General features: G+C 49.9%; 4 protein-coding genes across 5 annotated transcripts; 2 read left to right on the forward strand and 2 right to left on the reverse strand.

Annotated features, from left to right (window-relative positions):
• Positions 1–11,665: 11,665 nt before the first annotated feature.
• Positions 11,666–42,121, reverse strand: CDK12 (cyclin dependent kinase 12). 2 transcript variants are annotated; one of them, XM_058820775.1, is made up of 14 exons: positions 41,085–42,121; positions 32,747–33,625; positions 28,923–29,099; positions 27,534–27,673; positions 25,987–26,157; positions 25,089–25,278; positions 24,673–24,729; positions 24,081–24,182; positions 21,427–21,504; positions 19,704–19,820; positions 18,966–19,097; positions 17,223–17,437; positions 14,527–14,970; positions 11,666–12,355 (listed from the first exon to the last, which is right to left on the reverse strand). In XM_058820775.1, exons 1-14 carry the CDS (start codon positions 42,119–42,121, stop codon positions 11,679–11,681), a joined length of 4,416 nt encoding a protein of 1,471 aa, XP_058676758.1. In that variant the 3' UTR covers positions 11,666–11,678. The 2 variants fall into 2 exon arrangements, with proteins under 2 accessions (XP_058676758.1, XP_058676759.1); XM_058820776.1 differs by lacking the exon at positions 11,666–12,355 and adding an exon at positions 13,611–13,808.
• A 936-nt stretch (positions 42,122–43,057) lies between these two features.
• MED1 (mediator complex subunit 1) lies at positions 43,058–62,059 on the forward strand. Its single transcript, XM_058820774.1, has 17 exons — positions 43,058–43,216; positions 43,897–44,003; positions 44,712–44,790; positions 45,332–45,386; positions 47,343–47,475; positions 48,119–48,147; positions 48,493–48,564; positions 48,743–48,817; positions 49,178–49,251; positions 49,469–49,558; positions 50,277–50,388; positions 51,689–51,813; positions 52,449–52,567; positions 53,439–53,640; positions 55,131–55,226; positions 55,328–55,433; positions 56,437–62,059. The coding sequence occupies exons 1-17, from the start codon at positions 43,189–43,191 to the stop codon at positions 59,681–59,683; spliced, it is 4,749 nt and encodes a 1,582-aa protein (XP_058676757.1). The 5' UTR covers positions 43,058–43,188; the 3' UTR covers positions 59,684–62,059.
• Positions 62,060–63,254: 1,195 nt separating this feature from the next.
• On the forward strand, positions 63,255–108,515 carry FBXL20 (F-box and leucine rich repeat protein 20). Its single transcript, XM_058820480.1, has 15 exons — positions 63,255–63,392; positions 84,832–84,893; positions 92,412–92,466; positions 94,033–94,107; positions 95,033–95,127; positions 98,253–98,321; positions 98,927–99,022; positions 99,239–99,365; positions 99,831–99,905; positions 100,767–100,897; positions 102,191–102,251; positions 102,976–103,020; positions 104,744–104,800; positions 106,340–106,552; positions 108,208–108,515. Exons 1-15 carry the CDS (start codon positions 63,351–63,353, stop codon positions 108,313–108,315), a joined length of 1,311 nt encoding a protein of 436 aa, XP_058676463.1. The 5' UTR covers positions 63,255–63,350; the 3' UTR covers positions 108,316–108,515.
• Positions 108,516–112,231: 3,716 nt separating this feature from the next.
• RPL19 (ribosomal protein L19) lies at positions 112,232–117,650 on the reverse strand. Its single transcript, XM_058820579.1, has 6 exons — positions 117,604–117,650; positions 116,912–117,018; positions 115,424–115,546; positions 114,051–114,171; positions 112,984–113,094; positions 112,232–112,416 (listed from the first exon to the last, which is right to left on the reverse strand). Exons 1-6 carry the CDS (start codon positions 117,606–117,608, stop codon positions 112,293–112,295), a joined length of 591 nt encoding a protein of 196 aa, XP_058676562.1. The 5' UTR covers positions 117,609–117,650; the 3' UTR covers positions 112,232–112,292.
• Positions 117,651–119,515: the final 1,865 nt, after the last annotated feature.

Raw genomic sequence — 119,515 nt, forward strand, 5'->3', positions numbered from 1 at the left:
CTTCATCCCCATCACTCCATCATCCCCGTCATCCTCATCACCCCCATCATCTCAATCATCCCTGTGACCCCCAACTCCTCAATCATCCCCCTCACCCCATCACCCCATCATCATCCTCATCACCCCCACTACCCCAATCATCCCCTTCATCCCCAACATCGCCTTCACCCCATCACTCCTATCATCCTCCCATCCATTCTCCTCCTCACCCCCATCATCCTCATCACTCCCATCACCCCATCATCCCCTTCATCCCCATCATCCTCATCATCCCCTTCATCCCTATCATCCCCATCACCCCAATCATCCCTGTCATTCCTACCATCCCCTTCATCCTCATCATCCCTATCATCCCCATCAACCCATCACACCCAACATTCCCATTATCCCCTTCATCCCAATTCCTCCCTCACTTCCACCATTCCCTTCATCCTCATCATCCTCATCACCCCCATAATCCCTGTTATTCCTATCATCCCAATCATCCCTGTCATTCCCATGATCCCCTTCACCCCATTCTGCCCTCACTTCCACCATTCCCTTCACCCTCATCACCCCCATCATCCCCATCACTCCCATCATCTCCATTGTCCCCATCATCCCCATCTTCCTCATCACCCCAATCATCCCTGTCACCCCCAACATCTCAACCATCCCTGTCACCACCACCACCCCAACCATCCCCATCATCTCCATCATCCCTGTCATTCCTACCATCCCCTTCATCCCCATCATCCCCATCACCCCATCCTCCTCCTCACCACCATCATCCTCATCATCCCTGTCATCCCCATCATCCTCATCAACCCTGTCATGCCTGTCATCCCCTTCACCCCATCACTCCCACCACCCCAACCATCCCTGTCATTCCCATCATCCTCATCATCCCTGACACCCCAATCACCCCAATCATCCCTGTCATTCCCATTATCCCCTTCACTCCATTCTGCCCTTGCTTCCACCATTCCCCTCATCCCCATCACCCCATCATCATCCCCATCACCCCATCCTCCTCCTCACCCCCATCATCCCTGTCATTCCTACCATCGTCATCATCCCCATCATCCCCATTACCCCTTCCTCCTCACTCCCATCATCCCCATCATCCTCATCATCCTCATCATCCTCATCATCCCCATCATCCTCATCATCCTCATCATCCCCATCACCCCATCATCTCCATCACCTCCATCATCAACATCATCTCCATCACCTCCATCACCTCCATCATCCCCATCCTCCTCCTCACCCCCATCATCCCCATCACCCCATCATCATCCCAATCATCCCCATCCTCGTCCTCACCCCCATCATCCCTGTCATTCCTACCATCCCCATCATCTCCATCATCCCCATCATCTCCATCATCCCCATCACCCCCATCATCCCCATCCTCCTCCTCACCCCCATCATCCCTGTCATTCCTACCATTGTCATCATCCCCATCATCCCCATTACCCCTTCCTCCTCCTCACTCCCATCATCCCCATCATCCCCATCATCCTTATCATCCCCATCACCCCATCATCTCCATCACCTCCATCATCCCCATCCTCCTCCTCATCTCCATCATCCCCATCCTCCTCACCCCCATCATCCCCATCACCCCATCATCATCCCCATCATCCCCATCCTCGTCCTCACCCCCATCATCCCTGTCATTCCTACCATCCCCATCATCCCCGTCATCCCCATCATCCCCATCATCTCCATCATCCCCATCACCCCCATCATCCCCATCCTCCTCCTCACCTCCATCACCCCCTTCACCCCCATCCTCCCCACCATCCCCACCCTCCCCAGCACCCTCCTCCCCCTCCCTCCTCCACTCTCCACCGATGAAGACGCAGACCCCGAGCGTATGTCAGGAATCAGAGCCTGTCGCAGGCGCCTAATCTGTTTTTCTAAGCCGCCCACGAGCAGCACGTTTGCCGAATTAGGCCGACAGCTGCTACGGGTCCTTCTCCCCCTCCGCGCCCGCTCCGCGCCGCCTGCCGCAGATGCCGGGGCCGGGAGCGGCGGGTACCGGCACGGCGGCCTCGCGCCTCCCTCCCGCCGCTCCCCGGCACGCGGACCCCGGCACACGAGGCCCGGAGCCTCCCCGGGACACACACCCCACCCACCAGCCCTCCCTCCCCCGGGAGCGCAGCACATCCTGTGCATCCTCCTCTTTTTTATTTTTTTTTTTTTTTCCCCCTCTTTTTTTTTTTTTTTTTTTTTTTTTGGATAGCAGTAGAATGCAATATGCAAATGAGATGGTTATTACCGCAATGTTCGTCAAGCTGAGCTGAGAAGACATTAATAGCCTGATGAATATGCATGTGAATTTGTTAATTAAGTTAATTATTCTGCTGAAAATGCATTCGTCTTCCAAGGACATTTTCCCAATGATTTTTACATGCTTCAGTCATTAGTCATGCTGTATTTTATCAGGGAAATGAGTTTGCTTAAGTTGCACAAAAAAAAAAAAAAAAAAAAAAAAAAAAAGCCAAAACAACAAAACGGGAAAAGGGGTGAAAGAATGCAGGAAAACAGGAAAAAAGGGGGGAAATGAAAAAGGAACAACAAATAAAGGGGGAAAATGGAAAAGAAAGAAAAAAGCAGGAAACAAAGCAGGAACTGCAGCTCTGGGGGAAACTTAGCAGGGCTGCAGGTGGGTGCAGGTGGGTGCATCCTCCCCATCTCCCCCTTCTCCCCCCCTCTGATGACAAACTTTTTTTTTTTTCTTTTCTCTCTCTCTTTTTTTTTTTTTTTCCAGTGCCAAATTTCCAACACATTAATTAATTGTTGTAGCCAATTAACTGTAGTTGTGCAAATGAGTTTAGCACTAATTACCATGCAGTGCCTGTAATCACATAAAAAACTTGCTGAGAGGTGGAGGGAGCGGAGCTGGGGGGGGAGCGGGCGCTGTGGCAGGGGGGACACGGCGGGGTCCCGGTGGCTCCCCCGGTGTCGCGGTGCTCGGCTGGGGGCAGGTGACGGCGACAGCGGTGTCACCGGGGCTGGCCGGGCACACGCGGGGGCAGATGGCAGCTCCTGCGCCGTTCCGTGCCGTGCCGTTCCGTGCTGTGCCGCTCCGTGCGGCGCGGCAGGAAGGGGGAGGGCACGGATGCCCTCAATGCCCCCCATCCTCCTGCTCAATGCCCCGGCTGTGCCACCTCTGCCCAGCCGGTGACACTCTGAGCGGGGCTGGCACGGCACGGCACTGCCCGGGACAGGGGGTAGCCGCGGCTGTGCCCTCTCCATCAGCCGGGCTGGCAGCCGGCGGGCACCGCGGACGGGCTGGCTCCGTGCCCGGCCGGAGGATTAGCCGTGCCATGGATACGGACTCCGCAGGGACCGCCGTGCTGCAGGCCTGGGGCTCCGCTGGCACGGCACGGCACGGCGCGGTGGCACGGCACGACAACGGTGTGACACGGCACGGTGCAGCCTGGCATGGCCCGGCGTGCCAGCCCCGGCCGTGCCCATCCCGGGGGGCTCCCGCGGCTCCCCCCGCCCGGGAGGCAGAGAGTTAACGCGGGACCCGCCGCGCTATAAATTTTGCATCGTGCGGGGCTGGGGGGAGCTGGGCGGGAGCCAGGGGCGTCTCTAGGTAACAATAAACACCCGGGCAGGAGCAGCTGGTGCCCCGACCGCCTCTGCATCACAATGCCGGAATCACGCTAATCAAGCGCCCGCACCGCGCCCGCACCGCCCGGGCACCGCTGGGGCACTGCCCGGGCACCACCGAGAGGCTCCGGCCGGGGAGGGGCCGGGCACGGGCAGGGCATGGCCGTGGTGAGGGCCCGGGTCCGGCCGTGGGGAGGGTTTGGGCATGGGGAGGGTGTGGGAGTGGGGAGGGTTTGGCCGTGGTGAGGGTCCAGCTGTGGCAAGGGGCTGGGCAGGGTGAGGGGCTGGGCAGGGTGAGGGGCTGGGCAGGGTGAGAGTCTGGTCTGGGCAGGGTGAGGGGCTGGGCAGGGTGAGGGTCTGGCCACAGTGAGGGTCCAGCCATGGTGAGGGTCTGGCTGTGGTGATGGTCCAGCCATGCTGAGGGCTCTGGCATGGCAAAGGTCTGGCCATGGTGAGGGTCTGGGTAGGATGAGAGTCTGGTCTGGGCAGGGTGAGGGGCTGGCCATGGTGAGGGTCTGGCCACAGTGAGGGTCCAGCCATGCTGAGGGCTCTGGCATGGCAAAGGTTTGGCCATGGTGAGGGTCTGGCCATGCTGAGGGCTCTGGCATGGCAAAGGTCTGGCCACGGTGAGGGTCTGGCCATGCTGAGGGCTCTGGTGTGGCAAAGGTCTGGCTGTGGTGATGGTCCAGCCATGCTGAGGGCTCTGGCATGGCAAAGGTCTGGCCACGGTGAGGGTCTGGCCATGCTGAGGGCTCTGGTGTGGCAAAGGTCTGGCTGTGGTGATGGTCCAGCCATGCTGAGGGCTCTGGTGTGGCAAAGATCTGGCCATGGTCAGGGTCTGACCACAGCGAGGGTCTGGCCATGGTGACGGCCACCCCAGGGCTCACATGCCACCACCATCCGTCACCAGGGAGAAGGGCCGGTGGCACAGACCCCTCCTGCTCCTGGCAGAGCATCCAGACAGGATGGGTCTGACCCCTCCAGCCATGGCCGCTGTCACCGGTGTCACAGGGCACAGGGCCAGGCTCTGGTGACACCTGACTATGTGCCACCATCACCCTGGCACCACGGTGGCACTGTGGCTGGTTGTGCCAGCACTGGGGAGCCAGCCCAGGACCCCCAACACCTTCCTCTCCCCAGCACCTTCCTCTCCCCCTGATGTCCCCGCTGGCTCCAAGGGCCTGGGGTTTGGCCACCACCTCTCCACCTCCCATGTGCCAAGAGTTGGGATCTGTGGGGGCTGTGCCCACCTTGTGATGTGCCCCCCGTTTCTCTGGGCAGGCTGGGGGTGCATGGGGCTGTGGGGACCATGGTGGCAGCAGCGGTGGCTGAGGTGGTGTGGTGGCAGCAGTGGCCAAGGAGGTGTGGTGGCAGTGGTGGCAGAGGGGATTTGGTGGCAGTGGTGGCTCAGGGGGTGTGGTGGCAGTGGTGGCTGGGGGGGTTTGGTGGCAGTGGTGGCAGTGGTGACAGTGGTGGCGGCAGAGGGGGTGTGGTGGCAGTGGTGGCAGAGGGGGTGTGGTGGCAGTGGTGGCAGTGGTGGCAGTGGTGGCAGAGGGGGTGTGGTGGCAGTGGTGGCCGCCGTCCCCGCTGGCTGCCGTCTGCATTCCAGCGCAGGAGGCAGCTGTGCCACCCCCCAGTGTCGCTAAATATTAATGCTGCCCTACATTGCGCCTCGGCACCTGCCACGGGCGAGCCCCGCCGGCCCTGGGGGCTGGGCAGCTGCCCCGGCACCACCGCCCGGCCGGGCCCCCCCGGGCTGTGCCAGAGGGTGCGGGGGACACGCCAGACCCAGCTGTGTCCCCTCCCCAGAGCCAGGAGGGACAAAACAACCATGGTGGCACTCGCGGCGGGGAGGGCAGAGAGGGGTTGGGAGCCCCCCGTGACCCCTCAGGGATGGTCCCAAGAGCAGATTTGGGGCAGGATTTGCTGGCAAAAGGGAAAAACATCCTCGGCTGAGGACGTGCCGCTCGTCACACGAGTGCCAGGCGGCAGCGGGGGTGGCCCCGGCGCCCGCCTTGAGCCCCAGCCAAAAGTCCAGAGCCGAAAGTAGGGGGTGATTGATGGCAGCGTTTGGCTCGTAAGGGCACCCGGCGGCCCAATCCTCCCGCGGCCCCAATTCCTCCCCTGCCCCTATTCAGAGATCATGTTGTCTCATGTTGGTCCCAGAGGCGCCATTAATTAAAAATACATCCAATTAAATGGCAGGTGAAAGCGTGCAGCCGCGGCCCCCCCGCGCCTTGGCTCAGCTGCGCCCGTGGCAGCGGGGAGGGCGATGTGCCCGCCCGGAGCGCGGTGCCAGCTCCTGCCAGGGCCCTGTCCCCATCCCGGTGCCCGCTGTCACCCCGCCTGTCCCCCCTCCCACAGGCCGGGCGTGGCAGGTGGCATCTGGTGGCAGGAATGTCCCCAAAATCGAGGCGCGCTCAGCGGCACAGGAGCGTTGGCACTGCGGGGACCGGGACAGGGGGTGGGCGATGCCCTCGGAGGTGGCACCGGGGGGCACCCGGGGCTGGGGACCCCCCCCGGGCCGCGGTGGCTCCGCGTTGTCGCTAATTGGAGCCGCTAATGGCGGGCGCTTCCCGCTCCGGGTGCTGCTGGCAGGAGGCACCAGCTGTGCCACCGCCCGCGCCGCCGCTTTAATCAAGCTGCCGGTGCGAGGGGACAGGGCCAGGTGGCCCCGTGGCACGGGGACTGTGTCACCTCCCCCCTGTGCCCAAGGAATCTGCACCCCATCCGTGCCCACCAAACCCCATCTGTGCCCGACAAACCCCATCCGTGCCCACCAAACCCCATCCATGCCACCAAACCCCATCCGTGCCCACCAAACCCCATTCATGCTCACCAAACCCCATCCATGCCCATCAAACCCCATCCATACCCACCAAACTCCAACCATGCCCATCAAAACCCATCCATGCCCATCAAACTCCATCCGTGCCCACCAAACTCCATCCATGCCCATCAAACCCCATCCATACCCACCAAACCCCATCCATGCCCATCAAACTCCATCCGTGCCCGTCAAACCCCATCCATGCCACCAAACCTCATCTGTGCTCACCAAACCCCATCCATACCCACCAAACCCCATCCATGCCCACCAAACCCCATCCATGCCACCAAACCTCATCCGTGCCCGCCAAACCCCATCCATACCCACCAAACACCACCCGTGCCCATCAAACTCCATCCATGCCCATCAAACCCCATCCGTGCCCACCAAACCCCATCTGTGCCCATCAAACTCCATCCATACCCACCAAACCCCATCCATGCCCATCAAACTACATCCATGCCCACCAAACTCCATCCATGCTCACCAAACCCCATCCATGCCCCTGCTGCCACCCAAAATCCACCCGTGCACTCAAAATGTGGCATCTTGATGCCAAGGGATGGGAAATGCCAAGGGATGAGGGTGCCCCCATCCTTCCCCCCCAAACTGAACCCCAACACCTCATCCATCCCCCACCCGCGGCCTCCAACACCTCCAAGGGATTTTTGGTTTGTGTTTTTTTTTTCTTTTTTTTTTTTTTTTTTTTGTGGTTTTATCCTTCTCAGTCCTTTTCTTCTCTCCCCTTTCCAAATGCCAGCGAAAGGTGTGAACGGGTTTTTGGAAGGAAACGTCTAAATTGGATGAAAAACCTTTAATGCCGACAGCCGGAGCAGCTGGAAGGACAAATATAGCCGGAGAGGAGGAGGAGGAGGAGGACGGGGACGCGGTGGGAGGTGGTGGCCGTGCCGAGAGCGACACCTGGTGACAGTCACCCCCCCCCTCACCCCGGACACACGTGTGAACACGCGTGTGCCAGCGCAGGTGTGCGCGCACCTTGTCACACGCGTGTGCCCGCCCGGGAGGTGCGAGGCCTTCTCCAGGTGGGAATCCCGCCAGGATCCCGTGGGATGCGGGTGGCCCGCGGGGATCTGCTCCATGGGAAGGCCCCATCTTCCTCCTCTTCCTCCTCTTCCTCCTCACATTCCATCTCCATCCCCGCTCCGAGGATGCTCCGGAATGCGATGGACGCTGCCACCACCGCAACCCCAGCGCCGTGAGGGCACGGCGAGGATGAGGAGGAAGAAGAGCGGTGCCAGATGCCACATTTCGATCCGACGGAGCCGGGAAGGGTGGGATGGAGCAGGCACGGGAATAATCCAAGCGGGGAAGAGCCGAACGCCGGAGAGATTTACAGCGGGCAGCCCCCCGGCCATTTGGCACGGCAGCTGCTGCCGAGGAAGTTCAATGCCAAAATAAATTAAACGGGATAAAACGGCCCTGGTCACCTTTGCATCGGGATGCCGCAGGAGCCGGGGCCACGTGGGGGCTTTGTCTGGCGCCAGCGGGAAGGGAAAGTGGGATCGGGATGGGATTGGGATGGGATGGAGCTCAGGGTGGCATCGCGTCCTTTCTGAGGCCCCGGAGCCCCGAGAAGCCACGGGCAGGGAGCAGGAGGGCTGGGTTAGGGATGCAGCCGAGTGCAGGGGCCCAGCTGCCCCTCCATAAATCAGGGGAGCCTCTGGGTGGGCGCCGGGGGCTCGCTCCTGCCTTGCCAGGCACCGGGGAGCGCCCGGCGCCGCCGCCGCCCCCCCGCCATCTGCACAGGGATTTTATTTTAAGACGTGTCAGCGCAGGGATCGGAAGCAGGCGAAAGGAGAGCGAGAAAGCCGGGGCTGGAACGGGAAATGGGCGGCAAAACCGGGGCTGGAACGGGAGAGGGCGGGGATGGAGGCACGGACACGGAGCCACGGCCCCTCCAGCTCCCCCCTCGCCTCGGAGGGGCTGTGCCACCCTCAAGCGAGCAGGAAGGAGATCCTAGGACGGCTCCCACCATCCCAAATTCCTGCTTGGCTCAGGAGGGATGGGAAAAACAGTCCTGAGTCCTCCAGGAGCCACGGTGGGGTTGGGAGCAGCACAGGGAAAGGGCATGGAGGGGGTGCTGTGGAGGAAGGCACAGCTCCCTCCTCCTGCCCTCAGAACAATCCATCCCCTCCAGGTGCCCTCTCCAGCACCCAGAGGCTGCCAGGAGCTGGGAGAGGGTTTGGGGCCAAATCTCACCCTCAATCCTTCCCTCTCCCACCAGGGCTGCCAGGAGTTGGGAAAGGGTTTGGGGCCAAATCTCAACCTCAATCCTTCCCCTTCCCACCAGCTCTGGGTTTCCTGTTCTCACCTGAACCAAACCATCCCCTGCTCCAGCTCGGGCATCTCCCTTTGAGCAGGAGGAAACCCTGGGCTAATGATGGCTCAGAGCTTAATTAGAGAGTGGAATTTGGGGGCTTGCAGAGGCTGGCAATGCCAAATCCCACCCCTCTCTCCAGGAGGGAATAAAAGGCTTTCCAAGGAAAACACAAGTTACCGTGGGATTCCAAAGGCTACGGGGGAAGCAACGGAGCAAAAGGCAACCAAGATATACAGTAACAGGAAATATTTAATTTTCCAATCTCCACTTCTCCATTTTTATAAACTGAAAAGAAAAAAAAAATTTTTTAATATATTACAAAATATCTGTACAGAGACAAAGGTACAACCGAAAAAAGGCGCGCTCGGTCTCCGAAGGAAACTCGGGAGAGGTACAGCAAGAATCTGACCAGAGGCTTCTCTGCTGGGAACTGCTACAGGGGGGAGAATTTGGGATTGAACCCAGAGCCAGGATGGGGGGAAGGAGGGGGGAGCTGCCCTCACTCCCTTGTCTGTAACTGCACCAGTTCAAATCCTCTCAAACGCACAAATCCCACCCGACACCGCGAATCCTTTTGTCTTCCTCGTGCAGAGCATCGGGGAAAAAGGTAAAATTAAACAAAAATAAAATAAAAGGGTGGGGGGGAAATAGATGAAAAAAAGGTGATGGAAGCCAGGAGCGGCCCCACAGGACCTGGCCAGGCTGGTTCCCCCCAGACCCCCTGGAAAGGCTCGTGCTGGGACCAGTTCGGAAAAGCCACTGGGAGCGGAATAAGGAGGGGGGCTCAGAGAAAGGAATGATGGAATCACCTTCCACAGGAGCCCCGAGGGGCCCTGGGGACAGCTGGCAGCTGCCACGGAGCAGGGAACAGATGCCCGGAATGTCCATCCCTGGCTGGGGCTGGGACAGGGGACAGGAGGCACCGCCAGCCCCTTCCCAGCCCTGCTGCAGGAGATGGAGCTGGGCCAGGGGGGGCTTGGGGACACCCAGCTGGGAAAGGCCACCCTAAACTGGGACTGATGACCCCCAAACTGGGATTGATGACCCCACACTGGGGCTCCAAAGCCACTGTGACACCAGCATGGGGAGCAGGAGGTCGAGAAGGGCTCGGCTCGTTCCCAGCAGCTTTGCTGGGAATGTGCCAGTTTGGAGAGACAATAAATAGGCAGCAGCTTCCTAAGAGGATTCAGCACAGGAACGAGACTTTTCCTTCCAAAGAGGATGGGATTGGGAAGAAAAAGAAAAAAAAAAAGCAGCAGCAGCTCCATGGCAGCCTGGAGCTGGTGCCAGGAAAATGGGAAATAGAGAAATTAAACCCCCCCTCCTGAAGTCCCTCGGTGGGTTCAGTGCACTCTGTGTCTCACAGAACTTCTCTTTTTTTCTCTCTGCACATCAGGCATGAGCTAAGTTTAAAAAAAAAAAAAAAAAAAATCCCAAACCCTACAAATTTCCAGTGGGAATTCTGCAAACAGCATCGCTCCTCAGTGCTGGGAGCCACCGGTCCCTGCATATCACCAGCAAATAAAAAATATATCTATATATTGAATTTCTCTCCCTTCCTTCCTCCCATGGCAAAGCTGGGTAAGGCAGGATCTCCCCAGGTGGAGAAGCATCACCTATTCAGGTGCATTTATTTAAATTTATCTCTCTGTATAAAAAAGAAATTAAATCCTGTTAGTAGCAAGAAGGTCTCTTGGCCCACCCCAAAATTCCCCTCCCCTTTAACACTCCAGAACTGTCGGCTCTAAAATTAAATGTTTTCCATAGGAAAGGCCTATTTGGGGAAAAAAAAAAAAAAAGCTGATAAATAGGTACCTTTGTTTTATTCATCTCTTTTTAAGTCTCATTGAAATGAACAGCGCAAGGGTCTGTGGGAGGAGAAAATCTATCGTAAATACTTCCTTGACAACAACAAAAATAGAAATATGCTCACGGAAATGACACAGGAACACCTGGAAAACCTCAAAGGGCTGAGATGTGACCGACCTCGGCAGGATGGGCAGCACTGGCCCAGGATTCCGGGGACAAATCACTCCCATCTGCTGGCAAATCCCACCAGATGTTGGGATTTTTGCTTCCTCTTTTTTAATTCTTGAAGGGTTCTGAAAGTTACAAATGGCAGAAATCCCTGGTTTTCAGGGAGGTGTTCTCCTTGGTTCTTAAAAAAATAAAAATTAAAACAAAAGACACAAAAAAAAAAAAAGGAAAAAGACAATTCCCACTGCCAAGTTACAGCAGGAGGGATCCAACACCCAGAGACCCTTCCCAAAAATCAATGTACTAAGGCTGCTGTCCCAGAGGACAGGACTGGCCCTGGAGCAGAGGGAAAACTGGATGCTTTATGGAAAAAAAAAGCAACATCAGATAAATCAAACACAACCAGTGTCACATCCCAGGTCCCCATGCTGGGATAACCCATCCAGGTGCCTCTGCATCGATAAATTCCCCTTTTCACTTGTTCTTTCAATTTTTTTTTCTTAAGAAAACGGGGAAAACAAACAAAACAAAACAACAACAAAAATAAAACCGCTTTGGGGAGCAGCCTCTCCCCAGCCCTCCCTGACCCACTGGCAAACTCCAGTGCCCAGCTTGGGGTAACAGCATTTTTTAAATTCCTTCTTCCTTCCATTCCTACTTTTCCATCAATCCCCCCCTTCTCCTGGCTCAGTTTGCTGCAGGGTTGGGATTATTTTTGTCACTAACCAAGCAGGGGAGGCCAGTGGGGACCCTCTGGCATCTCCTGAGCGAGGGAGGGACGCAGCAGCTGAAATGCGGACGAGACCTTGCTCTGGCCAAAAAAAAAAAAAAAAAAAATTAAAAAATTAAAAATAAAAAACAAAAAAAAATCAAGTCCTGTGGCTAAAGGAGAGGAGAGGCAAGGGGGGGATCCCAGGAATGTCAGTAGGGAACCCCCCGGCCCCGGCCTCCCCGTGGAGGCACTCGGCCAGGCCCTCGGAATGCCTTCCCGTAGGAAGACGGCGGCGCCTGGGTTGGGGCACCCCAGCTGTGCCCCGTTCCTGCCCCGCTGGCAGCGCCCGTGCCCGGCCCCAGCTCGCCGTAACTCTGCATTTTGGCCTCTGGATGTAGCAGCGCGGTGCTGTCGCTCCCCTCGGCTTTGCCGAAGGCGTGGATGCCGCTGACGGGCGCTCTGGCGAAGCGCAGGTCCTGGTCCCCGGGGAACTGCAGCGAGCCCGTGCCCTGGTAGCCGCTGCTCTCCCCGAGGTGGCTCACGGAGCCCAAGAAGGTCCTGCTCTTCCCCAGGGCTTGGGCAGGAGAAGGTTCTAGCAGAGTCTGGCCCGCGTTACTGAGCTCCTCGGCACCGAATCCCCCCTCGGAGCTGTCGGTGCTGTAAGTCCTGCCGGGCTGCGAGCGGCCGTAGTGCGGCGGCTCCTGCGGGGCGAGGCCGAGCGGCTCCGGGTCGGGCTGCGACAGGAGCTGGAGCAGCGCAGCCGTCACGGCCGGGTTCAACTCCTGGGCTGCTCCGGACAGATCCCCTTCGGCCACGGGAGGAGGCGGCGGCGGTCCGGGGGGCTCGGGGGGTCTCTTCTCTGCTGGGACAATGGCAGGAGGACACGCTGTGGAAGGGTGACTTCTTTTAAACACCGTTTCAAACAGACACAAAGACATTTTTCTAAGCAAATCAAAACCGAGCCCTGCCGTAGGCCGCCCGCTCGGGGATGCTCTGGGAAGAGGCGGAGGGAAGAGTTTGAACTGGCTGCCTGGGAGATCAACGTTCATTAACAATGTTCATTAACGCTTTCGCCCCGGCCCCCGCGCACCCAACAGCTGTCCTAACACCTGGGCAGCCGTGCAGGGAATTCCCTGCCGGATCAAAGGCTGATTCCGAGCAGGAGGCACATGTGGAGCCACACGCCAGCCCCGCGCTCCCCCCGGGCAGCGGCTCCGGCGCCAGGGGCAGCGAGGCCGGGATGTGCAGCCTGGCACAAACACAAACCCGAGCCCAGCACACGGCTGGCAGCTCCTGAGTGCCCCCTCGGCACCCGATCCTGACCCTCCCACGCACCCACGCCAGCCCTGCTGCCAACAGAGTCCAAAACAAGTTCATCCCCCAAATATTTCATGAGCACGAGAAAAGCCTTCTGCTTCCTCCCCCCTGCTCCTTCGCCCCTGATTTCCTCCCAAATCAGGGTTTGTTTCCCTCCTGCAAGAAGAAAGCTCCGTCACCCCCAGCCCACCCTGCTCTGTGAGGCCGAGGAAGCACAAAGGAGGTGGGAGATGGAGCAGAGCCCTCCCCTGAGGCAGTGCCACCACGGCTGCAGGTGACACCAGGGCAGGTGACACCAGGGCAGGGAGGGGACACGATCTGCTCCACTCCCTGCCTCCTTCTGGAGCAACACACCTGAGCTGCCTCCTCTCCCTCGCCCACGGGGGAAGGAATTACTGGCGATGGCAGAGCCCACGGACACCTTTGTTGGAATCACATCCTCAAATCATTGGCAAAACTGGTTATTAAAAAGGTCAAACTTTATTGTGAAAACCAGTAGTCTTCCAGGACCACCCCTCCACCCGTATCCGTCAGTCCACTTTGAAAACTAGATTGTATTGAAATCCAGAAAAATAAAACAACAACTGGGGAAAAAAAAAACAAAACGAAACAAAACAAAAAAATAAACAAACCCCAAAAACAATCTTCAGGTAAAATTTGTAAAGCCAAGCTGATCTGGGGGACAGCAAATCATTCCAAAGAATTATCAACAGAGAACAACGGCATCGAATTCCATCTGCTCTACAGTAACCTAGTTATCTTCCAGGACTAGGGCAACAACAACAACAACAACAAAAAAAAAAAAAAAAAAAAAAAAAAAAAAAAGGAGGAGAAAAAAAAAAAGAAAAATAAAAAAGCACGATCACAACTGGCTCGTGGTGGGCGGGTGTTGAAGGCACGAGAACACAGCACGTTCAGCTACATTGCAGGAGGTGGGATCGGGCCAAAACAGGCTCCCCGGAGAGTCTGAGACAAACTCAGGAGGCGCTTCTACAATTTGGTGAGGTCGTCACAGGCTGTTGCTAATAAATTCAAAAAATCAACAGAAACAAAAAAAAAAAAAGACATGGAGACATTTACACTCACCTTTGGAAAGGAAATCCGAGAGCTCACTGACACAAGCAGGGGGTTTTAAACTCGTTTGGTTCAGTTTCAGGGCTCAAAAATCAGCTCCAGGTAGAACCAGGCACTTGTGGATGCTCAGGTTTTACCCACACAGCTGCCACTATCCCTCCCTTCAGCACTCACCACTATTTCAGCTCTTTAAAATCATCTCTGCAGGTTTATTTATTTAAGAGGGCAAGGAGGGGATGGTGAAAAAGAGCTGGGAAAAATGCAGAGGTGCAGCAGCATCCTGTGCAAAAAACCTCCCTGGACGTGCAAACTGATTGCTAGGGGCGTTTGAGGAACAACTGACCCTCCAAACTTCCCTTGCACTTTTGGGCAAACCCCAAAACCTCCAATTCACCTGCACTGGCCCACTCCCAGTGGAGTACTCATGGATTTTGGGGTAATATTTGCCTGTTTGGGCTGTTTAGAGCTGTTCAACCTCCTGAGCTGTCCAGCACTTACCGCAGGGAGGAGAGTCAGGGTCTTTCCTCCTGATGTCCAACCACATCCTACCCCCTTCCCTCCTCCCATCCACACCCCTGCTGCCTCTCTCCCATCGCTCCAAGCCCTCATTCCTGGCTGCAGCACTCTCTGGGATGCTCCCACCAGGTGTGTTGCTTCTCATATTACCTGTGCTCTCCTCGGCGTGCCTCGTCGGGCTTTTCCTGGAGCCCCGCTGCTGCTCGCTGCTCTTCTCCCCGTTGCTCTCCTCCAGGGTTATCCCAGGCTCCTGGCTCTTCATCAGCTGACTCAGCAGAACTGCCAGCACGTTCTGCATGTCTCCCTGAGCGCTGGCTGCCTCCGGAGTCTGCTGCTCCTCCTGCACCTCTGCGGGCGGCTCCTCCGCCGCCTCCTCCGCTGCCGCCGCTGGGGGCTCGTGGTGCTGCGCCGTGGCCTCGGTCAGGGCCGTGATGGACTGGTTGAGAGCCTCCAGCTGCTGCTGCATCTCGGGGTTGGAGTGCACGTTGAGCAGCTGGGCCATCTGGGGCACGCTCAGGTCGGTCTGGCTCTGCAGCAGGTTCAGCAGCACGGCCAGCTCGCTCTGGTTCAGCTGCTGGGTGATGTCGCCCAGGCCTGCGGGACACACGGGGAGGGAGCGGTGGGGAGGTGAGGGGTGGGATTTTGGTATTGCACAAAGGTGATGAACAGCCCTTCCCCATAGCCAGGAATCGCCCTTCCCATATCCCAGAGCCAGGAACAGCCCTTCCCATATCCCAGAGCCAGGAACCGCCCTTCCCAATATCCCCTAGCCAGGAACAGCTCTTACCCACATCCCATTGTCAGGAACAGCCCTTACCCAATCCCATTGTCAGGAACAGCCCTTACCCACACCCCACAGCCAGGAAGAGCCCTTCCTCACATCCCAGGGCCATAATCCACATCCCACAGCCATGAAAAGCCTCTCCCCACGTCCCAGAGCCATGAACAGCCCTTACCCACACCCCACAGCCATGATCCACATCGCACAGCAATGAACAGCCCTTACCCACAGCCAGGAAGAGCCCTTCCTCACATCCCAGGGCCATAATCCACATCCCACAGCAATGAACAGCCTTTCCCCACATCCCAGAGCCTTGATATACATCCCTCAGCAATCAACACCCCTTCTGCATGTCCCACAGCAAGGAACATCCCTTTTCCACGTCCTACAGCACTGACCACCCCTTTTCCATGTCCCATAGCAAGGGACATGCCCTCTCCACACCCCACAGCACCGAACATGCCGCAGCACCCAATGCCTCTTTTCTACATCCCATAGTCCCGAACTTTCCTTCTCTCCACATCCCCCAGCACTGCAGACCCCTTCTCCACACCCCACAGCCCCTGACCAGCCCCTGTTTGTGTCCCCAGGCTGGGGGGGGGGGAAGGCAGGGATGCTCCATGAGGAGGATTTTGGGATGCGGTGCCAGCCCCAGCTCCAGTGGCACGGCAGCAGCACCCCGTGGCACTGCACACACACTGCACCCACAGAGCTGCTGCTGCACGGCCCCCAGCCCTGCCCAGAACCTCAGCACACCTGGCTGCTGCTCAAAGCACCTCAGCCAGGCCTAACTGCCCCATTCCTGGCTTTGGGAAGTGAGGTATCCCAAGGATACCAGGCTATGGCAGGGGGGTGAGGATGGCAATGGAAGTCCAGACCCCACAGCAGGGCAATCACAGCCTGGCCCCTCCTGAGACCCCCACAGACCCAAATCACTCCCTCCCGCACTGGGAAGGCTTCCCAGGATGCAGCTGAGCTGCTCTTTGGGATGCAGGAAGGGCGTGTGCCCTGACACAGCACAAGGAATTAGGTCAAGCAGAAGGCAATGCCTTGCTGGGAGCTGGCCTGGGATCACAGGACTCTGTCCTGACCTGCAAGGATCCAGGTTATCCTAAAATACATCCTGGGAGTGGCATCACCTCCCTTCACAGCCCAATGACAAGTGACAAGGGTGTCCCTTCACGCTGACAGTGATGCTGGAACTTTCTGGGAATAAGGGTGGCAAGGCTTTGGTTTCAGCAGCTTAAAATGGAGCTTCTCTTGCTGGTAGGCAATGGAGAAGGGGACATTCTTCTCCCAGCTGTTTGTTAATCCAAGCACCACCTTTTGTCCATCTGCCATGTTTCACTGAACACATGGATTGTGCATTCCCTGGAGCAAGAACTGTCTTCCTCGTTACTTGTCAGCACAGCATTGGGCACAAAGGAAGCCTTAGCCCATATCTGGGTTTTTTCTAAGGCTTCTACAGAACAATCAGGGCAGCTTTGTGTAAATCCACATTCCTCCCCTCCAACTATTTGCTGGGCACAGGGGGTTTGGTCACTGTTTGGAACAGTGCACAAGTCCAGGTCCTGCCAGTCTAGGTGACCTTTTCTGCAGCAAAGTGCAATAATTTTCATTTTTGCCCATGGGCCTGACACTTCCCACCCCTAATCTTCACATAATTTATCAACAAGATCAAACTTCAGCTCATTGCACACCCTGGACATGGCTCCACCTTCCAGCCTATGATTCCTATGATTTGTTTCTCCACTGGCTGAAGTGACTCAATGACTCCTTTCATCATGCAGCCTCTTTTAGAACTAATAACACAGCTCAGAACAAATTCACAGTCAGCTCATCAGTGACTTCTGAGGACCAGACAGAACCTTCTGCCTCTTCACAGCAGAGAGAGGAGAAAAAAAAAAAAAAACTAAAAGAAATGAGGACAGGAAGAGCCTGGAATGCCCTTTCTGCAGAGAGTTAGAGGTGAAAGAACCAAACTGGCTAAAAAACAAACCCAAACCTCCCACACCCATGGAAGGAACACACCAGGAGCCTTTCCCACACCCAGGTGGGCACTGACCTACTGCATCTGCAGCACCAGGCTCTGCTTTGAGCTGGGCAGGCTGGGGGGGCACAGGACTGCTGTTGTTTTTCACAGTGTCTGTGCTTGGAACAGAGGTAGTTTCTTTCCGAGAAACTTTTGATACCGGAGGCTCCTCCACGGCCATCCCGCTCTGCCGCTGCCGCCGCCGCTTCTTGCTCCACAGCTCGTGGCAATCCTGCCAGTGGGGGAGGCTGCAAGAGAGGGGGAAACATGGCAGGGAAAACAAGGCAATCCTCAGAACCTACAGAAGCCCCCAGCACAGATGGTGTTGCCCCTGGATCGCTGGAAGTAGCCAAGGGTAGCTTGGATGGGGTTTGGAGCCACCCTGGCATGGTGGGAGCTGTCCCTGCCCAAGGCCCCTTCCCACCTAAACCATTGCAGGATGGAATTTTGTAGATCCATGTAATGCTGTTCCATTTTTAGTGATGGAAAAATGTCCAGAAGCCAGCAGGGAAACCAAGGGAATCCTCAAAACCCACAGGAAGCCCTTAGTGCAGATGGTGTTGCCCCTATGGCTGCCCCTGGATGCCTGGAAGTGGCCAAGGGCAGCTTGGATGGGGTTTGGAGCCACCCTGGCATGGTGGGAGGTGTCCCTTCCCACCCAAACCATTGCAGGATGGAATTTTGTAGATGCATGTAATGTTGTTCCACTTTTACAGATGAAGAAATGGACTCAGGAAGGGATTTTAGGAAGAAATTCCTCCCTGTGAAGGTGCTGAAGGGCTGGAATGGATTTCCCAGAGAAGCCAGCAGGGAAACCAAGGGAATCCTCAAAACCCACAGGAAGCCCTTAGTGCAGATGGTGTTGCTCCTGGATCCCTGAAAGTGGCCAAGGGCAGCTTGGATGGGGTTTGGAGCCACGCTGGCATGGTGGGAGATGTCCCTGCCCATGGCAGGGATGGCACTGGGTGGGATTTAAGGTCCCTTCCAACCAAACCACTGCAGGATGTAATTTTGTAGATCCATGTAATGTTGTTCTGCTTTTACAGATGGAGAAATGGATTGATGAAGGGATTTTGGGAAGAAATTCCTCCCTGGGATAGTGAAAGATGTCCCTGCCCATGGCAGGGGTGGCACTGGATGAGTTTTAAGGTCCCTTCCAACCAAACCATCCTGGGATTCCAGGATCCCTGACTGCAGCCAGACCTCCACAGGAAGGGGCAGGTCCTAGAGCCAGCAAAGGCAGCGTAAAAATAATTTAATTTGCACATCTCTGAATGTGCTGGGATCTCACAAACCCAGTGGTTGCACCAAGCTCTGGCAGGGTCAGGAAAGGCCCTTCCTTGAGAAGCACAGAAGGAAAGAGGGATCTCCAGAGCTGTGGCTGCATTTTCACACAAACCACTCACAGTTTTATCATCTGCTTCATTGGAATGGGAGAAAATTGAGTGATGCTGCTCAACCCTGGCAGTCAATTAACACACAGCCTTAATTAGGCCTGAGCAGCTCTCCATGGCAGAGACAGGGCTGTGCTACATCTCCTCCTGCACATCTTCCAGCACAGCTTTAGAGCATCTTACAAACATTAAACTGGGCTTTATAAACCCAGCCTGTCATCAGGCAGAAAATCAACAGCACAGGAAAAGCCATTTGCTCAACCACACGACCAAATACAAGGGCAGAGTTGAGAGAATAACCCAGAAATCATAATTTTGACTGAAAAGAACACCGTGTCTCCATCCCAAAGCTCATGGTGGGAGGGTAGGAACTGGCACTTACTCTGGAGGTGCCATTTTGCTGAGGTCAACGTCCTTCAGGAAGTCACTGTGCAGGGCCTGCTCTGCTGTGCAGCGTTTGCCAGGGTCCAGCGTCAGCATGTGGTCCAGCAGGTCCAGGGCAGAGGAGGGAATGCTGTGGGGAGATGGGAAACATGGATGAGATAATGGAAAATGTGTGGAAAAGCTCAGTGGAAGGAGGACACCTCAGGCCTGAGGGGAATCCACAGAGCCAGAGCAGCTCAAAGGCAGCAGCAGGGCAGGCATCAGGTGTGGGGAGGGGCTGGAGCTGTGCCTGAAGGTTCAGGCTGGGTTTGGGGAAAGGTTTTTGCCCCCAGAGGGTGCTCAGGGAATGGGGGTGGCCCTGAGGCTGCCAGAGCTCCAGGAGGGCTTGGACAGGGTGAGATTTTTGGGGTGTCTGTGCAAGGCCAGGAGCTGCACTGGATGATCCCTTTGGGTCCCCTCATAAATGGCTAAACACAGAGTGGAAATATCATGGAATATATGATAGAAAATATCATATTTCATATGATATGAAACATCATATATTTCCACTCTGTATTTTGCCATTTATGAGAAGCACCTCTGCCACAACTCCCACAGGATTATCCCACAGCCAGACCCTAGAGAACATCCCCCTGAAGCTGCCACAGTGCCAGCAGAGCTGTCCCCAGCCCCAGGGAAGCTCTCTGGAGGAGGATGAGGTGCTGGGACAGGGCACAGGGAGCCCAGGCCGACTCACAAGGAGAACTCCTCGCGCAGGCGCCGCCGGTATTGCTTCTTGGGCTTCATAGTGTTGAAGTAGGGCAGCTTGATCACATCTGGCCACACAGCTGGGCAGGGGCTCCCACAGAGCCGGCTGGGGAGCAGGGAAGCACAGTCAGCCAGGTGGGACTCACAGAATAACACAATTCACTGAGCCACAGGGTTGGAAGAGACTGCCAAGCATTGAGTCCAACCCAGCTCCAATACCTCAACTCAACCTTGGCACTCAGTGCCACATTCAGGCTTTTTTAAACACGTCCAGAGATGGTGATTCCACCATCTTCCCAGTCCCAAAATTCCCAGAATTCACAGAATGACCAGGTTGGAAAAGACCTTCAAGATCATTGAGTCCAACCCAGCTCCAACATCTCAACTCAACCCTGGCACTCAGTGCCACATCCAGCCTTGTTTAAACACATCTAGGGATGGTTACTCCAATCCCAAAATTCACAGAATTCACAGAATGACCAGGTTGGAAGAGACCTCCAAGATCATTGAGTCCAACCCAGATCCAAGCCCTCAACTCAACCTTGACACCCAGTGCCAATCCAGGCTTTGTTAAACACCCCGAGGGATGGTGACTCCACCATCTCCCCAGTCCCAAAATTCCCAGAATTCCCAAAATTCCCAGAATGACCAAGTTAGAAGAGACCTCCAAGATCATCGAGTCCAACCCAGATCCAAGCCCTCAACTCAACCCTGGCACCCAGTGCCAATCCAGGCTTTGTTAAACACCCCCAGGGATGGCGACTCCACCACCTCCATTCCAGAACTTTATCACCTTTCTGTAAATCACTCTTCCCTGATATCCAACCCAAATTTCCCTTGGTGCAGCTCGAGGCTGTGTGCTCTGGCTGTGTCAGTGCCTGCAGACAGAGCCCAGCCCCAGCTGAGCACGGGCACCCTTCAGGAGCTGGGCAGGGTGATGGGGGCACCCCGAGTCCCCTTTCTCCAGGCTGAGCACCCCCAGCTCCCTCAGGGCTTCCTCACAGGGTTTGTGCTCCAGACCTCTCACCAGCCTCGTTGCTTCATCTGGACACTCTCCAGCCCCTCCTAAATGGGGGGGTCAGAACTGGACACAGCACTGGAAGAACCCAGAGCTGGGCACAGCTCAGATGAGGTGTTGAAAAAGGAGGTGTCATGAAGAGGAAAATGTTGAGCTTGAGTTTATAAATCATTCAAAACACTGACAATTTATTTTTCTTACTAAAAATTTTAAAACCTTAATGTTTCTTACTTTAAACCTCCCAAACTCACTAAATTTTAGTATTTTTACAATGGTGAGGCTGTGGAAGAGGTTGTCTAGAGAAGCTGTGGACTTGATACCCCTGGAGGTGTCCAAGGCCAGGCTGGACAGGGCTTGGAGCACCCTGGGACAGGGGAAGGTGTCCCTGCCATGGCAGGGGTGGCACTGGGTGGGACTGAAGGTCCCTTCCACCCCAAACCATTTCAAGATTACAACTTCCAGTGTGAGAATTAATTCAGTTTGGTCATTTTTGCACTCAGCAAACAGCACGGTTTACTAAGGTTACATAAATCAGCAATCACACACCTGATGTAGGTGTGGACACCTGATTATTCCCATTTTTTATTCCTGGCCTTGTTTTCCAGGCAGGTTAGAGAACAAGAGCTCCTCTAACTCACTGCCTGTGTGCACGAGCAGCACCTCCCCTCCCAGACATGAGTGTGCAAAGCTTTACCTGATTAATTCAAGCTGAGCCAGTTCCAGATTGGCTTGAAATATAGGCTTCTTTGTAAACAGTTCCCCGAGGATACAGCTGGAAGGAGGAAAAGCAAGAGGTCACGACAGCAAACCCTGGGGACGAGCGGCTGAACACGGCAGCGCTTGTGCCTTGCCTGAGGAGAGGGATTTGCATCAGGGCTTGTAGTGACAAAGTGACCTGTGTGTACAGAGTCCCCAGCTCTGGGCTCCTGGGAATCACCTCCTGCAAGTGGCTGCTCCTGCAGGAAGCCCCTGACACATTAACTCTTTGCAGGAAAGGAGGAGGTGTCAGTGTGACAAGAGAAAAGAGCCCGGAGCTCTCATCTCCTCCAGGTTCAGCTTTTGTTTTGGTTTTCAACTTCCCTCTGCTGGTCCAAGCAAAGGAGATGGATTTGTGCACACAGAGCTCCTGTATAGCTGGAAGGGAACACAGAGGACAGAGGGAGCACCTCTGACTCCTGCAGCCCTCAGCATCTCTCCTTCAGTCAGGATTCAGCGCCAGAAGAAGCTGGGGGGATGCTGAAGTGGGACCTGAGCAGCAACTGGGCCTCACAGTCAGCAATTATAATTAATTATTAGTTTTCTCTTGTAGTGACAAAGTGACCTGTGTGTACAGAGTCCCCAGCTCTGGGCTCCTGGGAATCACCTCCTGCAAGTGGCTGCTCCTGCAGGAAGCCCCTGACACGTTAACTCTTTGCAGGAAAGGAGGAGGTGTCAGTGTGACAAGAGAAAAGAGCTCAGAGCTCTCATCTCCTCCAGGTTCAGCTTTTGTTTTGGTTTTCAACTTCCCTCTGCTGGTCCAAGCTATCAGGGCAAGCAGAGGAGATGGATTTGTGCATACAGAGGACAGAGGGAGCACCTCTGACTCCTGCAGCCCTCAGCATCTCTCCTTCAGTCAGGATTCAGTGCCAGAAGAAGCTGGGGGGATGCTGAAATGGGACCTGAGCAGCAACTGGGCCTCACAGTCAGCAATTATAATTAATTATTTGTTTTCCCAAGATGTCTTTGTGTTATAAACCATGCTGAAGTTTAGCTGGAACATCCCAGTGGGAAGTGCACACTGTGGGGAATCCAGCCTTGGTTCTGCTGGTGAATTCTCCAGTCTTTGCTACTGAATCATTTGGAAAAATGTTCCATCTTTGTGGCTGAACTGCCCAGAGTCCTGCTCCCCAGGCTTTCTGAAACTTCCTGAAACCTGAAATATCTACTTAAAACATTTTACCTGAAAAAAAAAAATTAGTGGCAAACTGCAATTTAAAGAGTTTAGAGAAAAATTCTCTAAAAAAACACAATGAAGGAGTGAGCAGCACAAATGTGTCACCCATCTTGATCTCTAGGGTATATCAATATCATTTTAAATAGGGTTAAGAACAGAATTTTCACTTTCTCATTTCAAACCCAATGAGGAAAACCTCATTCCAGGAGTTTTTCCTAAGTGGTTTTAATGAAGGGACACAACCCTTTCTGTGAAATATTCCTGTCTCCTCCTAACACCCTGCAAGGATGGGACAGATCCAGCTGTGGGAACTGGCACAAATCAAGGAGGAGCTGCCATGGCTTTTAAACAGTGAAAATTCAGTTTTTTACCCTTCTCATTTCAAACTCAAGGAAAACATAATTCTAGGAGTTTTTCCTAAGTGGTTTTAATGAGGGGACACAACCCTGTCCCTCACAGCACTGTGAAATATTCCTGTCTCATCTCATGGATGGGGCAGATCCAGCTATGGGAACTGGCACAAATCAATGGGGAGCTGCCATGGCTTTTAAATAGTGAAAATTCAGTTTTTTAGCCTTCTCATTTCAAACCCAATGAGGAAAACCTCATTCTAGGAGTTTTTCCTAAGTGGTTTTAATGAGGGGACACAACCCTGTCCCACAGTACAGCACTGTGAAATATTCCTGTCTCATCTCATGGATGGGACAGATCCAGCTGTGGGAACTGGCACAAATCAAGGAGGAGCTGCCATGGATTTTAAATAGGGTAAAGAACAGAATTTTCACTTTCTCATTTCAAACCCAATGAGGAAAACCTCATTCCAGGAGTTTTTCCTAAGTGGTTTTAATGAGGAGGTACAACCCTGTCCCTCACTGTGAAATATTCCTGTCTCCTCCTAACACCCTGCAAGGATGGGACAGATCCAGCTGTGGGAACTGGCACAAAGCAAGGAGGAGCTGCCATGGCTTTTAAATAGTGAAAATTCAGTTTTTTACCCTTCTCATTTCAAACCCAATGAGGAAAACCTCATTCTAGGAGTTTTTCCTAAGTGGTTTTAATGAGGGGACACAACCCTGTCCCACAGTACAGCACTGTGAAATATTCCTGTCTCATCTCATGGATGGGACAGATCCAGCTGTGGGAACTGGCACAAATCAAGGAGGAGCTGCCATGGATTTTAAACAGTGAAAATTCAGTTTTTTACCCTTCTCATTTCAAACCCAATGAGGAAAACCTCATTCCAGGAGTTTTTCCTAAGTGGCTTTAACAACGACAGCCCGGTACTGTGAAATATTCCTGTCTCCTCCTAACACCCTGCATGGATGGGGCAGATCCAGCTGTGGGAACTGGCCCAAATGAAGGAGCAGCTGCCCTGGGAGTGCTCAGGAGCTGGCAGCAGAGGCAGCAGGACTCACCCACAGCTCCACACATCAATGGCAGGGGTGTAACGCTCCTCCCCGAGCAGCAGTTCTGGGGGTCGGTACCACAACGTGATGACTTTGTTGGTGTAGGGACGGCTGAAAAGCAAAAAAAAACACAAATAAAAACTCATCCCAAGAGCCACAAAAGCCTGAAAACTGCTTGATTTTACTTCCCAGCTGCACTGACACCTGTTGGTGGCAGCAGGGGGGGTTTAAGTGTCTGCACTTCTGAGTTAGAAACAGCTGAGGGATGCCATGGATTTTACAGCAATCGGGACTTGTTGTAGGTACCCAAGACTGAAAATCCCTGACCCTCAGCAGGCTGCCATCACTGAATGGTGACTGAGCTTGGAGCAAAACTCACTCCAGGGTAGGTCAAAGCAAGCAGAGAAGAAGTTTTGGCTCCTTCTGAGCTGTTCTTCTAATGACAAGTTATTAACACCAGCCAGGAGTGTATCTGTCCAACAGCTGGAGCTGGATGCTTCCATCAAAAATGATTTCTCAGGACTTCCAAGTGAGGGATTGTGTGGATAACTGAGAAGGAAGAAGCTCATCCCACCCAGATAAACCCTTTCCCTTTCCTCACCTCTCCTCCGAGCTGTAGAGTCGGGCGAGCCCAAAATCTGCAAGTTTGATCTGCCCACTGAAAGACAAAAAAACCAGTCCCTGGTTTAAATCAAAGTTAAAACACAGAATTATGGAATGCATTGAGCTGTCAGGGACCCATCAGAACACAACTCCTACTTAAATCCCAGTTAAAGGGTGAGGAAACTCCCCAATGCAGCAGAAAAGCCTCACAAAGCCACATGTGCAGGAATTACTGCTGGACACGCCAGGCTTAATTCTCCACTTCAAAGAAATACAAATTAAAAAAAAAACAACAAAAAACAAAAATCCACCAATAATTCAGTGTCATCTTATCACAAACAGGACAATGCCCCAGAGATTTTTTTAGGTGGATATTGAGACTTTTGGTTGTAATTATGGACAAGATCCTTGTACCTGTTGTTCAGTAAGATGTTGGAGCACTTGATGTCTCGATGAAGGAAATTCTTTTTGTGACAGTAATCCAGACCCTCCATTAACTGTTTCATGAAAGACTTGATATGGTCCTCTGAGAAATGTACCAAGCCAGATTCTAGCAGCCCCATTAGGTCATGGTCCATGTACTCAAACACAAGGTAAAAGGCACCTGGGAAAATAAACACAGAAATGAGTGAAAACAAAGGAGAGACACAAAAAAGAGGAGGAATGAAAGGAGATTAAATTATTGAATGAGTCTTTATTGTGTACAATTCTGATGAAGTTGGGTTTTTTTTAACAGTCCTTTGCTGTTTTGGACTTACTGGGTGTCCTGTTCCCTCAAGGGGTAAAAAAGCCCCAGAACAACAAAGCAGCCCCACCAAGCTGAGATCTGAAATTAAACAACACTCCAAACAAATTCCTCTGAAGTTCTGGCCACATTTTCCTTCATCCTTTGGTTATTTTCTTACAAGAGTTTGCTGAAGGATTACCATGCATGGTTTGAACTTGTGTTTGGGTTGTTCCCTTCTCTCTCCTGGAAGAGAAGGTCCCAAACAAGAGCCAGGGGCATGCTAAAACTCTTTTTCCACAGTGACTGAGGACAAAGAACTTTTCATACTACTAGTAAGTTTGTTGCCACTAATCATTGTTAAAAGGCTTTTTTTTAAGGCTGCTCTCCTGTGACTCTGCAGGAATTCAATCAACTCCCTCCAACTGGAACCTGTCCTTTGAGGCGAGGCCAGAGCCAGATCCAACCTCGCTGGACCCGCAGGAGAAACACAAAGAAACAAACCCACCCCAGAGCAGAGTTAACACCACACCACGGAGCTGCATCACATCTGTGGTGAACAGAAACCACCCCAGCAGCCAGCTGTACCTTTGTCCTTCTTGAAATCCAGTGCATCTTGTTTGTCTGTGACGATCTCCTTCATGTTGACCACGCTGCGGTGGATGAGCTGCCGCAGGATTTTGATCTCGCGGATGGCCGTGATGGGGAACCCTTCCTTCTCGTTGTCCAGGCGCACCTTCTTCAGAGCCACCAGCTCACCTGCAGGCCAAGAGGGGCACAGCCTGCTCACCTGCAGCCCCAAGGGAGCTGGGAGCAGCTCCAAGCAGGGAAAATGCCCACCAAGAGACCTCCCTGCTCATTTTAGTTCAATCGCTCCTATAGGAGCTCTCACCTATAACAGAGCTGGGCTTCTCCTACAGAAATGGATTTGTAGAGCCTTATAAATAACCCTAGATACTTTGGAGAAACAGAACTATGAAAGATGCACTGTAGTAGGAGCCACAAAGAGTAATTTTAGATGATTGGCTTTAAGATATTTGCAGTATGGTGTGGAAAAGCTGATAAACCAAGAAACACTTATAATATATTGTAATACACTTCTACTACTAGGTTGCAATGCATTTCTACTAGTGGATTGTAATCCACATCTACTCCTGGATTGTAATCCACATCTACTCCTGGATTGTAATCCACCTCTACTCCTGGACTGTAATCCACCTCTACTCCTGGACTGTAATCCACCTCTACTCCTGGACTGTAATCCACCTCTACTCCTGGACTGTAATCCACCTCTACTCCTGGACTGTAATCCACCTCTACTCCTGGACTGTAATCCACCTCTACTCCTGGACTGTAATCCACCTCTACTCCTGGACTGTAATCCACCTCTACTCCTGGACTGTAATCCACCTCTACTCCTGGACTGTAATCCACCTCTACTCCTGGACTGTAATCCACCTCTACTCCTGGACTGTAATCCACCTCTACTCCTGGACTGTAATCCACCTCTACTCCTGGACTGTAATCCACCTCTACTCCTGGACTGTAATCCACCTCTACTCCTGGACTGTAATCCACCTCTACTCCTAGACTGTAATCCACCTCTACTCCTGGATTGTAATCCACCTCTACTCCTAGACTGCAATCCACCACTACCCCTAGACTGCAATCCACCACTACCATACTGTAATACACTTCTACTATACTGTAATTAAGAAATATCTGGCTTCTGATTGTGATGGTGTGAATCGTAACATGTGACTGAAAATAGAATAAAAGTTTTTAAAACACCTCTCAGTTGCTCCATCTCTGGGTCAGAAAATCCAACATTGCTCCACCACAAAGGGGGAACAGAAGTTTACACTAGAATTTCCCAATAAAATCTGACAATTTAAAAAGCAGGGGTTCAGCTGGCACCTGTGGGCACCACAATCATCAAACCACACCCCAGGGCACGGGATCTCACCAGCAGAGCAGGAACCTGGGCACTAAACTCAACATTCCAGAGCTGCTGCTCTCCTGAAAACACTCAATGGAAAAGTCACTCTTGGCCCAGCAGGAATTTCTCCCTGTGGAGCAGCCCTGCAGGGAGCTGGGCACAAACCCAGAGTGGGTTTAGCTGGAGCCACGCTCACCTGTGTCCTTGTCCTTGGCTTTGTAGACCTGCCCGTAGGTGCCCTCTCCGATGATGCCGATGATGTCGAACTTGTCCACGCAGCGCTTGCCCCAGTCGCTCTCCGTCTGCCTCCTCTCCCCATAGCGAGGACAACAGATTCTGCAGGGGGGGAAGAGCTCTGTGAGACACCTGAGGGCTCCAGCTCAGTGCCACCCCACCAAAAAACACCTGCTTGATTGGGTTAATCCATAAAACACAACAGCAAAGCTCAGGCATGTTGGCGTTGCACTCCCAGAATTGGAGTTTTCATTTTAAAGTGTTTTTGGTGTATAATCCCAACTACACCCAATATAGAAATATCCTGGAGGGCTCCAGCTCAGTGCCATCCCACCAAAAAACACCTGCTTGATTGTGGCAATTTCTAAAATACGACAGCAAAGCTCAGGCATGTTGGCGTCGCATTCCTAAAATTGGAATTTCCATTTTAATGGATTTTTGGTGTATAATTCCAACTATACCCAATCCAAAAATATTATCCTGGAGGGCTCCAGCTCAGTGCCATCCCATCAGAAAAACACCTGCTTGATTGGGTTATTCCCTAAAATATAAGAGCAAAGCTCAGGCATGTTGGCGTTGCACTCCCAGAATTGGAATTTTTATTTTAATGGATTTTTGGTGTATAATCCCAACTACACCCAATCCAGAATTATCCTGGAGGGCATTATCACACTACAGCAGGGCAAAAATGAATATCTGGGATATTTTGCAGGATGCTGGATGTTTGGTTTTTATTTAAAATACTCTGTATAAAACATCAGGGCATTTTGCTCCCTCAATAACTGATTACATTTGTGATCAGGGGAAGTTCTCTATGCCTTGAATGTGGAATTGTGGAATGGTTTGGGTTGGAAGGGACATGAAATATGATCCAGTCATGGGCAGGGACACTTTTCACCATCCCAGGGTGCTCCAAGCCCTGGCCTTGGACAATTCCAGGGATCCAGGAGCAGCCACAGCTCCTCTGGACACCAGTGAAAAATCCAAATTTCCCATTTGGAACAACCAACTTTTAAAAGCAACAAGAGTTTTTATACAGAAATGTTCACCCAGAGGTTTCTTCTGGCTAAATCAAAGAGAAAAGAGCTTTTGGGGTAGATGTGGCTGAAGATTTGGATGTGAACTTCGACCATTAATTCTCAAATAAATGGGACAAGCTGCATTTATCTGAGGGCTCAAATGTGAAACAACCCACAGGAAACAGAATAATTCAGAAACAGGAACTTGTTTTCTCACTTCCCTCAATAAAAACCTCCCAAATCTGTCAAGGAGACTTGAAACTCAAAAAGGATTAAAACTCAAAAAGATGAAATAAAAACAAAATAATAAAAACATCAGAAGTCAGCCTTACTTTGGTCTCTTTTTGAAGGGTTGCTGAGGTGGTGTGGCTGCCTTTGGTTCTGGGGAGTCAGGAGGAGAGGGGTCCCCCCCAGGGAGCTCTGGGGGGAGCGGGAGGTCCGTGAGTAAGTGTCGTGGTCTCTGCTCTCTGTCCTTCTTCACAGGTTTTGGAGGAAGAATCTCTTTTGGACTAAACTCCGAAAAGTTAATACGACACAAAAGTCAGACTCAACACACAAACAAACACAAGAAAAGAAGCTACTGCAGGGTAACAGCTCTGGTTGATAATGTGAGGTTAAAGTGTCAAAATCAGCACGTCAAAATGTAAAATAAACCAGCTTCAATTTACAATGTTAACACACCAGGAGAGAAAAGTGTCAGGGTGGAACACATCATGAAATGAACATACAGGTCTGCACTAGAACTTGCTCATTTTGCACAAATCAGTACCAGTAATTCAGAATTTCCTGTGTTAGCTCAGGGGATCAGCCAGCACCCATTTCTGACCTTTACTTCCTCTATTTTCTCCATTTATCACCATGAATTAACTGCTTGACTTGGTGAGGACCACTATAAACACAGAGCCAGGGCTAAACCTTCCCCCATGAGAAACTTTTAACCTTTTAGCAAGGACTGAAATGTGGCTTTAACTCCCAAATGCTGCAAGTTGATTTTTAAAATCCAATTATCAGGAGTTTGGTTTAGACTGGCAGGAGCAGAACCTGCTTTCTCTTTCATGTGAGGAGAATTCCTGGGTTTGAGTAGTCACAAATTCTCCATGCAAATCTCTGTTTCACCAGAAAAAGGAGAAAATTCAGAGATCCAAAGAGCCTTCCCAGGTCTGTTTTTAGGGCAGGGAGCAGATTTGGTGTTTGAACCACCAGGTCTAACACTTGAGAATAAATGAACTGATGGAAGTAGGTCGTTTTCCCAATTATTTTATTAGACACTGCCTAATAATCTGCACAAGAATCTCTTGTGAAATCTGTTTAAGGAAGGAGGAAGATAAAAAACCACCAGAAATGGGAGAGGTAGATGGGCTGAAACTCCCTTCATTGATAGCAAAATCCTTAAAAGCAGAATAATCATGTTCAAATAGCCACAGAGAATTGTTAAGGCTGGAGAAGATCAAGTGCAACCATGAACAGTCACATTCACCACTAAACCACAAAAAAACTCCGCTTTTGTCCAGAATTAAAAACAACTTTTTTGTAAGACCATGATGGGAAGGGTGAAGGTGTGTCTGGAGAGTGAACCTGCAGTGCCCAGGCTCCAAATGACCAATTACCACTTCTCAATTACCAAAAAAATTCCCATTTTCTTGCTTTTTATCTGTTCACTTCTCTATTTGCATACCAGCACTTGGTTCCTCTAAGCTCAGTTCCCCCAGGACACCTGGGTTGGTCACCAGGGGGAGAAAACCAAACAGAGCCTTCAGAGCTGCCCAAGTAGAGGAAAAAACCAAGGATAAACACCAAGAACACAACAAAAGCTCCTTGGAGCTCCTTGCCTCTGAACCAGCAGGGATGGAACCCCAAAACCAGCAGGGACAGCACCCAAAAATCAGCAGGGATTTCAGCAGCCAGGTGAGTTCTGTGTTCCCAAGAAGCTGCACAAGCTCTGCATCAAATCAGGACTAAATCTGTACCAATTCCTCCTTTCCTGGTGAACCAAACCTAAAAGGTAATTCTGGAGAGGTTAAAGAGTCTCCACCTCAAAAAATTCTGTCCTTGGGCACTGCAAAACTCAATTTTCAACCCTGGATTTGCCACTGAGCTTGGAGCTGGAACATTCCCCAGGCTCAGCAAGGACAAAAGTCCAGCTCAAAGAGTTTTGCTCATAAAAATGAAGGTCATTGGTGAAGGGTGAGATTCTGCACAGTCAGGGCCACATGGAACTGCCAGCAAAACAAGTGGGATTTCCCATCCTTTTATTGGGAAAAAGTCACACAGAGGCATTTACTGAGCCCCAGCCCTGAGGTCAGGGGTAAAACACTTTTACAGAGCTAAGTCACACCTGGGTGGTAAAAAAAACCAGAGTTCTAGGTGTGAGGGGTTGAAAAAATAAAATAGAAATTTGCAGACAACTTGTGGGATTGGAAATGAGGGGAAATCAGCAGGAAGCTCAAAGCTCCTGCTCAGCACAGAATTTTAAAATCATTAATATTTACTGAACATCATCACACAGGGAGGCAAACAAACACACCCCAGCCTCACTTTTGGGTTGGAGGCAATGGGAACATTGCCCTGCTTATCAATACCAGAATCATCCATGAGAATAAATCCAATTATTCAGAGTATGTAACACTTCACCACAGGGTGATTGTATTGGGTCAGGACTGTGGGACAGCACACTGGTCACTGAAAATGTGCTTTACTCCCCAGTCCCAGCACATCTTTAGTGATGGGAGGATAGAGGAGGTTTTAGGAATTACAGGCTAAGCAGATCAAATAAAAAAATATATCACTGATGATATTAATGGCACTGCAACACACTAACAGCTAGAAAAGGAGAGAAAAAACAACTATTTGGGGTTTTTTTTGCCTTTTCCACTCCATTCTGGATATTCTGCTCCTTTCTTCCCAGCAAAAGAAACCCCCTGAGTGGGGTTTTCAGATAAATTCATCACAGAAGCCACAGCCACCCCCAGCCCAGCCAGAGGTGCAATCACAGGACAGAGCCAAGGCTGCATGTTTGGATCAGAAATAATCAGGAAATAAAGTTAAAGCAGGTGCAGTTTCACTCATTTTTAAACTTTTCAAACAAACCATACCTACTTCTCAAGCAATAAACTGCTTGCATCAATTACTCAAGAATTAAGACAACACTCAAGTTAAACCAATGCTGGTTTTACACATGGGCATGGCCTGTGAATCTGGGACAGAAAAAGCTCTGCTTTGTGTATGTGTTAAGGATTTTTTAGCTTTTTCCTGTTCCTTGAGTACAAGTTTCTAAAGAATTAAACAAATAAAAAAAGGAATTTTCAAGTAAGTGTGCAAGAGTGAGGCAAATCCCCAGCTCCCTGTAATAACCATGAGCAAGGAGTGATGTGAAACCTTTACCAAACAGCAGCCAAACCTCTTGTTTCCCACAGAGATAAAGAGACAACAACCTGCAGGAGACCATAAAACCTGGGATAACTCCTTTAAACCAACACCACAGTTACACTCTGCAGGATACGCTCAAAACTGTAAAACCAACCCCAAAAAAAAAACCCCAAAAGCCTTTTTTATGTAAGGCTTTGCTGTTAAATTCTGTTAAATTCTAAAGGGGATGCTCTGGTGTGACCTTACCTATCCAAGTCACATAAAACCTGGGATAACTCCTTTAAACCAACACCACAGTTACACACTGCAGGATACGCTCAAAACTGTAAAACCAACCCCAAAAAAAAAACCCCAAAAGCCTTTTTAATGTAAGGCTTTGCTGTTAAATTCTGTTAAATTCTAAAGGGGATGCTCTGGTGTGACCTTACCTATCCAAGTCACATAAAACCTGGGATAACTCCTTTAAACCAACACCACAGTTACACTCTGCAGGATACGCTCAAAACCGTAAAACCAACCCCAAAAAAAAACCCCAAAAGCCTTTTTAATGTAAGGCTTTGCTGTTAAATTCTGTTAAATTCTAAAGGGGATGCTCTGGTGTGACCTTACCTATCCAAGTCACATAAAACCTGGGATAACTCCTTTAAACCAACACCACAGTTACACTCTGCAGGATACGCTCAAAACCGTAAAACCAACCCCAAAAAAAAACCCCAAAAGCCTTTTTAATGTAAGGCTTTGCTGTTAAATTCTGTTAAATTCTAAAGGGGATGCTCTGGTGTGACCTTACCTATCCAAGTCATCTTCCCCAACTAAAATAGGGGGGAGCGGAAGCGGAGGCAGGGTGGAAGTTTTCAGGTGTGGGATAGCAGCCGTCACAGACACTTGGGTTTTTGGAGCCACCTGCACAGAGGACTGGGAGTTCACCTGAGAGGATAAAGTAGACGTCCTTGGGTGGGAAGAAGATGGCAAAGACGTTGGGGCTGGAGGAGGAGGGGCCTGCACAGGAGTCACCGGAGGAAGAGGAGGGACAGCGGGTGACGGAGGCAGCGGCGGCAGCGGCGGCGTGGGAGGCGGAGGGGTGGTGGTGGGCAGAGGGGGAGGAGGGGATTTGATGGCGGGGAGGGGAGGTGGAATCTCCTTCTCTGCTGTTTCTGTCTCCTTTGGAGATACCAGGTCCTCTGCCACTGCTACAGGCTTCGTGTCCTTTGTTCCCGTGGCTTTGGAATCCCTCAGTGGAACCGGGTGTTTCCTCTCCGAGTTCTCCTCTGCCTTGGATTTTGTTGTTGTCTCCGCAGGGGCTTTGGGCTCTGCGTTGGTGTACAGCGAATGAACCGAGTCTGTGTCGGGAGCTTTCTCAGATTTAACAGTTTTGGTGACCTTTTTAGCCTCTGTCCCAGCCTCCTTCAGCTCAGCCAAGCTGTTCTCCTTCCTAGCCAGGAAAACAGGGGAGCCTTTTGCATCCTTGCCATCCACCTTGGCTGCAGCTGCTGCAGCGGCCGCTCTCTCCTTCTTCTTCCTGCTGAGCTCTGCTCCCAGGCTGGAGTTGAGTGGGAGCCTGCTGGGGGAGATGCTGGAATGGCGACTGCGGGAGCCAGACCTCTGCTTCTTGCTGTGGGATGAGTGCCTGGAGTAGCCAGGGCTGCGGCTCCGGGATTTCACCGATTTCCTACGGAGAGAAAGGAAAACGGAGCTTCTCTCACCCTCTGAGCTGCTCACCAACGGCTGAGTGTGCTGTTGGTGAGCTCAGAGAGGCCACAACAACTGTCAGGAGAAGCTGGAGCTACTGGAAGGAGTTTTTGAGTCAATCAGGAGTTTTGTACCATCAGCACCCACCCATCCTGTGCCAGACCCACAGCCAAGCCCCAAGAGAAAGAGCTCACACACCCAACAGAGACTCTGGAAATATCCGAAGAATATTTGGGAATATTTCACTGGAATTATGTGTAACTTTAAAGGAAACCATGGATAAAACATGACTGCCCTCATGGGAATGCTGCCTCAGGAATTTGGGCAGGAGGAAGGAGTTTTTGAGTTGATCAGGAGCAGTTTTATACCATCATGATCCACCCTCCCTGTGCCAGACCCACCACGAGGGAAGGATCAAAGCTGGACAACCCCAAGGGAGAGAGGAGATCACAGCTCACACACCCAACAGAGACTCTTGGAACACTCCAAGAATATTTAGGAATATTTCACAGGAATTATGTGTAACTTTAAAGGAAACCATGGATAAAACACAACTGCCATAATGGGAATGCTGCCTCAGGAAATCGGGCACTTCAATGCTCCTTTCAACCTCTGAGCTGCTCACCAACAGCTGAGTGTGCTGTTGGCCAGCTCAGAGAGGCCACAACACCTGTGAGGAGAAGCTGGAAGGAGTTTTTGAGTCAATCAGGAGCAGCTGCAGCTCCTGGAAGAGTTTTTGAGTCAATCAGGAGCAGTTTTGTACCATCAGCACCCACCCATCCTGTGCCAGACCCACAGCCAAGCCCCAAGAGAAAGAGCTCACACACCCAACAGAGACTCTGGGAATATCCAAAGAATATTTGGGAATATTTCACTGGAATTATGTGTAACTTTAAAGGAAACCATGGATAAAACATGACTGCCCTCATGGGAATGCTGCCTCAGGAATTTGGGCAGGAGGAAGGAGTTTTTGAGTTGATCAGGAGCAGTTTTATACCATCATGATCCACCCTCCCTGTGCCAGACCCACCACGAGGGAAGGATCAAAGCTGGACAACCCCAAGGGAGAGAGGAGATCACAGCTCACACACCCAACAGAGACTCTTGAAACATTTCAAGAATATTTAGGAATATTGCACAGGAATTATGTGTAACTTTAAAGGAAACCATGGATAAAACACAACTGCCATAATGGGAATGCTGCCTCAGGAAATCGGGCACTTCAATGCTCCTTTCAACCTCTGAGCTGCTCACCAACAGCTGAGTGTGCTGTTGGTCAGCTCAGAGAGGCCACAACACCTGTGAGGAGAAGCTGGAAGGAGTTTTTGAGTCAATCAGGAGCAGTTTTGTACCATCAGCACCCACCCTTCCTGTGCCAGACCCACCGTCAAGCCCCAAGAGAAAGAGCTCACACACCCAGCAGAGACTCTGGGAATATCCGAAGAATATTTAGAAATATTTCACAGCAGTTATGTGCAACTTTAAAGGAAATCACGGATAAAACACCACTGCCATCATGGGAATGCTGCCTCAGGGAATCGGGCACCTCAAATGCTCCTTTCACCCTCTGAGCTGCTCACCAACAGCTGAGTGTGCTGTTGGTCAGCTCAGAGAGGCCACAACACCTGTGAGGAGAAGCTGGAAGGAGTTTTTGAGTCAATCAGGAGCAGCTGCAGCTCCTGGAAGAGTTTTTGAGTCAATCAGGAGTTTTGTACCATCAGCACCCACCCTTCCTGTGCCAGACCCACAGCCAAGCCCCAAGAGAAAGAGCTCACACACCCAACAGAGACTCTGGAAATATCCGAAGAATATTTGGGAATATTTCACTGGAATTATGTGTAACTTTAAAGGAAACCATGGATAAAACATGACTGCCCTCATGGGAATGCTGCCTCAGGAATTTGGGCAGGAGGAAGGAGTTTTTGAGTTGATCAGGAGCAGTTTTGTACCATCATGATCCACCCTCCCTGTGCCAGACCCACCACGAGGGAAGGATCAAAGCTGGACAACCCCAAGGGAGAGAGGAGATCACAGCTCACACACCCAACAGAGACTCTTGGAACACTCCAAGAATATTTAGGAATATTGCACAGGAACTATATGTAACTTTAAAGGAAATAATGGATAAAACACCACTGCCCTCATGGGAATGCTGCCTCAGGAATTTGGGCACTTCAAGCTCCTTTCACCCCTCTGGTTCTTTTGCTGCTATCAGAACTCAAATTCGCATAATGTGATTTGGAAGAAGGAAAAATAAACCCCAGGAATTTAAACTCTATTGGTCAAGGTCTTCCCATACAAAGTATGGGCTCTAAATCAGGTGTGTGTGCAGAAATAATCAGAGAAAATCTGTGGTGGGAGAGAAGCAAGGCAGGGAACACCTCACACCATCAGGGCTCTCCCCACTGAGGGGAAACTGATGGGAAACCAGATAAACACTAAAATGGAAGTGGAAACTGGAATTTCCAGTGCTTATATCAAATTCCTGATAAGCCAGAACTGTTTCCTCCACCCCAGGAGGAACAAGGATTGGGCAGGGTGAGGCAGGAGGCTCTAATGCTGTGGTGGGCTCTGATGCCAACAGGACAACCAAAAATTCTGAGTTCAAATACTGAACAACAGACACAGCACTCCACTTAGGACACATCTAACTTGGAAAACACAAAATTCTCCCAAAACAGTCCCACAGCAGTAATAAAACACATTTAACAGCAGCAGTTCAAACACAGGTGACACTAGCTCCATACCCAGAACATAATTAACAACGCCAATTAGTTTCATCCCCAGACAATAAACATTTGGAAAATAAACTGCAGCAGTGAGACAACAGGAAATTCCTGTCCCAACAGCAGCAGCACCTTGCAGGAGGGGCAGCTGTGAGTGTGGGATGTGAAGGGGATCAGAATTCCTCTCTCCCACCTGGAAGCACAAGCCCAAGGCTGGTGCTGAACAGCAGGGCTGTAGGGGAGTCCTTACCTTTAAATTTGCAATAAATATAAATATACAACCAGAAGGAGAGAAAAGCAGGGTCTGCAGTGCCACAGGTGTTTCCCTCCTCTTTTCCCAAGGTTTCTGCTCAGGGACTGACAGTCTGGGCTGCTTTTGTCTGGCACCTTTCCAGCAGCTCCAAAACATTTGCAGGTTATGGAAAACATTCCTAAGGAATCCTGTAGGATGTCACTGACTGCAAGCACAAAGTTTTGGGGTTACCATTCCCTGCTGCAATTCATGCAGGATGGATTCAAGATGCTGCAGCGCCCCTTTTTCTGCTCCTTGTATTTCATCCTGCCCCTGAGAACCCCCAAGAGTTCCAATCCATGGAATTATGGAAAGGTTTGGGTTGGAAGAACCTCAAAGCTCATCCAGTGGGGCAGGGACAGCTTCCACTGTCCCAGGGTGCTCCCACAGCCTGGCACTGGGCACTGCCAGGGATGCAGGAGCTTCTCTGGGAACCTGTGCCATAGAACCTCCTCACCCTCACCAGAATTAACCCAGCTGGATGCACAGCAATCAAACCAGATCAAGTCACCAGATCCAAAATAAACATCTCCAAAAGTCCACTTTTACCTTTTTTATGGTGCCAATTTACAAACAGCCACCAGGGGCACCAGCCTGGAGCAGGAGAGGTGAGGGTGGGGAAGTCTGGAATGCTCAGAACCTCTCACAGAAGCAGCTGGAATGACTCCCTGACTTTCCAGCAGCAAACATCCACACTCCAGGAACAAATCCATCCATTCCCTCCCATTCCTCTTCACCCTTCACTAACAAGAATTCCCTCCAGTTACCACACAAATAACTGCTGTTTCCAAGCCTCTTTTCCAGGCTGGTGTTCACAGCTGCTTTGTGAGACCTGAAAAAGGCTCCACATGCAGCAAACCTCACCTCCCATCCTCAGAGCATCAGCAGCCCCCAAAATTCCAGCCCAGCACCTGCTGAGGGGCCTTTTATCACTGCAGATCTCAAAAAATAAACAGGCAATAAAGTGCAGAAGATGCACAGGCAGGTTTTGCTTCTGGAAGAAAATAATTTCCATCCTCTGGAATTATTATTTTGTAACTTTTACCCCTTTCTCCTTTAATTTGTGAAGCCTTGGTGTCACATTCCACACCCAGCTTGCTTTGTCAAGGTTATCCAGGATGGATGAGGGGCAATTCAGCCTCACATTCCTTCCTCCTTGTTTTGGGATTAAAACCCACCCTGCTGGAAAACAGAAATAAAAGATACCAACCATAACAGCTGTGAATTAAAGAAATGATGGCTTCATCTAAAAATCCAAATTAAAAAGGACTATGAAATTTATTTAATCACACAATCAGAAGATTGGGATGAGGGGAATGCCAGAACCTTCCATGCTGAGATGGCCAAGGTTAACATCCACATAACTCCATATCATCCACTCAAAATCACCTACAAATATTTCAATATTTAACTGCTCTAAACAACACAGAGTTAAGGATAAAGCAGAAAACACTACCTGGGAAGCCTGACTGCTCCAATTTCTCAGCTTTAATTCTTGTTTTTGACCAGCATGTGCACACCCCACCTCCAGCAAGCTGAGGGGCTCTGGAATTCCATCCCCTTGTTTAAGCTGCAGTTGCCACACAGAATGGCAAAGCACATCTGTTATTTTCCCCACTGACCAAACCATCCTGGTGGGGAAGTGAGTTGTTTTCCACAGCCCCTGGAAATGCAAACAGCTCTGGATTTTCTCCAACCAGCACAGCACATGGGTGCAGCTCCCTAATGATGTGTTTTGGACGTGGAGATGAAAGAAAACACTAAAAATAAAAACCAACCCAATATTGTCAGGCAGTGGAAATAATGGAGTGTCCCAGAAAAGCCTGAGGAACACAAACTGTGCTCAGGTGTTCCCTGCCTGAGTGTGCCAGTTAAAGAGGTTTTTTTCTCCCTCCAAAAAAAAGAGGTTTTCTCTCTTCCTGCCCCTCCATAGGAAGCACAGAAGGGATCAAAGTCAGTTGCCTCCTTTCACACTCATCTGCAGCACAGCAAGGTGAGGAAGGCTCTGCTCATCCTCTTCCTCAGGTGAGCCCTGAGCCCCCCCTGAACACACCTGACCAAGAAATTCCCACTTTCAGTCTCACCTCACAGCCTGGCAGCTCCACAAAGCAAAATTAACACAAGAATTACAACCTAAACTTCACCTGACACATGGGAAACAGGTGAAATTCCCTCTACAGCCACTGCAGGTGTTTTCCAAAGGGAATGGAACACCTCACACAGTCACAGAGTTATCTGCCCAGGAAAGAGAGAGGAGTAAGTAAACAGTGAGTAACCTTTGGAACTCATCTGGTTTGGGGTCCTGCATTTAGTCAAGAATCAAAAATATCCTCAGAAACCAGCTCTGGAAGTTTAAGGAAGCAGCACAAAGTGCTCTCAAGTTGCTGCCATAAATCAGGGAAATGGAACTTTCAGCTGATGGATTTCTCACCTTAGACAGAAGCTGCCAGCCACTCACACAGAGAGGTTCTGCTGGGAAGAAAACTCTAAAACTCTCAGGAAACCTCTGATGTTGCTTCTCCCTGCTCAGGGCTGGCCACTGCCCCAGTGCCACAGCTCAGAGCTGCACCACTCACTCTTCAAAGGTCAGTGAATGATGTGTCAGAGCAGCACCAACAGGCAAAAAGGATTGAAGGGAAGGAGGAGAAACCCACCCAGGCCTAGCCCTGAGAAGCTCCCAGGTGTACACAGAGAAAACAGGCCAGAGGAGGAGCAGCCTGCAGATTTGCACTGTAAAATCACAGTGGAATACAGAGATTTTATGTCAGAAAGCAACACAGAAATGCCAGCAAGGACAAAGGCAAGTTCTCCATGGCAGACAGAACTCCTCAAGTTCAAGGTTGTGGTAACAAAGACCAAATTCCAACAGGCCTGGGTGCTTTGGGAAGTGCTGAGCTGGAGGATGCAGCCCAGCATTCCTATGGCCATTGCATTCCAGGTCACATCTGAATTGCCATGGAGCTCCAAGCAAAGCTCCACAGCAGCCATGGAGACAGCTGGAAACTCACTGAATGCAAGGGAAAGAAAAGATCAACGTTAGGCTGTGTCACAGGGTGATTAATCAACACCTGAAATAAAACACACACAGCTACCTTGAAAGAATTGTTTCCTTCTGGAGAAAAGTTAGAGAGAAAGGGGAAAAGAGAGAAAATTAGAGGTAAGCCAAAATCCAGCTGGTTGCTCCTCATCTTTCCAGACTGCCCAGATTTCAGAAGGGAAGGGAAGAAAAGAAAGTTTAGGCTGAGAGATGGAGTTTGCACGTGGTTGTTGCTAATCCAAGGGGAAAGAAAAGACAAAACAGTTCAGAAAGAGCAAAATCCACCCCAAAGGAGCCCTCCTGAAAAGCAAGATCATGTTCCCACATGCAGCAAACAGATAAAAACATGAGAACCAGGTGAAAACTTTCCCCATGGCTGAACTTCCCAACCTTGGACAACTCCAGGGATGGAGCATCCACAACTGTGCCAGGCCCTCAGCACCTCACAGGGATGAATTTTTTCTTAATTTAGTGAGAACCAGGTGAAAACTTTCCCCATGGCTGAGCTTCCCACCAGGTAAGCACCTTAAATCCTGCTCAGGGAGCCTCCCCATGCAGGAGCCACTCCAGAGGTGGCTGGAATTAATCCCAGAGCTGCCCCAGCCTCCCTCCCAACATGGACGCTGCCTCCTGCCGCACACTGAGGCGTTTCCCAAAGTGTCAGCTCCACTTCCAAGGGAATTGTCAGGGCCCCGACCACAGCAACTCCACACAGATCACTGCAGGGCCAAACTGGGCACCAGTGGGGAGGAAAGGAACCACAGAATTGGGAATGGTTTGGGTTGGAAAGGTCCTCAACACCATTCACTATCCCAGCTTGCTCCAAGCCCTGTCCAACCTTGGACAATTCCTTGGACAACTGTGCCAGGCCCTCATCACCTCACAGGGAAGGATTTTTTCTTAATTTAGTGAGAACCAGGTGAAAACTTTCCCCATGGCTGAACTTCCCAGCTTGGACAACTCCAGGGATGGAGCATCCACAACTGTGCCAGGCTCTCAGCACCCTCACAGGGATGATTTTTTTCTTAATTTAGTGAGAACCAGGTGAAAACTTTCCCCATGGCTGAACTTCCCAACCTTGGACAACTCCAGGGATGGAGCATCCACAACTGTGCCAGGCCCTCAGCACCTCACAGGGAAGGATTTTTTCTTAATTTAGTGAGAACCAGGTGAAAACATTCCCCACGGCTGAGCTTCCCACCAGGTAAGCACCTTAAATCCTGCTCAGGGAGCCTCCCCATGCAGGAGCCACTCCAGAGGTGGCTGGAATTAATCCCAGAGCTAACACGGATATATCCCACCTAAACCCACTCCCCCTTTATCCCACCACTCCAAACCCTCCTAACCATCCTCCCAGCTCCACCCCAGCTCCCAGCACACGCACCTGGCGATGGGGCTCCGGCTCACGGAGCGCTTGGAGGCGAAGGGGCTGCTGGAGCGGCGGCGGCCGTAGGGGCTCGGGGATCTCCCGCTGTACGAGCCGCTGCCCCGCTCGTAGCTGGACGAGCGCCTCCGGCCGTAGGGGCTCACGGATCGCTGCCGCCGGCCGTAGGGGCTGGGCGAGCGGGCGTTCTGGTAAGCCACGGGTTCCTTGTAGGGTGGGCTGAGGGATTGGCGGCGTGAGGAGCCGCCGGGGCTCTTCCTGTAGGGGTCGTAGGTGCTGGAGGTGTGCGAGCGGGGCGGGCTGAGGTCGTACTCCTGCACGTAGGAGGCTCCCGAGGGGCTGTCGTCCAGTTTGGGGCTGTCCGACCATTTCCTGTGAGGGCTCCTGGATTTCCTCTTGGGGCTGTCGATGGTTTTGTAACTTTTGGGAGCGTCCCTTTTGCGATGGCTTTTGCTGCGCTCTTTGTGGCTGGATTTGAGCTCCCGCTCCTTCCTGGATTTCTCCTTGTGCGCCTTGGCCGAGCGCGATTCCTTGGTGCTGCTCTTGGACGAGGAGAGAGCCTTGGGGTGCTCGTCGCTCTCCAGGAGCCTCTTGGAGGATCCCGAGATCCTCTCCTTGGCGGACCTGCTGGAAGCATCCAGGCTCTTTTCCAGCTTCCTGTCCTTCTCCGCCTGTTTGCTCTTCATCAGCTCGCGGAGCCGCTTGTGCTGGTGGTGCCGGTGCTTCTGGGCCCTCTCGCTCCTCTCCGCCCTCCTCTCCTCGTTGTCCCTCCTGTCCAGCTTAAGGGCCACATCGTCCGAGAAGGTGTCCGAGTCCGAGCTGATGTCATCGTACTCCACCAGCGGCTTGATCACCGCTCCCAGGGGCGCCGCCGCTTCCTGGGCCGCCAGCGGGGACTCCTTGGAGTGCCTGGACTTGTGCCTCTTGTGCCTGGAGCCCGCCCGGTGCCTCTCCTTGCTGTTGGAGCTCCCGCTGCCCGGCTGCGAGGCCCCCCCGCTGCCGTCCTTCTTGCCCCCATGTCTCTCCGGATTTGGCATTCCTCCCCCGCTGCGCTCGGGAACGGCGAGGGGGGGACTCCGCGCAAGCCCCGAACTTCAAACTCCCTCCGCGCCCGCCCCTCGCACCATCCACGCCGGCCTCGGGGCTCCCTCCTACATGGGGAGCGGGGCGCGAGGCCCCGGAGGAGGCGGCAGGGACGGGGAGGGGAGGGGGGAAGGTGCCGGGAGGGGAGGGGGAAGCGCCGCGGCCTCACCGCCTCATCCGAGGGGCCCAGGCCCGGCGGGCAGCGCGGCCGCGGGGGCGCCCCGGGAAGGCGGGGCCCGGGCCCGGAGCGCTGCCCGCGGCCTCAGCGGCGGTGGCGGGGCCTGGGCGCGGAGGATCCCCGGCCGAAGGGGCCCCGGAGCCGCCGCCGCCCCCGGCCCGGCCCCCGCGCTCTGCCCGAACCGGAGCGGCGCCGTCCGGGGGCACCGCCAACTCTCGCGAGACCCGCCCGCAACTCTCGCGATAACAACGCCGCCGCCGCCGCCACCCCTCCCTGGGCTCCGGCGCGAGTCCTCCTCGTCCGCGAGACCTCTCGGAGATGGGCGGGGCCGCGCGCTCGTCCTCTCGCGAGAGCCGCGAAATCGCGCGGCTGGCGGCGCCTTCCCGGCCAACTTTATTGGGGCGCGGGGCGGGGACAGCGCCCCCTAGCGCCCGGCCCGCAACAAAGCTCCATGGCGGCGTCGCCGCCGCCTCGGCCTCCCGCCGCTCTCCCGCTCCGCCGCGCTGCGCTCTAAAGCCGCCGGCGGGTCGCTGTGGAGCCTGCCCCGGCGCACCGCCGGCTAACGGGCGGTTAATGCTCCGTTAGGGCTGCACAGCGGCCGCCGCCGCGCTTCCAGCAGGCTGAGGGGGCGGGGCGTGCTGGCCCCCGAGCCACGCCCTCCCCTGCGGGCGCGGCGAAGTCTCGCGAGAGCGCGGGAGCGCGGCCGCGGGCGCAGCGATGGCGGCGGCCGCTGCCGTGTGAGGGCGAGGGCGGCCCGGCCCGGCCGCCGCCCCCGCTCCCCGCCCGCTCCCTCTCCCTCTCCGTTCCCTCTCCCTCTCTTCATCCCGGCCCCGGACCTGCAATATGAAGGCAGCGCCGGGCAGCGCCGAGGGTGAGTGCGGCGCGGGACGCGGGGGTTCCCGCTGGCCCCGTGAGGGAGCGAGGGGCTCCTGTGGGGGCTCCGGGGCTGGGGATGAGGTGGCGCCCAGGAAAGTGAAACGGGCGAGGGTTTCAAAGGTGATTTGAGGTCTGGGGCATCTCTGTGATGAGGAGGGAGCGAGGAGTCGGGCCTGGTTACCGTGGGGAAGAGAAGGTTGGGAGGGGATCCCATAAATCCCTACAGAAATCTCCAGGGGTGTCAGAGCTTGGTGCCACACTCTGTTCAGTCAGCGACAGGACGAGGAGCAATGGCCGGAAACTGAAACACAACAAATTCCACCTCGATATGAGGTTTCATTCCAGGAGGGTGAGGCTGCTTTCCAGGAGGGTGTCAGAGCCCTGGAGCAGCTGCCCAGGGAGGGTGTGGGGTCTCCCTGTCTGCAGAAATTCCACACCCAGCTGGCACATTCCAGGTGATCCTGCCTGGCCAGGGAGGTTGGGCTGGGATATTCCATAACATTTCCCTCACCCTGGCATATTCCATAACATTTCCCTCACCTCGAGGTCTGGTGTTAAACCAGCAGGAAGAAAATTCTTTGAAATCATCTCTCCAGCTTAAAGGTGGGATGTTTTCTGAACTGTAAAGCTTCCAAAAGTGGCTCATGGTGTTTCCTGAACATTCCTGTGTGCCAGAGGCAGAGAAGCTGAACAAGATGAGCTCCCTGCTGGAGAGGCTGCATGCCAAGTACAGCCAGAACCGGCCCTGGACAGAAACCATGAAGTTGGTGCGGCAGGTTATGGTGAGCACTGCTGGGCTCTGGGCAGGACCTGCCTGCAGCTTCTGCTCAGAGCTCTGGGTTGGGTTTTACATCTCTTCCAGCTGTCTTTGCTTTGCTTTGCTTTGCTTTGCTTTGCTTTGGTTTCACTCTCTCCTGAGGGATGTGCAAACCCTCCCTGCCTGATGTGCCATTCCCTCCCCTAATTCCAGCTCAGTGCCAGGAAAAGGCTCAAACTTGTATTTTCACCCTTCCAGGATATTGTTTTTTTGGAGCAATGACTTGCTTTATGAATATTGTTTTTGTTCAGTGACACTCAGCCCTGGCTTAGTCAAAAATGAGTTTAAAATACTGGCGTGGGTGAGGGAAGGAGGAGCAGGAGGCAGAGGGGATCTCAGCAAAGCCTCCTGCCCATACTCAAGGGTTAAAAGTTTGCCCAACTCTTTATTTTTCTGTCTTTTTTTCTAAAACTCTCAGCTCAGAACTATTTAGACCAAGTTGCTAAAAAGAAAAGAACTCAATTCCAGGCCTGCTTGCAAGAACTCAATTTGTAACCTGCTTGCAAAGAGCTACTGTTCACCTAGAGCAATCAGGATGTTGTAATTTGGGGATGAAGTCTAATCTGCTTTTAATTATCTAAATAAATCTCATTTGGCTGCCTGAAAGCTGCCATAATTCCCTTCTATTGAGGAACAAGGAAAAATGATATTTTTTTTCTTCTGTCTGCCCAAGGAAAAGCGTGTGGTGCTGAACTCAGGGGGACACCAGCACCTGGTGAGCTGCTTGGAGACCCTGCAGAAGGCCCTGAAAGGTTGGTGTGTTCTCCAAAGGGTGGAAAATCCCATGGAAATGCTCCATAAAAACCACACTGGGTGTTGCTGCTGTGTTCCTGGTGCTCAGGGGTTCATCACACACTCAGCTCAGTGCCAGGCAGGCTGTGCTGCTTTTATTGGGAAAATAAAATCATCTCTTTGTCCAGAGAAGCTGTGGCTGCTCCATCCCTGGAAATACCCAGAGTTGGACAGGATTTGGAGAACCTGGGATGGTGAGAAGTGTCCTGCTCATAGCAGGGGTGGCTTTAAGGTCCCTCCCAAACCATTCCAGGATTCTGTGAGTGCCCATACCTGGATTCCACTTGCAGAAATCCCATTCTCTCCGTGCAGTTTGGGAATATTTGGGTTTCTCTGTGCACACCCTCTGTATTTAAGGACAGATCCTGCGTAGTGCACATGGGACAGTGTGAGCAGACATGGGAGGGAGTACCCAGCTGAGATTTGGTTTATTTTTGGTGGGAATTCCTTAGGGGATGTTGGATCTTTTCCCTAAAAGTTTGGTTTTTGTTCCTCCCTCAGTGTCGTCTCTGCCTGCCATGACCGATCGCCTGGAGTCCATCGCCCGGCAGAGCGGGTGGGTCTGCTGCTCTGCATGGCACAGACTGCTCACCCCAGAGCCTTGTGGGGCTTGGATTTGTGGGGTTTTGTGTGTTGGATTGTGGGGTTTTGTGTGCTTGAATTGGGGAGTTTTGTGTGCTCAGATTGGGGAGTTTTGTGTGTTGGATTGTGGGGTTTTGTGTGCTTGGATTGTGGGGTTTTGTGTGCTTGGATTGGGGTGATTCTGTGTGCTTGGATTGGGGAGTTTTGTGTGGGTTTTGTGTGCTTGGATTGTGGGGTTTTGTGTGTTGGATTGTGGGGTTTTGTGTGGGTTTTGTGTGCTTGGATTTGTGGGGTTTTGTGTGCTTGGATTTGTGGGGTTTTGTGTGCTTGGGTTGTGGGGTTTTGTGTGCTTGGATTGTGGGGTTTGTGTGCTTGGATTGGGGGGTTTTGTGTGTTTGGATTGGGGGGTTTTGTGTGGGTTTTGTGTGCTTGGATTTGTGGGGTTTTGTGTGCTTGGATTTGTGGGGTTTTGTGTGATGGATTGTGGGGTTTTGTGTGATGGATTGTGGGGTTTTGTGTGATGGATTGTGGGGTTTTGTGTGATGGATTGTGGGGTTTGTGTGATGGATTGTGGGGTTTTGTGTGCTTCGATTGTGGGGTTTTGTATGCTTGGAGTGGGGTGATTCTGTGTGCTTGGATTGGGGAGTTTTGTGTGGGTTTTGTGTGTTGGATTGTGGGGTTTTGTGTGCTTGTATTGGGGAGTTTTGTGTGCTTGGATTTGTGGGGTTTTGTGTGATGGATTGTGGGGTTTGTGTGCTTGGATTGGGGGGTTTTGTGTGCTTGGATTGGGGGGTTTTGTGTGCTTGGATTGGGGGGTTTTATGTGGGGTTTGTGTGATGGATTGTGGGGTTTTATGTGCTTGGATTTGTGGGGTTTTGTGTGTTGGATTGTGGGGTTTTATGTGCTTGGATTTGTGGGGTTTGTGTGATGGATTGGGGGGTTTTGTGTGCTTGGAGTGGGGTGATTCTGTGTGCTTGGATTGGGGAGTTTTGTGTGGGTTTTTTGTGCTTGGATTTGTGGGGGTTGTGTGATGGATTGGGGGTTTTGTGTGCTTGGATTTGGGGGGTTTTGTGTGGGTTTTGTGTGGGTTTTGTGTGCTTGGATTGGGGGGTTTTGTGTGCTTGGAGTGGGGTGATTCTGTGTGCTTGGATTGGGGAGTTTTGTGTGGGTTTTGTGTGCTTGGATTGGGAGGTTTTGTGTGCTTGGATTTGTGGGGTTTTGTGTGCTTGGATTGGGGGGTTTTGTGTGGGTTTTGTGTGGGTTTGTGTGCTTGGATTGGGGTGATTGTGCTTGGATTGGGGGTTTTGTGTGTTCTTGGATTGGGGGCTTTGTGTTGTGGGGTTTGTGTTGGATTGTGGGATTTTGTGTGCTTGAATTGATTTTGTGTACTTGGACTGGGGAGTTTGGTGTGCTTGGATTGGGGGGTTTTGGATGAGTTTTGAGTGAGTTTTGTGTGCTTATATTGGGGGGTTTTGGGTGGGTTTTGTGTGCTTGGATTGGGGAGTTTTGTGGGGGTTTGTGTGCTTGGATTTGTGGGGTTTTGTGTGTTGGATTGTGGGGTTTTGTGTGCTTGGATTGGGGGGTTTTGTGTGCTTGGATTGTGGGGTTTTGTGTGCTTGGATTTGTGGGGTTTTGTGTGCTTGGATTGGGGGGTTTTGTGTGGGTTTGTGTGCTTGGATTGGGGTGATTGTGCTTGGATTGGGGGTTTTGTGTGTTCTTGGATTGGGGGCTTTGTGTTGTGGGGTTTGTGTTGGATTGTGGGATTTTGTGTGCTTGAATTGATTTTGTGTACTTGGACTGGGGAGTTTGGTGTGCTTGGATTGGGGGCTTTTGGATGAGTTTTGGGTGAGTTTTGTGTGCTTGGATTGTGGGGTTCTGTGGGGTTTTTCTGTGCATCTCACAGCCATCCCTGTCCTGTTCCCTCCGGCAGCCTCGGCTCCCACCTGAGCGCCAACGGCACCGAGTGTTACATCACCTCTGACATGTTCTATGTGGAGGTGCAGCTGGACCCCACAGGGCTGCTCTGTGATGTCAAGGTGGCTCACCATGGAGAAAACCCTGTGGTGTGTATTCCTGGCAAAGAGGAACCCTTGTGCTTTTAGGATTCCCTTTATTTTCAGCAGAGAAAATGGGTTTATTTAACATTCCCTTAGACCCAGAGTTACACCCTTGCTGCTCATTCTAGTGGGAAGTAAAATCCTCCATGGAGTAGTTTGCTCCAGTGGGATTTGCTAATCAATGGAATCACAACTTGCAAAATCATTTGGGGAAATTACCTTAATTTTTCTGAGAATTTTATGGAAGTTTTTGCTGTGTTTCCAAGGGAAGTTATTCCCAAAGCTCAGATCTGGGAATGGAAAGTTAAATTGGGAGAAAATGCCTTTCTGCACGTGGAGGAGAGTTTGAGCTTAGTGTGTGTTTGGCCTCTCCTCAAAACAACCCATCTTTAATATCCCTTTGTAAGCTCATAAATTTTCAACCTAAATCTTGCCAGCTTGAGAAGTTTATTTCAAATTAATAATTTAATAAGAAATATTATTACCTGGACTTGAGGAGCAGAAGTAGAACCACAGCAAGTGGTTGTGAGCATTGTGAAGCTGATGTTTGGGAATTTCCCTGCTCTGATATTTCCCAGCTGCAGAGCTGCACAAAGCCTGGAGTGGCTGCATCCCACACTGACATCCTTGTGTGTTCCTTCCTTTTCAGAGCTGTCCAGAGCTGGTGCAACATCTCAGGTGAGTTACAGGGGTGGGTTGTTGTGTTTTCTCTTTGCTGTAATGATCTGATGCTATTTGAAGTCTGGAAACACAAAATTCTTCTCAATTGCTCTTTCCCCACAAAGTGGCTTCACTTCTCCAGGGGATTTTCCTGGCTTTGGCTCAGATCTTGTGATTCTGGCTGCTGTGCAAGGTGTCTTCAAAGCCCACAGCACATTAAAGCTGGATCATGTAAAGAACACATTTCCATGTAGCAAAATTATTTTTTTTTAAGTGACTCAGCATCTTTATTAATATCACTTAAAATGAAAGCTATCTGTTACTCATTTGAATGCTTGGTAATTTCCACCTTTTTCCTTTCAGAGAGAAAAATTTTGATGAGTTTTCAAAACATCTGAGGGGACTTGTGAACCTCTATAAGCTGCCAGGGGACAAGTAAGTCCAGGATATATTTATATCCACATATTTAAAATCAAATAACAAGTCTAGAATACATTTATTTGTACACACATATAAAATTAAAAACCCCCTCCAAGCTTGTAGGTTTGCACTGCACAGTTCTTTCAAGTTTTCTTATATTTTTTATTGTTTTTTGTTTTTTTTTTTCCCTAAGCAAACTTAAAACTAAAATGTACTTGGCTCTGCAGTCCTTGGAGTTGGATCTCCAAAAGATGGCTGGGATGTATTGGTAAGTGTTGTGGTGTCTGTGTGGTTTTCTAAATATCTATAAATGCTTAGAGCTCTGAGAAATTCCTTTTTAACTGCAGGATTTGATTGGAGGAGAGTCTAAAAGGCAAAATAAAAGTTTGTAACAGGTGGATTCAGTGATAATGTGGTTTAAATTCAGAAAGCTTTGGCCTTGTTTCACTGCTGTAGGTTCAGTGATACACCAGCCACGCTGCAGCTTTTGTTTTGCCTGTGCAGTTTGGATAAACTCCTCTTTGGGTCCCAGAAATGGGAATTTTGAGTTGAAATCAGTCTCAGCACATGAATTTTTGCCTCGTGTGTGGCTGTGGCTTGTTTCACACTGTGACTGCCTCTCTTGCAGGCAAGCCACCAATGCAAACCCCCTGGACAAGATCCTCCATGGCAGTGTTGGCTATCTCACCCCCAGGAGTGGAGGTACCTGTGATTCACCCTTAAAAAAATGAATTAATTTAAAGAAATTTTAAAAAATTATTTGTTCCTGGCCTCACGTATGCCTCACAGTTCCACATTAAGTGATGAAAAAGAACAAAATAAAAGAGGGACAAAGTCTTTGGGTGTTTGTGTGGCTTTGTGGGGTGGGGATGATCAGGATGACTTCTCAGGATGCCTCATGAGGAATTTCTCTCCCCAGGTCTCCTGATGAACCTCAAATATTACGTCTCCCCCTATGATTTATTTGAGGATGGCACTGGAGCCCCTGTGGTTTTACATGAGAACAATGGTAGGTGAGCTGGGGAGCTGCTGGGGCACAGAGCCTTTTTCCTTGCAGTGAATCTCATTTTAACATAGCATTTGTTTTGTTATCTGAATAAAAACATAAAATCCCAGAATGGTTTGAATTTAAACCAAGCTCATCCTCTTCCAACTCCCTGCCATGGCCAGGGACACCTTCCTCTATCCCCCATCCAGCCTTGTGCCTGTCTCATCATGAAAGTTTGTTTTTATGCATGGACATCTGGCTCTTGTTAAAATCCCAAAACCAAGCTCTAGTTGTTAAGGAAAAAAAAGAGAGGGAAATGATCCAAAATCATAATTTGTTTTGCTTTGCAAAGAGCAAAGTATGAACTCGCAAATGCATTTGGAAAATATTTTGAGGATGATGCAGTTGGTCCATCTGGCAAGAGGGAAATGGGGATTTGGGTAGAACTGTCAGTTTGGCTGTTATCCCTTTGGTCCTGAAGGTGAGCAGTGAGCTCAGTGCCTTGTGGGGAAAGCCAGAGTAATATTTTATGGAATCACAGAATATTTTGTGGTGGAAGAGAACCCAAGGCTCATCCAGTTCCATGGGCAGGGAAACCTTCCACTATCCCAGCTTGCTCCAAGCCCCAACTTGGCCTTGAGCACTTCCAGGGATGGAGAATATATTTAATTCATATTTAATCCACAAAACTTGCCACTGGTTGATTTTTTTTCCCATCTTCTCCTGCTTCCCCCTGCAGTTCCTCGCTCGCTGGGCATGAACGTGTCGGTGACAGTGGAGGGAACCATGGCAATGCACAAACTTCCAATTGCTCCTCTGATCATGGGCTCCCATCCTGTGGACAGCAAAGGGTAAGGGCAGGACAGCAGGCCAGCACTCAGCTGGGGGAGTGTCACAGCACTGCAGGCATTGCACAAGAAATGTCTGGTTCAATGTGGTGATTGCTGAGACCCCAGTGTTGGAAGGATGATGAGTCTGACTCCGTGTTCTTAGAAGGCTAATTTAATATCATAAGATATGATGTGATATAATATAATATGATAGTATATGACATCATGATATATGGTATGATATAACATAATGATATATTATATAATATATTATATTATATCATGACATATGATATAACATCATGATATATGATATGATATAATACGATATTATATGATATCATGATATATGATATAACATGATATATGATATAATATGATATGATATGATATGATATAATATAATATAATATAATATAATATAATATAATATAATATAATATAATATAATATAATATAATATAATATAATATAATATAATGGAATAGAATATGATGTAATATGACATGACATGATATAATATATAATATCATTATATATGTTATAATATAATATGGTATAACATAATAATATAACATAATATATTATATCATATTATATTGCATCATATTATATTATATCATAATGATATAACATAATGCATTATATTGCATTGCATTATTTTGCAGTGCATTATATTGCAGTGCATTATATTGCAGTGCATTATATTGCAGTGCATTATATTGCATTATATTGTATTGCATTATATTGTATTGCATTATATTGCATTATATTGTATTGCATTATATTGTATTGCATTATATTGTATTGCATTATATTATATTGCATTATATTGTATTGCATTATATTGCATTATATTATATTATATTATATTATATTATATTATATTATATTATATTATATTATATATGCTAGACTAAAATTATACTAAAAAAATACAGAAAGGTTACTTACAGAAGGCTCAACAAAATACTAATAAAAAACCAGTGACTCTCTCTTCCTGAGTCCTGACACAGCTGGCTGTGATTGGTCATTAAGTTAAAACAATTCACATTCTGGATTAACAATCTCCAACCACATTGCAAAGCAGCAAAACACAGGAGATGCAGATGAGATAATATTGCTTTCCTTTTTCTCTGGGGCTTCTCAACTTCCCAGGAGAAAATATTTCAGAAAATATGATAGTGACATTTCAGGGCTGTCAGGTGCTTCTGAGCAGTGCCTTCCTTTTTGAGGTGTATTTGAGCAAAGATAAATGTTGTGTCAGGTGAGAGCAGAAGCCCTGCAGCTCACAGAAACTTTTGTCCCCCCATTCTTCCAGAACTCCATCTTTCTCCTCCATCACCAGTGCCAACAGTGTGGACTTACCTGCTTGTTTCTTCCTGAAGTTCCCACGTCCTATTCCAGTGTCTCGAGCTTTCATCCAGAAACTGCAGAGCTGCACAGGTGGGTTGCAGACCTGTCAGACACATCTCTGGGTTTTATTCATGTTCCCTTGTGTCTAGCAGTAAATGCTGCTGATTTTTAACACGTGCTCAGGGTTTTGTGCTGTTCTCAGTAACACCTGGACAGGTTTTTATTGTATTTGCTGGGTCCCCAGATGAAGGAAGGAATGATGAATCCGACTCCGTGTTCTCAGAAGGCTAATTTATTATTTTATGATAAAATATTTATTATTTTATTATAATTTTGATATTTTGTGATACTATATTATATTAAAGAATACTAAACTAAACTCTACTAAAGAATACAGAAAGGATACTTAAAGAAGGTTAAAAAAAATAATAATGAAAACTCATTACTCTTTCCAGAGTCACAGCTTGACCCTTGATTAGCCAGTAAGTCCAAACAATTCACAGAAACCCAATGAAACAACCACCTGTTGGTAAACAATCTCCAAACGCATTCCAAAGCAGCAAACCACAGGAGAAGCAAATCAGATAATTCTTGTTTTCATTTTTCTCTGAAGCTTCTCAGCTTCCCAGCAGCAAAATCTTAGGCGAAGTGATTTTTCCAGAAAATCTGACCAGGTTTTCCATTGGATTCAGCTGCCATCATTCCCTGCTGTCTTTTCCTCTCAGGTATCCCCCTGTTTGACACAGCACCCACATTTGTGCCCCTGTATGAGCTGATCACCCAGTTTGAGCTGTCCAAGGAGGCCGATCCGCTGCCCCTGAACCACAACATGCGATTCTACGCCGTAAGTGTGCGCTGCCAGCCAGCCTGGGCCACCCCCAGCACCAGCTCAGGGCCTTCAGCTGCTCCAAGTGGGATAACAGAATGGGTTCCTTGTGCTCCCAGTCACACAGATGATTTTTGTGTTTATCCAGCGGTTCTGGAGCTGTTCTGTGGTTGTTTGGAGGAAAGAACTCGGAGCCATGCTGAAAATTCAATGCCATATATTGAACTGTAGCTACTCATTTTTGAGTTTATTGGTTACACAGGGCTTTTATCATCTCAGTCACGTTCAGAACAGAGCAGGACATTTATTCATGGACAAAACTTGTTCTTCAAGCATTAGGATTCATGTACAGGGTCCTGGCACAGGTTTCCCAGAGAAGCTGTGGCTGCCCCATCCTTGGCAGTGTCCAGTGCCAGGCTGGGCAGGGCTTGGGGTAATCTGGGATAGTAGGAAGTGTCACTGGATGGGATTTAAGGTCCTCCCAACCCAAACCATTCCATGATTCTGTGATGAGCATTTTAGGAAAATGAGGTATTGAAAGATGCTTTGCTGTTGGAGTGCAGCTGCAGGCAGGAGAACAGAGGGGCTGAGCCTGTCCCTTCCTTTTGTCCAGTGATGTGTGGCTGAATGAATTGCAGCATTTTGGGAGAGAAATCCTTAAATTTGTGGATGAGTGTTAACCCCAGAGGGGATGCCATTCAGTGTGAAACCATTTTAGTGAGAACATTGAATGCTGTTGGCATTATTACTTCTGAGAGTGGAAGGAAAACATTAGTTCAGAGTGGAAGGAAAACATCCTCAGTGTTTGTCCAAAGGTGACACGGTGTCAGTGGCCTCTGAGCACTGCTGGGTGTCCATGGTCCCCTCCTGAAGCAGGGATTGTTGTCAGGCTCTTCCAGGACAGCAGCACTGTTACTTCCTGAACAAGGACGCTCCTCTCCCGGACGGACGGAGCCTCCAGGGGACTCTGCTCAGCAAAATCGCGTTCCAGCACCCTGGCAGGGTGCCCCTCATCCTCAGCCTCATCCGGCACCAGGTGGCCTACAACACCCTCATTGGCAGCTGTGTCAAGAGGACAGTCCTGAAGGAAGGTGGGTGCCACCTCCAGAGGGATATGAAATGAGAATGATGAACTCTGGAGAGTTTTCCTCATTGGAAACGAGGCCTCTGCTGTTTATTGTATTTGTGGGGTCTCCCATTGCAGGAAGGAATGATGAATCTAACTCCATGTTTTCAGAAGGCTCATTTATTATTTTATGATAGTGTATTATATTAAGGAATACTATACTAAAGAATATAGAAAGGATACTTAGAGAAGGTTAGATCAGGCACCAGGTGGCCTACAACACCCTCATTGGCAGCTGTGTCAAGAGGACAGTCCTGAAGGAAGGTGGGTGCCACCTCCAGAGGGATATGAAATGAGAATGATGAACTCTGGAGAGTTTTCCTCATCAGAAATGAAGCTTCCCTTGGTTTTTTCCCCATCTCTGGGGGGGTTTCAAGGCTCTGGTTTATATTTGTGGCAGGAAGGAATGATGAATCTAACTCCATGTTTTCAGAAGGCTCATTTATTATTTTATGATAGTGTATTATATTAAGGAATACTATACTAAAGAATATAGAAAGGATACTTAGAGAAGGTTAGATCAGGCACCAGGTGGCCTACAACACCCTCATTGGCAGCTGTGTCAAGAGGACAGTCCTGAAGGAAGGTGGGTGCCACCTCCAGAGGGATATGAAATGAGAATGATGAACTCTGGAGAGTTTTCCTCATCAGAAATGAAGCTTCCCTTGGTTTTTTCCCCATCTCTGGGGGGGTTTCAAGGCTCTGGTTTATATTTGTGGCAGGAAGGAATGATGAATCTAACTCCATGTTTTCAGAAGGCTCATTTATTATTTTATGATAGTATATTATATTAAGGAATACTATACTAAAGAATACAGAAAGGATACTTAGAGAAGGTTAGATCAGGCACCAGGTGGCCTACAACACCCTCATTGGCATTATATTATATTATACTGTACTATATTATATTATACTATACTACTATAACTATACTATACTATTAATATATTATACTATATTATTAATATATTATACTATACTAATAATATATTATAATAAATTAACACTGTATTAATGATGTATTATAACATATTAATAATATATTAATGATATTAACATATTAATTAATATTAATGATATATTAATATATAATATATACAAGATATATTAATATATCAAGAATGCTGTACTAAACTATACTAAAGAGTACAGAAAGGATACTTACAGAAGGTTAAAAAGATAATAATGAAAACTTGGGCCCAACACAGCCTGGCCCCAATTGGCCAATGAGTGAAAAAACCTCACAGCAGAAACCAATGAAACAATCTCCAAACACATTCTAAATGAGTAAAACACAGGGGAAACAAATCAGATAATTCTTGTTTTCCTTTTTCTCTGAGGCTGCTCAGCTTCCCAGGAGAAAAATCCTGGGGGAAGAGATTTTTCTAGAAAATGTGAATGCCACACTGGTTCATCTCCACCGTTCCCTCGGTTTAAAGTTCTTGTGTCTTTCAGATTCTCCTGGGATCCTGCAGTTTGAAGTTTGTCCTCTCTCTGACTCCTGTTTCAGTGTGTCCTTCCAGCACCCTGTGAACGACTCCCTGGTGTGTGGTAAGTGGCCTCAGGGGCAGCAGGAGCAGCATTTCTGGGAGGGCTGGCAGGATTTCCTCCCCCTGTGTGCAGGATTTTGATCTCTCCCTGCTCTCCTGCAGTGGTGATGGATGTGCAGGACTCCAGCCACGTGAACTGTAAGCTGTACAAAGGATTGTCTGACGCCCTCATCTGTACAGATGATTTCATTGCCAAGGTTGTTCAAAGGTAAGCTGGGATTTTGTCCCACCTTATGCTCCCAGTCACACAGATGAGCTCTGCTCCATCTTGTGTTTATCCAGCAGCTCTGGAGCTGTTCTGTGATTGTTTGCAGGAGAGAACAACTCAGAGCCATGCTGAAAATTCAGTGCCAGATATTGAACTAGCTACTTATTTTTGAGTTTGTTGTTTACACAGAGCTTTTATCACCTCAGTCACATTCAGAACAGAGCAGGACATTCCCAGGGTACAACACTCCTGTCACCTTTTGGGTGGGAACCACTGGTTTTGCTTCTAGCATGTTATAGACTCATTATCCCTGAGGAGAATGTGCTGTTATCTCTGATTTTTGAGCTCAAAAAGCTGCCCCTGCCCATGGCAGAGGGGATGAACTGGATGAGCTTTAAGCTCCTGGGATTTTTATAAGGTTTAGGAAATCAGGTTTACCAAGGTGTTCTCTGCCAGAATTGGAGGAACAACCCAGATTCCTTCATGAAGACAGGACAAGGGGAATGGCTTTAAACTGAAGCAATAGTTCTAGGTGGGATATTGGGAAGAAATCCCTCCCTGTGAGGGTGGGCAGGCCCTGGCACAGGGTGCCCAGAGCAGCTGGGGCTGCACCTGGATCCCTGGCAGTGCCCAAGGCCAGGCTGGACAGGGTTTGGAGCAGCCTGGGACAGTGGCAGGTGTCCCTGCATGGCAGAGAGTGGGACTGGATGGGCTTTAAGGCCCCTTCCAAACCAAAGCCTTCCATGATTCTGTGCTCTTTAACTAGCTGATAATGATCTGTCAACTATCAGTTATTAGAGATAATTGATTAATCCTCCCTCTGGGATTGCAAGTGCAGGTGTCTCTCTGAATTCAAGCAGAACAGCAGGACATGAACCTGGACCTGCTGCTCTCCTGTGCAAGCCCCTGAGTGCTCATTTTATACCTGCTGGAGGTGTAAAACCTCCCCAGTGAGCTTTGCTGAGGGCAGCCAGCCCCAGCTGAGCCTGTGTGTGTCTTGCAGGTGCATGTCCATCCCTGTCACCATGAGAGCCATCCGTAGGAAAGCAGAAACCATCCAAGCTGACACGCCAGCCCTGTCCCTCATTGCAGAGACAGTTGAAGACATGGTGAAGAAAAACCTGCCCCCAGCCAGCAGCCCAGGGTATGGCATGACCACAGGCAGCAACCCAATGAGCGGGACCACCACCCCAACCAACACTTTTCCTGGGGGGCCCATCACTACTTTGTTTAACATGAGCATAAGCATGAAAGAGAGGCATGACTCGGTGGGCCATGGGGAGGACTTCAGCAAAGTGTCTCAGAACCCTATTCTCACTAGTTTGTTACAGATCACAGGCAATGTGGGCTCTACCATTGGCTCAAGTCCAACCCCTCCCCACCACACACCACCACCAGTATCCTCACCAGCCAGCAACACCAAGAACCACCCCATGCTCATGAACCTTCTTAAGGAGAATCCTCCTCAGGATTTCTCCACTCTTTATGGGAGCAGCCCTCTGGAAAGGCAGAACTCTTCCTCTGGCTCCCCCAGAATGGAAATGGGCCCTGGGGGGAATAAACAAAAGAAAAAAAAATCCCGCGTGCCGGCCGACAAGCCCAAGCACCAGACTGAGGACGATTTCCAGAGGGAGCTCTTTTCCATGGATGTTGACTCCCAGAACCCCATTTTTGATGTCAACATGACTGCAGACACCCTGGACACCCCTCATATTACTCCAGCACCCAGCCAGTGCAGCACTCCTCCTACCACGTACCCCCAGGCCCTGCCCCACGCCCAGCCCAGCATCCAGAGGATGGTTCGCCTGTCCAGCTCGGACAGCATCGGGGCCGATGTCACCGACATCCTCTCGGACATAGCTGAGGAGGCTTCCAAGCTGCCCACCAGTACTGAGGACTGCCCACCCATTGGGACTCCAGTCAGAGATTCTTCTAGTTCAGGACATTCACAAAGTGCCCTCTTTGACCCCGATGTTTTTCAGACCAACAGTAGTGAGAACCCCTACACAGACCCCGCGGACCTGATCGCGGACGCCGCTGTGAGCCCCAACAGCGACTCCTCCAACCATTTTTTTCCAGACGGGGTAGATTTCAACCCTGACTTGCTGAACAGTCAGAGCCAGAGTGGTTTTGGGGAGGAATACTTTGATGAGAGCAGTCAGAGTGGAGACACTGATGATTTCAAGGGCTATGCCCCCCAGGCTCTAACTAATTTGGGGGTGCAAGTCTTGGGGGGTGATGGGGGAGAAAATAAATTTAAGGGGAGCGCTCCGTCCGACACGGTGGATTTTAGTATTATTGCAGCTGCCAGCAAAGCACTGGGGTCCTCTGACATCATGGAGCACCACAGTGGAGGTCAGAGCCCTTTGCTGAACACGGGGGATTTAGGAAAAGAGAAGTCTCAGAAACGGGTAAAGGAAGGCAATGGGTCTGGAGGTGCCATGGCAGCTGCTGGCATGGATGGGAAGCCGGGGAAGCGCAGCCGGACGCCGTCCAGTGATGGCAAAAGCAAAGAGAAACTCCCAAAGAGGAAGAAGCAGGAGACAGATGGGAAATCTCCATCGCACAGTTCATCCAACAGGCCCTTCACGCCACCAGCAAGCACAGGTGGGTCCAAATCTCCAGGGAGTTCAGGCAGATCCCAGACTCCTCCCGGGGTAGCTACTCCTCCTATTCCAAAAATAACCATTCAGATCCCAAAAGGAACAGTGACTGTTGGCAAACCGTCTTCACACGGCCAGTACACGAGTAGTGGTTCTGTCACCTCCTCCAGCAGCAAAAGCCATCATAGCCATTCTTCCTCCTCCTCCTCTTCTTCCTCCTCTTCAACCTCAGGCAAAATTAAGAGCAAATCAGAAGGCTCTTCTGGCTCCAAGATGAGCGGCAGCCTCTACTCCAGCCAAGGTGGCTCCGGCTCGGGTCAGTCCAAGGGCTCGGCGCAGTCGGTGGGAAAGCCGGGATCCTCCCCCATCACCAAGCACGGCCTCAGCGCCGGCTCTGGCAGCACCAAGATGAAACCTCAAGGAAAGCCATCATCCCTCATGAACCCTTCCATGAGCAAACCAAACATCTCCCCGTCCCACTCGAGGCCCTCAGGGGGCTCTGACAAACTCGCCTCTCCCATGAAGCCTGTCCCGGGTACTCCCCCGTCATCTAAAGCGAAGTCACCCATCAGCTCAGGTTCTGGTGGGTCCCACATGTCTGGGACTGGGTCAAGCTCGAGCATGAAATCCTCTTCAGGAATGGGATCCTCCGGGTCTATGTCACAGAAACCGCCTCCCTCGTCCAATTCCTCCACGGCATCTTCATCTTCCTTTTCATCCAGCGGGTCTTCCATGTCTTCATCCCAGAACCAGCATGGAAGTTCCAAAGGGAAGTCCCCCAGCAGAAACAAGAAGCCATCTCTGACTGCAGTCATAGACAAGCTGAAGCACGGGGTGGTCACGAGCGGGCCTGGCGGAGACGACCCCATGGATGGGCAGATGGGGCCGAGTTCCAATTCCTCAAGCCATACGATGTCCTCCAAACACAACATGTCTGGAGGGGAGTTCCAGGGAAAGCGGGAGAAGAGCGACAAGGAGAAATCAAAGGTCTCCGTTTCTGGAGGATCCGTCGACTCTTCCAAGAAGAACTCGGATTCCAAAAACGTCGGAAGCACCGGAGTGGCCAAAATTATCATCAGCAAACACGACGGCGGCTCCCCCAGCATCAAAGCCAAAGTGACTCTGCAGAAACCTGGAGAAGGAGGCGGGGACGGGCTGAGACCTCAGATGGCTTCTTCCAAAAGCTACGGATCGCCCCTGATCAGCGGCTCCACCCCCAAACACGAGCGCTGCTCCCCCAGCCACAGCAAATCCCCGGCCTACACCCCCCAGAACATCGACAGCGAGAGCGAGTCGGGCTCGTCCATCGCCGAGAAATCCTACCAGAACAGCCCCAGCTCCGACGATGGCATCCGGCCCCTGCCCGAGTACAGCGCCGAGAAACACAAGAAGCACAAAAAGGAGAAGAAGAAAGTCAAGGACAAGGACAGGGACAGAGAGAGGGAGCGGGATAAGGACAGGGATAAGAAGAAATCCCATGGGATGAAGCCTGAGAGCTGGTCCAAGTCTCCCATCTCAGCAGATCAGTCTCTGGCCATGGCCAGCAACGCAATCCTCTCAGCTGAGCGGCCGAGCCGGGCCAGCCCCGAGTTCCTCATTGGGGAGGAAGATGATGATCTCATGGATGTTGCTCTAATTGGCAATTAATTCTCTCAGATGAGCTGTGTGCAAGTCCTGGAGGGAAGGAAGGAAGGATTCATCTCAAACCTGCCACACGGATCTGTTTGGAGAGGGGAAAATAAGTATTTCTAAAGTATTTCCAAGATTTTCAGACCAGCAAGGTCTGTGCAGAAGGATGTGAGTGCCAGCAGCCAGGTCCCTGCCTGTGGCCTTCATCCTGTGGGCACTTCCATTCTTCCTGAATTGATGAGTATTATCATCCCTGTGGGAATTCCAGGGATGGAGCAGAGTGTGGGAATGTGGCAGCAGCTCCCAAATGGGGCAAACAGACATAGGCTGGGCTGGGAGATCCCAGGCCCTCTGCCCTCTTCCCATTCAGGATAAGCTCCTTTTGGATGTAGGAAGTTTTCAAGTAATTATTTTAGGAAATGTTTTAAGGCTGGGTTTTAATTCTTTGGAAGAAGGAAAACCACGAGGTTTTTTAATTTATTTTATTCCCATGGCATTCCTTCATTCAATGCCCAGCTCAACTGGGCACTGTTTCCTCATGGAAATCAGGATTTTATCCCAGGTCACAGCTCTGAGGGATTGCTGCTGCCTTGGCTTTGCCTTCCCATTTATTTTAGCTATTTATTCACCTCCATGTGGCAACACCTCGTGCTCCTTGTTTCCCCCAGTGGGAATTTGGGTGGCTCTGCAGCTTTGGTGACATTGCAGCACAGTGAAATTCCAGCAAATCTCAATGGAAAAGGGATTCCTGCCTGCACCAACAAACTTCCCTGGAACCTCCTCATGCTGCTGTGCTGGGAATTGTGCTCACAATCCTGGGAAGGATTCTCCAGCTTGGAAAACAATCCCAGAGTGGCTCAGCTGGGATCAGAGCTGCAGCAGAAGTGTTGATTTCCTTCAAAGATGGATTTTCCCCTTTTGGCTGGAATTAGGAGCATGACTCAGGCATCCTCTCCGGGCTGATCCTGTGGTCCCTGAAAAGGAAAAGAGACTCAGGAGAGGGTTTTATTTTTAAAAGCAGTTTCATCTGATTCACTCAAGTGGAATGTGGGAAATCAGGAGCTCTGCAGACACATCTCCTGGGGAATTATGGACCGAGCAGGATCCTGCTCCCACTGGGTTTTGCTGGTGGTGTTGGTGGCCAGGATTTCCCTGTGGGAATTGAGGTTGTGCTTCACCTTGGGGATGCAGCGCGAAAAGTTGGCAAAAATTTGAGTTTTTCTTTTAAACCACTGAAATTTCCCATCCTGGGCCGACCCCCAGGAAAGCTGTTTGGTTTCCAGCTTTTTTGGAAAGTGTTTTTAGCAGGTTCATTGTAGGGATTTTTCACCCCTTCCTCCTGCCTCCACAGGAGCCTGAATGTCTCCCAAACTTCCCCCAATTCTGGAGAACTTTTCCCTCCTTACATTTTCCAGTATTTATCCTTTGCTCCCGGTGTCCTGCACGCCACAACCAGAGCTTGAAATGATAGGAAAATGGGAATTAAATGGGAATTAAATGCAAACCTGGAGCAAATGCTGATACCTGGCACAGTGTTGGAATTTTGGGGTGCTGCAAAGAGGATGTCAGGAGCACAATCCCAGAGGAATTCAGCTGGACACCCTGCTCCATTCAGCTCAGCCTCTGGAGCCCCATCTCCTGCTTTTATTTAATCCATTTTTTTTGGACAAAATCCCTTGGATCCAAGTTGTGTGAGGGGGCACAAGCAGCCTTCCAAAAGAAGCACTTTCAAGTGGAATCCAGGCTGGGAATGCCCCAGGATGGATCCCTGGACTCATCCTCAGCCAGAGCCGTGTTTTCCTGCTGTGCTGCACGCTAAAACTTGGAAAGGAAAGCAGCAAAATCGCCACAAAAACCTGTTTGAAAAGGAACAAGCTGCCCTCGTTTCCTCTCCCCTCACCCAGACCAAAGCTCAGTATCCAAAATTCCCCCTGTGGAAGGTGGGAACAGAGGGAACAACGTCTCCTCCAGCCCAAATTTTGAGCTTTTCACCCCATTTTGGTGCCCTGTCCCCTTCCAATGACATCAGTCCTGGGAGAGCTGAGGTGCATGACCACGCTGAGGTTTTGGGGTGTCAGTGCTCGGGCTCTGAGAAATGGTTTATTTTTGGAATATATTTGCTTATATTCTCAAGAATTTTACATCTTTCAGTATTCAGAAAGATAAAAATAAAGTGAAAATTAAATATAAGCCAAACCTTTTAATCTCAGGTGGTGAAGTGAACACGGAGATTAAAAGAAACTGGTTCTTTTCCTCGATTATCATGATGTACATAAATCCCTGGCTGGAAAACCGCTGGAATTTGTAAATATCCCGGCTGTTTTTTGGGGCGGAAAGCGGAATTTCAACTTTTTTGGAGATATCGCAGAGAACGTCTTTATTTACATGCAAATAAACCCCTTTGGTACAAACCGGGTGTCGCTGTTGCTGTGGGGAAGGATCACAAACCCGTCCGCGCCATGCTTGATTTTCCCGCCAGAATGACATCACCATGACGTCACCCCCACGCCGCGCGCTGATTGGTTGAACTCGCTGCTCCCGGAAGAGACCGGAGGGGCGGGGGATCCCCCCCCCTCCCGGGACCCCCGATCCCCGCAGCCCCCCGGACACCGGGGGAGCGTCCTGCGGGCCGGGGGGGCCCCGGTACCGGGGGCAGGGGGCGGGCGGGCCCCGCGGCGGCGCGATGGGGGCGGCGGCTTGCGGGGTAGGTGGGGGGAGCCTCGGTGGTGTGTGTGTCCCCGGTCATGTATGTCCCCCCGGTCGTGTGTGTGTCCTCCCGGTCATGTATGTCCTCCCGGTCATGTGTGTGTGTCGGTCCCCCTCCTCATCCTTTCACCGTCCCCGGGGCAACCCCGGACCCGCATCCTCAGGGCAGCCCCGGTCTCGTCCCCCCGGCTCCGGGATCCCCTCCGCTCCCTCTCTTTTCCGCACCCCGCTTTTCTCCCCGGGGTTCTCCCGTCCTCTCCCAAAGCTCTCATTCCCCACCTCGCTGTTCGCCCCTCTCCCTTCCCTATCCTCTCCCTCTCCCCGTCCCCTTCTTTTCCGCACCCCCCTTTTCTCCCCGGGGCCGCTCCCGTTTTCCCCCCTTCTCTCCCAAAGCCCTCATTCCTCACCTCGTTGTGCTCCTCTCTCCCGCTTCCGTCCCCCTCTTTTCCGCATCCCCCTTTTTCTCCCGCTTCCCCTCTCCTCTCCCAAACCCCCCATTCCCCACCCCGCTGTTCGCCCCTCTCCCTTCCCTCCCTTCTCTCCCTTTCCCTCCCCCCGATCCCGTCCCCCCCACTCCGGGACCCTCTCCCTTTGCCAGCCCCGCTCCCGTCCCCCTCTTTTCCGCAGCCCCCTTTTCTCCTGCTTCAACCCCTCCTCTCCCAAAGCCTTCATTCCCCGCTGTGCGCCCTTCTCCCTTTTCCCTTCCCTTCCCTTCCCTTCCCTTCCCTTCCCTTCCCTTCCCTTCCCTTCCCTTCCCTTCCCTTCCCTTCCCTTCCCTTCCCTTCCTCTCCCGTTCCCGTCCTCCCCCCTCACGGCCGCGCTGTCCAATCAGCGCTGCCGTTGCTGGCAGGTGCGCAGTGTTTTTGTTTTGGGTCGAAGTTGAGCGGACGCGGCGGCGGCGCCGGGCGGAGGCCGCGGCTCCGGCACCCGCGATCGCCCCGGGCCCCGCGCCCCCCGCCGCCCCCGCGCCGGCCCCGCCATGCGCAGGGAGATGAACGGGGTCACTAAGAGCCGCTTTGAGGTGAGGCCCCGGCCGGTCCCGCGGGGAGAGGCCCGGCCTGGCCCGGCCGAGGAGGAGCGGGGGGAGCCGGGCCGCGCTGTCAGCGACCCCCCCTGAGGGCTCTGGGGACAGCGCGGGCCTGGGGGGGCACGGGGGGAATGGGGCTGGGATGGGGGGTGGAGATTGAGGGCGGCCCGGGGGGCTCAGAGCTGTGCCCCCCGGGTTTGGGGTGCCTTTGGTGTGACATTTCTCCTCTCCACCTCCCCATTTTTGGGGGGATTTTCTGCTGACGGATGCGAACTCCCTGTGAATGGGTCTGGGATGGGGGGCTCAGGGCTGTACCCTCTCGGTTTGGGGGTTGGTTGGTGACATTTCTCCCTTGCACCCCCCATTTTTGGGGGGCGGGTGTTCTATTGACGGATATAAACTCCCTGTAAATGGGACTGGGGTGGGAGGCTCGGGATGAGGGGCTCAGGGCTGTGCCCCCCGGATTTGGGGGTTGGTTGGTGACATTTCTCCCCTGCACCCCCCATTTTTGAGGGATGTTCTGTTGACGGATATAAACTCCCTGTAAATGGGGCTGGGATGGGGAGGTGGTCGAGAGCTGTGTCCCCCGAGTTTGGGGGGTCATTGATGTGACATTTCTCCCCTGCACCCCCCATTTTCGGGGGGGTTTTCTGCTGACGGATGTGAACTCCCGCGGGAGAGTCTTTGAAAGGGGCTGGGGGTCGGTGGGGTCGAGATGAGGGGCTCAGGATTGTGTCCCCCGGGTTTGGGGGGGGTCATTGATGTGACATTTTTCCCCTGCACCCCCCCCCACTTTCAGGGGGATATTCTGTTGATGGATGTGAACCCCCCCCCCCCGGGGTTCTGTAAATGGGGCTGGGGGTGAATTTGGGGACACAGAGATGCTCAGGGCTGTGAACCTCAGGTTTGGGGGTGCTGGTGTTAAACTCCTCCCTGCCCAGTTTTTGGGGGGCTCAGTGTGAATGCGGCTGGGGAGGGTCTGTGGGTATAAAGGAGGTTGGGGAGCTCAGACCTGGCCTCCCCGATTTGGGGGGGCTCAGTGTGAAACCTCCTCCCCTTCCATCCATTTTGGGGAGGGGGTTCCCCCATCTGATTCCCTGCTCTGAATGGGGCTGGGGAGAACAGGTGGGTGCGAGTTTGGGGGGTGAAACTTCTCCTCCACCCCATTCTGGGGGTCCCCCCGTCTGTTACAAAATCCCTGTGGGATTTTTGGGGGTCACAGCTGCTGCCAACGTGTTGCTGCGGGTTCGAGCGCTGCCGGCCAAGTTGAGCAGGAGCTGTGGGGAAAACGCGCCTGGAAAACACCACAGAACCTTTGGGGGAGGGAAAAAAAAAAGGAGCCCCCAGCGCCGCTTTTTTAAAATTTTATTTTATTTTATTTTATTTTTTTTTATTTTTAGCTGGGGGGAAAAATAAAAAATTTGCTTACGGGGAGGTGGGGGATGGAGAGGACGGAAGGAGAGGAGGGTAAACAATGAGATCTATTCAAAAGCCGTGGCACAAAGCGGAGTGTGGAGCCAGGGCCATTCCAGCCGCATTGTTGTCCCAGCTGTCTTCCCGTGGGAGGAGGAGGAGGGCGTAGGGAGGAAGGGCAGCGGCGGGGATTGACTTCCCATCGCTGCCAGAGGAGGATGATGGAAATCCCTGCTCGCTGCTTCTCCGCACTGCCCGGCCCCTCTAGGGGACAAAAAAAGAGCCTGGAATGGTAAAAACGTGGCAGTAGGATGGCAGGGCAGGGAAAATTCTGGTTAGGGTGAGCTGGAGAGGCTCTGGGGAGATTCCTCAGCCCTGGAGGTGAGAAAGGAGCAGGGAAAATTCTGGTTAATGTGAACTGGAGAGGTTCTGAGGAGGATTCTCAGGCCTGGAGGTGATGAAAGGAGCAGGGAAAATTCTGGTTAGTGATGAACTGGAGAGGCTCTGGGGGAAATCTCAGGCCTGGAGGTGAGAAAGGAGCAGGGAAAATTCTGGTTAGGGTGAGCTGGAGAGGCTCTGGGGAGATTCCTCAGCCCTGGAGGTGAGAAAGGAGCAGGGAAAATTCTGGTTAATGTGAAGTGGAGAGGCTCTGGGGGGATTCCTCAGCCCTTGAGGTGAGAAAGGAGCAGGGAAAATTCTGGTTAGGGTGAGCTGGAGAGGTTCTGAGGAGGATTCTCAGCCCTGGAGGTGAGAAAGGAGCAGGGAAAATTCTGGTTAATGTGAACTGGAGAGGCTCTGGGGGCATTCTCAGCCCTGGAGGTGAGAAAGGAGCAGGGAAAATTCTGGTTAGTGATGAACTGGAGAGGTTCTTAGGAGGATTCTCAGCCCTGGAGGTGAGAAAGGAGCAGGGAATGTTGGTGGTCCCACCCTGCACGTGGGGTTGTTTTCTTCCTCCTCCATCAGATCCGTGTGGGAGCTGCGAGTTTGGGGTGGGCTCAGGTGATTTAAATGTAATACTGTAATAATATCTATAATATAATGTGTAATAAAATGTAATTTTGGTGTTTCTGTGGCACTGAAAGCACCGGGCTCACCCTGGGAGCTCCACAGAGGAGCCTGCACGTGCGCCCTGCATTATCCACACTTATTGTATTTACTCTTCTGGGCTCTTCTTGCCTGCACTGATTTTTTTTTTTATTTATTTTTTTTTTAACCCCCTGAGAGCTTTATTTTATTATTTTGCACTGCTGCAGCGTGGCTGAATACAGAGTAAAATCAGGTTGGTGACACATTTTGGGGGGAAATGTCTCCTAGGGAATCAACAATCAACATCCTTTGCTTCCTCAGCCTCGCAGTGCTGGAGTTCATTCCAATTTTGGGAGGGTTTTCATCAGGGTTGCACCAGGACACGATGAACCCAATCCATTGGGGAAAAAGAGTGGGGAAAGGCTTTGTTTGGCCTCTTTTGGGTGGGGTTTATTTCTTCGCTGTGGAATGTTATTTTCTTCTCATAGTAAAAAAAAAAAAACCCAGACAAGTTGAAAAAGCAGCAAAACGCTCGAGGAGCCTTTGAGGCCTAAAATTAATTTTTTTAAAACCTATATTTATACAGGAAGAGTTGGTGTGGTATAGAAAGGATTATTTTGGGCTGCAAGAAGTGCCTTTAAACGTCCTCCTGTTTCTTGGCTGTTTTGGTTGCTGTGTTCTGGAAGGGTTTGGAGAGGGACAATGTGGGACAGTGGGAAATGTCCCTGCCATGGCAGAGGTGGCACTGGATGAATTTGAAGGTTCCTTCCATCCCAAACCACTCCATAATTATAAATCCTTCATTTCCCCAGCATGGATTACCTCTGACCCACTCACCTGCATAACCTGGAAAGTTTTAGAGCTGTTTTCCCTTAAAATCTGTCATTTTCCACTGAGGTTAAGTTGGTCAGAAGAGTTTCCAAAATGCGTGTTCACACTTAGATTTATTTTCCAGAGGGGCAGAATGGCTGGAAATTCCTGTGTGCTTCCTAGAAACCAGTTAGTGATGGTTGTGGAGAGTTCACATTTCATGGGACAGGGGGAAAATGGGCAGAAATTTGGAATAAATACTGTAAGGTCATGGAGGCAGTGGGTGTTGAATTCTCCTCTTCCTCCTCACCTTTGGGTCCTGCCAGTTCCCCTGGCTGAGCAAGGGGAATCAAGAGTTTGCAATGTTATTTTGGGGTAAAAATAACCAAATTTGGGGCTGTGACTAAAATATTGTGTCTGTCTCAGGCTTGAAATAACGGGTGAGTTGCAGAGGGGGAGGCTGGGCTGGGTTTGCACTTCATTTATTGTCTTTTGTGGGGCCACGGCAACAAATTCCTGAGCCGTTGTTGTTGGGGAATTCACAAATCCACTGGTGAGGGGGGTTAGTAATAATAATAATAATAACAATAATAATAATAATAATAATAATAATAATAATAATAATAATAATAATAATAATAATAATAATAATAATAACAATAATAATAATAATAATACATTAATTATTATAATAATATTAATAATAACTATAATATAACTATAATATAATTATAACTATAATATAATGATAGTAATAATAATAGATTAATAAGAAAATTTTATTATATTGTAATAACATCAAAATAATTTTAATAATATTATTAATTATTATAACATAATGATAATAGTAATAGTGGTAATAATAGTTATTTATTATATTATAATAATATTATCATAATGATTATAATAATATCAATAATAATTATAATATAATAATAGTAATGATATTAACAACAATAAAATGATTAATAACATTTTATTATATTGTAATAATATTATCCTAATAATTATAATAATATCAATAATAATTATAATATAATAATAGTAATGATAGTAACAACGATAAAATGTTTAATAATATTTTATTATATTGTAATAATACTATCCTAATAATTATAATAATATTAGTAACAATTATAATATAATAATAATGATAATAGTAATAATAGTAGTAATAGTAATAATAATAAAATAATAATAATAAAATAAACTAATATAATAATAATATAATAATGAACTACTACTACTACTACTACTACTACTACTACTACTACTACTAATAATAATAATAATAATAATAATTCCTTACTGTAGGAATAAAATATGGGCAAAGCTCCTTAAATTGGATTTGCATGTGGGTTTCTGATCCCAGGCAGAGTGGAATTCTCTTTTTCCTGGGAATGCCATGGAGCAGATTTGGATTAGTCCCTTTTATAGGAGGTGTGGCCACCACAGAGAAAATCAGCAGTTACAAAGCAAACAAAAAGGGAAAACATGACCCAGATTGACTCCTCATTCTCTGTGCTCTTGGTTTCATGTGGAACATGCCCCAGCAAATCCCAATCCTTCTTTTATTTGGGATTTCTCAGCTTCCTGCCTGATGAAGAGCAGCCAAATAACAGCAGAGAGGAGAGGAAACATCTCCTGGTGCTCTGGAGGACTCATCCACCAAACCCAAATTCTCTTCTCCATCTTCCCATGCCCTGGGATGTCACCTGGAGCTCTCCTGGGTTTATTTATTTAATCCTTGTCGGGATTAAATAATTCCAGATTTATTTTTTTTCTTCCTCTGGCTGTGAACCATCCGTGCAGTCTCCTCCACATCCTCAAAACACAAAAAGCTCCATCCTCTCCAGCTTCCTCTGGGAGCTGCAAAGCCTGCAGTGAGCAGGAGCTGCTCCTGGGCTGTCCATGGAGCACTTTGTCCTGGTAAAAATGAAATTTTGGCGACTCCAGGGATGTCTCTGAGGAGTGAGAGTCTGTGGTGAGCTTTGGGAGCACCTTCAGCCTGAGAAATGGCATTTCTGTGCTGGATTCAGTCCTCAGGGTGAGGGAATCCTGACCTTTCTGAACCTCTGGGCTTCCCAGGTCTTGTTTGACTCTAAAAATGTGAAATGAGCTGAGCTGGATGCTAAATAAGAAACTCCAAATGCTCCAAAATCGAGTTGCCTTCTAATAATGAATCCTGTGTTCAGCAATTGAACAATCTCACTGCCCCTAATCCCATTTTGGAATCTGCTGCATTCCTGCCTCTGTTGTTGTATTTTCAGGGGGGTTTGGCTCTTTTAGGGCTGATCCTCTTGGGGTTTTCCTGGGCTGCTCCTTGTGCTCCTGGCTTTGCTGTTCCAAGGAATGGAGGTTGTGCAAACAGAGGGACACAAACAGGGCAGAACTTTGCTCTGACTCTCCTTGCAAAAACTGATGTAACACCGTGGAATCTGATTTATATGGGAAGAGAAACTCCTGCTGACATAACCCAGGGAGCACCTGAGCTTGCACAGCTGAAACAGGTTTATTTTTTGATGCTATCTAACAACATGGCTCATAGATAATGAGAAAAACTGTAAAAAATAAAAATTTGGGAAAGGGAGATGTCCAAGCTGATGGATTTTCCTTATTCCTGTTCACTCCTCCACCCTCTTTTATTTTGAATTTTGCTGTCGTGCCACATCACACATAACACTTTTAAACCAGGGCTTCATTTGGGCAGGTGAATAATAAATAACAAACTGTTCATTTATTTGCTTCAAAGTGGTGCTTGGAACAATGAGATGGGGAGAGATGTAACCACAAGTTGTGTTTCACACCCCCATGTGCTGCTGCTGTAGAGGGAAGAGAGATTTGGGGAGATTTGGAGCAAAAATTGGTTGTGCAAAAGGGCCAGGGAGACTGGGGAGGGTCCAGCAAGAAAATGGCTTTTAACCTCAGCCTGTGTGACCCCAGAGACAGCTCTGGTGTCCCAAATTTTTATTCCTATTTTTGCCCCAAATAAGATTCACTTCTTCCTTCTCCCTCTGCCAGGAGTTGTGTGAATGGGTTGGATCACCCAGCTCTGGTGTCCCAATATTATTTTTATTTTTATTGCTATTTTTGCCCCAAATAGGATTCACTTCCTCCTCCCTCTGGCAGGGTCGGGTGACAATGGGAATGTTGGCCAAAGTGATTTTACAGAATCCCAGCACATTTTGGGTTGGAAGGGCCTTAAAACTCATCCAGCTCCACCCCCACCAGGGGTACAGGACTTTTTCCACGGTAAGGAAAAATGAGAGGGTTTTAAACTAAAAAAAGGAGAGATTTGGATATTGGGAGGAAATTCCTCCCTGGCACAGGTTCCCAGAGCAGCTGTGGCTGCCCCTGGCAGTGGACAGGGGACAGTGGGAGGTGTCCCTGCCATGGCAGGGGTGGCACTGGGTGACCTTCAAAGTTCCCCCAACCCAAACCATGCCAGGATTTCATGTCTGACCCCAGTGAGGATTTCCTGGCATGAACAGCCCAGGGTGACTTCACAGCAGCTCCTCCAGGGGACATTTTGGGGATCCCAGGTGGCCCTGGGGACAGGGGCTGTGCCTGTGCATGGCAGGAGAGGGACTCAGGGCTGGCCCATCCCATTTCTTTGGGACACCAGCACTAATTGGGGCCTGGCACACTGGGAGGTGTCCCTGCCATGGCAGGGGTGGCACTGGGTGACCTTTAAGCTCCCCCCAACCCAAACCATGCCAGGATTTCGTGTCTGACCCCAGTGAGGATTTCCTGGCATGAACAGCCCAGGGTGACTTCACAGCAGCTCCTCCAGGGGACATTTTGGGGATCCCAGGTGGCCCTGGGGACAGGGGCTGTGCAGGAGAGGGACTCAGGGCTGGCACATCCCATTTCTTTGGGACACCAGCACTAATTGGGGCCTGGCACACTGGGAGGTGTCCCTGCCATGGCAGGGGTGGCACTGGGTGACCTTTAAGCTCCCCCCAACCCAAACCATGCCAGGATTTCGTGTCTGACCCCAGTGAGGATTTCCTGCCTGATTCTAGGGTTAAACAGCCCAGGGTGACTTCACAGCAGCTCCTCCAAGGGACATTTTGGGTGTCCCAGGTGGCCCTGGGGACAGGGGCTGTGCAGGAGAGGGACTCAGGGCTGGCCCATCCCATTTCTTTGGGACACCATCATTAATTGGGGCCTGGCACACTGGGAGGTGTCCCTGCCATGGCAGGGGTGGCACTGGGTGACCTTTAAGCTCCCCCCAACCCAAACCATGCCAGGATTTCGTGTCTGACCCCAGTGAGGATTTCCTGGCATGAACAGCCCAGGGTGACTTCACAGCAGCTCCTCCAGGGGACATTTTGGGGATCCCAGGTGGCCCTGGGGACAGGGGCTGTGCAGGAGAGGGACTCAGGGCTGGCACATCCCATTTCTTTGGGACACCAGCACTAATTGGGGCCTGGCACACTGGGAGGTGTCCCTGCCATGGCAGGGGTGGCACTGGGTGACCTTTAAGCTCCCCCCAACCCAAACCATGCCAGGATTTCGTGTCTGACCCCAGTGAGGATTTCCTGCCTGATTCTAGGGTTAAACAGCCCAGGGTGACTTCACAGCAGCTCCTCCAAGGGACATTTTGGGGGTCCCAGGTGGCCCTGGGGACAGGGGCTGTGCAGGAGAGGGACTCAGGGCTGGCCCATCCCATTTCTTTGGGACACCAGCACTAATTGGGGCCTGGCACACTGGGAGGTGTCCCTGCCATGGCAGAGGTGACACTGGGTGACCTTTAAGCTCCCCCCAACCCAAACCATGCCAGGATTTCGTGTCTGACCCCAGTGAGGATTTCCTGGCATGAACAGCCCAGGGTGACTTCACAGCAGCTCCTACAGGGGACATTTTGGGGGTCCCAGGTGGCCCTGGGGACAGGGGCTGTGCAGGAGAGGGACTCAGGGCTGGCCCATCCCATTTCTTTGGGACACCATCATTAATTGGGGCCTGGCACACTGGGAGGTGTCCCTGCCATGGCAGAGGTGACACTGGGTGACCTTTAAGCTCCCCCCAACCCAAACCATGCCAGGATTTCGTGTCTGACCCCAGTGAGGATTTCCTGGCATGAACAGCCCAGGGTGACTTCACAGCAGCTCCTACAGGGGACATTTTGGGTGTCCCAGGTGGCCCTGGGGACAGGGGCTGTGCAGGAGAGGGACTCAGGGCTGGCACATCCCATTTCTTTGGGACACCAGCACTAATTGGGGCCTGGCACTCTGGGAGGTGTCCCTGCCATGCCATGGGTGACACTGGGTGACCTTTAAGCTCCCCCCAACCCAAACCATGCCAGGATTTCGTGTCTGACCCCAGTGAGGATTTCCTGCCTGATTCTAGGGTTAAACAGCCCAGGGTGACTTCACAGCAGCTCCTCCAAGGGACATTTTGGGGGTCCCAGGTGGCCCTGGGGACAGGGGCTGTGCAGGAAAGGGACTGAGGGCTGGCCCATCCCATTTCTTTGGGACACCAGCACTAATTGGGGTCTGGCACACTGCACTAATTACTGTTTTCGCTGCCTGGGAGCTTCCTTTGAGTCACAGCATTGGGAAAGTCAGGCCTGGCAGGGTTTGATCCTCCCTGATTGGGGTGAAACCTGGATGTGCTCAGCCCTGAGGAGGAGCCAGCACCCCTTTATTGGGGTTTGGGCATCCACAGTTCTCCTTTGGGACAAACTACCCTTCACACCTCAGCTCTGGTGGATTTTTTTTATTTAATTCACCATAATTCCCTTTATTTCCCAATATTTATGCCAATGATCCCAGCATCTTCTTACATAATAGCAGGATACAAAGGCAGCAGTGAAAAAAACACCTTATTACCAATAATAATCATAGTAATAATGACAATATTACCAGCAATAATAACAGAATTGCAGGTGTTGAGGAGGGGCAGAACTATAATTTATCAAAGCAGCTTATTTGAATTGTGCTGAGCCTCAGAGAGCTGGGTGAGTCTTGGGTTTAGGCTGAAAATTCTGAATCATGTCTCAGTTTTTGGATTTGATTTTTATTTTTTTAATCCATTCTAAGTGTATTTGTAGTAAATTGTTGCCCTGCTAAAATGAGCTCCTAAAAAAATAAAAATAAATGCTGGTAGTGGGTGTTTAATGGCCAGGGACCGTCCTGAGAAAGTCAGGAAGTTTTTGTCTTATTTATACTCTTCCTTTTTGGGTCTGGATGTTGTTCTTGTGGGCAGAGCTGTGAATTTAAAACCTTGGCAGGTGTGTGTGAGAAACCAGCACCATGAAAAAATCTTTTTCTATCAGAAATCAGTTCTGGGCCACCTCAGGTGTCACCTGTGGGCTTGGAGCAGCCTGGGCAGCAGGGACGGGGTTGGTGCTGCCCAACCTCTCCCTGGCTGTGTCTGGTGTTGGGGAGGGGTTTTCTCATTCAGCTGGTGAGGAATTAAAGCTGAATTAGAGCTGAATTAAAGCTGAATTAAAGCTGAATTAGAGCTGAATTAAAGCTGAATTAGAGCTGAATTAAAGCTGAATTAAAGTGAGAGCTGCTGCTGCTCCTGAGCTGCTCCAGGTCCTGCCAGGGCCGCCCGGGAGGAGCCGCTCGGATGCCGCCGGTGACCCTCGGGTAACTCAGGCTGGGATTGGGATTGGGATTGGGATTGGGATTTTAAAACCTTGGGAATTTAAAACTTTGGCAGGTGTGTGTGAGAAACCAGCATCGTTTTCTATCAGAAATCTGTTCTGGGCCACCTCAGGTGTCACCTGTGGCAGCAGGGACGGGGTTGGTGCTGCCCAACCTCTCCCTGCCTGTGTCTGGTGTTGGGGAGGGGTTTCCTCATTCAGCTGGTGAGGAATTAAAGCTGAATTAAAGCTGAATTAGAGCTGAATTAAAGCTGAATTAAAGTGAGAGCTGCTGCTGCTCCCTGAGCTGCTCCAGGTCCTGCCAGGGCCGCCCGGAGGAGCCGCTCGGATGCCGCCGGTGACCCTCGGGTAACTCAGGCTGGGATTGGGGCTGGAATTGGGATTGGGATTTTAAAACCTTGGGAATTTAAAACTTTGGCAGGTGTGTGTGAGAAACCAGCATCGTTTTCTATCAGAAATCTGTTCTAGGCCACCTCAGGTGTCACCTGTGGCAGCAGGGACGGGGTTGGTGCTGCCCAACCTCTCCCTGGCTGTGTCTGGTGTTGGGGAGGGGTTTCCTCATTCAGCTGGTGAGGAATTAAATCTGAATTAAAGCTGAATTAAAGCTGAATTAGAGCTGAATTAAAGCTGAATTAAAGCTGAATTAAAGCTGATTAAGTGAGAGCTGCTGCTGCTCCCTGAGCTGCTCCAGGTCCTGCCAGGGCCACCCAGGAGGAGCCGCTCGGATGCCGCCGGTGACCCTCGGGTAACTCAGGCTGGGATTGGGGCTGGAATTGGGATTGAAATTGGGGTTTCAGCTGGGCACAGCGAGGGGTCAGGGCTGTTTTTGGGAGAACTGTCTGGCAGCCAGGACTGGGGGAGGAGAACAAAACAGGTGAATAAAAGAGGCTGAATGTACCTGGCAGCAGGTTCTGGAGGGGAACCCTTTCAGTGGGATATGGACACGTGGGAGTTGTGTTTCACACCCTCACTGTGCTGCTGCTGTGGCCTGAGCAGAGGGAACAGGGATTTGGGGAGATTTGGAAGCAAAAATCAGTTGGGGCTTGGCCCAGGCCACCAGGAAAATGGGTTTTGGCCTCAGCCTGTGTGACCCCAGAGACAGCGCTGCTGTCCCAAAGTTTTATTGCTGTTTTTGCCCCAAATTCACTTCTTCTTGCTCTCTCTGCCAGGAGCTGTGTGAATGGGTTGTGTGACAGTGTTGGCCCTGGCAAGGTGCTTTTACAGAATCCCAGCATATTTTGGGTTGGGGTTTTGGTGTCTCACCTGTGCCTGTGGAGTTTTCCCTTCTGGAGGCAGCAGCACAACCTTGTCCCTTTGCCCATCCAGCCCTGAGGGATTTCCCTGAGGGGTGTGCAGCAGGAAAAGCTTCATCCTGGGCCCCATTCCTGTAGGGTTTAATCTGGATCATTGCTGCTTCAAAACACCTCAAAAAATGCTCTTTATTTAATGTATCCCAAATGCAGCCTGGGCTCAGGCAGCTCCTCCATCCCAGCAGCAATTTCAGCTTTCCCAAGCAAGCAGCCCATCCAGCCCCCTGCCTGTCCAGCTATTTTTAGGAATATTAAGCCTGTAATAAGCCCTTTGGGCTGGCCTCTATTTCTGTTTGTCCTGCTTAGTCAGGATTTGGCCTGACAGAGCTCTGGTTGGGAGCCAGAGGGGCAGGAGGGCAGCACCCACATTCCCATCCTGCTCCTGCTCCTGCTCCTGCTCCTGCTCCTGCTCCTGCTCCTGCTCCTTTCAGAGCATCCCCACAGCCACTCTGACAGCCTGGCCTCACCCAGCAGCCAGCCATTCCCTTGGAGACTTCGTGCAGATTAAACTGGATGGGTTTTTAAATGAAATTCCCTGTGTAAGTACAGGCTGGAGGGAAAATTCCCTGCTCAGAGCTGCTTGTTGGATGTAAACAACTTCATTCTTTGCATGGAGCCCTTGCATTTCTGTGTCACTTCATTGGGACTTATCTCTGCAGTGCAATATTTGCTTTGCCTCCAGGAAGGCAGCTCAGTTTTTTAGGTTGGGGCAGGTGGGGGATCGAGCACTGATGGCAGAAATGAAGCATTACATCCACAGCCTGAATATTTTGGATTTACAGCCCACCCAGTCTGGATCAAGACACTTTGGAGATGAAACTTCCAAGCTCCAAAAGTCTTTTCTGTTCTGAAAGCTCTGGGTGAATTTTTGGAGTTTAAACTCCAAAAGTCTTTTCTGTTCTGAAAGCTCTGGGTGAATTATTGGAGTTTAAACTCCAAACCAGCTTTCTGTTCTAAAAGCTCTGGGTGAATTTTTGGAGTTTAAACTCCAAAAGTCTTTTCTGTTCTGAAAGCTCAGGTTGAATTTTTGGATTTTAAACTCCATAAGTCTTTTCTGTTCTGAGAGCTCTGTGTGAATTTTTGGAGTTTAAACTCCAAACCAGTTTTCTGTTCTGGAAGCTCTGGGTGAATTTTTGTATTTTAAACTCCAAAAGTCTTTTCTGTTCTAAAAGCTCTGGGTGAATTTTTGGAGTTTAAACTCCAAACCAGCTTTCTGTTCTGAAAGCTCTGGGTGAATTTTTGGATTTTAAACTCCATAAGTCTTTTTTGTTCTGAAAGCTCTGTGTGAATTTTTGGATTTTAAACTCCAAACCAGCTTTCTGTTCTAAAAGCTCTGGGTGAATTTTTGGATTTTAAACTCCAAAAGTCTTTTCTGTTCTAAAAGCTCTGTGTGAATTTTTGGAGTTTAAACTCCAAACCAGCATTCTGTTCTGAAAGCTCTGGGTGAATTTTTGGAGTTTAAACTCCAAACCAGCTTTCTGTTCTAAAAGCTCTGTGTGAATTTTTGGATTTTAAACTCCATAAGTCTTTTCTGTTCTGAAAGCTCTGTGTGAATTTTTGGAGTTTAAACTCCAAAAGTCTTTTCTGTTCTGAAAGCTCTGTGTGAATTTTTGGAGTTTAAACTCTGCCTCCGAGATGCACTGGGAGGTTTCTCCAGCTGTAAGGCTGCTGGCTGCCAGCCCAAATCCCAGGATTTTCTGGTAGAATTTGTACCAATTTTATCTGTCATGCTCCACGTGGAGATGAACAATCCCAGCACAGTCACTGACACGAGGCAAGAGTCACAGCAAAGCTCACCCAGTGAAAACAGCTGAGCAGGAAGCACAAAACAACAGGAAAAATGTGGAATTCGCTTCAGAAAAGCTCAGTGAAGCTCTTGTCCTGGGAATGGAGCTGATGTCTCTCATGTCTCTGTTGTTTGAATTTTCTCCCCAGATGAGCAGAACTCGAGGCAAGGTGTCAGTCCATGTTGAACACGTTTGTAAGGAGTTGTCTCAAAGCTTCACTGAGCTTTTCTGAAGCGAATTCCACATTTTTCCTGTTGTTTTGTGCTTCCTGCTCAGCTGTTTTCACTGGGTGAGCTTTGCTGTGACTCTTGCCTCGTGTCAGTGACTGTGCTGGGATTGTTCATCTCCACGTGGAGCATGACAGATAAAATTGGTACAAATTCTACCAGAAAATCCTGGAATTTGGGCTGGCAGCCAGCAGCCTTACAGCTGGAGAAACCTCCCAGTGCATCTCAGAGGCAGAGTTTAAACTCCAAAAATTCACCCAGAGCTTTCAGAACAGAAAAGACTTATGGAGTTTAAACTCTGAAAATTCACCCAGAGCTTTTAGAACAGAAAAGACTTTTGGAGTTTAAACTCTGAAAATTCACCCAGAGCTTTTAGAACAGAAAAGACTTATGGAGTTTAAACTCCAAAAATTCACCCAGAGCTTTCAGAACAGAAAAGACTTTTGGAGTTTAAACTCTGAAAATTCACCCAGAGCTTTTAGAACAGAAAAGACTTATGGAGTTTAAACTCCAAAAATTCACCCAGAGCTTTCAGAACAGAAAAGACTTTTGGAGTTTAAACTCTGAAAATTCACCCAGAGTTTCAGAACAGAAAAGACTTTTGGAGTTTAAACTCCAAAAATTCACCCAGAGCTTTCACAACAGAAAGCTGGTTTGGAGTTTAAACTCCAAAATTTCACCCAGAGCTTTCAGAACAGAGAAGACTTTTGGAGCTTGGAAGTTTCATCTCCAAAGTGTCTTGATCCAGACTGGGTGGGCTGTAAATCCAAAATATTCAGGCTGTGGATGTAATGCTTCATTTCTGCCATCAGTGCTCGATCCCCCACCTGTCCCAACCTAAAACTCATTTCCAGAGCACATTATTTGCTCTCTAATAATTAATAATTGCAGCCTGTTTTCTGCCTGGGTTTGAATTGCTTCATTCCCTGTGCTTGTGTGCAGTTGTGGAGGGTCTGGCCAGCATTTCCTGGTGGATCAGAGCTCCCAGAACCCTGGAATATCCTGAATTAGAGGGGCCCATGAGGGCAGCGAGCTCCAGGCCCCACAGCAGCTTCATCCTCATCATCACCCACAAATTTGTCACCTCACACAGTTTCTATCCCCAAAATAAACAAGTTAGAGCCGTTAAAAATCAAAATATTTACTAATATTGGTTTTAAATTCTGCATTGATTCCTTGGCATTAGCTTTGAGACATGACAGCATTTTATTGCTTGTGTTTTGGGGAATATTTTTTGCTTTTATTTCCTCTTGGTGGGTTTTGTATAGAAATGGGTGTCACCTTGTCCCTTGGTGTCCTTCCCCTCTCTGTGGTGCCCTTGGTGCTGTGTTGGTGCTTCCCAGGCTCTCCAGAGGTTCCACATCTGGGTGGATAATTCTGGTTTTTTTCCCTGAATATCAGGGTGGATAATTCTGGTTCTTTTCCCCTGAACATCCAGGTGGATAATTCTGGTTCTTTTCCCTGAACATCCAGGTGGATAATTCTGGTTCTTTTCCCCTGAACATCCAGGTGGATAATTCTGGTTCTTTTCCCTGAACATCCAGGTGGATAATTCTGGTTCTTTTCCCCTGAACATCCAGGTGGATAATTCTGGTTCTTTTCCCTGAATATCAGGGTGGATAATTCTGGTTCTTTTCCCCTGAATATCCAGGTGGATAATTCTGGTTCTTTTCCCTGAATATCAAGGTGGATAATTCTGGTTCTTTTCCCTGGAATGAACATCCAGGTGGATAATTCTGGTTCTTTTTCCTGGAGTGAACATCCAGGTGGATAATTCTGGTTCTTTTCCCTGAATATCAAGGTGGATAATTCTGGTTCTTTTCCCCTGAATATCCAGGTGGATAATTCTGGTTCTTTTCCCTGAATATCAAGGTGGATAATTCTGGTTCTTTTTCCTGGAGTGAACATCCAGGTGGATAATTCTGGTTCTTTTCCCCTGAATATCAGGGTGGATAATTCTGGTTCTTTTCCCTGAATATCAAGGTGGATAATTCTGGTTCTTTTCCCTGAACATCCAGGTGGATAATTCTGGTTCTTTTCCCTGAATATCAAGGTGGATAATTCTGGTTCTTTTCCCTGGAATGAACATCCAGGTGGATAATTCTGGTTCTTTTCCCTGGAATGAACATCCAGGTGGATAATTCTGGTTCTTTTCCCTGGATATCAAGGTGGATAATTCTGGTTCTTTTTCCTTGGAGTGAACATCAGAGTGGATAATTCTGGTTCTTTTCCCTGAACATCCAGGTGGATAATTCTGGTTCTTTTCCCTGAACATCCAGGTGGATAATTCTGTCTCTTGCTGACCCAGGTGCCTCCTGTAACCCTGCAGCCACTAATTCCCTAAAGCTCTGAATTATCTTCATCCCTTTTTCTCCACTGAGCTTTGAATTTTGTGCTTTCAGGTGTTTGGGGTCAGAGTGGGCATCAGGAGGAGTTTTTAAAGGAAATGAACAGTTTCAAGTTGTGCTGAGTGCGAGCTCTGCCTTGTGGTCGCTTTTGCCCCATCTGTTTTCATAAATTTCCTTAATTCCATAGAATTTCAGCCTGGTTTGGGTTTGGGTTGGACCTTAAATCCCCTCCCACTGTCCCAGGGGGCTCCAAACCCTTCCAGCCTGGCCTTGGACACTGCCAGAGCTCCAGGGACAGCCCCAGCTGCTCTGGGAATTCCATCCCAGCCTCTCCCCACCCTCACAGGGAGGAATTTCTTCCCAAAATCCCCTGTGGCTTCACACTGCTGCTCCTTGGTGGAGGATTCTGTGTTTGGAACAGAACTGTAAATTTACACACAAGAAAAATGTGATTTTTTTAATGTCATTTCGATCATTTCTTCTTTTGGACAACACCAAAGAGATGTTAGAAGAAGAAAATTTTAAGCATTTCGTTTTTATCCCTTGAAGCATTTTGAAAGCCCGGCAGTCTAGAATAGCCACTGACATTTTTTCAGAGCTTTATTTTTGTATGGACTTGCCAGAAGGTCCCCATGGCCGTGGTATATTTAGCTGTACGTGCTGCCATGACTTAGCAAAATCCCAATTCCAGCCTGATTTCTGCTTTTTTCACTCAGGCTTTGAAGGAATTCTGGAGAAAACAGGTCTGGAGATGCATCCAGAGTTCCAGGGATGGGAATTCCATGCTGAGGTTCTCCCCTGGAGCCCATCCTGCCTGGGGCCCATCAGGGTTTAAGTCCAAGGACTATTTTTAGTGAGCCAAAAAACAAACATTCCTTTAGATTAGTGCTGGTCAAAGGGAAACTCCTGCAGAAAGCTCTGGGGATGGGATTTGTGCTGGGGCTGAGGGCTTTGATAGGCACAGGAGGTTCCTGGCTGCTTCTGCATCTCTGGTTTAACCCTCCCTGCCCTTGTGCTGTTCTGGTTCCTTTCTGGAATTCTGATTGTTCCTGGTTCCTTTATTTGATTTGGTCTGATTGTTCTGGTTCCTTTCTGGAAGTCTGATTGCTCTTTTAATTTTTCTGATCCTTTTTTTTGGGGAGGAGAGTCCTGATTTAAGGTCTGGGCAGTGCTGGGAAAGGCAAAGTCCTGCAGAAAGCTCTGGGGATGGGATTTGTGCTGAAGCTGAGGTAAGATTTTCCTGCTGAGGGCTTTGATAGGCACAGGAGGTTCCTGGCTGCTTCTGAATCTCTGGTTTAACCCTCCCTGCCCTTGTGCTGTTCTGGTTCCTTTCTGGAGGTCTGATTGCTCCTGGTTCTTTTATTTTATTTGGTCTGATTGTTCTGGTTCCTTACTGGAGTTCTGATTGTTCCTGGTTCCTTTATTTGATTTGGTCTGATTGTTCTGGTCCCTTTCTGGAGGTCTGATTGTTCTGGTTCCTTTCTGGAATTCTGATTGCTCCTGGTTCCTTTGTTTGATTTGGTCTGATTGTTCTGGTTCCTTTCTGGAATTCTGATTGCTCCTGGTTCCTTTGTTTGATTTGGTCTCATTGTTCTGGTTCCTTTCTGGAGGTCTGATTGCTCCTTTAATTTTTCTGATCCTTTTTTTTTTGGGGAGGAGAGTCCTGATTCAAGGTCTGGGCAGTGCTGGGAAAGGCAAAGTCCTGCAGAAAGTTCTGGGGATGGGATTTGTGCTGAAGCTGAGGTGAGATTTTCCTGCTGAGGGCTTTGATAGGCACAGGAGGTTCCTGGCTGCTTCTGCATCTCTGGTTTAACCCTCCCTGCCCTTGTGCTGTTCTGGTTCCTTTCTGGAATTCTGATTGCTCCTGGTTCTTTTATTTAATTTGGTCTGATTGTTCTGGTTCCTTTCTGGAATTCTGATTGCTCCTGGTTTTTTTATTTAATTTGGTCTGATTGTTCTGGTTCCTTTCTGGAGGTCTGACTGCTCCTGGTTCCTTTGTTTGATTTGGTCTGATTGTTCTGGTTCCCTTCTGGAAGTCTCTTCTTGCTCTCTGATTGCTCCTTTAACTTCTCTGATCCTTTTTTTGGGAGGAGAGTCCTGATTCAAGGTCTGGGCAGTGCTGGGAAAGGCAAACTCCTGCAGAAAGCTCTGGGGATGGGATTTGTGCTGGGGCTGAGGGCTTTGATAGGCACAGGAGGTTCCTGGCTGCTTCTGAATCTCTGGTTTAACCCTCCCTGCCCTTGTGCTGTTCTCATTCCTTTCTGGAATTCTGATTGCTCCTGGTTCTTTTATTTAATTTGGTCTGATTGTTCTGGTTCCTTTCTGGAATTCTGATTGCTCCTGGTTCCTTTGTTTGATTTGGTCTCATTGTTCTGGTTCCTTTCTGGAATTCTGATTGCTCCTGGTTCTTTTATTTAATTTGGTCTGATTGTTCTGGTTCCTTTCTGGAGGTCTGTTCTTGCTCTCTGATTGCTCCTTTAATTTCTCTGATCCTTTTTTTTTTTTGGATCGGAGAATTTGATTGAATTCTCCTGATTCAAGGTCTGGGAAAAGGCTTTGGGTCTGGAACTGTGGGAAAAGGAATCACATCTCTTTTTTCCCCATAAATCATTCCTCTGTATTCCTCCTCCATCATTTCCTCCATCTCCTAATCAATCAATTAATCACTTTAATTAGCTGGTGCTGTCCCAAATGTGCGGGTGCTGCTCTCCCAGCCTTGGGAATGTCTGTCCCCACCCAGAGTCACCTGGAGATGGGAGGGGACAGCCCTGGGAGAGCTGGGAATGGCAAAAGCTCAGTTTAATTAGCAGCTAATTGGGCTGAGAGCTGCCAGGGGCTGCTTTCTGCTCAGGATTTGTGATATTCCTGCTGGGAAGTGATTAAAGGGTCTGGGGGGTCATTTTGGGGTGGGAGTTTGAGAGTTGCCACCTCAGCACCCTGCTCTGGTGTCTGGGATAATTCAGAAGGAAACTGGGATTTGGGAGCACAGCCTGTGACTCTGAAATCCTTGGTGTTCCTCAATCCCCAGATTTCCATCAGCAAACGGAGCATTCAAAGGGACATTCAGTGGCAGCACATTGGATTTTCTCTCTGGATTTCATGTTAAGTTGTGGTGGGATTGGATTCATGCTCAGGGACAGGATATTTGGGATATCATGGATCCATGCTCAGGTACAGGATATTTGGGATTGGATCCATGCTCAGATACAGGATATTTGGGGTTTGATGGATCCATGCTGAGGTACAGGATATTTGGGATGGGGTTGGATCCATGCTCAGATACAGGATATTTGGGATATCATGGATCCATGCTCAGATACAGAATATTTGGGGTTTGATGGATCCATGCTCAGGTACAGGATATTTGGGATAGCATGGATTCATGCTCAGGGACAGAATATTTGGGATGGGATTGGATCCATGCTCAGGTACAGGATATTTGGATTTTGATGGATCCATGCTCAGGGACAGGATATTTGGGATATTATGAGGTTGGATTCATGCTCAGATACAGGATATTTGGGATATCATGGATCCATGCTCAGATACAGAATATTTGGGGTTTGATGGATCCATGCTCAGGTACAGGATATTTGGGATATCATGGATCCATGCTCAGGGACAGGATATTTGGGGTGTGATTGGATCCATGCTCAGGTACAGGATATTTGGGATATTATGGGATTGGATCCATGCTCAGGTACAGGACATTTGGGATATCATGGATCCATGGATCCATGCTCAGATACAGGACATTTGGGATGTGATGGATCCATGCTCAGGGACAGGATATTTGGGATATCATGGATCCATGCTCAGGGACAGGATATTTGGGATGGGATTTGATCCATGCTCAGGTACAGGATATTTGGGATTGGATCCATGCTCAGGGACAGGATATTTGGGGTTTGATGGATCCATGCTTAGGTACAGGACATTTGGGATATTTGGGATTGGATCCATGCTCAGGTACAGGATATTTGGGATATTATGGGGTTGGATCCATGCTGAGGGACAGGATATTTGGGGTGTGATTGGATTGGATCCATGCTCAGGGACAGGACATTTGGGATATCATGGATCCATGCTCAGGTACAGGATATTTGGGATATTATGAGGTTGGATCCATGCTCAGGTACAGGATATTTGGGATTGGATCCATGCTCAGGGACAGGATATTTGGATTTTGATGGATCCATGCTCAAGTACAGGATATTTGGGATATCATGGATCCATGCTCAGGTACAGGATATTTGAGATGGGATTGGATCCATGCTCAGGTACAGGACATTTGGGGAGTGATGGGGTTGGATCCATGCTCAGATACAGGATATTTAGGATTGGATCCATGCTCAGGTACAGGATATTTAGGATTGGATCCATGCTCAGGTACAGGACATTTGGGATGGGACTGGATCCTTGCTCAGGGACAGGATATTTGGGATGGGGTTGGATCCATGCTGAGGGACAGGATATTTGGGATATTATGGGGTTGGATCCATGCTCAGGTACAGGATATTTGGGATGAGATGGATTCATACTCAAGGACAGGATATTTGGGATGTGGTGGGGTTGGATCCATGCTCAGGTACAGGATATTTGGGGTGTGATGGATCCTTTCTCAGGTACAGGATATTTGGGATATTATGGGGTTGGATCCATGCTCAGGGACAGGATATTTGGGATATTATGGGATTGGATCCATGCTCAGGGACAGGATATTTGGGATATTATGGGATTGGATCCATGCTCAGGGACAGGATATTTGGGATATCATGGATCCATGCTCAGGGACAGGATATTTGGGATGGGATTTGATCCATGCTCAGGGACAGGATATTTGGGATATCATGGATCCACGCTCAGATACAGGATATTTGGGATATCATGGATTCATGCTCAGGTACAGGACATTTGGGATATTATGGGATTGGATCCATGCTCAGGTACAGGATATTTGGGATATCATGGATCCATGCTCAGATACAGGATATTTGGGATGGGATTTGATCCATGCTCAGGTACAGGACATTTGGGATATTATGGGATTGGATCCATGCTCAGGTACAGGATATTTGGGATATCATGGATCCATGCTCAGGGACAGGATATTTGGGAGGTGCTGGATTTTCCCCATGGCAAGACAATACTAAATCTGGCAAGACCATACCAAATCTTAGAGCTGTTTTTATTTCTATTTTTCATGTGAGCCTTTTCTCCCTGTTTGCCTTGGGACTCCTTGGTGCACCAGGTGTTGTCCCTGGATTTGGGGGGATCCCAGACCCAGCTCTGCCCTCATTGCTTGGCACAGCACTGAGCTTTCCCAGCATTATCCCTCCTCCCTGTGCAGCACCAAACATCTCAACTCCCTTTAATCCATTCTTGGTGGTTTAAAAATCAGCCCTGTTTGTCCCAGAGCTCCTGAGGGCTGGGAGAACATTCTGGGGCACCTTTTCCATCACAGAAACCAACCCTGCTGCACCTTCCAGCTCTGTTTGGTGAATATTTGGGCTTCTGGATCTTTCTGCCTCTCCTTGGCCAGATGTTTGGTCTGTGAAACCTCCCAGTTTTGATGTGTGCTGAGGGAGCCTCTCCAGTCAGTGCCAGCTCACAAGCACATCCTGATTATCATTTACTTCCCTGCAGCAGCTGCAAATCTCAGTTTCTATTTCATCTCTCAATTTACAGACCATCCTCGCACCGTGCTCTAAAATATTTTGATTTTCTGTGATGCAGAAACTGGAAAGCTGCAGCACAAAGTTTATCAGCTAGGAATTTCCTGGGATATCTGGAAACATCCTCATGAACCAACCACTTTTTCCCTGAGGTAAATCAGGGTTTGTTGCCTTGATTTGGGGCTAAATTTTGCCTTTTTTTTTTTTTTTTGTGTTTGCAGATGTTCTCAAACAACGATGAAGCTGCAATCAACAAGAAACTGCCCAAAGAGCTGCTGCTTCGGTGAGTCCTCCCTGGACACCGGTGGGTTGGTATTTCCATCCAGGATTTTGCTGCTCTGCTCCCAAATCATGAGTTTGGATCAGGTCACTCCCAAAGCCAGAGCCAAACAGAGGCAGGTCAAAGGTCTGTGTCAGCAGTTTGGGCTAAATCTGGGAATTCTGGGTCCTTCTCTTGTCCTGATGGGAGGGAAAATTCCCAAATTAAACCCCTGGGGAGTGGTGGGGGGGAAAGGGTGAAAAGATCCAGGGAAGGTGGGAAAGGATGGAGGGAAAAATCTGGAGGATGGAGGGAAGGTGGGAAAGGATTTTGGGAAAAGGTGGGAAAGGATCCAGGGTAAATCCTGGAGGATGGAGGAAAAGGATTTTGGGAAAGGGTGGGAAAAGATTCAGGGTAAATCCTGGAGGATGGAGGAAAAGTGGGAAAGGATTTTGGGAAAAGATTGGAAAGGATCCAGGGAATGTGGGAAAGGATGGATGGAAAAATCTGGAGGATGAAGGGAAAGTGGGAAGGGATTTTGGGAAAAGGTGGGAAAGGATTCAGGGTAAATCCTGGAGGATGGAGGAAAAGTGGGAAGGGATTTTGGGAAAAGGTGGGAAAGGATTCAGGGTAAATCCTGGAGGGTGGAGGGAAAGCAGGAGGAAATTTAAGGAAGTTGGTTGGAAGAGGATGTGGGAAAAACAGGAAAGGGTTTTGGGAAAGTGGGAAAAGATCCAGGGAATGTGGGAAAGGATGGAGGGAAAAATCTGGAGGATGGAGGGAAGGTTGGAAAGGATTTTGGGAAAAGGTGGGAAAAGATTCAGGGTAAATCCTGGAGGATGGAGGGAAAGCAGGAGGAAATTTAGGGAAGTTGGAAGAGGATGTGGGAAAAACAGGAAAGGTTTTGGGAAAGTGGGAAAAGGTCCAGGGAAGGTGGGAAAGGATGGAGGGAAAAATCTGGAGGATGGAGGGAAGGTGGGAAAGGATTTTGGGAAAAGATTGGAAAGGATCCAGGGAATGTGGGAAAGGATGGATGGAAAAATCTGGAGGATGGAGGGAAGGTGGGAAGGGATTTTGGGAAAAGGTGAGAAAAGATCCAAGCTAAATCCTGGAGGATGGAGGGAAAGCAGGAGAAAATTTAAGGAAGTTGGGAGGGGATGTGGAAAAAGTGGGAAAAGATCCAGGGAATGTGGGAAAAGCTTTAGGGAAATGGGAGAGGATGGTAAAAGGTGGGAATGATGGAGGGAAAGGGTTGGAAGAGGCAAGAAAAATGGGGAAAGGGTTTTGGGAAAGTGGGAAAAAATCCAGGAAATTCCAAGAGCTTTCCCCCATTCCTGAGAAAATTCAGTTGTGGGGTTTTCAATGCTGGGTTGATTTGCTTGGTTGTCTGTTTGGTGAATGGAGGAGTGAGGGATCCTCTCATAAATGCTCCTGGTGGGGATGGGCTGATGTGGAGAACAGGATTCTGCTTCTCTGAGGGCTTCAGTTGAAAATAAAAGTGAATCCCTCTGTTCCAGTTCCACTCAAGTGGAATTTGCCCTGTCCCTTGTCAACAGGAGCCACATGTTCAGCTCCTGGCAGGGTGGCAAACACCAAATAGATCAGACTTGGTGGGATTTTAGGGTTTGAAAATCCTTTAAGGTCTCTGTGGATGATTCTGCCCTGTAGGAAGCAGGAGGGGAGTGTGGGGTGATTGTCCCTCATTTTGGGCTCTGGAAGCAGAGCTGAGTTTCAGTGCTTTGAGCTCAGGTGTTGGGCTGGAAATGGGGAAAGCAGAGGCAGGAGAAGTTTGAATTATTAACAACAACAACATTTCTTACACTGCAAGAAGCTGGTTCTGTCAACACTCAGTGACAGTGAAGTGTGTGGGGAGGGGAGTGTGACCCAGGGAAATGCTGCTGGCTCACTTCTGCAATGAAAGGAGCAGGGAGAAGGGATGACTCTTTAATTTTCACTGCTTCACTTGGAAGGGCATTTCCCACCTGGTTCCATTGGCATTTCCCACCCAATCCCATTGGCATTTCCCATCTGATCCCCATGGGCATTTCCCACCTGGTCCCATGGGCATTTCCCACCCGATCCCATGGGCATTTCCCACCTAATCCCCTTGGCATTTCCCACCTGGTTCCATGGGCATTTCCCACCTGATCCTGTGGGCATTTCCCACCTGGTTCCATGGGCATTTCCCACCCGATCCCATGGGCATTTCCCACCCGATCCCATGGGCATTTCCCACCTGGTTCCATGGGCATTTTCCACCTGATCCTGTGGGCATTTCCCACCTGGTTCCATTGGCATTTCCCACCAGATTCCATTGGGCATTTCCCACCCAATCCCATTGGCATTTCCCACCCGATCCCATTGGCATTTCCCACCTGGTTCCATTGGCATTTCCAACCTGGTTCCATTGGCATTTCTCACATGATCCCTTGGGCATTTCCCACCTGGTTCCATTGGCATTTCCAACCTGGTTCCATTGGCATTTCTCACATGATCCCTTGGGCATTTCCCACCTGGTTCCATGGGCATTTCCCATCTGATCCCCATGGGCATTTCCCACCTGGTTCCATGGGCATTTCCCACCCGATCCCATGGGCATTTCCCATCTGGTTCCATGGACATTTCCCATCCAATCCCATTGGCATTTCCCATCCAATCCCATTGGCATTTCCCACCTGGTTCCATTGGCATTTCCAACCTGGTTCCATTGGCATTTCTCACATGATCCCTTGGGCATTTCCCACCTGGTTCCATGGGCATTTCCCATCTGATCCCCATGGGCATTTCCCACCTGGTTCCATGGGCATTTCCAACCTGGTTCCATTGGCATTTCCCACCTGATCCCATGGGCATTTCCCACCCGATCCTGTGGGCATTTCCCACCCGATCCCATTGGCATTTCCCACCTGATCCTGTGGGCATTTCCCACCTGGTTCCATGGGCATTTCCCACCCGATCCCATGGGCATTTCCCACCTGATCCCATGGGCATTTCCCACCCGATCCCATGGGCATTTCCCATCTGGTTCCATGGACATTTCCCATCCAATCCCATTGGCATTTCCCACCTGGTTCCATTGGCATTTCCAACCTGGTTCCATTGGCATTTCCCACCCGATCCCATGGGCATTTCCCACCTGGTTCCATTGGCATTTCCAACCTGGTTCCATGGGCATTTCCCACCTGATCCCATGGGCATTTCCAACCTGGTTCCATGGGCATTTCCCACCTGGTTCCATGGGCATTTCCCACCCGATCCCATGGGCATTTCCAACCTGGTTCCATGGGCATTTCCCACCCGATCCCATGGGCATTTCCAACCTGGTTCCATGGGCATTTCCCACCCGATCCCATGGGCATTTCCCACCTGGTTCCATGGGCATTTCCCACCCGATCCTGTGGGCATTTCCCACCCGATCCTGTGGGCATTTCCCACCCGATCCCACTGTGTCCTGGAAATGTCTGTGCCTGTTGTGTCCTGCTGTCCCTGGTCATCCCAACCTGCTGGAGAGCAGGGAATTGTTCAGGATGTGGTGGAACCAAGGGGAAATCAGGAGTTGATAAATGTTTAAAGCTCATAAGTGATGGTTTGGAGAGCTGCAATTCACTGTTAGCATACTGTGCTAATTAATTACTGTGCATTGACAGTGCAGCCTTTGAAAGAGAAGCTTGGATGGGTTTTGTGCAGGGATCTCCTGTAAATGGGTGGCACTGTGTGCAGGACAAAGGCTGGTGTGTTTGGGCACTGCTCTGAAGTGCTGTCCCTGCTCTGGCCACTCTCAGCCAGCCTCAGGGTCCCCTGGGTGTGGAGTGAAAGCTGCACTTAGGCACAATAAAGAGGAGGAGGATGTGAAAGAGGAGAAGAGCAGCTTTTGTTATCCCTAAAAATCAGGGGTGGACCAGGAGGGTGGTGCTCTGATGTGTCTGGGGTCAGCAGTGACCATCCTGTTGTGTCCCACCTGCAGTGGGGACATTGTCCTGCATGTTCAGAGAGCATGGCAGGATGGGCAGGTCACAGAATCCTGGGATGGTTTGGGTTGGAAGGGACCTTAGGGATTGTCTGGTTCCACCTGCCATGGGCAGGGACACCTCCCACTGTCCCAGGGTGCTCCAAACCCTGCCCAGCCTGGCACTGGGCACTGCCAGGGATGGGACAGCCCCAGCATGGTGACCAGTCCATGTCCTGGCACTGCTGCACCTGCAGTGGTGACGCCTCTGGAGGTGGCTGGACCTTCACACACACACAGCAATGAGCCAAAGCAGCAAAAAGCAGAATTCCCTGGGAAATGAATCCTGGCTGGACCTTCACACACACACAGCAATGAGCCAAAGCAGCAAAAAGCAGAATTCCCTGGGAAATGAATCCGTGCTCCCTGCTGGCTCCAGCTGTGGATGTGTCCCCAGAGTGACATCCTGTGACGGTGTTCACAGGGGTCTGAGGATGAGGGAAGAGATGAGGATCTCACTCCATGTTTCAGAAGGTTTGATTTATTATTTTATCATACATATGATATTAAAACTGTAGTGAAACAATAGAAGAAAGGATTTCATCAGAAGGCTGGCTAAGAATAGAATAGGGAAGAATGATAACAAAGGTTTGTGGCTCAGACAGAGAGTCTGAGCCAGCTGACTGTGATTGGCCATTAATTAGAAACAACCACATGAGACCAATCCCAGATGCACCTGTTGCATCCCACAGCAGCAGATAATCAATGTTTGCATTTTGTTCCTGAGGCCTCTCAGCTTCTCAGGAGGAAAAATCCCAAGGAAAGGATTTTTCATAAAACATGTTTACGACAACATCCCGTCCCTTTTCCCTGCATTCCCACTGCTGTTGGAGAGCTGCTTTCCCTCCCTGAGCCTGGCAGCCACCCCCAGCCCCAATTTCCCTGGCACAGGTGTCTGTGCTGCCCTCCTGGAGCAGCTGGCACTGCCAGTGTGACATGGGGCTGCTGTCTGGCCCCAGCAGGATCATCCTGCAGGAATTCAGCTCTTCCTGCTGGCTCACAGGCAGGGCAGGCACTTTGCAGCTCTCTCCTGGCCTAAGCAGCTTTAACTCCGTGCCCAGCCCATGCCCAGGCCTGGCACTGCCATGCCCACATTCTGATTTATCCCTGGGGAGCTGCCCTTGTGCCCATGGGCAGCTCTGAGCTGGCAGCAGAGCCGTGGTGTCCGTGCCCCTGCCCAGCCCGCGGGAGCAGGGCTGAACTGGGAATGAACTGGGATTGAACTGGGATGGTGGGAGGGGTTTGCTGGCACAAATTGCTGCTGGTAATTTTAGAAAGCTGAAGGTCTAAGCTGGCTCACCTCAGAGCATGCAGGGATTTCAGGAGAGTCCTGACCCTAATCTAATTAGAGCAGCAGTGGGAAAGTGAGGAGTCCTAGAAACCCCTGAGTGGATTAAGAGGTTGAAACCTGCAGATTGCTCAGAGTGAGTGTGTTTTACCCAAATTGTGCAGAGCTGAGCTGTTCAGACAAAATCAAACACATAGGGAGTCCCTTTGCAGTGAGGCAGTTTAATCTGCTGCAATTCCAGATTTAATTCCTGTTTGGGAAGCTCAGTCTGCCTTCATCTGTGAGCAGTGTTTGGTGATAAAGTTAATTTTGGGGATTATTTTCTCCACTGTGGACTCTGAAGAATAAAAATATGTCAAAGGGCTCACCAGGCAGCTGTGAGCAGGATAGGAATCCTGTTTGGGTGGAAAAATAAATGTTCCAAGCCTGCAAATTGCTCAAAGTGAGTGTGTTTTACCCAAATTGTGCAGAGCTGAGCTGTTCAGACAAAATCAAACACATAGAGAGTCCCTTTGCAGTGAGGCAGTTTAATCTGCTGCAATTCCAGATTTAATTCCTGTTTGGGAAGCTCAGTCTTTTCCCCCAATATTGGTGTTTCTGAAGGGTTTTTCCATCCCTGCTTCTCAGCATGCTCGTGGCTGGCATCATTTGTCTTCTCTTTTGGGTGGCCTTCAAGTTGAAAATATTAAATGAAAATATTCAAGCACATTGTGGTTGAACTCTTGTATTATCTTTGCAAAAACTCCAGATTTATAATTGTTCCTAAAGGGAACGAGACCTTGATGTCCTCCCACCCTCCCGTTGACCTCGTCTGTTTTGGGACACCATTGTTTGAATGACCAGAACCCATCAAAAGCCATTGAAACCCCGTTGAATTTTATCCATTATTGATGGCTTGGTGCAGACTGGGAGCTCTCCATGGGCTGGAGTTTCCTGCATGCCCAGCTGTGGGGTGTGATGGACAACCCTGTGTCATTCCTTTGTCCCAAAAATAGCCCAGCAGTCCTGGGGTGTGCCCTGGCCCAGGGTGGCACTCAGGAGTGACCGCAGTGTCATTGTCATTGTCCCTCCTGGCTGAGCACAGCTGGCTCTGCCACTTGTGAGAGTGTAAAATGCCTTTAGCACCCATGTTCTCATAAATAATCTGCATTTACCCTCCATCCTTTTCCCTCAGTTTTGGTGTTTCTGAAGGGTTTTTCATACCTGCTTCTCAGGATTCTTGTGGCTGACATTTGCCTTCTCTTTCAGGTGGTCTTCGATTTGAAGATATTAAATTAAAATATTAAAGCCCAGTGTCATTGTCCCTCCTGGCCAAGCACAGCTGGCTCTGCCCTTGTGTGAGTGCTGTGGGGCAGAACCCACTCCAGGCTGGGGGGTTTCTGTCCCCAGTGCTGTGGGACAAAACCCACTCCAGGCTGGGAGGTTTCTGTCCCATTGCTGTGGGGCAAAACCCACTCCAGGCTGGGGGGTTTCTGTCCCATTGCTGTGGGGCAAAACCCACTCCAGGCTGGGGGGTTTCTGTCCCCATTGCTGTGGGACAAAACCCACTCCAGGCTGGGGGGTTTCTGTCCCCAGTGCTGTGGGGCAGAACCCACTCCAGGCTGGGGGGTTTTGGTCCCCAGTGCTGTGGGGCAGAACCCACTCCAGCCTGGGGGGTTTTTGTCCCCAGTGCTGTGGGGCAGAACCCACTCCAGGCTGGGGGGTTTCTGTCCCAGTGCTGTGGGACAAAACCCACTCCAGCCTGGGGGGTTTTTGTCCCCAGTGCTGTGGGGCAGAACCCACTCCAGCCTGGGGGGTTTCTGTCCCAGTGCTGTGGGGCAGGAGCCACTCCAGGCTGGGAGGTTTCTGTCCCATTGCTGTGGGGCAGGAGCCACTCCAGGCTGGGGGGTTTCTGTCCCAGTGCTGTGGGGCAGGAGCCACTCCAGGCTGGGAGGTTTCTGTCCCCAGTGCTGTGGGACAAAACCCACTCCAGCCTGGGGGGTTTCTGTCCCCAGTGCTGTGGGACAAAACCCACTCCAGGCTGGGAGGTTTCTGTCCCCAGTGCCTCCATGGCCGTGTTTTGTTTCCATTTGGGAACTGCTGCCTCTGCACTTCCTTTCACAGTTCAGCTTTCAGCCAAATCACAAAGAACTTTTGCTGTCCCAGTCCTTTTTTTTTTTTTTTTTTTCCCTCCCCCCCTTTTGTTTTCCACGTCCCTTTATGTTTTAAATATCAATAACCTATAAAGTATCTCTTATTTCTATTCCAGAATTTTCTCTTTCCTGGATGTGGTCACTCTGTGTCGTTGTGCTCAAGTTTCCAGGGTAAGAACCTTCCTCCTTCCTGGTGGATTTTAACAGGATGTTGCATTTGGGTGACAATCCTCCCTGCCCAGGGAGCTTTGTGCCACTCAGCTGAGGTTATTTAGTGTCCCCTGGAAGTCCTGGAAAATTCCCATAGCGCCAGTGAGGGGGAATTCCAAGCTGGAGCAGCATTTTCCAGTGTCCCAGGTACAAAGGGCAGGGCCTGATGTTTTGCCCAGAACTCTCCCCTCATTCTGGGTTTTACTCCCTGCAACATGGGATGAGCCCAAAATGCCATCCTGTGGGTTTTGGTGGAAATTTGAATTCACAGAGATGCTGCACAGTCAATGAAAGTTCATTTTCTCCTTGGATGTAGTTGGAGTAAGAATGGAAATAAAGTGAGGGGTTGGAATTGGATTAATCCAGCTTGGATTATTTGCTTGGGAGGGGAATTCCTCCAGCTGGACTGGAAGGTTCAATTTTCTGGAGCTGCCAGATTTTGACTGCCAGGGTGGTGATCCAGGGAAGGTGTTGGGGTGCTGTCACCATCCTGCCTGGGTGACACCTGCACAAACCCATCAGTCCTGGCTCCAAACCTCAGCCACCACTGATTTCATTCTCTAAGCACATTGGAATTAAAAAAAAAAAAAAAAAAGGCTTAAACATTGTTATTTGTATTTAAAAATTACTCTGTGTGGTGTCTGGGCATTGCAGTTGTCACTGGGTTGTGCAGGGAAGGAGCTCCCAGCTGAAACCCAGCAGAGCAGTGTTGGCAGAATGGGCTCTCAGGGATCCTTTGCCAATGTCAGGGTGTTCTCCTGGCCCGTCCCAGCCCCTGTTCCATGGCACAGCACGGGCAGTTCCTGCAGGGATGTGCAGGAAGGTTCTGGAACGTTCCCTGCACTGCCCATGGAATGATGCAGCCACTGGGGCATTCCCCCACTGCTTTTCTCTGGCCATACCCAGACCTTCAAACAAACATCAGCAGTGAGGTTTAAACCCCGAAAAAATCAATTTATGCTCAGTTTTGTCATCTGTTGTAACTCTGCACTAACTCCTGCCCAAAAACTGCTGCTGTGTGGGATTTGGGGTGGAAAATCCCCCCGTGTTTACCCCTGGCTCTTGCACAGTGCTGTCTCCTGGTTATTAAAAACTCCCCTTGTTTACCTTGGTGATGTAACTGAAACTTTAAATTCACCTGAGGACACAGCAACCAACTCTGAGTTCCTGCCTCTCCTTTGGAGCAGGAACCACGGGAGATTTTGGTGATTTAAACCAAAGCCAAACCCTGTGGGGGGACTCACCTGTGCCCAGGTGTCCTCTGGAGGAAATTCCAGCCAGGAATGTGAAATTCCTGCACCTCCCAAGGGAATAGAAGCAGCCAGGGCACCTCTTCCCTGGCTGGGGGCTCAAAATTCTGAATTTTGAGGGCACCAAGCTCCTGGTGCCTGCAATTACCTGTAGCTTCCCCACCCGGGACAGAATGTTATTTCTCAAAGGAACAAATTGTGATTAGGTCCCCACTGACCTTTTTGAAATTTTTTTTCCATATTAACCACACATTTACATTTTTTTCCCCTGATAAAGGCATGGAATGTTCTGGCCCTGGATGGCAGTAACTGGCAGCGAATTGACCTGTTTGATTTCCAGAGGGATATTGAGGTATAATTAAGTGACAACAAAACTCATTTTTTTTCTTGTTCAAATGTAATTACACTCTAGAATGGATTAATACTCCCAGTGTAACCCTTTCTACCTTCCCTGGAGATAGAAATCATTAATTTCAGTTCTTCAGCTTGAGGGAGTTTTTCAAGTCTTGGCAATCCATTCAGCTTTTGAAAATGGACAGAATTCTGTACCCCTAGCAAGACTTAAGGGTTGTAATGGAAGGAAAGTAGTTTTTGTCTGTTCTGAAAACAGAAATTAGTATAAAATGTACTTTTTGGGGGGAAAACTTCTGCTTGTATGGAAGAGAATTTAAGCTCTTGCTCCTTGCACTATGAGGGCTGAATGTGGGTTGAATCATGGCCTAAAATATTTATATCTTTAATATCAAAAATGGAAATTGAAGTGAAGGTGATTTGGGAAGGAGTTTCTGGTGCAAATATTCTCCAGTGGTTTTGCCCTTTGGTCCCAGGGGAAAGGTAAATCCTGGCTGTAATGGGGTCTTTGGGTCCAGATTTGAAATTCAAAATGTGTTTTTAATTTCTGGATCTCTGGAGGCACAAATGGTTGAATCTCTTTTCCTGCAGGGGCAGAACTCACGGGCTGGTTCTGCTCAGAAACTGGAGTTTATCTGTTGGCTGTGCTTGGAAATGTGGGGTGCAGCTCCTCTCCCTTGGGGAGTCTGTGAGCTTGGAGAGTCTTTCCAGGAGCTCCAAAACGGAGAAAACTCCTCAAAACGCTTTATCTGGTTTGCTTTAGGTGATTTCCCCTTGTCTCTCCATCTTCAGAAGCTGAATCATTCTCCCTCCCTCCCTTAGCCCACGTTTTTCTCCCCTCAGCGCCTTTTTTTCCCCTCAATAACAAATTGTTGTCAATCTGCAGAAGGTTCAGGGGGTTCTCAGGGGCTGCTGTGTGTCCCCAGGGCCGGGTGGTGGAGAACATCTCCAAGAGGTGTGGGGGATTCCTGCGGAAGCTGAGCCTGCGCGGCTGCCAGGGAGTGGGGGACAACGCCCTGAGGTACCGCTGACAAATGGCAATTTCCACATTTCTCTCCCAGTTATTTTGAGTTCTCTTGAACGTAAAATAAGTTGAATTTATAAATATGGGAATTAAACATTTCTGTATAGATATATCAATATGTCAATATATCAATATATCAATATATCAATATATCAATATATCAATATATCAATGCATCAATATATAAATATATTTATATATAAATATATAAAATTATAAATATATCAATTTATCATTTCTATATAGATATATAAATATATCAATATATCATCATATCAACATATCAACATATCAATATATCAATATATAAATGCATCAATATATAAATATATTCATATATAAATATATAAATTTATAAATATATCCATTTATCATTTCTATATAGATATATAAATATATCAATATATCAATATATCAATATATAAATGCATCAACATATTAATATATCAACATCAACATATCAATATATCAATATATCAATATATAAATGCATCAATATATCAATATATAAATGCATCAATATATAAATATATTCATATATAAATATATAAATTTATAAATATATCAATTTATCATTTCTATATAGATATATAAATATATCAATATATCAATATATCAATATATCAATATATCAATATATCAATATATCAATATATAAATGCATCAATATATCAATATATCAACATCAACATATCAATATATCAATATATCAATATATAAATGCATCAATATATCAATATATAAATGCATCAATATATAAATATATTCATATATAAATATATAAATTTATAAATATATCAATTTATCATTTCTATATAGATATATAAATATATCAATATATCAATATATCAATATATAAATGCATCAATATATCAATATATCAACATCAACATATCAATATATCAATATATCAATATATAAATGCATCAATATATCAATATATAAATGCATCAATATATAAATATATTCATATATAAATATATAAATTTATAAATATATCCATTTATCATTTCTATATAGATATATAAATATATCAATATATCAATATATCAATATATAAATGCATCAATATATCAATATATCAACATCAACATATCAATATATCAATATATCAATATATAAATGCATCAATATATCAATATATAAATGCATCAATATATAAATATATTCATATATAAATATATAAATTTATAAATATATCCATTTATCATTTCTATATAGATATATAAATATATCAATATATCAATATATCAATATATAAATGCATCAATATATCAATATATCAACATCAACATATCAATATATCAATATATAAATGCATCAATATATAAATATATTCATATATAAATATATAAATTTATAAATATATCAATTTATCATTTCTATATAGATATATCAATATATCAATATATCAATATATCAATATACCAATATATAAATGCCTCAATATATAAATATATTTATATATAAATTTATAAATTTATAAATATATCAATTTAACATTTCTATATAGATATATCAATATATAAATATATCAATATATCAATATATCAATATATCAATATATAAATGCATCAATTCATAAATATATTTATATATAAATATATAAATTTATAAATATATCAATTTAACATTACTATACATCAATATATCAATATATAAATGCATCAATATATAAATATATTTATATATAAATTTATAAATTTATAAATATATAAATGTAACATTTCTATATAGATATATCAATATATCAGTATATCAATGGATCAATATATAAATATATTTATATATAAATATATAAATTTATAAATATATCAATTTAACATTACTATACATCAATATATCAATATATAAATGCATCAATATATAAATACATTTATATGTAAATATATAAATTTATAAATATATCAATTTAACATTTCTATATATCAATATATCAATATATCAATGCATCAATATATAAATATATTTATATATAAATATATAAATATGGGGCTGAAAATCCTATTCATTTCTCATTTAATTATTTTTTTATTATTTTATTAATATTTTTAGCATTTAATTTGTCATTTTTAAGCATTTCATTTGTTGGAGTTTTATCTAAAAGTTAAATTGTAAATATATAAAAATAAAATTAAATTAAGTTAAATTTATAAAAATATCACTACATTTCTATATAAATATATAAATATGTACATATATAAATATATAAATAAATATGAGCACATATAAATATATAAATATACCAATATATAAATATCCAAATATATAATATATAAATATACAAATATACAAATATACAAATATATAAACATTAACATAAAACTAGAATGAAATAATATATTGATATGTAAATATATCAACATTAATATAATAGAAATGAACTAGAATAAAATAATATATTGGATAATAAATATAATTAATTAATATAAATACTATAGATACCTCAAAATATAAATATATTAATTGCTGTAAGTATATAAGTATATATAAGTATATATAAATATATAAGTATATATTTTATATATGTAAAATATAAAAACTTTTATATAAGTATATATTTATATTTGTGTATATATAAATATATATTTATATAGGTATGCATAAATATAAATATTTTAATTACTATAAGTAAATAAAAATAGACTACATGAATAAACTACCACATATAATTAAATAATAGAAATATTATAAATATTTCACTAATTTTAAATATATAAGTGTATACCTATAAATATATAAATATTTATTAATAAAGATAAACACTATTAGCTTAAATTACTAAATTAAATAATGAATATAATTAATTAATAGAAATGTTATAAATATGTCGCAAAATTTGTTTTTAACATTTTCTGTCGCAAAATTTGTTTTTAACATTTTCTTCCGGATTTTCTTCTTTCTTGATTCTTTTCTTGATCTTAATTCTGATCTCCATCCTGATTTACTTCTTGATTTTCTTGATTCCTTTCATCTTCCTTGACTCTTTTGATTTCCTTGGTTTTCCTCTTGATTTCCTTCTTGATTTTCTGTTTCCTCCTTGAATCAGGTTTCTAAACCTTTATCCTGGCGTGTTACAAACCACCAGGAATTCCCAATATTCTCCCTTTCCCTCACCCCAGGACCTTTGCCCAGAACTGCAGGAACATCGAAGTGTTGAACCTCAACGGTTGCACCAAGATCACGGACGCGTGAGTCCAACTCTTCCTTGGCTGCCAAAATCCCAGGCCTGGCAGTGGGGCAGCTTTTCCATGGAATCATGGAATGGTTTGGGTTGGGAGGACCTTAAATCCCATTAATTCCCCTGTCAGGACCCCTGTCAGGGGGTCATTAATCCCATTAACGACCCCTGCCACGGCATGGACGCCTTCCACCATCCCAGGCTGCTCCAAACCCCTGTCAGGGGGTCATTAATCCCATTAACGACCCCTGCCACGGCATGGACACCTTCCACCATCCCAGGCTGCTCCAAACCCCTGTCAGGGGGTCGTTAATCCCATTAACGACCCCTGCCACGGCATGGACGCCTTCCACCATCCCAGGCTGCTCCAAACCCCTGTCAGGGGGTCGTTAATCCCATTAATGAGCCCTGCCACGGCATGGACGCCTTCCACCATCCCAGGCTGCTCCAAACCCCGTCCAGCCTGGCCTTGGCACTGCCAGGGATCCAGGGGCAGCCCCAGCTGCTCTGGGCACCTGTGCTGGGTTCCATCCTCACCCACCCTGCCCATCCCATGGGAATTCTGTGCCCTGGCATGAATCCATTGCAGGAGTTGTCCCCCTGTGTCTCTTCCAGCACCTGCACCAGCCTCAGCAAGTTCTGCTCCAAACTCAGGCACCTGGATTTGGCTTCTTGCACCTCCATCACCAACCTGTCCCTGAAAGCACTCAGGTAGGAGCTGGCAGCAGGGATTTTTCCCATGGAATTTTGGAACCATTAAGGCTGGAAAAGACCTCGGAGATCCTCCAGCATTCCCTGCAGAGCCTCCCTGTGGAGCTGGGCTTTGCCTGGTGTCCCCTGCTGGCTCCCAGAAATGGGATCAGCAGAGCTTCTGGCTCGGAGCAGGATTTCTCCTGAGGCTTTCCCTGTGTGTCCCTGTGTCCCCAGCGAGGGATGCCCGCTGCTGGAACAGCTCATCATCTCCTGGTGTGACCAAGTGACCAAGGACGGGATCCAGGCGCTGGTGCGGGGCTGCGGGGGGCTCCGGGCCCTGTCCCTCAAGGGCTGCACCCAGGTACAGCTGGAAAGGTGACAATGGGCACAAATGGGGTGTCCTGCTGCTCCTCAGGGTGTGGGCATGGAAATTCAGGGGTTTGGGTTATTCCCTTCTCCAAAATCCCTGTGATGTTGGAGATCAGGTGCTGGGGTGGAAGTTTTTCAGTAGCCCTGAGGAGTGGGACAGGGAATAAATCACTTGTGGAGCTGGAGAATCTTTTTATCCCAATTTTCCTTTTGCCACTGATCCTTTGGAGGGGGTCACTGTGGTCCATGGGCAGATCTGGGCTCAGGGGGTTTCGTGGCAGTCCTTTGCTCTGGCTGCTCTGCTCCTCACGGGGTAAAAAGCAGGAGCACTCCTGGTGCTGCTGCTCCTGTGCTGCATTTCCCTCCTCCCCAGAGGAAATCCCCATTCCCTGCTGTCCCAGCTTTAATTCCCGGATCCCAGTGCTCCCAGTTCCCATCCCTGTGCTTTCTTTGCCAGCTGGAGGACGAGGCCCTCAAGTTCATTGGTGCCCACTGTCCTGAGCTGGTGACCCTGAACCTGCAGACCTGCCTGGTGAGTGGCACTGCCCAGGATTCCCTCATGGAATGTTCTCCATCCCCTGCCCACGGGGCACTGGGCACCAGCAGCTCCTCGCTGGCACTTCAGGGGCACTGAGCCCCACACCTTTGCTGTCTCAGGGGTGTTTCTCTCTTCCCTCTGAGCTTCTCTGTGGGATGAGCTGGAAAAATCCTTCCCATCAGGCTGGGCTGGTTCTGCCAGGCCTCTCCTCTGGTCCCTCTGCAGAGCTGAGCCTACAAAGGCACTTCTTCTGTGCACAGAATGGCCCTCAAGCAGTTCTGCAGTGCCAAAAATGTGTGTTTATGCCAAAAAATAGGTTTATTTTTTGTCATAAACACACATTTTCAGCGTGGGCTCTCTGTCTGTGCCGTTACAGTCCGACAGAGGGAGAGGCATGGATGGACTCACTGTGTCCAGGGGTGGGATTGAATGGATTCCCCATGTTCAGGGTGGGATTGAATGGACCCCCATGTCCAGGAGCACAGATGGACAGACCCCCTGTGCTCAGGGACAGGGATGTACAGACCCCCTGTATCTTTCCAAGCAGGAATTAGAAAGCCTTACAAGACTCCCAGCACCTTCCCCCATCCCTCACTGGCTCCAGCTCCAAATCATTTCCCTCCAAATCCCTTCCCTGAAATTCCCAAATCCAGCAAGGTTTATCCTCTTTCTGCTGTTTCTCCATAACAATTTTGGGGTCAAAACATTCCCATAACAATTTTGGGGCGAAACATTCCCATAACAATTTTGGGGTGAAAGATTTCCATAACATCTTTTGGGCCAAAACGAGCCGGAATTTGGAATTGGGAGAGGCAAATCCAACCTGGATTGAGGCAGCTGTGCTTTCCCTGGCAGCAAATCACAGATGATGGGCTCATCACCATCTGCAGGGGCTGCCACAAGCTGCAGTCCCTGTGTGCTTCTGGCTGCTCCAACATCACTGATGCCATCCTCAACGCCCTGGGACAGAACTGCCCACGCCTCCGGTGAGTTCTAACACCACTTCCCCCATGGAACACTCTCAGCAGAGGCTCCAGGTGGTCCCTGAGCCATTTCACCCCCAAAAGTTTTCCCATTCTGAGCTTTTTTCCATGTGGTTGTGATTTTTTGGGTTGTCCCCAAATTCTTGGGGTTTAAAAGAGCTCCCAGCGTGGTGCCCACAGGCTCCGTGTGTGTCCATGAAGGAAGTTTGGGATTGGGTGAAGCTTTCCAGGGGTGCAGAAACTCAACCAGGACAAATCCTACCCCAAATTCCAGAGGAGGAATTCCAGTTTTCAGCTTTTGTTTTCTACCGCTGCTGGTCAGGATTGAAGGCACTTGGGATGATATTTCAGGTTCAAACTCAGGTGTTTATTAATTATTATCAATGTCACAGTCTCACAGCAGTGAGTTCTGCAGTCTTTCATTAGCAAGGCACAAAATGGCCAACAATCTCTGGTTACAAGGCCTTTTAAGGCTAAAATATCCAATTAAGAAACACCTAAATTATTTTCCCTTTTAACCCAATAACTGATCACTCAAAGTCTGCAATGTGGAGTTTTCTCTCCGATTACAAAATACCACCCAAACCCATGGAGAGGAAGGAAGAAGAAGGTAAAGAGGAACAACCTGCCTCCTCCCTAAAACCTCCATCTTGCTTCATATTTATTTCAAATTAAGAACTGACACCTAGATTATTTTCCCTTTTAACCCAGTAACTGATCACTCAAAGTCTGCACTGTGGATTTTTCTGTCCACTTACAAAATACCGCCCAAACCCATGGAGAAGAAGGAAGAAGAACAACCTGTCTCCACCCTAAAACCTCCATCTTGCTTCATATTTATTACTATATTCTAAACTCCAAACTCTATTTTTACACCCTGTGCTGTTACACCCTTCTTACCAACTCCACACCACCATCCCAGTGCTATCAATGAATTTTGGCAGCTTCTCCACAGCCTCAGGTCAAATGCAGTGTTCTGTGTGTTTGTCAGCACAGAAAACCTAAAATTCTCAGCATCCAGAACTCCAGAGCAGAGCTTCTGCCTTGGAGCAGGATTTCCCCTGAGGCAGATGAGCTTTCCATGTGTGTCCAGCATGGAGAGAGCTCCAACATCAGAATTCCTTCCCATGGAGGTGTCAGACCCCAGAGCAGCTCCATGGGGACGTGGGGTGTCCCTGACACATCCCTGTGTCCCCTGGGCATGGGGTGGGACTTGGGGGGGGTCTCCTGAGGTCATTCCCAGCCCTCTCCTGGCCTCTGGGGGCTCCCCCATGGTTCTTTCCTTGTGTCCTGCAGAATATTGGAAGTGGCGCGGTGTTCGCAGCTGACCGACGTGGGCTTCACCACCCTGGCCAGGGTAAGGGCCCTGCTCCTCCTCCTCCTCCTTCCCCTCCTGCTTTTCCTTCCTTTTCATGGCAAAAAAAAAAAACCACCCCAGCAGGTTTGGGGAAACTTTGAATTCAGTTGGAAGCTTAAGGTCCAAAAATTCAGTTTTACGGGATCTTTGGCTTCGTCCTGGCTCGCACGCCTGGGAGGGTTTGTATCCAAACAAGAGGAAATGTTAAATATTTTAGTTATAAACTTTACTGGTTTGTCTAAATTTAACTCCCTTTACTCTCCATGATTAAAAAATTCCTTAAATGAGTGAAATTTCCTTTATTATCCTTCAGAAACTTTGTAAACTTTCCTTCCAGTTGTGCTTTTTCATGAAGAGACACTTTCTTTAATTTTTTAAGCAAACTATCTTTGTGGTAGTTAATCTATATTTGTATTTATAATTATAATTTATAGTTGTATTTATATTTTATATTTTATATAATTTATATATTTTTATTTCATACTGTATATATTTATATATTTATATTTAATTTTGATTTTTATATTTGATTGTGTGCTTATATTTCTATTTATTGTTTGTCTATATTTGTATTTATAATATTACATTTAATTATACTATTTATATTTACAACATAATGTATTTCTATTATTTATATCTCTATTATTTATAATTTTTATATATTTTTATTTTCTGTCTGGGCTTTACACTCACCATGGGTGTTTGGAATTCTCTTTATTCCTAGAATTGCCATGAGCTTGAAAAAATGGATCTGGAAGAGTGTGTCCAGGTAGGAATGCCACCTCAGGCTGTTTCTCTTGCTGCAGTGTTGAAAATTGGTGGAAAATTAAAGAGATTTTCTCCAAATCAGGATTTAATGTGGAATCCTGAGCAGGAAGAGTGGCTGGATTTGGAGAGGAAAATGATGGGAATGAGGTTTTATCCTTAGTTTGGAATCCATGGGAATACTGCTGTAAATAAGAAATATTTAATACTGAGAGATCCTGGGTGAAAAAATGGATTTGTGAGAGAAAAATCCCAGATTTTTGAGGGAAATCCCCAGAGAAAAATCTTGTCTTGCTAAAAATAATGGAAAACTATGGGGGAAATTGTGAAACAGCAATGATTGAAATGAAACTGGGCTGAAGCATTTTTAGGGAAAAGGGTGGAATTGACTCAAAATTCCATGAAAAAAACCTCCAAGCCCAAGGGTGGGTTGGAAATTGTTGAGCTTGAGAAAAAGGGAATGGGATTGGGATTCTGGCAACAGCTGGACCCCTGTCCTGGGCAGAAATTTGGGATATAAAGATGGAATGACACCAGCCCAGGCAGGAAGGGATTGGGAATGAACCCTAAAAAGGGAGAAGCAAAGCTGAGCCAGGGCACAAATCCATCCCAGGCAGCTCCTGTGGGGGTTTGGGATTGGGAATCTTTGTGGGAATTCCTTCTTCCTGAAGAAAATCAGGAATTGGACAGAGCACAAATCCATCCCAGACAGCTCCTGTGAGGGTTTGGGATTTGGAATCTTTGTGGGAATTCCTTCTTCCTAAAGAAAACCAAGACTGGACAGAGCACAAATCCATCCCATACAGCTCCTGTGGGGTTGGGACTGGGAATCTTTGTAGGAATTCCTTCTTCCTGAAGAAAATCAGGAACTGGGCAGGGCACAAATCCATCCCAGGCAACTCCTGTGGGGGTTTGGGATTGGGAATCTTTGTAGGAATTCCTTCTTCCTGAAGAAAACCAAGACTGGACAGAGCACAAATCCATCCCAGGCAGCTCCTGTGGGGGTTTGGGACTGGGAATCTTTGTGGGAATTCCTTCTTCCTGAAGAAAATCAGGAACTGGACAGAGCACAAATCCATCCCAGGCAGTTCCTGTGGGGGTTTGGGATTTGGGAATCTTTGTAGGAATTCCTTCTTCCTGAAGAAAATCAGGAACTGGGCAGAGCACAAATCCATCCCAGGCAGCTCCTGTGGGGGTTTGGGATTGGGAATCTTTGTGGGAATTCCTTCTTCCTGAAGAAAATCAGGAACTGGGCAGGGCACAAATCCATCCCAGGCAGCTCCTGTGGGGGTTTGGGACTGGGAATCTTTGTGGGAATTCCTTCTTCCTAAAGAAAACCAAGACTGGACAGAGCACAAATCCATCCCAGGCAGCTCCTGTGGGGGTTTGGGATTTGGAGTCTTTGTGGGAATTCCTTCTTCCTAAAGAAAACCAGGAGGTGGGCAATCTGTAGGGTTTTCAGAGGGAATCTGAGCCCTCCTTGTCCTTCCAGAGGAGCATTTGGGACACATTTGGGAGCTGATTTCAGCTCCTTAAGGAAGTTAAAAACAATCCAGTGATGCCTCTGCACCCCAGTTCTCCAGGGGCGGGAGGAGATTTCCATGAGGGCCTGTGGGGAAATCTTAAGGATTAGGGAAAATCCTGCAGTTTTTCTTTGGTAGAAAGGAAAAATAAACCAAATCCTTGTGCCCAGCACCAAAATGAAAGGGTTTTTCCTTCTTTTCCAGATTACAGACAGCACACTAATCCAGCTTTCCATACACTGTCCACGGCTGCAGGTCCTGGTGAGTATCCCAGGGGACACTTCCAGCATTTCCTTCCTCCAAACAAAGGGATTTCAAACACTCCCTGACTTCACAGTTGGAAGAATTCTGCTGCAGACCTGACCCTGAGGAACCTCTTACCCCATCCCTGCTGCTTGCAGGAATCCCACCCACAGGAAAGGGGTTGTGGGGGTTGTCCCAGGAGCAGAATTCCAGGTGGGATCTGCCTGCTCAGGAGCTGTCAGTCTGTCTGTGGGACAGGAACCTGCTCAGTGCCCCTGGGAAGCCTTTGGGGCTGAATCTCTGGGAATTTGGAGTGCTCAGTGCCTTTGGGAAGCCTTTGGGGCTGAAACTCTGGGGGTTTGGAGTGCTCAGTGCCTTTGGGAAGCCTTTGGGGTTGAAACTCTGGGGGTTTGAAGTGCTCAGTGCCCCTGGGAAGCCTTTGGGGCTGAAACTCTGGGGGTTTGGAGTGCTCAGTGCCCCTGGGAAGGCTTTGGAGCTGAAACTCTGGGGGTTTGGAGTGCTCAGTGCCCCTGGGAAGGCTTTGGAGCTGAAACTCTGGGGGTTTGGAGTGCTCAGTGCCTTTGGGAAGCCTTTGGGGTTGAAACTCTGGGGGTTTGGAGTGCTCAGTGCCCCTGGGAAGCCTTTGGGGCTGAAACTCTGGGGGTTTGGAGTGCTCAGTGCCTTTGGGAAGCCTTTGGGGTTGAAACTCTGGGGGTTTGAAGTGCTCAGTGCCTTGGGAAGCCTTTGGGGATGAATCTCTGGGAATTTGGGCTCTGTCCCCCCTGGGGTTGTGCCCTGAGGGATGCTGTCCCGGGGGGTGTGGGCTCTGCAGTGCAGTCAGCCCTCAGCAGAGGCAGCTCCAGCTCCTGCCTCAGGCCCTGCTTCCTCCTCCAGGACTTTGCAGGTGAATCCCCCTGAAAATCCACACCCCTCTGTGTGGGGACAGAGTTTAACCCTTCTGGGGACAGAGTTAACCCTTCTGTCTCAGGACAGAGTTTAACCCCTCTCTTTAGGGACAGAGTTTAACCCTTCTGGGGACAGAGTTTAACCCCTCTGTCTGGGAACAGAGTTTAATCCCTCTGGGGACAGAGTTTAACCCCTTTGTGTGGGCACAGAGTTTAACCCTTCTGTCTCAGGGCAGAGTTTAACCCCTCTGTCTGGGGACAAAGTTAAACCCCTCTGTTTGGGGACAGAGTTTAACCCCTGTGTTTGGGGACAGAGTTTAACCCTTCTGTCTCAGGACAGAGTGTAACCCCTGTGTTTGGGGACAGAATTTAACCCTTCTGTCTCAGGACAGAGTTTAACCCCTCTGTCTCAGGACAGAGTTTAACCCCTTTGTTTGGAGACAGAATTTAACCCCTCTGTCTCAGGACAGAGTTTAACCCCTCTGTCTCAGGACAGAGTGTAACCCCTGTGTTTGGGGACAGAATTTAACCCTTCTGTCTCAGGACAGAGTTTAACCCCTCTGCCTCAGGGCAGAGTTTAACCCCTCTGCCTCAGGGCAGAGTTTAACCCCTCTGTCTCAGGACAGAGTGTAACCCCTGTGTTTGGGGACAGAGTTTATCCCACTGCGAGCTGATCACGGACGATGGCATCCGTCACCTGGGCAACGGCGCCTGCGCCCACGACCGGCTGGAGGTGATCGAGCTGGACAACTGCCCCCTGATCACCGACGCCTCCCTGGAGCACCTCAAGAGCTGCCACAGCCTCGAGAGGATAGAACTGTACGACTGCCAGCAGATCACGCGGGCCGGGATCAAGAGACTCAGGGTGAGCTGGGGCGGGGAGGAGCTGGGATGGAGAGGGGCTGGGATAGGGAGGGTTCAGCCATGGGGAGGAGCTGGGATTGGGGAGGGTTTATCCATGGGGAGGAGCTGGGATTGGGGAGGGTTTATCCACAGGGAGGAGCTGGGATTGGGGAGGGTTTATCCATGGGGAGGAGCTGGGATTGGGGAGGGTTTATCCACAGGGAGAAGCTGGGATGGGGAGGGGCTGGGATGGGGAGGGTTTATCCATGGGGAGGAGCTGGGATTGAGGACGGTTTATTCACAGGGAGGAGCTGGGATGGGGAGGGTTTATCCACGGGGAGGGTTTATCCACAGGGAGGAGCTGGGATGGAGAGGGGCTGGGATGGGGAGGGTTTATCCACGGGGAGGGTTTATCCACGGGGAGGGTTTATCCATGGGGAGGGTTTATCTATGGGGAGGGTTTATCCATGGGGAGGAGCTGGGATGGGGAGGGTTTATCTATGGGGAGGGTTTATCCATGGGGAGGGTTTATCCATGGGGAGGAGCTGGGATGGGGAGGGTTTATCTATGGGGAGGGTTTATCCATGGGGAGGGTTTATCCATGGGGAGGAGCTGGGATGGGGAGGATCTGGGATGAGGAGGGTTCATCCAAAAGGAGGAGCTGAGATCGGGAGGGTTTATCCACAAGGAGAAGCTGGGATAGGGTGGATTCATCCATGGGGAGGAGCTGGGATTGGGAGGGTTCATCCATAGGGAGGAGAAAGGGAAGGAAGGGAGGGAGGAGCTGGGATGGGGAGGAGCTGGGATGGGGAGGGTTCATCCATAAGGAGGAGCTGGGATTGTGGGGGTTTATCTGCAGGGAGGAGTTGGGATGGGGAGGGTTTATCCATAGGATAGGGAGGAGCTATCATGCCTATCCATAGGGATAGGGAGGGTTCATCCATGAGGAGGGTTTATCCATGGGGAAGGTTTATCCATGGGGAGGGTTTATCCACAGGGAGGAGCTGGGATTGTGGGGGTTTATCCACAGGGAGGAGCTGGGATGGGGAGGGTTCATCCATAGGGAAGGTTTATCTAGAGGGAGAAGCTGGGATGGGGAGGGTTTCAGCCACGGGGAGGAGCTGGGATGGAGGAGGAGCTGGGATGGGGAGGGTTTACCCACAAGGAGAAGCTGGGATAGGGGAGATTCAGCCATGGGGAGGAGCTGGGACCTAGAGGGTTTATCCACAGGGAGGAGCTGGGATGGGGAGGATTCAGCTGTGGAGAGGAGCTGGGATCTGGAGGGTTTATCCATAGGGATGGAGGAGGAGCTGGGATGGGGAGGGTTTACCCACAAGGAGAAGCTGGGATAGGGGAGATTGAGCCATGGGGAGGAGCTGGGATCTGGAGGGTTTATCCATAGGGATGAGGAGGAGCTGGGATGGGGAGGAGCTGGGATGGGGAGGGTTTATCCCCAGGGAGGAGCTGGGATTGTGGGGGTTTATCCATGAGGAGGATCTGGAATGGGGGGGGGGGGGGTTCATCCACAGGGAGGGCTGAGCTCCCATCCCCTGGTTCTCCTCCTCAGAAGAGTTGTGAGAACCATCAGCTCCCTCATCCTGGGCCCCCTGTGAGCACCAGCAGGGGAGGGAGCCGAGGTTCCGGGGCAAGCCCTGCCATCCCCACGTTCCCCTGCAGACCCACCTGCCCAACATCAAAGTCCACGCCTACTTCGCCCCGGTGACCCCCCCGCCGTCGGTGGGCGGCAGCCGGCAGCGCTTCTGCAGATGCTGCATCATCCTATGACCCTGGAGCCTCCTGCCGGCCTGCTGGGGCTGGAAGCACGCCTGGGAACCCCCAGATCTCCAGAACCTCGGAGGAAAAGCGCCCCCAGCGAGCAGGGCTGGGCTGCCACCCGCACACCCCGGCGGGATGAGGGAGCAGGGCTGGTCCGAGCCCTTCCTGCTGGAATAGCCCTGGCCAGCAGGGGAGGGCTCCCAGCCTGCAGGGACCGGGGCTGCTGCTGCTGCTGAGGGAGGAAAAGGAACCGGGAGATGCTTGGAGTGGGGAGAGGGGAGAGGAGAGGAACACGCTGAACCCCCTTGTGCAGGAGGAAAAACCCCAACAAACGTGAAGACTCAAACAAAATCTAAAAACCCCAACGAAGCTGAGAGCCCCAACAAAACCTGAGAACCACAACAAAACCTGGAAACTCAAACAAAACCTGGAAAGCCAAACAAAGCAGGAAAACTTAAACAAAACCTGAAAACCCGAACAAAACCTGAAAACTCAAACAAAACCTGAAAACCCAAACAAAACCTGAAAACTCAAACAAAACCCGAGAACCCCAACAAATCTGAAAACCCCAACAAGCCTGAAAACCCAAACAAAACCTGAGAACCCCAACAAAACCTGGAAACCCAAACAAAACCTGAAAACTCAAACAAAACATGAAAATCCCAACAAACCTGAAAACCCCAACAAAACCTGAGAACCCCAACAAATCTGAAAACCCCAACGAGTTCCATGTCCATTTGTCAGTAAGGGAATGAAACAGCAGCTGCTGAGCCAGGATTTCCCTGGGATCCAGAATTTCCCTCTGGGATCCAGGATCTCCCTCTGGGATCCAGGATTTCCCTCTGGGATCCAGGATTTCCCTGGGATCCAGGATTTCCCTGGGATTCAGATTTTCCTGGGATCCAGGATTTCCCTCTGGGATTCAGGATTTCTCTGGGATCCAGGATTTCCCTGGGATTCAGGATCTCCCTCTGGGATGCAGAATTTCCCTCTGGGATTCAGGATTTCCCTGGGATCCAGAATTTCCCTGGGATCCAGGATTTCCCTGGGATCCAGAATTTCCCTCTGGGATCCAGGATTTCTCTGGGATCCAGGATTTCCCTGTGGTTCAGGATTTCCCTGGGATCCAGAATTTCCCTCTGGGATCCAGGATTTCCCTCTTGGATCCAGGATTTCCCTGGGATTCAGGATTTCCCTCTGGGATCCAGGATTTCCCTGGGATCCAGGATTTCCCTGGGATCCAGAATTTCCCTCTGGGATCCAGGATTTCCCTCTTGGATCCAGGATTTCCCTCTTGGATCCAGGATTTCCCTGTGGTTCAGGATTTCCCCTGTGCTTCCCTGCTCCCACCTGAGCACGCTCACATGAAGGCTCATCTTCCCTGTGTCAGATTCTTCCCAGATTGTTGTGATGGACCTTGGAATTTCTAATTCCACATATTTTACCCTCCCCAAATCCTGCCTTTTTTTTTCTTTTTTTAAGGTTTTTTCCCAAATTTTTCTTCCAAATTCAGTCATTTATTGAGATTTCCCAGCAAACCCATTAGGAATTTTTTCCCAGGAGAAGCCTGAGCCTGTGATGAGGTGTCAGGAAGATTTGAAAGGAGCACAGGGAGCTGCACCCCAGGCTGGATAATCAGGGATTGGGTGTCCAAACTCATCCCAAATCCAGGTTTTATCCCAATGACAAGGATAGAATCCTCCACACAGGGAATAATATATATACAAATATATAATTCTCAGCACAGGGAGAAAGTCCCAGCCCGTGTTCCAAGGACTGTGAGTTCCCTCCTCCTGTCCCATCCCTCCATCCTCCCCCAAGGAAAAGCCAAGTAGAGCTTTTTGCTCGTTGCCCTGATGAAGAATTAATTAAGGATTCCCTGTTGGAGCAGGGCTGGGATCCTCCCTCAGTGCCTGTGGGGGCCCTTCCTGCCCTCCCCACCTGCCCAGGTAAGTGTGGAGCCCTGGATGGGCTCTGGATGTGCCAGGCCCAGCTCTGGGGGGACAGGGAGGCTTTGCTGGCTGCTTTTTTGGGGTGTCCCAGGCTCCAGGGGAGCCCAGAGGGATGAAATCCCAGGCTGGAACTGCTGGGCAGATCCCAAGGGTTGAAGGGATGGGTCTGCGGCTCCGTGTCTGTCGTTCCCGCTGTCCGTGCGGGGAGCTCGGCGCCGCATCGAAGGGTTTGGCTTCCCCTGGGTGCTGAGGAATCTCCTGGTGGGGCAGGAGCAGCTGCAGCAGCAGGAGTGGCTGTGTAGGGGCTGGGCATGGCGGGGGATTTTCCCATTTTCCCACCAGGAATTCCAAAAGGACAATGAGCTGTTCCCAGCAGGAGCTGCGCCCCTTCATGTCCCCCAGCCTGGGAGCACCTCCAGGCTGCTGTGGTTAAAAGGACACTGTCAATGCCCTCCTGTAGGTGGCTTTTAATCCCTTATATTTATTCAAATCCTCTTTAGCGCTGTGGATTCTCCCCCTCTCCTCGGGCGCCTTCATTTCCAGAACTTTCTCCAGGTTTCAGGGTGGCAGAAGATGCTGGTGACAGACTGGACGGGCAGAGGGGTCACCCAGCAATCACAGGATTTGCACAACTCTGGGAAAATAAAATAAAAACAAAACACTTTTTGTTTAGTTCCTACTGTGGCAGGGGAGAGAGAAGAGCGGGATTTTGGCTGGCTGATCCCTTTGGAACAGAGCAGAGTTTTCCAGGGAAAACTCCAGAACACAGAACCCAAAGCAATTTTATTTTCTGTTTGCAGACCAGGGTGACAGCATTAAGGTAGCTCAAACTTCTTGACAGTGTCCTTTTAAGTCAATTATCCGTCTTCAAATGGACTCTTCCTGATGTTTATATTTATAAATACCAATAAACACCATTTTCCAAGCTGTGTCTCGCTGGGGGAATCACTGGGTGGGGGAAAAATCCAATTCCTGCATGGGGCAGCTCCTGAGGGGGAGTGTTTGGGTGGGGGTCTCGGGGCACACAGGATGTACTGGAATGGTGGCAGTGATGTGGAGATGCCACCATTGGGCTCCTGCTTCATGCAGGGCAGGACTGGGGTGTCCCTGCAGGAAAACGCCCCTGGGAAGGGTGGGAGCTCGGCCGTGCCTCAGTTTCCCCGAGCCCAGCAGAATTGGGGGGTACCTGAGCACCCCCGAGGCGGGCAGGGGGTACATGTGCCCGGGGCTGGCTGTGCCAGGAGAGCATGGTGGGACAGGGTGGGGACAGGGGGGGACACCCCGCGAGCAGAGGTGACAGCACAGAGGGACAGAGGGACAGGGGGCTGGGCCCGGGTGGGGGGGGTTGACATGAACAGCGCGGAGGGAGGGGCTCCGATTGCTGTCAATACAAGGGGGGGGGGGACACCAGGGGGCTCCCCCAGCCCCTTTGTCCCAGCCAAGACCCCTCCCCCGTGCGTGTCCTGTCACCACCCCCCTTTAATTCCTGCCAGATTTGGCTCTTTTTGGGTAAAAAGGGGCATTTGCAGAGCCCCAGGGTGTGGGGGGGGGGGGTCAGTGGGTGCTGTGTCCTCTCCTGGTGACACTGGGACAGGACACGGGGTGTCACACACACACTGGGGGTGTCACACACGGACCCATCACTGTAATGAGCTGGGTGGGGGTCTCAGCTCCATTTCAGGGGTGGGGGGGACCCTCCCCAGCTCACTGGGACCCTCCCCAGCTCACTGAACCCCCCCCAGGTGGGCCCAGAGCTCATCCAGGCCGTGTCTGTCTGTCTGTCCAGCCATTCCCCGTGTGGCAAGGAGCTCCTGGGGCAGTTTGGGGGGTCTGCACCCAGCTCTGGGGGTCCCTAATGTGAGCTCCAGCCCCTCAGCTCCTCCCTGAGCCTTTGGGGGGTTCAGGGGCTCCCACTCAGGGATCCCCAGCAGTTCCCAGATCCCTCCCTGCTGCAGACACTGAGACTCGGTGGGAAGAGTCCGGGATGTTTTATTGGGGGCCTGGGGGTGGGACAGGCTCGGGGACAGCCCCCGGTCACTTCTTGGCCTCCTCCTCCTTGGACAGGGTTTTGATGATCTCCTCCTTCTTGGCCTGCAGCCGCTCCTCCCTGCGCTTCCGCGCCTCCTTGGTCTTGGAGCGCCGCGCCTCCGCCTGGTCCCTGCGGGGTTGGGGACGTGAGGAACCCACAGCAAACCCACAACAGCCCCACAACAGCCAAAACATCCCCAGGACGGCCCCAGAACAACCCCACAACACCCAGAACAGCCCCAGAACGTCACCAGAACAACCCCACAACACCCAGAACAGCCCCAGAACAACCCCACCCTGCCCCCTGCCCCAAACACCCAGAACAACCCCACAGCACCCAGAACAGCTCCAGAACGTCCAGAATGGCCCCAAACACCCAGAACAACCCCTCAGCACCCCGGCCCTGTCCCCAGGCCCTCCTGTCCCACAGCACCCCGCTGGATCCCAGGGATTTCCATTCACTCCATCCAGGAGCAGCTGTTTGGAGTCTCTGCTGAACCCCAGAGTGCTCAGATTCAGCTTTTCCCCCCCAGGACACCGCAAGATTTTGCAATCCCTCCCCTCCCCTGGTGAAACCCCAAACCCCACAGAGCCCACATTTCTCAGTTTTGCCCCATTTGGGATGGAATCCCCCCCCAGAAATGCCCCCCAGGGGGGGTTTATCCCTGCCAATCCCTCCTGCCAGGGCAGCACTTACGCCAGGAGCTTCTTGCGGGCCTTGTCGGCCTTCAGCTTGTGGATGTGCTCCATGAGGATGCGCTTGTTCTTGAACACGTTGCCCTTGACCTTCAGGTACAGGCTGTGGTACCTGGGGGGCACAGGGGGGGGACATCAGCTCCTGCTGGGAGCACTGGGATGGACTGGGAGCACTGGGATGGACTGGGATGGGAGCACTGGGATGGACTGGGAGCACTGGGATGGGATGGACTGGGATGGGATGAGAGCACTGGGATGGGCTACGATGGGATGGACTGGGAGCACTGGGATGGACTGGGATAGGATGGGAGCACTGGGATGGACTGGGATAGGATGGGAGCACTGGGATGGACTGGGATGGGAGCACTGGGATGGACTGGGATAGGATGGGAGCACTGGGATGGACTGGGATGGGAGCACTGGGATGGACTGGGATGGGAGCACTGAGGTGGGCTAGGATGGGATGGGAGCACTGGGATGGACTGGGATGGGAGCACTGGGATGGACTGGGATGGGAGCACTGGGATGGACTGGGATGGGATGGGAGCACTGGGATGGGATAGACTGGGATGGGATGGGAACACTGGGATTAAGGGATGTCCCCGCCCTGCTGGTGGTGTGGGAAGGGCAGGGCCAAGGATTCAGGGCTCATCCCAGCCCTTTCCGGCAGAACTGAACCTGTCCAGGGACTGGTCTGGCCCATACTGGGAGGACTGGGAATGGCCAGGGTTGCCCAGGGAATGGCTAGGGTTGCCCTGGGAGGGCTGAGAATGGCCTGGGAATGGCCAGGGAGGGACGGGAATGGTTGGAGTGTCCCAGGGAATGGCTGAGGTTGCTCTGAGGATGGCTGGGGAATGGCCAGGGAGGGATGGAGTTGCCCAGAGAATGACTGAGGTCGCCCAGGAAGGGCTGGAGTTACCCAGGGAGGGATGGAATTGGCCAGGGAATGGCTGGAGCTGCCCAGGGTTGCAGGGAATGCCCGTGGCAGTGGAACTCGGGGCTCTGGGGGCACCCAGCCCAGCCCAGCCCAGCCCAGCCCAGCCCAGCCCAGCCCAGCCCAGCCCTCACATGTGGCGGTCGATCTTCTTGGACTCGCGGTAGCGCCGCAGCAGCCGCCGCAGGATCCGCATGCGCCGCATCCAGGTGACCTTCTCGGGCATGCGGGCGTTGGCCGTGCCCTTCCTCTTGCCTGCAGCGGGGAAAGGGGTCAGGAGGAGCCCAAACTCCTGCCAGCAAAACCCCACAGGCACCCCAAAGCTCTCCATCCTCCCCTTCCCCTCAAAGAAACCATCAGTAACACAGCCAGGGTTTCCTGTGTCCCCAAACCCAGGGCGGGATTGCCAAGGGTGAGGGAGCAGCAGCTGTGTGAGATGGGGAACTTCCCCCATTCCCAGGGGGACTGGGCACTCAATTCCCCCATTCCCAGGGACATGCAGCCCTCAATTCCCCATTCCCAAGGGGATTGGGCACTCCCTGATGTGGATTTCCCTATTCCCAAGGGGACTGGGCATTCAATTCCCCCATTCCCAGAGGGTTGGGGCATTCAATTCCTCATTTCCAGGGGGTTGGGGCACTCCCAGATGTGGATTTGCCCCACTCCCAGGTGAACTGGGCACTCAGTTCCCCACTCGGGGCACTCCCAGATGTGGATTCCCCCACTCCCAGGGGAATTGGGCACTCAGTTCCCCCTCCCAGGGCCACTCAATTCCCCCATTCCCAGGGGCACGGGGTCCCTGATGTGGATTTGCCCCATTCCCAGGGGGTTGGGGCACTCAATTCCCCACTCCAAGGGGCATGGGGCACTCCCTGATACGAATTCCTCCATTCCCAAGGGGATTGGGCATTCAATTCCCCCATTCCCAGGGGGTTGGGGCACTCAATTCCCCATTCCTGGGGTTGGGGCACTCAATTCCCCCATTCCCATGGATGTGGGGCACTCAGTTCCCCACTCCCAGGGGCATGGGGCACTCCCAGATGTGGATTTGCCCCGTTCCCAGGGGCATGGGGCACTCAATTCCCCACTGCCATGCCCACGGGGCACTCCCTGATGTGGATTTGCCCCATTCCCATGGACATGGGGCACTCAGTTCCCCACTCCCAGGGGAATTGGGCACTCAATTCCCCACTGCCATGCCCACGGGGCACTCCCAGATGTGGATTTGCCCCGTTCCCAGGGGAACTGGGCACTCAGTTCCCCACTGCCATGCCCACGGGGCACTCACCGATGTGGATTTGCCCCATTCCCATGGACATGGGGCACTCAATTCCCCATTCCCATGCCCACGGGGCACTCCCTGATGTGGATTTGCCCCGTTCCCAGGGGGTTGGGGCACTCAGTTCCCCAGTGCCATGCCCACGGGGCACTCCCTGATGTGGATTTGCCCCGTTCCCAGGGGGTTGGGGCACTCAGTTCCCCAGTGCCATGCCCACGGGGCACTCACCGATGCCCATGTGCCGGCCCTTCCTGCGGGCCAGCGTGTTCTTCCTGCAGCGGGCGCGCGAGTGCACGGTCACGGGCTTGCGGATGATCAGCCCGTCCTTGATCAGCTTGCGGATCTGCTGCCCTGCAAAGGCACCGGCACCTCCTGGGGGCTGCAGGGACCCCAGCCCGGGGCAGGGAGAGCACCGGGGACAGGGCAGTGCCCCCCTCAGAGCCCTGTGCCCCATTTTCAGAGCCCTGTGCTCCCCCCTTCTCACAGAGCTGTTTTCCCTTCTCTCAGAGTTGTGTTCCCCCTCCTCAAAGCCCTGTTCTCCCCCTCTCAGGATCCTGTTCTCCCCCTCCTCAAATCCCTGCTTTCCCTCTCCTCAGGGCTGTGTGTTCCCCCTCCTCAAAGCCCTGTTCTCCCCCTTCAGAGCTCTGTGTTCCCCCTCCTCACAGAGCTGTTTTCCCTTCCCCCAGAGTTGTGTTCCCTCTCCTCAAAGCCCTGTTCTCCCCCTCTCAGGATCCTGTTCTCCCCCTCCTAAAATCCCTGCTTTCCCTCTCTTCAGAGCCCTGCTCTCCCCCTCCTCAAAGCCCTGTTTTCCCTCTCCTCAGGGCTCTGTGTTCCCCCCTTCTCACAGAGCTGTTTTCCCTTCTCTCAGAGTTGTGTTCCCCCTCCTCAAAGCCCTGTTCTCCCCCTCTCAGGATCCTGTTCTCCCCCTCCTCAAATCCCTGCTTTCCCTCTCCTCAGGGCTGTGTGTTCCCCCTCCTCAAAGCCCTGTTCTCCCCCTTCAGAGCTCTGTGTTCCCCCTCCTCACAGAGCTGTTTTCCCTTCCCCCAGAGTTGTGTTCCCTCTCCTCAAAGCCCTGTTCTCCCCCTCTCAGGATCCTGTTCTCCCCCTCCTAAAATCCCCGTTTTCCCTCTCCTCAGGGCTCTGTGTTCCCCCTCCTCACAGCCCTGTTCTCTCCTTCTCAGGATCCCTTTCTCCCCCTCCTCAGAGCCCTGTCCTTCCCCCTTGACAGTCCTGTTCTCCCCCTCTCAGGACTCCATTTTTCCCCTCCCTCACAGCTCTGATCCCTCCCACACCCCCAGCCCTGTTCTTCCTCTCCTCAAATCCCTGTTCTCCCTTTCCTCCAATCCCTATTCCCTCTCTCCTCGCAGCCCTGTGTTCCCCCTCCTCTCAGAGTCCTGTTCTCCCCCTCCCAACCCCTGTCATCCTCCCCCTCACAGCCCTGTTTGTTTTCCCTCCTGTTTCTCCCACCGAATCTCCAACAATCCCAATTCCCTCACTCATTATCTCAGAGCACACCACCAGGCACCTCCTCAGTGCAAATCCTGAAAACCCCCACTTTAACCTGCAAAGAACCTGCTGAATTTCACCTGAGCCAAATCTTGAACTTTTGGGAGACCTTTCCCACACTCGCTGACTTTACCAACCTAAACTCACTGACATTACCGAGCTCCCCCAAACCTCTGCTCCCTGCTGGATCCCACAGATCCCCTCACGTACGGGAGTTGGCATTGGCGATCTCGTTGGTCTCGTTGGGATCAAGCCACACCTTCTTCTTCCCGCAGCGCAGCACGCTGGAGGCCAGCCTCTTCTGGAGCCGGAGCATACTGCGAGGGAATGGGCACGGATCAGGGGGGTCTGCACCCTTCAGGGACCCCTAACCCCCCTTTAGGGACCCTACAGCCCCTCCGACCCCCACTTTAGGGACCCTCGACTCCGCCTTTAGGGACCCTACAGCCCCCTCAGGGACCCTTGACCCACCTTTAGGGACCCTCACCCCACTGGGAGGGTCCCCATCTCCACCAAGGGACCCTCACCACCCTCAGGGTCCCGCATCGCCCCTCACGGGACCCTCACTCCCCTCAGGGACTCATCCCCCCCCCCCGGCCCTCAGACCCCTCCTCACCCCCCTCAGGTTCTCAAACGCCCCGCGCTGTTCCAAGGGGCGCATCCAAGGTCCGCAGTGCCCCAGAGCAGCGCCCCCAGACCCCCCTCATGCCCCTCACGCCCCTCCGCCATCTTCCCGCCAGGCCTCAGGAGGCCGCGGCCGCCTCACAGCGCCCGGGGCCGCCACCCAGCCCTGCCCGGACGCCGCCCCGGTTCTGAGGACACTCTCCCGCTCCCCTCCAGCCCTCCCCGGTGCCTCCCGACCGCCGTTATCCCCCGAGCAGCGGCCGCGGCCCCGCTCCCACCTCATGGCGGCGGCGGCGCCGGGGCCGGAGAGACGCAGCGGCAGCGCTGACCCCGCCCTCTGCCTGCGGGATGTACCACCCCACCCCCGCCTCCGCGCCCATCCCCGCGGCCTCGCCGCAACCCGAAACGCGCTAAAAGAACAAACGCGATAAAATCACGCGTGACCGCTTATCTAAAAGACCGAGACCCACGCGGGATGCGTGCGAGAGGAGTGGGTCCTGCCCGGCTCCCCCCTCGGTTGTTGTAGGATGGTACAGCCCGCGCGTGCGTGGCGGGAAGGGCTGGGCGGGGGCTGCGCATGCGCGGTGGGGATGTGGGCGGCACGTGGAGGGAGCACTGGGATGGACTGGGAGCACTGGGATAAACTGGGATGGCATTAGGATGGCATTAGGATGGCATTAGGGGATGTCTCTGCCCTGCTGGCGGTGTGGGAAGCTCAGGGCAGAGGGTTCAGGCTCGTCCCAGTCCTTGCTGGTAGAACTGGACCTGTCCAGGCACCGCTCTGGCCCATACTGGGAGCACTGGGATGGGATTAAAACGGGATTAGGGGGTGTCCCTGCCCCGCTGGCAGCGCAGGGCGGGGGGCTCAGGGTTCGTCCCAGCCCTTGCTGGCAGAACCGAACATGTCCAGGCAGGTCTGGACGTGTCCATGGGAGCACTGGTGCTGTGCTGTGCCCAAACTGGTCTGTACTGGGAGGGCTGAGTCTGCTTTGGGATCGTGCTGTGAGCCCCGAAAATCACCTGGTTACGTCTGAAATCGCCTTATGAACCCCCGAAATCACCTGATTATACCTCAAACTCACCTGAAGAACCCCTGAAATCACCCGATTACCCCCCAAAATCACCTGGTTACCCCCGAATTGGCCTGGTTATCCCCCCAAATCCCCTGATTATCCCCCCAAAACTCACCCCGTTATCCCATAAAACCACCTGGTGAGCCCCAAAAATCACCCCGTTATACCCCAATATCACCTGGTTACCCCCCGAAACCGCCTGGTGAACCCCTGAAATCACCTGGTTACCCCCCAAAAGCACCTGTTGAACCCTCAAAATCACCTTGTTATCATCTGGTTACCCCCTGAATTCTCCTGGTTGCCCTCAAAAATCACCTGGTTGTCCCCAAAATCACCTGGTTATCCCCTGAATTCACCTAGTTATCCCCCAAAATCACCTGGTTATCTCCAAAATCGCATGGTTACCCCAAAAACCACCTGGTTACCCCTGAAATCACCTGATTATTCCCCAAAATCACCCGATGAACCCCCAAAATCACGTGGTTATCACCCAAAATCCACTGATTATACCTGAAATCACCTGGTTAACCCCAAAATCGCCCCATTGTACCCCAAAATCACGTGGTTACCCCTGAAATCACCTGATTATCCCCCAAAATCACCCAATGAACCCCCAAAATCCCCTGATTACCCCCTGACATCACCAGGTGAACCCCTAAAATCACCTGATTATACCTGAAATCACCTGGTTATCCCCCAAAATCACCCCCTTGTACCCCAAAATCACCAGGTTACCTCTGAAATCGTATGATTCTCCCCCAAAGTCACCCAATGAACCCCCAAAATCCCCTGATTACCCCAAAAATCAACAGATTACCCCCCGAAATCACCTGATTACCCCCAAAAATCAACTGATTACCCCCCAAAATCCCCTGATTACCCCCCAAAATCCCCTGATTACCCCAAAAATGAACTGATTACCCCCCAAAATCACCTGATTACCCCAAAAATCAACAGATTACCCCCCGAAATCACCTGATTACCCCCAAAAATCAACTGATTACCCCCCAAAATCCCCTGATTACCCCCCGAAATCACCTGATTACCCCAAAAATCAACTGATTACCCCCCAAAATCCCCTGATTACCCCAAAAATCAACTGATTACCCCCCGAAAT

This window comes from Ammospiza caudacuta, chromosome 27 (assembly GCF_027887145.1).
Source record: "Ammospiza caudacuta isolate bAmmCau1 chromosome 27, bAmmCau1.pri, whole genome shotgun sequence".
Lineage (NCBI taxonomy): Eukaryota > Metazoa > Chordata > Aves > Passeriformes > Passerellidae > Ammospiza > Ammospiza caudacuta.

Bases quoted from the DNA above. Each gene is read 5' to 3' on its own strand.
- CDK12 (XM_058820775.1), bottom strand. From the start codon at position 42,121: ATGCCAAATCCGGAGAGACATGGGGGCAAGAAGGACGGCAGCGGGGGG. The intron at 24,183-24,672 runs GTGAGGAAAGGG...TTTGCTTTTCAG, and splicing joins CTCTACAGCTCGGAGGAGAG to CCGTCCCTACACCAACAAAG. The intron at 19,098-19,703 runs GTGAGTCGGCCT...ATCTCCCCACAG, and splicing joins CTGCGCGAGGAGTTCTCCTT to CATTCCCTCCTCTGCCCTGG.
- MED1 (XM_058820774.1), top strand. From the start codon at position 43,189: ATGAAGGCAGCGCCGGGCAGCGCCGAGG. The intron at 44,791-45,331 runs GTTGGTGTGTTC...TTCCTCCCTCAG, and splicing joins CCTGCAGAAGGCCCTGAAAG to TGTCGTCTCTGCCTGCCATG. The intron at 49,252-49,468 runs GTACCTGTGATT...TTCTCTCCCCAG, and splicing joins TCTCACCCCCAGGAGTGGAG to GTCTCCTGATGAACCTCAAA.
- FBXL20 (XM_058820480.1), top strand. From the start codon at position 63,351: ATGCGCAGGGAGATGAACGGGGTCACTAAGAGCCGCTTTGAG. The intron at 94,108-95,032 runs GTATAATTAAGT...GTGTGTCCCCAG, and splicing joins ATTTCCAGAGGGATATTGAG to GGCCGGGTGGTGGAGAACAT. The intron at 102,252-102,975 runs GTAAGGGCCCTG...CTTTATTCCTAG, and splicing joins GCTTCACCACCCTGGCCAGG to AATTGCCATGAGCTTGAAAA.
- RPL19 (XM_058820579.1), bottom strand. The intron at 115,547-116,911 runs GTACGTGAGGGG...GTGCCTTTGCAG, and splicing joins GATCGCCAATGCCAACTCCC to GGCAGCAGATCCGCAAGCTG. The intron at 113,095-114,050 runs GTGAGGGCTGGG...TGTGCCCCCCAG, and splicing joins AAGAAGATCGACCGCCACAT to GTACCACAGCCTGTACCTGA.